General features: G+C 45.0%; 1 protein-coding gene and 1 pseudogene across 2 annotated transcripts; both read left to right on the plus strand.

The window, feature by feature from the left end:
* The first annotated feature begins 9,779 nt into the window (after positions 1-9,779).
* LOC308514219 (ferritin light chain-like) lies at positions 9,780-10,306 on the plus strand (annotated as a pseudogene). The gene has a single exon. The product of its transcript is annotated as a ferritin light chain-like (transcript).
* Positions 10,307-16,561: 6,255 nt separating this feature from the next.
* Positions 16,562-117,911, plus strand: ATP12A (ATPase H+/K+ transporting non-gastric alpha2 subunit; the record flags this gene model as incomplete). Its single annotated transcript, XM_081083928.1, has 27 exons — positions 16,562-16,776; positions 17,017-17,095; positions 20,763-20,912; positions 21,021-21,158; positions 88,685-88,786; positions 89,434-89,592; positions 92,156-92,215; positions 95,982-96,185; positions 97,248-97,361; positions 98,278-98,412; positions 98,790-98,907; positions 99,134-99,420; positions 100,569-100,767; positions 100,932-101,041; positions 103,609-103,743; positions 106,936-107,128; positions 109,290-109,465; positions 110,673-110,809; positions 113,105-113,255; positions 114,170-114,338; positions 114,427-114,581; positions 115,798-115,921; positions 116,090-116,235; positions 116,732-116,865; positions 117,000-117,101; positions 117,491-117,582; positions 117,665-117,911. 27 exons carry the CDS (start codon positions 16,562-16,564, stop codon positions 117,691-117,693), a joined length of 3,813 nt encoding a protein of 1,270 aa, XP_080940054.1. The 3' UTR covers positions 117,694-117,911.
* Between the last annotated feature and the right edge of the window lie 3,985 nt (positions 117,912-121,896).

Below are 121,896 nucleotides of genomic sequence, written 5' to 3' on the forward strand. Positions count from 1 at the left end.
TACACCCCAACTGGGGATCAAACCCACAGCCTAGGTATGTGCCCTGACTGGGAATCGAACATGTGACCTTTCAGTATACAAGACAATACTCCAACCAACTGAGCCACACCAGCCAGGGCTATGTGCCCCTTTTAAATGAGTGGCCTTTCTCCTCAGAATACTCAGGATATTCCAACTTCAAAGATCCTGGCTGTCCTGGCCAGGTGGCTCAGTTGGTTGGAGCATCATCCTATACACCAAAAGGTTGCGGGTTCGATTCCCAGTCAAGACACATTCCTAAGTTGTTGGTTTGATTCCTGGTCAGGGTGAGTGCAGGAGGCAACCAATCAATGTTTCTCTCTCTCCACCTTCCTCTATGTCTAAAAAATCAAGAAACATATCTTTGGGTGAAGATTTAAAGAAAGAGTCTGGACTGTTGCCCCCTCCACCCGCCGTGGTTACTTATGTGTTGTACTGGACATATGGCCACTCTTTGGGAAGCACTGTTCCCCTGGGTTCCCAGGCCCCTTCTTGCTAAGGTGCTGAGGTTCTGACTCTCACTCTCAACCCTCTCTCACTAAATTCGCACCTTTCAGCCTCTTAATCCTGGTCATATTTTCCCCCCGCAGTAGATCCAGCTACTTCCTTTAAACCTTTTACCTGTCGAAGGACTTCTTCCCTTACTTTTCATTGAAGATATACACACTGGTGTACACCTGGCACTTACCAACACACCCCATGTGCACCAGGAAACGCTCAGGCTCCCAGGAGGATGAGAACTGTGGGTGGGATGCGGAGTGGGAATTGGAGGAGGAGGCACAGGCACATCCTGTCCAACCAGGCAGGGCAGCAGGGTGACTCCCAGGTGAGATGCACTCAACATGCTTCCAACTCAGCCTGAGAGCTGGCAGTATAGGCGCCTCATTGAGCCCATTGGCTACATAAATAACCCCTCTTCCAAAATAGCTTCACTGCTGTCTGAAAATCCCCCACCAGGGAGTTACTCTTTTGTAAAAGGATGATGATCCTAGGGAGACAGACTGAATCACCACCATTTTATCACTCCATCATCTCTGAGAAAGCAACACGAAAAACTCACACCATCCAGGGCAGCAGGGACAGAAACCCTTTGTGGATTAACCTGTCCAGACAGGTCCGGGCACTGATGTGACCCCAGCCCTTGGCTGTCCATCTTCTCTAGTTGCTCCCCTCCTACAGGAATGTGGTCCCCTCTGCCATGTCCTCCAGGAACCTTCAATCCCCAGGACACCGTGGGCCTCCAGGAAGAGGGTGACTGCTCTGTGTGTACCCCTGGCCACTACTGCAGGTCAGTAACAGCCCAGTCACTCAGTTCTGGCCACTGCAGTCAGACTGCGCCCTCTAGGGGAGAAGCCCAACAGCCCTTGGCCTGTGGGTGAGGGGCTGGCTGTATTACCACAGCCCCACCAGCCATATAGGCCTGAGCAGAGAGAGAGAAGCCTGACAATGAAGTAAAGAGAGCCAGGACAGTTAGCACAGACCTAGATTTCAACAAACTGAGGGAGGATTAGTATGAAATGAAAATATTTCTGTTCAGTCTCAGCCTAAACACACAGGGTAAGTTCTTAAGGGCAAAATTCTTTTTGCTTTTAGGTGATGCCAGTGTTCTGCACATACACTCAGAGGAAAAGATGGACCATTCTTTCTTCCTCCTCTGTTTTGGAATTTTCTACAATATTCATAGCTTTTGTAATGGGTTGGGCTAGAGAGACAATACACAGTACCTTTAAATAGCACCATCAGAGAGCAGGCCTTGAGGCACCCAAATTCCTCCTGAATGCCCCGCACCCTCTCAGTGTGTGTTTTGTGCCTGTCTTCCACATCTGGCAGAGGGGACATTCTTTTTTTTATTTTTTATTTTATTGATTTTTTACAGAGAGGAAGGAAGAGGGACAGAGAGTTAGAAACATTGATCAGCTGCCTCCTGCACACTCCCTACTGGGTATGTGCCCACAACCAAGGTTGCGGAATCGAACCTGGGACCCTTGAGTCCACAGGTCGATGCTCTATCCACTGAGCCAAACCGGTTAGGGCAAGAGGGGACATTCTTGAGGAAGCAGAAGTCACTGGGAGCATGCTGTACTTGGGATTCAGGGATTCACAACCTCCAGGACTGAGTGGGACCCTCCAGCTTCCATCCTTTCTTAAAGACAGGCCCAGGGCCCAAGTCCCCAGAGTAGCCAGACAAAAGGAAAGCACGTTGGGGACTCTAGTTCAGGGAAAGCTCCCAACACTTGCTTAAGGCACATGAGACTACAATTTCCTAAGACTGAGAATAGGGTCATCAACAGAAGAGTTGCTTCACTTTTCCTGCAGAGGTGAACCTGCTTCAAAGCAGAATCTTTTCTACTTAAAACGTGATAGCAGAGGGTTCCTCAGATTCTCCTAGAGGTTCATCTCCCAATCTTAGGAAGTTCACCCTTAGGTATAGCCTGCTTTCCTCTGCTGCAGAACTGGAGATCAGATTGGTGGCCCTCAGAGCCCAGGCCCAGCAGGCCCCAGACATTCCCCGAGGCAGTGAAGGAAGCAGGTGGAAAGCTGGTTCCCTCTCCCCTCATTCCCACAGTGAGGACAGCAGGACTCATGAGCTCTTCTGGAGGGGTGTGTCCTGCTGTTGGAAGCCCCAAGTACCGCTCTTTATCCACTGAGCTCCACAAACTCAGGGGAAAGAAGTCTAGGAGTCTACCTTTTGCTAAAGGGCACATAGGCACATGGGCCTCATGCCTCTTTACCACTAGGTAAAGTGTCTTATCTTGTTTTCTTGTGTACATGGGTATACTGCTGCATTCTCCTGGGGCCCAGGTCCAAGGTACTTTACACTGTGGGTAATAGTGAGATCATCTGGGGCCCAGGCCCAGATCAGCCCTCCATCCTGTTCTTCTCATTCTTTTCTGCTCTCCTTGGCTGTTAGAGGCGGACAGGTATGGGTGAAATGTCCTCCTGGCTATTTCTGCCCACCTGGGACTGCTGGACTGCCGACACTAGGTCCCATGGACTCTCAGACCCTGTGTCCCCAGGGACAGTTGTGTGCCAAGCCATGCCTGCCAGTAAACAGCTGGTTTCTTGCCCTTGGGGTGTGAAAGAGGCAGAGAGCAAGGCTGTTTAACTGCCACTGAGGCAAAACAGACTCTAAAAATAGCTGACTCACAGTGCTGTACATCTAATATGTATATGAATATGCACGTGTGTGTGATTATATACATGACATGAATGTAATATGAATATATATCTACTGCAATAAGATAGTTACTGATTTGACAAACACAAAAGCAGGTGGGGCCAAGACTGGCATCCAGACCTCTCAACTTCTGGACCAGAAGAGTCCCCAGGCCTCCTGAATACATGTCCCCACAGTGGGGCAGCCTCCCTGCCTTCCACAGGGCCCAACATGACCCCATGTGTTTCAGGTTTTTACTGCCCACCTCACACTGTGGCAACTGCCCTTAGGGCCAAGCAGCAAAAGGACTGTGAACCTTGCCCCCCTGGGCGCTGGTGCAAAGCTAGTGAGACATCCGTACTGCGGTCTGAAGGGTTCTGGTCCTGACAAAGGCATTGGGGGAGGCCCTTTGAGCAGGAGGAGGAGGATGGAAAGAGAGCACAATCCTTGCTCTCCAGGAGATCCAGCCATCCACCTCTCCCCTGCTGGCCACTACTGCCCTGGAAGGAGGGAGACCCACACAGGAGCCCCCCAGGCCCGCCCAGAGCACACCTACCTGGCAGAAGAAGGAGGCTAGAGTTGAGCAGCGTGCCACCCTTGCCCTGCTGGGTACCACTGCCCATTCCCAGGTGAGATGCTGCCTCCAGGCCAAATGCTGAGGGCTTTGAAGAGGAGAGGCCTATGCAGCATCCCTTATTTGGCTGATGCTTTTCCCCCAGGCCTCTCTTCCTTTGAAGGCCACCTGTGTCCTCCAGGTGGTCAGGGTGCCTTTCTTTGTCCACTGGGTACCTTTTGGACAGAACCAGGGGCAGCATCACGGGAAGACTGTGAGTTCTGTCCCCCTGGTTACTACTGCCCAGAGACTGAGCTGAGAGGCCATGCAAACGTGTTTGCAATCACATGCAGAGCTGGATCTGAGTGCCCTGCAGGTGAGCCTGCCAGCCCTTCCCCTCCAGGAGTGCCCTTATCCTGTCCCCATGCCCTCACCCCTGAGACTTAGCACCAAGCACATCACATAGTCTCTCAAGGCTCACCTAGTCTTTGGTTGGGTCTCTGCCACCTTGATCTCCCCAAGGTCAAGGTGCCTCGCTCTGCCCCATCTCCCTCAGGTAGTGTGGCTGAGGTCATATGCAGGGCTGGCTCCTACTGTGGGTCCCAGACTGGGGTCCCCCCACTCTGCTCTGGAGGCTATGTCTGCCCTGTTGGTTCCTCCACCTACACCGGCCCAGGGCAGCTGTAAGTACCCTCCCCTATCTGGGTGAGTCAGAGAACCCCCTCATCTCAGCCTCCAGGCTCTCCAGACAGGAGTCAACCACTCAGTGTCCCAAAGGATTTAGGGCCAGAAACCAGTATGGGGTGCAACTTGCTTTGGCTTCCCAGCTCCTGCTTCTGTCCAGGGAGGAGGACAAGGAAGCAAATTGCACTGAAAGGTCCTTTAGCAGTCTGCAGGGCAATCCTGTGTTGGGCAGCCAGATTTAGCAAATAAAAATATAGGAAATCCAGTTACATTTGAATTTCAACAAGTACATGTTTAGTATACATGTGGCCATGCAAGATTCGGGAGTACTTATACTCTGTTTATTCGTTGTTAATTACTTATTGATTATCTGAAATTCCACTATGACTGGGTATTGTGGACTTCATCTGGTGACTCCAAGCCTATGTCCAGCACTCCTGACTGTGTCCCCCATCCCTAGACAATCAGATCCAGGCTACATATCCCTTTGCCCAGTTGAGGTGGGCAGTGAGCACAGGCCTGGACTCTGTTTGATGGCCTGGCCACCTGAGTATGGCTCAGCCTCCTCCAGGAAGGCATCCTGACCTGCTTAGGCCCCATCAGATGCAAGGCAATCCAGGGCCCCATCTGGGATAATACTAGAAATTTGCACCACCCCCCACCAGCTTAAGGACAAAGCCTAGGAATATCAGAGGACCCTCCTAGTGCAATGAGACACACACAGACCCCATCAGCATTAAAGGGATCTGGGGGGCTGTGACTCTGTGCAGCTGTGTGTTTCCCTACTATGGCTGAGGTCATATGCAGGGCTGGCTCCTACTGTGGGTCCCAGACTGGGCAGTACCCATCCACATGTGTGCCCTGGGGGCTCTGAGGCCCTGAACCAAAGTGACCTCAGAGTCTACAAGGACACTTGCTGCCGACTCTGTGATGCGGGCACCTACCACAGTCAGACCCTGAATGCCCTGCCCTGCCAGTCCTGGCCCCCTGGATTCAGCTGCCAACAGGGTGAGTTTGGGGGCCTGGGCCTCGAGGCAGGAATGGCCAGAGCCTGGTGAGGAGAGTAGATGCAGCAGGCAGAGAGGGACCTAACTGCAGAGTCCCAGGAGCATGCCAAGAAGCATGCCAGGTGGGTCAGCCACCTGATAGAAAAAGACTCAAGAATGAGGGGAGAACAGCAGAGAAGGAGGGTACGGAGCAGGTAGGTGCCACATCTGTCTGGATGTGAGGGTTAAAGACCTGTGACTTACAGGCCATGTACCTACCATGCAAGTTAGTATTTGGAGCCAGTAGCCCAGGTCTTCTTGAAAATAGGACAACTGCTACCTAGTGGTCAGCAGTGCTGGCTACGCTGCCCACGTCTGCTGAGATGGAAGTGTGCTCTGAGGAGCAGGCTGGGGTGGGGTAGGGTACAGAGCCTCTGCTGTCCTCCCTACAATCCAGAATCTCCCCTGTATTTGCTTTGCTGTTCCCCCACCCCTCACCCCCTTCTCCCAACATGCTTATTCTCACTCTCACAGATGCTCCCCACTGCCACCAGAGTCCATGGCTCAGAATTTCACTCCACTTCCCTGCAGGGACAGAGCAGTACTACAGCCAGCCATGCCCCGTAGGGCACTATTGTCCTTCAGGGACTCTCAGCCCCAGGCCTTGCCCTGCAGGAACCTTCAGAAACAGCAGCTGGGCTGGAGAGCTGGAGAATGCCTGCCATGCCCTGCTGGCACCTTCAGTGCCCAGCCTGGCCAGACTGGTTGCCTTCTCTGTGGGAACTCTGCTTTCTCTCCCCCTAGTGAGTGTCACCCATTCCCGCCTCCCCCAACTAGGTAACTACCCTTGTGTCCAGATACAGGGTCCCAATACACCATCTCTCCTGGGCCCTGCAGCTTTGAGAGTCAGCAGTGTAGGGCTTTGGAGAAAGACCTCATTGTTGAAAGTAGTTGTTTACAAGTGAGAGAATGGACTTTCCTGTGACTCCACTGTCCCAGTGTGTGTGTGTGTGTGTGTGTGTGTGTGTGTGTGTCCTTTATTGAAAGATCACTCATGTCTATCATCAATTGAGCATCCTATATACACATAGGTCTGTTTGGGAATCTCTGTTCTGTTGCACTGGTCTTTTTTATTTTTAACTTTTTTTTTTAATTGATTTTTTTTACAGAGAGGAAAGGAGAGAGATAGAGAGTCAGAAACATCGATGAGAGAGAAACATCGATCAGCTGCCTCCTGCACATCTCCTACTGGGGATGTGCCCACAACCTAGGTACATGCCCTTGCCCGGAATCGAACCTGGGACCTTTCAGTCCGCAGGCTGACGCTCTATTCACTGAGCCAAACCGGCTTCGGCTGCACTGGTCTTTTATTCTGTCCTTGTATAAACATCATTGTGTCCTAATCACTTTAGCTTTAAAATACATTTTAATATAGTAGTCTATGTCTTCAAACTTTGTTCTTTTTTTCAAGATTGTCTTGGCTATTTGTAGCCTTGAATTTCAATATAATCAGATCCACAAAAACACTTGCTGGAATTTCTATAGGATTGCATAGAAACAACAGATCCTTTGGGAGAGAAATGACATCTTTATCATATTGAGTCCTCTAATTCTTGAACGTGGCTTAACTTTCCTCTTACTTAGGTCTTTTTATTTTTTTTAAGTAATGATTTTTGTTTTATTATATTTTCTAGGTAGAGCCCTTGTACATATCTCATTAGCTTTGTTATTAGATATTTGATGTATTTTAATATTATTATAAAAGTTATGAAGGATTTAAAATTTCATTTTATAATGCTTTGTTTGCCTAAAATGTCTTTTTAAAGCTTTATTCTTGAAGCATATTTTAACTAAGCAGAAAATTGTAGCTTGACAGTTACTTTCTTACAGCATTTTGAAAACATACTTCCATTGCCTCTGGCTTCCATTATTTCTTTTGGGAAGTCTCATGTTTGCTCTTTGGAGGTAAATGTCCTTTTTCTCTGGCACTTTTAAGAGTTTGTCTTTGTCTTTGGTTTCGAGTAATACAACTAAAGTTTTCTGCCTGTACTTTTTGTTTGTATTTATCCTATTTGATTTTCTTTAGCACTTCTTGAATCTGTGGTTTGATGTTTCATCAATTTTGTGAGATTCTCGGCCATTATATTATAAAATTTTTGTTGTACCCTATTCTCTTTCTCCTTTTCTTTTTGGGTCTCCAATTACACACATGTTACATATACTAGAAGCCGGGTGGATGGATTTGTGCACTAGTGGGGTCTCTCAGCCTGGCCTGCGGGGATTGGGCTGAAACCAGCCCAGTCCTGATAGGGGCTGATTGGGGCCAGCTGGCCAGGGAGGGACCAAGGGAGGTTGGCTGGCCATGGAGGGATTGCGGGAGGGCTCCAGGGTGTGTCCAGCCTATCTCACCCAGTCCCGATGAGCCGGGACTCCCATCCTGAAGTTCTATATGTAGGACTAATCCCTCCAGATTTCCTTTCTGTCCAGAATCTTTTTTCCAACTTCTCAATTAAGTTCTTTACTCCTCCAAATAGTTGTTTTCTATATATATTATTTTGCTTCTCTGGTTGTAACTCATCAGAAAATTGGCCTGAAATAAGTGAGTCTGCCATTGCCAAAGGTAGAAAAAAAGTCTTGTAAGAATATACACTTTTGTAAACAGCCTTTTCCACTTTGGGGATGAGGTGGATAATTTTTTTAGTTAATTTATTTTAAAGGTAATCTCACAAATGCTAACCTCCAATTATTGTTGTTAGTGCCACAAAGGCACTTTGGAATATACTGATAGGTATAATAGAAAGAAAGCAAAAATATATAACAAATTGGCAGAAGTGCCAAGTGCTACCAGGAAGGAAATCTATATGGTTCAAAATAGAAAGAAATTGCTTCTGCATGGCAGGATCAGGAAAACTTATAGAAAACGTTGTATTTAAGCAGGAATGAGGATGAGTAAAATCTTGTTGGGTTAAGATGGTGGGAGGAAGATAGTCTCTAAATGATGCTTTTTATATAGATCTGTTCTTAATTCCATAGTCATCAATGCCAGACCAACAGTTCAGACTTTTGTTCAAAGTATTCTTTAGCAACAGAACACTTTTTCAAAAGAGGTCTTATTTAAGGAATTAATATAAAACATGTAAAAGCAAAGTGGTTCAGATTGAACCAAGAGTGAGGTCTCATAACTACTTCCACTTAGTCACTCATATACCCAGGAAATGCCCAATACACCTCTGTGGTACTACAGAGCTCCAAAAACCAAGTTTGAAGTCCAGTGCTCTGGACAACAAGGAGACATGGAAGACTCCTAGATTGTGGTCATACCTAGGGTTTTGGCAGGGAGCTGGTCCAGATAAGCCAAAGAACATTCTAGAATACAGAACATTAGAGAGGGCTTGACCATCTAGAACCTGACCGGTGGGAGAATATTCTCTGTCACTTTAGTATTGAGTAAGTCCCTTCCTTCTGTACAGTGGAAATAATTACCTCTCTTATTAATGGTCCCTGAATTCTTTTGGGAAGTGAATATGACCATGTTAGGAAAAAAAAAGTGAACTTTCAATCAATTCATTCAAATAATTCTGCTGCAGTTCCACTGGTCACTATCCACTGGGTATGAGCGGTTACCTGCACCAAACTGACAAGGGCTAAACTTCACATGAGTGGTTTTTCTTTTTTTCCCCCCATGTACAGACACAAATGCCATCATGTCCGGAACTGCAATGGACCCTACTCCACTAGGAGGTCCCAATCACACCTCTCTCCCAGCTCCCTCTCCCAGAAAAGCATCTACCTGGACGCTTGTCTCCCAAATAAAACTTGAACTTCCCCTCCCACTACTTTCTTCTCTGCTGAGGATCTCTGTTTTCCCAGCTCTTCCCCTCCAGTCCAGTCCATCCTTCAAGCTTCTGGAGAGGCCTCAGTCTCTGTAGAGCTCTCTCCTCTTGTCCCCTGGAGACAGAGGCCCATCCTCCAGGACTGGCCCTACATGGCTTTGTTTAATCGTGAACAGGAACCACACCTTTCACAAGGCATCAACTTTTTCACCTACCTCAATAGTTCTTGGCCCAGGCTATACCTTAAAGCCCTCAAGGGACTTTTTAAAAGGTAGATGCCTTGCCTCACCTCAGAGATTTTTACTTAATTGGTCTAAAGGGGAACTGGACATTAATGCTTTTTAAAAGCTTCCCAGGCAGCACACTCGGAGGTCCCGGATCTGTCTCTTGCTTCAACAGTGTTTGGACGGAATAGACCCAGGGACGCCCCTTCTTCCAGCCTCTGTCCACTCTCCTGTGTCTCATCCACTCACCACCTTTAGGACCACCTCTGGGAACAGCCAACACACCGGGTTTTTTCTACCTTAACTCCTTATTGCCAAACAACCATGAGCTCCCAAATTCGTCAGAATTACTCCACTGAGGTGAAGGCTGCGGTCAATCGCCTGGCCAACCTGCATCTGCGGGCCTCCTACACCTACCTCTCTCTGGGCTACTATTTCGACCCAACGATGTGGCTCTGGAGGGCGTGGGCCACTTCTCCCGTGAGTTGGTGGAGAAGAAGTGCGAGGGTGCTGAGCATCTCTTAAAGTTGCAAAACATGCTTGGCAGCCGCATTCTCTTCTAGGACGTGCAGAAACCTTCCCAGGATGAGTGGGGCAAAGTTCCGGACGCCATGGAAGCCGCCCTGGCCTTGGAGAAGAACCTGAACCAGGCCCTTTTGGAGCTGCCTGCCCTGGGTTCTACCCGTGCAGACCCTCATCTCTGTGACTTCCTGAAGAACCACTTCCTGGGTGAAGAGGTGAAACTCATCAAGAAGATGGGAGACCACCTGACTAACATCCACAGGCTGGCCACCCCTCAGGCTGGGCTGGGCGAGTATCTCTTCGAGAAGCTCACCCTCAAGCACGACTAGGAGCCTTTGGAGCCCAGAGGCCTTTCCGAGGCCCCCCCTGCATCCCCGCTCCCGAAGCCACCCCCCACCCCCCCTCCCACCCCCCCACCTCCATCCCCCGCCCGGCATCTCTGGCTTTTACCTGAGCCTCTTCCCAAAACTACTAGCCATTCCTTTAACCACCCTGGAGCCCTCTCCCATGCATTGGACCAAATGAGACAATAAAGCTTTTGGCAGCAAAAAAATAAAAATAAAAATAAAAGCTTCCCAGATGAATCTAATGCAAAGTCAAAGTTGAGAATCACTGACTTAGAAGATCTTTTTTTTTTCAAATTAAATCTTTATTGTTCAGATTATTACATTTATTCCTCTTTCCCCCCCCCCCATAACTCCCCTCCTCCCAGTTCCCACCCCACCCTCCGCCCTCACTCCCCACCCACTGTCCTCATCCATAGGTGCACGATTTTTGTTCAGTCTCTTCCCGCATCCCCCACACCCCTTTCCCTCCCAAGAATAGTCAGTCCATTCCCTTTCTATGTCTCTGAATCTATTATAATCACCACTTCATTCTGTTCATCAGATTATTTATTCACTTGATGTTTAGATTCACTTGTTGATAGATGCATATTTGTTGTTCATAATTTGTATCTTTACCTTTTTCTTCTTCTTCCTCTTCTTAAAGGATACCTTTCAGCATTTCATATAATACTGGTTTGATGGTGATGAACTCCTTTAGCTTTTCCTTATCTGTGAAGCTCATTATCTGACTTTCAATTCTGAATGATAACTTTGCTGGATAAAGTATTCTTGGCTGTAGGTTCTTGGCATTCATCACTTTGAATATTTCTTGCCACTCCCTTCTGGCCTGCAAAGTTTCTGTTGAGAAGTCAGCTGACAGTCGTATGGGTACTCCCTTATAGGTAACTGACTTTCTTTCTCTTGCTGCTTTTAAGATTTTATCTTGTCTTTTGCTCTTGGTATTTTAATTATGATGTGTCTTGGTGTGGTCCCCTTTGGATTCCTTTTGTTTAGGGTTCTCTGAGCTTCCTGGACTTGTAAGTCTATTTCTTTCACCAGGTAGGGGAAGTTTTCTGTCATTATTTCTTCAAATAGGTTTTCAATATCTTGCTCTCTCTCTTCTTCTGGCACCCCTATAATTCAGATGTTGGTATGCTTGAAGCTGTCCCAGAGGCTCCTTACACTATCTTCGTATTTTTGGATTCTTTTTTCATTTTGCTTTTCCGGTTGGGTGTTTTTTGCTTCTTCGCATTTCAAATCTTTGACTTGATTCTTGCAATCCTCTGGTCTGCTGTTAGGAGTCTGTATAATATTCTTTATTTCAGTCAGTGTATGCTTAATTTCTAGTTGGTCCTTTATCACAACATCGAGGGTCTCACTAGATTTCTTGAGGATCTCACTACATTTATTGGCGGTTTCTAGAAAGTTCTTGAAAAACCTTAAAAGTGTGGTTTTGAACTCTATATCCAGTAGTTTGCTTTCCTCCATTTCTGTCATTTGTGTCCTGTTTCTTTGTCTCGGCATTTTTTATGCTTCCCTGTGTTGATAAAGTGGTTTTCTGTGCTAAGTGTCCTCTAGGGCCCGGTGGCTCAGCCTCCCCAATTACCTGAGGTAGACACTCTTGGTGAACCCCCTTGTGGTCTTTGTGCACAGTCTTGTTGTAGTTAAGCCTTGATTGTTGTAGGTAACACTGTGAGGATTTGACCTCCAGGCCAATTGGCTGTGAGAATCAGCTGTGTCTACAGTGGGAGAACTTCTGTGCTGAAGACACCCTTATGGGGCAAGACTTGCTTCAGTGGGGCTTTGGTGCTCACTGAGTCTGCCCCCTGAGTGTGTCCCTTATGGATCTGCAGAGTTATAATTGGATGGTCCCACTCTGACCACTGGGTACACTGGCTCTTGGATCTAAGGAGGTGCTAATCTAGCCTCTGCCTGAGGCTACCCTGCAGAAGCCAGCTGTAAAGCAATGCAAGTTGCCCTGGGGCCTTGGGCAGCTGCAGTTTGTTAAGTAATTTTCAGATCACACAGGGCCAGGCCTTTCATATGCAAAAGCCTCCATGCACAGCTTGGGCGGGGCGGAGCCCCAGGGGATCAACTGGCTGCTCTCAGTCCTGTCCTCAGAGGCCCCGGCAATTGCTGCGAGTGTGTCTGAGAGAAAGCTGCCTTTGAGTTCCGACTGATGCCAGACAGTCCCGTTTCTCCCGTATGAGTCTGGGTCCCCAGAGACTCGCCAGGAACTGGAGCTCAGAGCCTGAGACTCCCTCCTGATTGAAAAAGACAATCGTGACCTCAGCCGCCAGCCCTCTCCACATGCACCTCCGCACCTTTATATTTTGCTTCCACACTGCACCTCCTCTGAGTCTCAGTATGCTTTTCTCTTTCCTTCTAGTTATAGAATTTCCACTCAGCCAGCCTTCCTGTGGTTCTGGATGATGTCCGTTCCATCTTTTAGTTGTATTTTTGAAGTGGTTGTGTGAAGCAGCAATCTCCGGTTTTTATCTATGCCGCCATCTTCTGAAACTATTGATATTGTGTGTTTTTCCGACTTAGAAGATCTTATTCAATTCCCTCAAAGACCCTAAGGCCAGTGGTTTGGTAAAGGTGTCTGCATCACAAACTCCTTGTGGACAGGGATGGAGAGTTGAATTCTGTCTCTGGCTCACTGTCAGGGGCCTGTGACAGGTGACCGGACCAATCTGTGTCCAGGTTCCTCCCACTGCACATGTAGTGGCCTGTACAGGGTCTTCCAGAAGTCAGATGGGTCCTACGCCAGAGAGGGGCCTGGAGAATGATGAGAGCAAGAGCAACAAGGACTGTCAGCCCCAGATACCCATCACCCTGCAACTGCAGTAAGAAAGACCTGAGGGGAGTGAGAACAGGTAGCATGTGTGGAGTCCTCTGTGTGCCAGGCACTTTCCCTGAGCTGTTTGGTTAATGTTCGGTCCTTTGTGCCAAGAGTTCATGTCCTGACAAGACACAGGCCCTTTCTTATAGAGCCAGAGTCATGGTATTGTGCAGAATGGTGGAGTGATTAGGCCATTCACTGTTTCCTGCCATGTTCCCATCTCTTGTTTGAATCAAGGAACATTTTGTGGAAGCTTACAGCAGTCAGGGTAGCTCTGGGGGCCTCAAGGTGAGCATCAATGGGCAAATGGTGCCCCTGGAGCATTGTAAAACCAGGGGCTAGAGCACAGCATTCCTCCCCAGGCACACAGCCCTGGTGGCAGCAGGCTCTGAGTTTTCCCACCACAGTCAGCTCTGTATCTGGTTTCTTTTTAAATTCTAGCAATGTCTTTAGAGCCACCTTATCCAGCTATCCATGTGGCACAGAAAACTCTGACATGCTGTGGTCTTTCTGACCTCTTCACTGTCCTGCCCTTATAATCTTACTTCAGAACCAGTCTCACCATCACCTTTTATAGGAAGCCTTCCCTGACTAGCTCCCACCTTCATTCCAGCTGATCCTCCCTCACTTCCTAGGAAGTGATCTTAGCTGCTGTGTATTGGTAAAGGTGTCTATAGGTTTATAGGTCCCCCTTACCCACAAGCCTAACCCTCATCTTAGCACATTGACTAGATGGCCTCTCAGAGGAGCCTGGTTCCCCAGAGGCCCTGCCCCTGAATGTTCTCTGATGCAGAGCCAGCCCTCACGCCAGCCTCCAGGACCTATTAAGGTACAGATTGTCGAGCTCTGCTCACCTGGAGATGTTCGTCTGGCTGCCCCCGGCAAGTGTGTGTCCCCCAGCAGCACGCCTGCTCCTCCTTCTATCACCTGGTGGGCAGGGAGCTCAGCACTGAACTGGGCATGTGAGTGACAAAAAGCCACTCAGAACAGAATGAAGTCACCATCTCCAGACAGGTCCTGACCATCCTCAGAGGCCCATCCAGTGGGTGTTGGTAGGACCCCACCATAATGGGAACCAAAGCTGAGTGCAAGCTCCTTCCAGAAGGAGCCCCCTGTGTAGATTTCCATTCTATGGGCTAGAGGAAGGACAGGAAGGAAGATGGAAGTGCCATTCATGTCAATGTTAACCATCCAGTTTGATGCCAAAAGGGACCTTAGAAAGCATCAACCCAGGAATATAAAACCATTCATCATAGTCACAGAAATTGTAAGCCTCTAGTCCTAGCACAGACCTCCAGCCAAAGGACAGGGCCATCTCTTGGCCATCTCAGTGTTGGCTGTGGCTGTCTTCACGGCCTAAAAGTTTTGTGGAGATGGGAGTGGGAGAGGACCAGGGCCTGCTTGTTGGCTCACCCTGTTTGTCTGTCTGTCAGAAGGTCCTGGGTAGCTGTGTCTGCTTGCTACTGAAAGGACGGGGACTAGACAGCAGATTTGGGGTGATAGGGGAATACTTCTAAGTTGTTTTGTTATGTAGGATATTTGCAAGTAGAGAGAAGGAGGGGCAAAGGATGACCCAATACAGGGGCCTGAGGTGAGACAGGGGTGTTTTCTGAAGATGAGGAGGGGCCCAGGGTGCAGGAGGCCACCTGGGCACGTTGTAGTGAGAAAGGAGAAATGTCCAGAGGAAGGCTGACCAGGCTATGCTGACGGATCAGTCTGGGTTTTTGTTCATCCATCTCTGAAGCTTCCCTGTCCCTCCTCCCCTTCCTGGGCACATATGTTGTGCTGTGTGTTCTCAGGAGGTAGTGAGCACTCTAGGCCCAGAGCAGGTCTTCCACAGGAGTGCCCCAATCCATCTGGCCCAGTGTGGTCCCCATGGCATCTTTGGCTTTGTCATCTCCAGGGAAGACATACTTGGCTCTTTCCTCAGTAAGAGGAGATCCCAGCAGTCAGATTGCATGCAGCCCAGGCTTGCTCAGAGAGGGTGGGATGGGTGAGGGGTGTGGTTGCACTCTTCCAGGAAGAGCTTGGGATAGGGAGCTTTGGGGGAAACCTCTAGCTTTGCCTCAGGAGCTGAGCACCTGGCCATGTGGAAAGGCCATGTGGGAAAGCAAGAGCCGAGGAAGGGCCAACACTGATCCTAAATGGAAAGGAAGACAGGATAGGGTCAATATGTGGTGTGGTGTCCCCCATATAGGCCCAGGTCCTCCATATTTCCTTCCCCAAACTCTCCAGGATCACCTGTGCCCAGCCCCCAGCTACAAAGGCATTATCCAACTGCAGGCCCAGAGCACCCTATCTCCCAGGACCCCAGCATTCATCTCCAGATTCTAAACCCAGTGATCTGCCTGGTAGAAGGATACATGATTCTTTTCCAGCTTCTTATTCTTCCCCACAGTGAGTGATGCCTCTCATACCTTACTTCCAGCCTGGGCTCTCATCCCTCCCTTGTCTGGCCGTCCAGTGAGGTTTCATACAGATCATGCCTTCAAAGTAGCCAGTTCCAGGCCTGTGCCCTCCCTCTGGTCTCCACATGATAGGTCACTTCACCATAGACCTCAATCTCACATCTTGGAATAGCTCCAACATTCCGTGACCTCTCCCTTCAGCCCATGGCTGTGTTAGACCTCTGTGCCTGGTGGGGGCCGGGGAGAGAAGAGGGAACTCACTGAGGTGACCTCTGACCTGGGTTCCAGTCTCCCTGCAGGCCTGCTCTGTGCCAGGCAGCCGTCCTGCCAGGGCCTAAAGCCTTAACAAGACCAGACCCTCAGCCACCCAGCAGGCCCCTCCCTCTAGGACACCTTGATTTATAAGGATAGTTCCCCTCCCTTTGAGTCCCTCTCCTTGGACCTCATAGGATAAGCCTGAGTCCTCTCCACAAGATGGCCTTCACTGACAGTGGAGGGCCTCCTGCCCCTCCCCTGCCCTCTCCTCCCCCCCCCCCCCCCGCTGCCCTGCCCTCCTGCACCCAGGCTCAGGTCCACCTTAGCTCTAACCATAACCATAACCCCCTTCTCCACACAGTGGGGGAGGTGAGCAGGGCATGGGGGCTGTGTAGGACAAGGAGCTGACACCTGTGTACAGGAAAGGCCATGCCACACCTGCCTGTGTTTCTATCAGCAGCCCCCTCCACCCCCTTAGCTGTTCACTCTCAGCATGTATTGTGTCACCTGCCAGGGATACAGAGTTGAGTAGGTCCCACCTCCAAAGGTGCCAGGGAATCTGTCTGTGTTTATCCAAAGGGGCATCAGGGCCTGGTGGCCCTGCTCAGAGCAAGCCATCATGTAGTGTGCTCCCTCTGTAGGCTGAGGGAAGACAGATCTTGTCCTGGAACCAAGGTTATCAATGACCTATTACATACATGGAAGGATAAAATGTCACTTCATTAGAAACATCTGATGGAAACTGAGGACATGATACTAAGCTCCCTGCATGTGGGCCACCCAGACTGCAGCTTGGGGACCCCCTGGGACCCAGCCCAACTCCAGCTCATTCCCCAGATCACTCAGCTAGTCACTACCCTGAGTACCAAAGACAGCACCTATTCAGTAGCAACCCCCGACTGGGACTCTGGGGCGTTCAGGAAACTTGGCCACCTGGTTCGAGAGACTCACCTCAACTTCTCCAGGTAAATGCAGTGGGGCTGCCTGGGAGCTCTGAGGGGCTGGCTGGGTTCTTGAGTTTAGGTCACATGGAAGGAAGGGAATCTGCAGATCATGAGCAAGTGTGGCCTCCTGAGTGCTTGGGTGGGAGGAATGGGGCTTACAGGCAGCTTTCCTAGGACCATTTACCTGTGTGTGGGGAGAAGCCACCTAGACTTGCCTGGTGCTAGCAGCCACCTCTCCCATATTCTGGCCTTTACCCCCAGGTTTGCCCACCAGTTCCTAGATCCAGGCACGTACATGTTTCAAGACAACGGGTTGCCCGAGAGCATGATTGTGGTGCTGGTGAAAAAAAAAGGGGGTGGCCTGTGGCCCAGGCTGAGCCCCCATACAGCCCTCCTCCCCATATGAGCTTGCCAGGCACAACATCCTCAGGCACAAGCTGTCAAACCTCGGTCCCAACTGGACAGCAATCACAGGTATGGACTGGGTCAGAGAAGCCAGGACCCAGCCTCCTCTGTGACTTTGGCACTGTCCCAGAGATGACATGTGCACAAGAATGAACTTGTCCTTCAACCTGGGCTTTGTTGCCAGGCAAAGAAAATTGGACTTCCTTCCCAGGGGTGATCTTCCTCAGCCTCCCTTCCCCTCATTCTTGGGACCTGCCCTGATTCAGAGTCCCTGCTCCGTGAATAGGATCCCTCCATGGTGAACAGGACCCCAGGTGGAATCACAGGGTTGCAGAGATGCCTATTCTCACCTCTGTGGGTTTCCCCATCTTCTTTCCTTCTGGTCTTCATTCTGAACTGAGCTCTTCAGGCTGAGCCCCAGGCAGAGGGACAATCATGGCCCCTGCCCAGTGGGCCAAGAGAAGGCAGCCCTTTAGTGGCTGAGGCACAAAGCTACCTGGGCACAGGGCAGCCAGCACACCACATGGAGTAGGCCTGGTGCTGGAACATGCAGGGGAGGGCCAAGCAGCAGTGTCCTAGAGGGGCCTTCACATGAAGGGTGCAAGGTGGAGCAGGACCTTATTTTATAGGGGGCTATGAGGCAGCAGAACACGGAGACCAAGGACACGGAGGCAAATGCAAAACAGCAATCTAGGGCCCAGCAGCCTGGGGAGGTTCTAAGTGGATACCATGTGGCCCCCATCCCTCTCCCCACCTTGTGCAGGGGTGCTGCTAGCTGTTGGCTTGGCAACCACACTGCTGATGCATCTGGGCCTGAAGCTAAGACCCTCGCTGGCCCAGGCCTGCCTTATGAGAGCTCCAAGGCCTCAATGGAGGGGCCTGGGGAAGCCTCATGTGCCCACTGAGTATGTACCAATCAGGGACAGGTGAGTCCTCTTATGTCCCTCACACCTCTCCCAGCCCTGCCCCAGCCATGAGCCCGGTGCCTTCCTGGGCTGATCTGGGTTTGTCTCTGGCACTCGAAGCCATGCAAGCCTTGTGCCGCCTATGCACTGAGGCTGGTGCTTCTTTCCAGCTCTCCATTCCATGAAGGCCAGGGTCCTTGTGGCTCTGGAGAAGGAGCTGATTCCCAGGAGAAAGCCATTATCCAGGTTATAAGTACCACACTGGGGTGAAGCACATCCCTTCTCTGTCCACCTGCCCTATACCCCCTCCTAACCCAGGTACATGCTCTGGGCTACATCTCATATTTCTACAGTATTGACAGTCTGAGGGGCACTCATGCTGTCCATGTGGTCCTCACAATAGCACCTATAGGTGGATGTTTCCAGGTGTGCACTGCCCCCATTTCATAGACAAAGAAACTGAGGCTCAGGGAATGAGTGGATTGTCCAGGGTTCCCTTGTGGTCAAGGCTGAAGAGAGGGTGCTGCTAGATTTGAAGGAAGAATTGTGCAGGTCAGGAGTTTTGGGGGACCAAAGGGCTGCCAAGTCCTGGCTACCTGGCCCTTGCTTACCATGGGGCAGAACGAGGACTGCCCAAGGGTCCCTTTATGGGATTACTCCCTGACCTGTTAGTTCCTCCTCACACCTGGAGAACCAGGGACCCAGACCTCCCCGCCCCACCTGGCCGCCAGCATCCACTGTGAGCAGGAAGCGAGTGCAGAGTGGCATGGAGAAGGGGCCCATGGTGCGGAGACTCTTCACTTGCTGGGGGGAACAGTTGGGCTGCCTCAATTCAGGCAACATCAGATAAAGGGACAGAGGAAGGACCCAGTAGTTTTTGTTGGTTGGGGTCACACAGCTTAGCAGTGGCCTTCATTGTTTTTTGTTTTGTTTTGTTTTTAAAGAAGTAAAATTAATATTTATCAAGTTTCTACTATGTGCCAAGTAAAGGTTCTTAACTGAGAGCTGCGGGGATCCCAAGAAGTGAGCCGAATGGGCAGGGGCCTCGGAGGAGGCAGTGAAGGTGGTGGTCATGAGCATGGTCATGGGTTCAAACTAGCACTGGAGTCTTACTAGCGATATGAACTTGCACACAGGCGTCCTCACACCACACACACACACACTCACACACTCACACACCAACCAGGGTGGGCCTTGGCATGGGGCTGAGGGGCCAGTCATTGCTTTCTTGGTGAAGGCTCCAAACAGGGCGGACAGGGCCTTCCCAGGGGGCAGAGAAGATTGACTGAGTTTAGATCAAGTCGGCCCTTCCTACCATGTGTCACCTTGGTGGGTTATGGGCATGTGCTGAGCTTATGCAGTGAGGACATAGGGAGGGGCTACAGAGAATCAGGGATGGATGTCAGCACTTTAACCCCTAAATGCAGCCTCCTTTCAGGCCCAGAGCTGGGGGCTAGGAGCCCAGTGCTGGGGGCCCTCGCAGGAGGAGGTGGGCTAGGCAGGCCTTCCTGAGGTGCTGGGACAGGGTTCTTTTGGGGAGGACTAGTCCTTTAGGGGAGGGTGAAGAGCCCTTCACTGCAGGATGTGTTCCAGCACAGGTGGAAGAGAGGATATTGATGGAGGGAGGTCCCAGTTCTTCTGAAAAGCTGCCCTCCGATATACCCTCCCCCCCCCCCCCCCGCACCTGGCTGGCTCAGGGGATGGACCCCACTTTGGCCACAGACAGAGAACAGAAAGGCAAAACAGACTCTGCATAGGCAGGGGCCCTGGGTGTTGCTCAGAATGAGCCACATTACTTTGCCAGTGCTAATGGGGCTCCCCTTCTCCCCCCAACACCTGGCCTACGAAAGGGTGGCATGGGGGTTGCAGTGGACACCCACTGAACCTCACACTCATGTTCCTGCAGGGCCAGGCTCACTGAACATAGGGCAGCATGAGGCCTCACCCCCTTCCTTCCTTCTTCCTCAAGACACAGCTCCCCAGAGGAAGGCCTTCTTTCCTTCATAGATCCTTCTAGAAGAGCAGAGTTTGATGGAGAAGGTCAAGGGGTGTAAGACCTGATTCAAAGTTACCTGCTCTCCTGGTGCCAGTCTGAGCCACATTCCGGCCTGAAGGCTGGAGGAGACAACTCAGCCAAACAGGCTCCTAGTGAGTGCCTGCTGGCTATGAGCATAGTGGGGAGCACTGTGGAACACCCCTCAAAGAAGCTCATCGTGGGGGACAGGAGTCCACAGAACAGTTGGGCAAGAGCTACCATGGGGAAGCACAAGACAGTGATGGGAAAGTGGGGACAGCGAAACAAATTCAGGTGGAAGGAAGGAATAGAAGTCAGACACAGCCTGGAAGACCCAGCAAACAGCCTCATCAGGTGGCTGATGGGCCATCAAGACAGGGAGACCCCCCTCAGAAAGGCAGAGTGATGCCAGGACCCAGGACAGGACAGTCAGAGGCTGCAGGGGCCCCTGTCTGTCACACTCCCACAGAGGAGGCTGCTTTCTCTGCAGCCACTGCTACTTCCTCTCCCACATCCACCAAGCCTGATCCCACCTTTCGTCTCCAGTGCTATCCCTACCCCTGAGCATCCTGAGTGTGCTTCCTCCTGCAGGCAGCACTCCCACCCTCAGAGCTCTCACCGCCCCCCCCCCCAACCCAGGGCCCTGCCCATTCCACCATCTCCCTCCAAGGCCTCTCCCACAGGGAGGCCACTCCCTGCCAGGACCCTGGAAGACTTCAGCATCCAAACACTCTCAAACAAGCTCGAAGACCAGAGTGGCCCAGCTGAGCAAGCACGGGAGCGATGCACTGGCCTTCTACAGGGGAGCCAGCCAGCAGCTCTGGGGACCCACAGTGAGACATCCCCACGGCCCCAGAGGTCAGCCACACCCCTCCTGGAAACTGCCCAAGACAAGAAGGACACTCATAACTGAGTGAGTGACACAGCCTTGGCTCTTCCAGGACCTTCTAAGTATCCTGACTTCTAGCACCCTGACTAAGACAGGGTCCAAAGCTGCCACCAGGACAGACACCAGACAGCATAAAGAATCTGGGGCCACACCACAGTTTCTCCCAGGGAGTGCTGGCAGCGTCCTTCAGGTGAGAGGCAGGTGCAGGGGTGGGGCTGTGTAGGCAGGTGGAAAGTCATTATATTAACTCTAAATTTGAGGAGCACCTAGCTATGCATCTCAGGATTACCTTCTCACTTTGTGCTCAGTGCCCCGTGCCATAATGTTGACCCTGATCACAGATGGTCCCGGGCCCAGGCAGAGATACTGTTTGCTAGGAAGAGAGGAAGACTCAGGTAACACACGGCAGAGCAAAGTCCCCCCTCAGCTCTCCTGCCAGCACATCCACCCTCAGGTCTTAGGGCTGGTCACGTGTGGGATGTGAGTGGCCAGAACTCTAAGGCTGTTGACAGTCTCCCTAGTTTATACCTTTGATTTTGTTTTTCTAAAGGACTCCTCATAAAAGTTCCGTAGGCACAGAAGAGTCTACAGACAGGAAGCAAAAGTCTACACTGGAGCAGCTGCCTAGAGGAAAGAGAGATTTGGAAGTGGGTTCTGGGATAGGAGGCAAAGACAGAATAAAGGGCGAGAGGCACACAGGCTTCACAACTGGGGAACAGTGAATGGATATCAGGCCAGGTGTCTGTGGTCAAATGACATGAATGTGTCTGAGGTTGTTCAATGTTTTCTTTCCCAGGCTGCACCCCCAGTGTCTCTCCCCTAAGCTTTCAGCTGGAGCTTGACCGAGTGATTATGGCCCTGGCATCTGCACTTTCTCATGCACATGAGCCACCAGCTGGGACCAGCAGGAAGGTGAAAAGCCCCCAGGCAACAGAGCCCACCTGTGTAGAGTAGCTCTGCCTGACCCATGGAAACTCATTAGGTGCGCCCACACACATGCACTCACACACACTTACCCATATGCATACACACTCATGTGCATGTACACACAACCACACACAAATGCACAACACTCACATGCATATACACACTATACACATGCAATATGCCACATACTCAGGACAAATAGACACTCTCATATACACTTGTGTGCAGTGCATACAATAGGCACTCACAAACACAGATACTCAAACAAACCTGAGCATATTTACACTCACACACTGACATATGTGCATACACATGTACATACATCACATAGTCACATATCACACACACATACACCCAGGGTTCTGCGGGTGACTCTGCACTCTGGTCACAAACCCCGGTGCATGGTCTGTGCTCAAAGGTTAGCCTTTAGTTTCAGCTCTCAATCACCTCCAAGAGATCGTGGAGACAAACTCCCCAGTGTGCCTGTGATCTGGCCTCTCATATGGAGCTCAGGGGGAGCACCAGGCACAGATCCTGCCCTAAATGCAGCATATCAAAGGAAAGGTGGACACAGAGGGCATGGCACCCCCAGTGCAAAAAGGCAGAATTCATGGCCATGGCACATGTCCCCTGGATGTCTGAAGGTATTAAAAGGGAGGCCACAACCCATATCGGGTCTTAACTACTACAGGGCAGAAACTTGGAGTCCCCAAGAGGACCAGGTAATCAGGCACCAGGCCATACAGAGATGGGGACTCACAACTCAGATCAGTTCACATGCCCAGGTTGATTTAGCAGCACTACCCTTGTCCACCACATCCTTTCCAGGGCCCAGAATTGAAGGAAAGTTACAAGAATATCTGTTCTTTCAAGGCCTCTGGTCAGGTTGGTGAACAGCCTCTCTCCGCCTGTCAACAAGACCCTCAACTGGCGAATGATGTGCTCCCGAAGCCCCTGGCCCTGCCCTCATATGAGGAACCAAAGTGCAAGGCGAGACGGACAGGCATCGCACTGAAGTTTTCACACAGCAGCTGTGTTCTTAGGGTGCAGCCCTTAGGTCCCTCGAACTGGTAATCTTATTTCGCATAACAAGAATCTGATTTAAAGCCTTTACCCACTTAAATCCAGCTCAAGTTTTCAGGGGCTCTCTGCTCACAGTAACTATCATGGCCACACTGGGTTGCCAAGTCAGTCATTAGAACTCATGTCATTTATTGGGGTTGGTCCCACCTGTTTATTCTTCTCCCAAGTCAACCTGAGGCTGAGATGAAGTTGTTTGCTTATGTTGACTTGATTTCTGTCCACATGTTGTGAGCTTGCTGGTCTCAGCCCATTAATAACCAATGTTGTGGCGGGACCAGCCCTTGTGGTTCTTATCATCACTACATGATGCCCTCAGCAATAAACATCAGGAAACTTTGAAAAGATAAAGGTGTATTACTTATAGGACCTGAAAATTACGGAGCACATCTGGGGCCACACAGCTAGGTGGTGGGCAGTCCTTCTTCCAGAAACATCTCTCATATTGGTTTTCTTACTGATGGTGACTAGAAAGCATATCCAAATAATTCAAGTCTCCTGAAGGCAAAGGGAGGAGGATCTAGACTCTCTTGCTAAAGTCCCAGGGCCTGGAGGATTAAGACTTCAGAAAGAAGGATAACACAGGGAAGGGCAGGTTTGGATTTCAGAGGTCTGGATCTAGCCTGGACTCTGCCCTGAACATTGTAAATCTTGAGTAAACACTTTGTAGCCAGTGGCTCAAGCTACAACCTGAGGATGTTTGTTGCTGCCTTTGATGCCAGGCTGAGGAGTTAGAAAAGACAAACGATTATAATAAAAGGCTCTAGAGCAGTGGTTCTCAACCTTCTGGCCCTTTAAATACAGTTCCTCATGTTGTGACCCAACCATAAAATTATTTTCCTTGCTACTTCATAACTGTAATGTTGCCACTGTTATGAATCATAATGTAAATATCTAATATGCAGGATGGTCTTAGGCGACCCCTATGAAAGGGTTGTTCAGCCGCCAAAGGGGTCGCGACCCACAGGTTGAGAACCGCTGCTCTAGAGGCTTAACTAAGCCTGTGAGGATCAGGAAAGGTTGGTGGCATAGTTTCATTTGAGAAAGGCTTTATGAAGGTTGGGAAGGGCAGTCAGTGTGGCGGGGAGCAGCACTGATGGAGACATGGAGCTATGGCTCAGAAACAGGCCAGTCCCAGGGGCCCCACTGCTCCAGGGGACGTCCAGCCCTCTCATTTCAAGGTGCAGAAATGAGATCCTGAATTGAGCTGCCCAAAGGGCATCTGAACAGCACAGCAATGTACTGACCAGGGTCTGAGCAGGAAGTTAATGGGATATTCTAGATGGAAATCTGTGGAGGGTGTAATAAGAGATGGCATATAAAGGCGTGGCAGGTACCTATAACCATATAGGTTAGCACAGTTCCCTGGGCCACCACCTCTGCCCTCCTAAGCCTGGAGGACAGACAACAGTTACTGGACCACGGAAGAAGCACCACGCAGAGAGGCCCTGACCAGTGCAGCCTTCTGGAGGTGCTCACAGTCAGCCAGATGTAAGGAAGGAAAAGTTTCTTTTCCTCTACCCATCTGGACAGGGTCCTGTAATGAGACTGACAAAGACTGATCAATAAGAGAAAAACCAACAGAACCTGGAGCCTCAGGGACGAGGTGCTCAGAGGAGTGGTTAGAACAGGGGGCATACAGCACCTTCACTAAAGGACACATTTTTAGAGATGTGACAAGATGAATAAAAAGGATGTTGAGTGTCGAGAGTGGCAAATGGTGAAAAGGAAACAATGGTCGATGAAGGCTAGTTTTAGCAAGGTCTTCATGTAAATTCCCTGGTAGTGTCTGGACTGATATGGATCTAGTGTCACCTCAGGTGATTAACTTCTGTTCTCCTTGGTGAAGGGGTGACACCTTGAAATGCTATGTCCTGTTTTTAGACAAATAGGGGGAAGCAGAGAGCTATTCTTGTATCTGTTTCTTCTCATTGTCTTTAGCTCAAAATAATCCATACAGCATATTTGGGGTGTCAGGGAGGCTGTGTGGGTGGTTAGTCCAGCTTCAGGGAATCTGAGGGTTTGTCACTTTTACCATATCATGAGTATCGAATCCTTCTCCAATCTCAGGCACCTCAGGGAGAAGTTAAAAGTGGCCAATGTATTTTTTAATGTTTTTATTGACTTGAGAGAGGAAGGGGGGGGGGGGAGAGAGAGAGAGAGAGAGAGAGAGAGAGAGAGAGAGAGAGAGAAGAGAGAAGAGAGAAGAGAGAAGAGAGAAACATTGATGTGAGAGAGAAACATTGATGGGCTGCCTTCTGCACGCCCTACTAGGGATGCAGCCCTGTGTCCTGACCAGGCAACCTCTTGGTACATGGAACAACACTCAACCAACTGAGCTACACCAGCCACGGAGCCAATGTCTTTTTTATTCTGGTTGTGGGGTTTTGGGATGTGCTACTGGGCAGCAGAGACCTTAAAGGATCATTCCTCTTATTCCCAGCCTCTAGCAGGGCCAGGGACCTGGACAGCTCCCTGCCCCCCCCTCCCCACCCCACCCCTCCCAGGATGACAGCAAAGGAGGAACCATGAGCCCAGATTCTGGACATCAGCACATACACCGAGGCTTTCCTGGGCTGCAGGTAGGAAGGAGCCAGCTCTGAGGCCAAAGCCCCCTTCACAGCAGGAGCGCTGGGCCACCTGCTCTCATTGCTGCCTCTGAGGGTGCTGTGCAATATTTGGAGGGCAGGTAAAAGCCTGTGAAGTTTTAAAAGAATCTCTAAAACAAGGGGGGGGGGGACCCAAAGGAAAGCACCAACAGACATGATTCCATAATAACACAAAACAGGATTCTCTAGGTCAGAAATTTACCCCTAACCTATTTTCCCCTATTAGAACAATGTGTAAATGGCTCTAAGAGTAAAATTATATGAAAAACATTTAAAGAAGCAGAGAAATGTTACTTAAACTAATATATATATATATATATTTGATTTCAGAGAGAGGAAAGGAGAGGGGGAGAGAGATAGAAACATCAATGATGAGAGAGAATCATTGATTGGCTGCCTCCTGCATGCCCCCTACTGGGGATTGAGCCCACAACAAGGGCATGTGCCCTGACCGGGAATTGAACCATGACTTACTGGTTCATAGGTCAATGCTCAATCACTGAGCCACACCAGCCAGGCATAAATGCCCTTTTTACCTACTTAAAACATTTAACTAAAGTCCTAAGTAATTGTGAGGATTAAAGAGATCCACATTCTCATATCCAGCTGGTTAAAGGTAAAAAGTTAAAACCTTTTTGGAAAACTATCTGGCAACTTTGCATCAAAAGCCTCTAAAATATTCATTCCATTTGCCTCAATATCTCCAACTCCAAGAATCTAAGGAACATAATTTTAAATACAGGCAAACAGGAAGAAACATTTTCCTTGTAATTTTTTTTTATGATATAAAAGTAAATGGGGGAAAAGTAAGTGGAGATGACCTAAATTTCTAAAAATATGTTACTTGAATTATCAGAGAGCCCTATCTATACAATAAAAGGGTAATATGCTAATTAGATCAGGTCAACCAGACATCTTCCAGATGTCTGACTTCCTTCCAGACAAAGTTACAGTGGTGAGGGCCGAGGCAGAGGCAGTTAGGGGCGATCAGGCAGGCAGGCAGGCAGGCGAGCGGTTAGGAGCCAGCGATCCCAGATTGTGAGAAGGATCTCTGGGCCTAAACCGGCAGTTGGACATCCCCTGAGGGGTCCCAGATTGGAGAGAGTGCAGGACAGGCGGAGGGACAATCCCCCACTCCGTGTATGAATGTTGTGCACCAGGCCTCTAGTCATGAAATATTAATGTCTCTCCTAAAAGTGATGTAGAGAATTTTTAATGCCATTAAAATAAAAGACAAAGATGGAGAATTGCATGCATGACAGGATGTCATCTGTGAGTACATGCAATTTCTTACAAAGGGAACAACAGAGATAGAGGGGGCCATAAAAGCAGGAGTGAGACTAGCTTGTGGAATAGAGGGAGAAACTGAAATGATTATTGGGCATATCAGTTAGCTTTGCTGCAGGATAAACAGCAGACAACAATAAGCCTGTTTTCGCCTGTTCTGGGGGCTCAGTTGATCTGTCCTGACTCTCTCCAGCAGTTCTGGTTGTCTGGGGTTTGCCTGTGCCCCAGCTCTGGTTTGGACTTGCCTGTGACACTATATAGGGACAACTGTGCTCTGAGTCCCTCCTCCCCCTCCCAGGGCCAGTGAACTAGCCTGGCCATATCCTTCTCATAGTGGTGGCAGAATTGCAAAAGACCTCTTGAAGCCCAGGCTAAGGACTGGCATAGGGTGGCATCTGCTTGTCCTAAAAGCCAAAGCAAGTCAGATAGTGGAGCCCAGTGGCAAAGGGTGAGAAAAAAAGCCCTCTCCACTCCCTCACTCCCCCAAGGGAGGGCCCTGCCTGTAAGAAAACAGAGCAAGGCACAAGCACAAAGGGGAGAATGGGGACCTTGGGGATCTACCTCAGGGGCCATGACAATATTAGCAATATTACCACACTCGTTCAAAAATTGATGTTCCCAGACTAGTTAGAACAAGAACAGAATTGTTTCCTCATGACTCAGCTCACTTGATTTAGTAAGTTAGCAGCTTGACTATAGTGAGTCCATTTTATTTCCTCACTCTCATCCTCAAGAGACATAGATGAATCAGAGGAAGGAGATCTCGCCCTGTCCCTTTCCACCAGTGTTTACAGGAGAGGGGTTAGGTGAGGGAGAAGGGCATTCAGATGTTACAAACCTAGTGCCCTACTCCAGAAACTGACATCACTTCAGCAGGGTGTCCCAGAGGCTGGTGTAATGGTAAACTACACACCTAATACAGGCACCAGTAGAAATATGTATGCAAAAAAGCACATACTTGTCTGGATACTGCCAGACCAGACTTAAAATGTCTACATCTGTATTTCTTCACTTCTCCCTTACATTTGCCATCTGTTTGCCTCTCCAAGCTCAATCCCACATAATTCCCTCACAAATTGCTATAAACTCACCACAGCTTGGTCCATTTGCAATCCACTAATCTCATCACTCTTCTCTTTTTTACTTCTAGATTTCTCTTTTTCTCCATAATGTTCCTAGTCTTGCCTTATGGGTTATAGTTCTTCTTTTGTCTTCATCACGACTTAAACATGCTTATATGACAGTTGTGCTCAAATCTCACTGCACTCTCTAGTCTCCCGGGTGTATTTTCGCTGTCTGTTGGCCCTCATGCTGTTGGATTTCCCTCTGTTTTGTGTTTTTGTCTATGAGTTGTGCCCAGTGGGGTTGTCCTCTGCATGAGCATGCAGGTGCCCTGTGGAGCAATTGTGGTTATCTCTGCTCACATACGGTGGGGTACATTGGCTTCTGTGTCTCTCATCTGGGTGGAGGGTTCTGGCCTCTTGCAGTGGTTGCACAGCCTCATGGTTCCAATTTCTCCTGTCAATTTTATTCCATCCTCAAGCCTGAGCAAGATGCCTGCTAAGAGCTTCAAGAGGCTTTTTGCAATTCTGCCACCACTATGAGAAGGACATGGCCAAGCTAGCATTCCAATTAAGGGAAGGGACAGCCACCTCCTGGGTTCAGACTTGATTCAGGCAGCACTGGACCAGTTCCCCCACCATGGATTGCCTTGTGACCTCAACACCTCCCCAAGTTGGGAATTAAGGCCTCAGATGCCAACCGCGTGCCATGTACCTTCAGCTCCCGCCTACCCCTGACTCATCTATTCATCTCTGGCTTTGGGAGAGTCCCCATTCAAACATGGCTCTGCACTTGTATTTGTATTTTACATGGTATTTCATTTATGGAGCAAGAGGTAGCCTTTCTGTGACAGCTGAGTCCACCATGCAGTCAGACAGTGTATGAATTCATGGGGCCTAAATCAACGTGCTCAAAAGCAAACCCATAGCACCCATGGTGTCTTACCAACTCCAGGATGCTTCTGTCCTTCTGCTTCACAGCCCATAGCACACAGCTTTCATCTTCATGGTCACTTGTTGACACGATGGCTGCTAGAAAGGTGGGAAGGTAAAAGGGCACAGGCCAATCATATCAGCTCTTTTTCAAAGAAGTTTCCAGAATTCATTTCTTCAATAATTTTTTGTATATCTCATTGGCCAAAATTAGTCACATGATCATCTCTAACTATAAAAGAATCTGAGAAGAACAGTTTTTTAGCTGTGTACAGTAACTCTCCCAACAAATTGAGGGTTCTCTTAATAAGAAAGTCTCAACTAAAAAAAGAAAAGAAAAGAAAGTCTCAGCCATAATAGCCAAGACCAGCACATAAGGCGCTTCATGGCCTGCTTTCCCCAGCTCCTACACCACCTCCATTTTTCCAGCATAATCTCCTTCCATTTTCCTTAACAAATTACATGTATCACCAAGCTGAGCTTTGACTACTTCCCATAGAAACCTGACACTCCCCTCAGGTAACGCTTGTCACTCATACTTCCTTGTTCCATGCCTGCCATTCTTGATAGACTGGAAACCCTATGGAAGTTTATGAGTCCCAGAACCGGCCAATGGCTTGACACATGCTGGATGCTCAATGAATCTTTGCTTATGAGATTAATGGATGGGTAGATGGACTAAAAGCTGATGAATGTTCCCAATGCTCTCTCATATCTCTGTGTTTTCACACGTGCTTTCCCTGTGCCTAGCATGCCTTTCTAACATTGTCCACCAGCTAATTACTATTCATCTGTTAAGATTCAGCTTTGATGTCCCCTCTTCCAGCAAGGTCTCCCTAACCATACCTGTCTGGCTTAGATGACCTGCTCCTGCAGTCTCTACGGTAGCCTTCACTGTGCAGGATTGTGTGTCTGGGTTTACTTGTCTTTAGGCTCTGAGCTCTTTGAGAGCAGATCTGACTTCAGCTCTTGTCCAGTGCTGATCCCACTTTCTATGGTGAAGCAAGAGCTCTGTGAATTTTTAATGAAATTAGCATAAAACTGAAAATAATGAAGGCCACATGTCCCTTGCTTCTAGAGAAAGATATGGCAGGTAGAAGACACTTTGGATGAGCTGAATGAGGAGTTCTTCCAGCTCACTGCTCATGCCATAGAACTCCAGAGAGAAGAGGACAAGCCACGCCTACCATCTCCAAGTGAGGGCAGTACATTCATGGTAAGCCCAACAGACCACCATCTCAGCTCCTGAGCTGTCCACAGTGTGGTGCCCAGGGAGTCACAGCCCCTTCAATAGAAAGGGTAGGGACCAGAACAACCAGTTCTGACCAGAAAGCTCACAAGTCAAAGTCCTGTTTTGCCTGCTTGGTTTGGCAAATGGGTCTAGAGACAGGGAAGCACACTCAGTCAGCTTGGGCTTGCAGGTGTCTAAGCAAATTGATGGCCTAGAAAGATTGAGGAAGGACATGAAAAGGGAACAATAAAAACAGCTCTTGTAGATGCAGCCTGATTAATAGTGCCTCGTTCTGGAATAAGGAGTTGTCCATGAGAAGCATCTCCCATCTGGATTGCTCCCCATCTTCACTCAGGTCTCTGGAGGTATCGACATAAGGAAGGTTGGAGGGGAAAAAGGCAAGAGATAAAAGTAATCATTATGTCGTGTCTGCAGCTGGTTGATGGGCCTCAGTTTGCCAGTTTGATTTTTTAAAATACTGCATTAAAGTACTATTTCTCTTGGCCTGAGGGGTTGCTGTTTTGTGTGTGTGTGTGTGTGTGTGGCCCCCTGACCCTTGAACCTGAGCCCAGTGCCCCCTCATCTCACCCTCATTCCCACCCTGCTGAGGCGGGTGCCACTCTGGGTGGTAGAGGGCAGGGTGGGCACCACCTACTCTAGGCTTCCTAGAATGGGCAAGTGCCAGGATGCTCATGTCTCAAAGGAGCCCCCTCTTCAGGACTAGAGAGGCCATCTGCTGCAGTTACTCTTGGAGTGGGAGCCCAGGCAGGGCGGGGGACAGGGATTGCTGTACTGCTCCCTGAATTCAGAGTTCCATGAGAACACCATGTGTGCCCGGGTCCTGATGTTAGGGGGGAAGGACTGGAAAATCAGTTAGTTTTGACTAAACTGACCTCTCTCTTAAGACAAAAATGACAAGAAAGATATCTGTGCCACAAAACAATGGTGGGAAATACATAGATGCCCTTCCCAGCAGGGTTGCAGGAGCTGTGTCTCCTGAGGTTCAAAGGGTCCCTGAACCCCTAAACCCCCGAGGCTGATCCTCCTGGTGAAATCCAAGTGCAGGTGCCAGCCTCCCCTGTGTTCTAGTCTCAACACACCCAGCATTCCTTCCCTGAGCTTTATGGCAGTTCTACTGTGGAAGAACCAGGTGCAGACAGAGACCTATCATCGGATGTATCAAGGGACTCAGATGACAGTGATTTGGTGACAATAAAGTAACAGGAAAACTTCATGCTTAAAGAGACATTATGTAAATATCCTTGCTATTAAGGAAGGAAAACACAGGATGAGTTAAGGGGCTATAAAATGTAAGAAGATTTAATTATTCAATAATTGCTTCAAATTATTAAACATGATGATTGAGCAATGATATAATTAGTTGTTGTTTTGCATTAATGTGGCAACATAAAATTAGGGAACACAATGTCTTTATTAATGACTCATGAGGTCAGTCCCTGGAGTAACTTGCTGGCATCTTCGCTAGTGTTCTGATGGGTATTGTTGCCCAAGTGTTCTGATGGGTAGAGACTGTCAGAGTGACAACAGTTATGCCAGGGTCATATGGTGGGTCCAGGTAGAGTGAGCTCAGAACTTTCTTGGGGTCACCTCTCCTCTTTGCATTTGTGTTCTTTTCAGGTGATTCCCAGCATCTTCCCTTCTGTGTGGCAGGAAGACAGACCTAACCCAGTGGAGGCAGGTGGCCCAGACAGAGGGCATCCAGGAATCTGGGTCCTAAAGAGCGACCAGGCCCTGATGCTAAAGGTGAGGAGGGCCCAGCTAGCTCAGAGAATTGAAGACCTGGTGTGGGAATTGTCCCTGCTCTTACAGGTGGCAGATCGGCACATGTGCCTGGGGAGACATTGAGTCACACAGGATGTTGCGGTGACCATCTGTAGGAATGCCTTCTTCACAGAGAACATGACCAGGTGAATCTGCTCACTCCTGGTAGGAAGGAGTGGGTGTCCGAGAGGCTGCCGGGGCCAGGAGTGTGTGCACCGGTCTCTGTGACACACTCAGACTTTTTTTAAAGCCTGGGCCTTGGTTTATGCTGATTTTTGTCTGTGGTCCTTTGAAGTGAAAATAAAATCACACAAGTTGAGAAAATCAATATGCATTCCTATCACTGCGTCTGTACCTCAATCACAGTCATGATGGGGCCACCTCGGTTCATGGGAAACTGTGTGGGGAAAAACATCACAGAACTGAGTGGAAGCCTGGTGAACAAAGTAGGATGGAGGAAGGCACTCAGAGATAAGGGAGAGCGAGCTCCAGGGCTAGAGGCCTTGGAATAACTTCAAGGAAGGGCTACAACCCAAGCCTTGTGGGGTGTGAAACAAGCATGGTTGGAAAGGGGCAAGGTTAGTTAGGTGGGTGGAAAGAGGCAAGAGCAGGCAAGGTATTGGCCAAAAATTCAGGGCAGAATCCTGAATTTAGGAAGAGGAAACCACGGGAGGAAGTAGGGGTGTGAGTGTCTTGAAGCCCCAGGGAAGCCTGGCTCCAGTGTCTCCCCTCTTTTCCCCAGTTAGAGCTCCTTGACCCATGGCCAGGCTACAGAATCTTTTTCACCTCTTCTAATGGCCAGTATAGAGTCAAGACACCCAGCCCTCACAGTAGCCAGATCGAGCCACACCTGGACTCTGACATCTTGTCAGCTTGGTGGAAGTGTATAGGCCCCTCCATGGAGCTGTGCTCCAGGAATGAAGCAGGGGGTCTCAAGCAGTTATTTGCACAGGGCCTGGAGGAGCAGGCCTTCCCTGCTTCTCATTGGGTCTTAGTGTGGCCAACCCTGTCATACTTCCCACACTTCAGAAGCTGCCACTGCAGTAGGGGTTATAAGTCTCCAAGGTCTCTTCTACCCATGAGATCTTACAATCAGAGCTCCAGGCCATTGAGGAGGGACAAGCTGCACAGAGGCCACAGTCCTCACTAGGGCACAAAAGTGAGAAGAGTTGGTCTGCTCAACGCCAGCTGGTGTTTGCTTTTTTGGCTGGTAGAACCTTTTCCGAAATGTTCATCACTGTTCTCTACAGAGGTGAGTGGCCACTGTTCTTTTTAGTAGCAGTAAGTCCCTGGGCCAGGACAGAAGGAAGGCCACTCCCCACTCCAGGCAAAAAAAAAAAAAAAAAAAAAAAAGCACCTACTCCCTCCCCACCCCCCAACCCAGCGTCCAGGCAGCTCTCTGTGTATCCAAATTGCTTCCGAGTGGCCTCTGGGAGGGGTCATGCCTGTGGTCTGAAGGATCAGCCTGGAAAGAGCCAGCTGGAGTAGGCGCCTGTTCACCCCGACCTGAGCCCCGGGCCACTTCTTGAGAGTCCTAAATCAACTATAAGAGTAGCTAGTAGATGTAGAGCTCAACCTTCATTCAGAGGGAACCGTGGAGGGGGAGTGGCTGGCCAGAGATCCTGCACCAAGAGAAGAGTGACTCCTGAAAAGCTCAGAGGGGGAAGTGGGCTCAGCACATAACTAACACCATGTGCTTATAGAGGGCCAGAGCATTGGCATTTATAACAAGTTCCAGGATGGATGCCAGGATGCCGGTCTGTGGACATCAGCTTGAGTCCAAGGTCATTCGCCCTGGTAAGGAAGATGGATGTTATTTTAAGATCATTAACCATAATAATGATTAATATAGTCTGGGGTAATGAATTCCGTTTGTTTCTGAGCATGAGCTGCTACTGGACACCCTAATCCAGTATAAGCTGTGTGTATGGACCTGGGCACAGGAGAGCCCGTGACTCAGCTTTGACTCTATATAGCGCCCAACAGCCTGCACAGTGCTCAGCCCATGGCAGCCACCCATGTAAGTGTTCCCACTCCCTCTTAGTAAGTGCTTTCTAAATACCACCGCCTGGGCTAGGAGCTTTAGATATGTGATCTTGTTCAACTCTACAGAAATACTACCTTTTCTGTTCAGAGAGTAGAAACGCACTCCTAAGTAACAGGGTTTCTATTCAGACCTAGGATTCCTATTCTGTCTAACAACAAAACCCATGTTCTTAAGCACTACAATGCAGTCATTCCCAGCGACAGGCTCACTTGGATGATGCTAAATTCTACACGCAATTTGTAATGAGCAGCCCAGCAGGTGCCAGAGTTCTATAAGAAGTCATCTTTGACTTGGTTGGGTCGTGGTTCCCATACAACTTCCACAGAAACCAAGGGTCCACCCTGGGCTGCTGTCAGAGAGGTACAAGGATTTATCTTCACATCCTAAGTATAATTTCTTAACTATTTCTGATACAGAAAATAAATTCAAAGCTGTAACAGCCAACATATAAATCATTGGAAATCACAAAGTTTTAACTTCAGCTGCTAGGTTAGTGTGTTTGAATGTAGCCTCTGAAATAAGTCTTCTGCCCATTCTAATTATAAAATATTCTGTAATTGCAAAGCAAAACACTTTGGGAATGTGTAATAGTTGATCCACATGAATATGGATTTTTCTCGATAATAGCCACCAAAAAATATAAATGAAACATTGGCATGAATCTCAGCAAACACCACCCACGCCTCCTGTTTAAAATGTTTGTATCTGGCAGAAGAGCCTCCTTGTTCTCATTGGCGACTTTATAGTAAGTTACTTTCATGAACTTGAACCCACAAGATAACTTACAGTACTAAGAGGTGACCTTTTTTTCTACTTCATACGCTGCCTCCTACTTAGCTTTTGTTGGCAGTAAGACACTCCTTCTTAGAGTGAACCTTTGGGTCCTGACTGAGCCCCAGGTATGGGGCTGGCTCTGCAGTGACCCCCCATGTCCCTCAGGGTGAAGCCCTGGGCCTCAGCTAGTTTAGTAAAGAAGGCCTATCATTTTCCCTGCATTGGTAGTGTCTCTGGGGAAAACCCTTCAGCATTTCCGTGTCTGGAGGAGCTCCCTGCCTGCGCCTCCCTTACTACAAAGGAGGGACAGTCCCAAAACTCAGCAGGGCCTGGGTCATAGCCCTTTCTCATCCCGCCCTGCATTCCTTTCTCCCAGTGCTTTTGACAACATTAACTCTTAGCTCTCATGTGCCAAGGACAGTCGAGCCTCCAAGCCTGCCCTCCAATCACTGCTAAGGTATCAGGAAGGTCAGGGGACTGAAGCAGAGCCATCCCTGGGGTGGGCAATCCTGGCAGCCCAAAGGGAAAGGACTTTGTGGCTTTACAAAGGGAAAGGACCTGTTACAGAGAGAAGCAGGAAGGGCCTGTGCTGTGAAAGATGCTTATGCTCCAACCTAGGCAAGGTGTTTGCATTTCACACACAAATGAGCCTGGGACAAATGGGAATTCCCCTCAGGGTCCCAGGACTGTGGCTCCTTCTCCTACAAGGCAGAGCTGCAGCCTGCATTGGACCCCAGCTCACTATTGGCTTTGTCACCTCCTGACTGAGCAGCAAGGAGCAAGTGACTTAACCTCTCTGCACCTGTTTCCCATCAGTAAGACAAGGGTGATTCCCAACGCTTGTGCTGTTCAGAATTAGAAATACTATGCATTGAGCTTGCTGTGCGCAGCTGGCATTCTATAAATGGCAAGCTGGTTGGTTTACCATTTTCATTTTGAGGAGGCTCTGAAATTGTGGAAAGTGAGGGGTCCTACCCCTAATATGAAAGGCGGGCAGAGATCCTGAGCTGACTTCAAGTGCCAGGATGAGCCCTCTCTTACCTTTTTTTCCACACCTGAGAGCTCAAGAGAATTTGGATTCTATTTCCAAGCTCTTTCTGGGATGAGGATGAGGGCGAGTGCCAACCTTCCACAGATCGCTGCCCGTCTCTGGCCAAAAGGAAGACTAGCAAAGTCAAAGGACAATTTTGCCTTAATTTAGCCTCATCCTGGAGACAAGTCCTCTCTCTTGGGGAGGATATAAACGTACAATTCTTAGGGCCCAGGAGCTTGTCCCCACCTTATAGGCAGTGGGGAAAATGGTTCAACCCAGCTCTACCACTTACTTGCAGGGTGACTCTGGACATGTTACATAAACTTAAGTTTTGCTTTCTCACCTCTGAGATATGGACACTGATGGGATCTACCTTATAGACTGGAGGTGAGGACTACGTGAGATATGCAAAGCTTGGCATGCAGAAAGTGCCAACAAATGTTGACTGTTACTATTTTATTTTGGTGCATAATAAGAATTCAGTTGGATAACCATTTTATTGAGATCATGCCACATATAATAAGGCATTCTTCTAGACTCTGCAAACCACAGGCTGACATGAATGCAGTAACTACAACACTCAGTAGGCTGCAGTGACTTTTTTTTTTAAGTGCATGAGACACAGGAGAGAAGAGTCCAAGAGGAAATCAGGAAAACCTTTGTAACAAATTGACACTGAAGCTGAATCTTGAAGTTGGGATTCTGCAGTTGGAGATGGTGGAAGGAGATGGAATTTTCCAGGCAGAGAGCAGGGCCTGGAGGCTGGGAAGGAAGCATGTTCGAGAACCATGGTTTGGTGCAGGATGGGACACATGGGGGTGTGCTGAGCACAGCAGGACCTGCATCCAAGGAGCTGCTTTGAAGCTGGGTTTTGCTCCTTACTGGGGGATCTTTGGTGAGTCATTCAATATCTGACCTTCTGACTCCACAGATGTACAATGGGCGATATAACACACCCAACTCATGGGTTATTGCAAAGACTGAATGCTTAGCTGTGTCTAAGAAGCACTGCAGAAACTATAGAGCATTATGCAAGTATCAGTAATCTCTGTTGTGGGCCCTCCCAGGCAATGGAGGAAGCAGGGTCACCTTCTGGGCTCGGTTGCAACATGAAAAGAGAAGAGAAACTGCCTGGGCTGATGGGCTGGGAGCATTTCCTGCTGCTGCTGGGTGCTGCCATCCATTGCTGTCACCCTGAACTCTGGTGCCAAACTTGAGGCAGAGCCAGAACGCACTGAGCTTGCAATCTAAATTTCCAGGCTGGTTTAGAGTTCTCGGTATCTGAACACACTTGTCTAGAAGATAGCAATACCCTGAAAGAAACTTGGGTCACGTGCTTTGGAGACAGGTGGAGTTCAAGTTTGGTTTCTCCTTGTCCTTGGAACATATTCTTTAAAAAATAAGGAAAAGAAAAAAGCTTTTAGCAAAAGAATATGCCAGAGGAGCACAGACTTTCTTTGATCTTCACAGGTTGGGATTGAAACAGGGAAGGCTCCAGAAGGTTGGTGGCTTCAATGAAGTCGATTGCTGATTCAGAATTAAAACCTGGGTCTGTCAAATAACTCTTTCCCAAACCCTTAAGTCCCAATTACATGGATTCCAGTGTTGAAACATCAATGATTATTATCAATTAATAGTAGAAAAAAAAGCATAGGATTTGAAGCTAAGAGACTTGAATTCAAAGACCTGGTTCTTCTACTCGCTGGTCCATAATTTTCACCTCATCCTTGATAGGAAGCCCCTGTCTTCTCTTTAGAAAAAAAAATGGGGATGATCATATCTATGGCACTAAATTGTGGACAATTTGTGATAATATATGTGAATGCATAGTAAATAAAAGCCTGGTCCATGATGGATATTAAATTAAAGCATGGATACTAAATAACTTGGGCAGCAGCTTTTTTATTTTAAATAAGTAACCAGCGAGTGTATATCAATTGCTAGGTGCTCTGGGGAAACAAAGGAGAAACATCAGTCTCCAACTCTGGCTGAAATGTATTATTGGTGTTCTATCAGAAAAGACACTAACAAGGAAAAAAAAAATTAATCCTCATGAGTGGGTCCTGATTGGTCAGGAAATGTCTTCTCTAAGCCCACAGTGACTCTCACCACCAGATGGCACTCACATATGAATAAGAACATTGGCTAGGACTACACTCAGCTTTTCTGAAGAGGCAAAGTTGGAGGATGATAGCAGAACACTGAACAGTGAGAAGCAGGAGCTGTCCCTATCAGGCTTGTTCTTTCTGCTGAAGGAATGTACAATCTAACAAAGAACACTAAAACAGACATACAAAATTAAGAGGGAAATGTATAAAAACTGCAGGACTCCCCGTAACCAAGTGGAAGTTCCAATTAAGATAAGAGCTGTTGGGAGGCTTCATAGAATGTGGGACTAGAGAGTGGGGGTCTTATTATAAGGGATCTAAAGCAAAGGGCAAAGGAGTGTATCCTTAATGCAGCAGCAAGGTGTCCCCTCGAGTTCTAGGCAAGGCAGTGACTGATGAAAATTACATTGTGGGAAAATAGCACTAGACCGGAAGCAATAAGGGTGTGTGTGTGTGTGTGTGTGTGTGTGTGTGTGTGTGTGTGTGTGTGTGTTGGAGGTAAGAAAAGATGGAGGGAATGGTGAGATGAAGGACAGGTGCTTAGGGAGTGGCAAAGGGGTGCAGGGAGCAAGGGAAGTGACTGCCACTTCCACCTGCACTGTCAGCCCTCTGGAAGCACAATGCCATACACACAGTATGCATGCACAGTGCCCAGTTGGGAACTTCATGTCCCAGTCCTCTTACAGTAGCTGGATCCATGTGGGTGAGTCTGGGCCTCCCAGAGTGTGCTGGCATAACTGCCCATTGCACCTTCCTAAGAGATTGTCCAACTCTCTTCCTCCTTCCCCCAACTGGGTGTAGTCACCCAGGGTGAGGCCATGGCAGAACCCCAGCCTGGTTCCAGGAGGACTGTGAGGAAATCCCTTCAACTCCCACCCAACCTCTTGTCCTCCCCCAGAAATCAACTTCAGTTGTACTAAGCCAGAGAAACTTTGGGGTTTAGCAAAGCGAATAGCAAGGTTTTGATAAATCTGTTGAATTAACGTAAATTTAACTGAATTCTAGGAGTTGTAACTAGCAAGGGCTAAAGCTTTAGTCTTCCTAGGAGCTTCTCAGCCTATATGTTTCAATAAAATATGAAGTTGGAAGCCTCCAGAGTCCCAACCATGACCACGGGGGTTGCCAAGTGTGGGTGGGTGTGGCCTCCTCAAATAGTTTTCTTTTTTTTAATCCTCACCTGAGGATATGTTTATTGATTTTAGAGAGAGGGGAAGGGGAGGAGGGGGAGAGAGAGAGAGATGAATTAGTTGCCTCCCGTACTTGCCCCAACAGAGGATCAAACTCACAACCTTTTTTTGTGTGTGTATGGCATGACACTCCAACCAACTGAGCCACCTAGCTGGGGCTATAATTTTCTTAAGGGTTGGTCTGTAAGACTTTTTACAAGGTTCTTAATTGCCAATTTCACTTTGAAGTATCTAAAGGCCAAGGGCAAAGTCTTCTGAGATATTTCTCTACCCAGCTTCTTTCATGATTCCTAGTCACCCATGAATTCTAATCCTGAATGAATAGTGATGATTGAGCAAGACACTCCCACATGCCAAAAAGATTCCTGGGAAGTTATAGAAATAAGAGAAAAATCTTTTTATCCCTGTCCACAAAAAGAATCAAGGTTTCATGGCCCTGGAGGTCCTTCAAAAGGTCCAGATTAATGAGAAGTCAGAACACCATGTTCAGCCCTTTAAAGAAAAATCATCTATGCTCATTCGTGTTAAACCAACCTTCCTTCCCAACCTTTTTTTTTCTAGCTTTTTACCCAAAATCAACACAGTAGGGCATTCTTGTGCAGTGACATCCAAAGTAAATGGTTCTTGCTTGAGTTCTTTGGCAGGAAGGGGACAGGAAGAAAGCATTGTAGACATAGAGGAGCAGAAACACAACAAATCCCAGAAATGAGGAAGAGTTTATAAATACCAGAATCATTTTAAAGGAGATTAGCATCAGGCCTAATGAAAATCAGGAACTTTGGCTAATGGCACCCAGCACAATTCTGGTGCAAAGTCAGCTCTTAATAAATACTAGTTTCCTGCATTCTATCTTGACACTTTCAGGTGAGGGTTTGTGAGGTGAAGAGATTCCATGGCAGTCTGGCAGAAATGAGTGTTCTCCTAAAACTTGGTTAGAAGAATCCTTGAAGCCCTAGAGGTCCTCTAATACACCCTTCATTTTATAGCTGAAGAAGCCAAGCCCCAGTGGAGGAAGGGACTTCCCTGAGCTCATAGTTTGTGAGTCAGAGGAGAAGAGCCTGAAGCACTGATCTCCTGATTGGGCTTTCCAAGACTTGGAGAAGCAGGACCCAGGGCCTGGTGGTGGAATGGCCACATGAGACAATGGACAAAGCCAACTTTGCAGCCAGGTCCTCCTACATGCTGCCGCCTCCTCTTCCTTTGGCAGGTCCCTTTATTTCTCTGGCCCTAAGCTTCCCATCTGTAAAGTGGTCATGTTAACATGATGGTGCTGAGAACTCAGGTGGATGAATGGAACACAAAGCACCTGGCTCATTCTGGGGCACATTGCCAGTTAGGAGGAAGAGGACGAACATGGAAAAGGTAATAGATAGACACAGACAATGCCCATCTGGGAATCTGAGCACCCACTTGATGTTGCAGATGACTTTTAGAGCCCCAAGTCAATGTCCAGGTGAGCTTGTCCTGGTTTTATGTGAACATTCTGGTTCCTTCTACTGCTCAAATGAAACTCTTGAGCCACTGAGGAAGGAAGATTTGTGTTATCCCTCAGAACTCTCCAGTATTTCCCCCTCCTATGAAAGTAGAAATGCCAAGTTAAAGATTGTTATGCAAAGTAGGGAGAGAATCCAGTCAGTCTTTCAAGGGCTCCAAACTTCAGCTCCTCAGGCAGAAACGGGTCTTTTCCATTAACACCCAAGAGTGACCCAACTTCCCTCTGAACATCTTCACCCATCTGGGCTTCAGCATTGCTGACCAGATGAAGTCCCTGGTGCAGCTGGTTCTGGGCTCTACGAAAAGATTAAAAAAAGTAGAAACAATGTTCCTAACTCAGATACACACACAGCAAAACTCTTACACTAAAACAAGAGCACTTGGTCTCTTACTTCCCATGGCCACACATGGAGCTGCTGTTTCCTGGACTGCTCTATGCGTGTCCCATTTTTCCTTCTTGGTGTCATTCACTCCATTCAGCCCAGCATGCACAGAGTAGACAGTGCGGTGAGCAAGAGATGCCTGAAGAAACAGACCACACAGGTCTGGACTTGGGGGAAAGCTGTGCCACTCTGGGCATTTTCACATTCATTCTGCACCAATACCCCCTAAGTATGTTCATATCCCCATTTTAAAGCAAAGGAAATGAGTTTTAGAGAAGCTGTCATCTACCATAGCCAACAAGCTGCAGAACGGAATTTGGACCCAAGACCCTGGGGTCTCCTGGTTCTCCCATACTCGTTCACCCTGAATGACTCAGATGACATAAAAAACAGTAGAGTTACAAAGCTGGGCTCAAAACAGAGGCATTGGCGAGCTTGGAAATGGTTTGATCGCTATTCCTAGGAGGCAATGGCAAGAATACTTACTATTTACTGGTGGCAGTTACCCAAGCACTAGATTCTAAGCATTTTATGTGCAGAATCTCATTTAATCCCTTTTGTACTCAGATAAGGCAGTCATTACTATCCCAGTATTATATCTGGGAAGACAGGTTTAGAAGACAAGCAGCCCATGATCTCACAGCAAGATGCCTGATGGAGCTGGTACTGAAACCTGGGTGTGGAGAATGTGGAAGCTTGTGCTCTGACCTGTGGGCGTGGCAGCAGCTGAGGGGAGGGCATCCTCACACTCCTATAAAGCATGGGTACAGATATGCGGTATATATAGCCTACGATCATGCAGACATGTTCATTAATACAACAGTGCAGCCTCTCAGTCCAGTCACCACTGATTAGGAGAAAAATCCATGACTACTGACAACTTATCCAATTATCTTGGTGATTATAATAGGGCTTTTTGGAAATTGGGCTGATTTAAATTGCCTAAAATCCTTAGGATTGCCAAAGTAGAACAACTTTTTATTTTTTATTTTTTTATTGATTAAATTATTACATATGTGTCCTTATCCCCACATTACCCCCAACCCTCCTCTCATGCACTCACCCCCTGTTGTCTATGTCCATTGGTTAGGCCTATAAGCTTGCATATAAGTCCTTTGGCTGATCTCTCCCCTTTACCCCACCCTTCCCTATCTTCCTTCCGAAGTTTGACAGTCTGATTGATGCTTCTCTGTCTCTGGATCTGTTTTTGTTTATCAGTTTATGTTGTTCATTATATTCCACAAATGGGTGAGATCATGTGATATTTATCTTGCTCTGACTGGCTTATTTCACTTAGCATCATGCTCTCCAGCTCCATTCATGCTCTTGCAACTGTAAGAACTCTTTCTTTTTTTACCGCTGCATAGTATTCCGTTGTGTAGATGTACCACAGTTTTCTAATCCAGTCATCTACTGATGGGCACTGAGGCTGTTTCCAAATCTTAGCTATGGTGAATTGTGCTGCTAAGAACACAAGGGTGCATATATCCTTTCTGATGGGTTTTTCTGGTTTCTTGGGATATATTCCAAGAAGTGGGATCACTGGGTCAAATGGGAGTTACATTTTAAGTTTTTGAGGAAACTCCATACTGTTCTCCACAGTGGCTGCACCTGTCTGCATTCCCACCAGCAGTGCACGAGGGTTCCTTTTTCTCCACATCCTCGCCAACACTTGTCCTTTGTTGATTTGTTGATGATAGCCATTCTGACAGGTGTGAGATGGTACCGCATTGTTGTATTCATTTGCATCTCTCAGATGATTAGTGACTTTGAACATGTTTTCATATGTCTTTTGGCCTTTCTTCTGTCTTCTTTCGAAAAGTATCTATTTAGGTCCATTGCCCAATTTTTGATTGGGTTGTTTATCTTCCTTTTGTTAAGTTGTATGAGTTCCCTGTAAATGTTGGAGATTAAACCCTTATCGGTGATAACATTTGCAAATATGTTCTCCCATGCAGTGGGCTTTCTTGTTGTTTTGTTGATGGTTTCCTTTGCTGTGCAAAAGCTTTTTATTTTGATGTAGTCCCATTTGTTTATTTTCTCTTTAGTGTCCATTGCCCTAGGAGCTGTATCAGTGAAGAAATTGCTTCGGCATATGTCTGAGATTTTGCTGCCTGTGGATCCTCTAGTATTTTTATGGTTTCCTGTCTTATATTTAAGTCCTTTATCCATTTTGAGTTTATTTTTGTGTATGGTGTAAGTTCGTGGTCTAGTTTCATTTTTTTGCATGTATCTGTCCAGTTTACCCAACAGCATTTATTGAAGAGGCTGTCTTGACTCCATTGTATGTTCACGCCTCCTTTGTTGAATATTAATTGAGCATAGTGGTTAGGGTCGACTTCTGGGTTCTCTATTCTATTCCATTGGTCTGTATGTCTGTTCTTGTGCCAGTACCAGGCAGTTTTGAGAACAGTGGCTTTGTAATACAGCTTGATATCTGGTATTGAGATCCCACCTACTTTGTTCTTCTTTCTCAGGATTACTGCAGCTATTCGGGGTCTATTTTTACTCCAGATGAATTTTTGGAAAGTTCATTCTAGGTCTGTGAAATATGCCGTTGGTATTTTAATGGGGAGTGCATTGAATCTATAGCTTGCTTTGGGTAGTTTGGACATCTTGATGATGTTGATTCTACCAATCCATGAAAATGGTATGTTCTTCCATCTGTTTATGTCTTCCTCTAGCTCCTTTTTCAGTGTCCTGTAGTTTTCCGCGTATAGGTCTTTTACCTTCTTACTCAAGTTTATTCCTAGGTATCTTAATTTTTTTGGTGTGATGGTAAATGGGATTGCTTTTTTAGTCTCTCTTTCTGTAAGTTCATTATTAGGTGTATAGAAATGCCATAGATTTCTTGGTGTTAATTTTGTATCCTGCTACATTGCCGAATTCATTTATTAAGTCTAATAATCTTTGGATGGAGTCTTTAGGGTTTTCTATGTACAGTATCATGTCATCTGCAAATAAGGACAGTTTTACTACTTCTTTTCCAATTTGGATTCCTTTTATTTCTTCTTCTTGTTTGATCGCAATGGCTAGTACTTCCAGTACTATGTCGAACAGGAGTGTTGAGAGTGGGCATCCCTGTCTTATTCCTGTTCTTAGGGGAAATGGTTTTAGTTTTTGCCCATTGAGTATGATGTTGGCTGTGGTTTTGTCACTTATGGCTTTTATTATGTTGAGGTATGATCCTTCTATTCCCACCTTGCTGAGAGTTTTTTTTGTCAAAAATGGCTGTTGGATTTTGTCAAATGCTTTTTCTGCGTCAATTGATATGACTATGTGATTTTTATCCCTCAATTTGTATATGTGATGTATCACGTTTATTGATTTGCTGATATTGTACCATCCTTGCATCCCTGGGATACATCTTACTTGGTCATGGTGTATGATCTTTCTGATGTCCTGCTGGATCCGATTTGCTAGAATTTTGTTGAGGATTTTGGCATCTATGTTCATGAGGGATATTGGCCTTTTATTCTCTCTCATGGTGTTGTCTTTATCTGGTTTATGGTATTAGGGTGATGCTGGCTTCATAGAATGTGCTTGGAAGTGTTCCTTCCTCTTGAATTTTTTGGAATAGTCTGAGGATAGGTTTAGTTCTTCCTTGAATGTTTGGTAAAACTCCCTTGTGAAGCTGTCTGGCCCTGGGCTTTTGTTTGCTGGAAGCTTTTTGATGACTGCTTCAATTTCTTCCATAGTTATTGGCCTATTGAGATTTTTAGAATCTTCCTGATTGAGTTTTGAAAGGTTTTATTTTTCTAGGAATATGTCCATTCCCTCCAGGTTGTTTAGTTTGTTAGAATAGAGTTGTCCATAGAATTTTTTTAAACAATCTTTTCTATTTCTTTGGGGTCTGTTGTTATTTCACCTTTTTCAGTTCTGATTTTGTTCATTTTGGTCCTCTCTCTTTGCTTCTTGGTGAGCCTGGCTAGAGGTTCATTAATCTTGTTTATCCTCTCAAAGAACCAGCTCTTGGTTTCATTGATCTGTCTATATATATATATATATATATATATATATATATATATATATATATTCCTATGTCATTCATTTCTGCTCTGATCTTTATTATCTCCTTCCTTCTGCTCACTCTGGGCTTTTCTTTTTGTTCTCTTTCTAATTCTTTGAGTTGTAGAGTTAGGTTATTTATTATCATTTTGTCTTGTTTTTTTTTGAGGTAGGCTTGTAGAGCTATAAACTTCCCCCTGGGGACTACTTCCATTGTGTCCCATAGATTTTGGATTGTTGTGTTTTTATTGTCCTTAGTTTCCAGGATGTTTTTAATTTTTTTCTTTGATCTCTTTGGTAACCCAATCATTGTTTAATAGCATGCTTTTCACCTTCCAAGTGTTTGAATTTTTTGGATTGTTTTTATTGTAGTTTATTTCTAATATTATGCCATTGTGGTCTGAGAATATGCTTGATATGATTTCAATCTTCTTGAATTTAGGAAGACTTTGCTTGTGACCCAATATGTGGTCAATTTTTGAAAATGTCCCATGTGCATTTCAGAAGAACATATATTCCATGGCTTTGGGGTGAAATGTTCTGAAGATGTCAATTAAGTCCATTTGATCTAGTGAGTTGTTTAGGATTGCTGTTTTTTTGCTGATTTTTTGTGTAGAGGATTTATCCAGTGATGTCAGTGGTGTATTAAAGTCCCCGACTGGGACGGCCCTGGTGAGGTTGAGACGGCCCCAGTGAGGTTGAATTGGCCCCGGTGAGGTTGAGGCAGCCCCTGTGAGGCTGAAACGGCCCCCATGAGGCTTGGACGGCCCCTGTGAGGCTGAAATGGCCCCTGTGAGACTGAGAGGGCCCCTGGGAAGCTGAGAAAAATACCACATGAACTCACTCATTTATAGATAATAAGAAACATTATAGACTGATGAACAAAAATGGATACAGAGGCAGAGCAGCATTGAGCAGAATGTCAAACTACAGTGGGAACCCTGGGGAGGGTTGGGGGGAGTAGGAGATCAACCGAAGGACTTATATACATGCATATGAGAATAACTGATGGACACAAGACACTGGAGGGTGGGGGAAGCTGGGGAAATGTCAAGGGGGAGAAAAAAGGAGACCTGTGTAATACTCTTTGTAATACTTTAAGAAATAAAATAAATAAATAAAATAAGGTCCCCTACTATGATTGTATTGTTGTTGATCTCTCCCTTGATATCTTCCAGGAGTGTTTTTATATATTTGGGTGCTCCTGCATTGGGTGCATATATGTTTATCTGGGTTATATCCTCTTGTTGTATCGATCCCTTTAGTACAGGGGTGGGCAAACTTTTTGACTCGAGGGCCACAATGGGTTCTTAAACTGGACTGGAGGGCTGGAACAAAAGCATGGATGGAGTGTTTGTGTGAACTAATATAAATTCAAAGTAAACATCATTGATTCTTACTTAAGTTGTTGATTTTTTCCTCCATCCGATTTATGAACTGTATGATCCTTATTCTGAATTCTTTCTCTGACATATTGCATACCTCTGTTTCACTTAGCTGCTTTTCTGGCGAGTCCTCCTTTTCTTTCCTTTGGGGTTTTTTTGTTTACCCATTTTTGGTCTCACCGACTGATCTAGGTGTCGAGTTGTGCAGGGGCTGCTCCTTGGGTGGCAGTGGCTTCTTGGGCTGCAGTTGCTCCTCGGGTGGTCGCGGAAGTGGCTGCTCCTCAGTTGGCAGCAGCTTCTCTGGTGGGTGCATTTTGCAGCAGTGGTGTCTCCTCTGGCTGGTGGGAGAGGCTGCTCACACAGCTACTGTTCCTTGGACAGGGGTGGCTGATCATGAAGCTGCTGATCCTCAGATGGGGGTGGGCTGAGCACGGCTGCTGCTCCTTGGACGGGGGTGGGCTGTTCATGTGGCTTCTGCTCCTTCGGGGGTGGACTGCTCACGTGGTTGCTGCTCCTTGTATCAGGGCTGGCTGCACGCTGCTGCTGTTTCTCAGATGGGGTGGGCTGCTTGTGAGGCTGCTGCTTCTTGGACAGGAGCAGGTTGCTTACAGGGCTACTACTCCTCATACAGGTGCGGGCTGCTGGCGCAGTTACTGCTCCTTGGATGGGGGACGGGCTTCTTGCATGGAGAGTAATTGGAACTGAGAACAAGCCTAAACAAAGCACTTAATTCCCAAAACCCTTTGTACATAAGCTGGTGGGTGAGGAAAAACTGACCCATTGGCACAAGCCATTGAAAAGAGGTTGGTCTACTTTAGCACTAAGGGAAAAGTTCCCCTGAGAATTCAGAACTCCAGGCCTTCTCTTTATAGAGGTGGAAGTTGAGTTGACATCACCCTAGCATCTCCCAGCCACATAAAATTGGCTGCAAAACAGATCTGTAAGGACTTTTACAATGAAGCCACAGGAGATTATCATGAATGAAGAATGCCCTACTAAATGCAAGCTAGTAATCAAACTGACAAAATTCATGAGGAAACAGCCCACCGTTAGCAAAAGTTCACAAACGGAATGGGCGGCAAAATTCAAGCTGTAACTATTTAAGATGATAAAATGGCCATATGAAAGGAATGGAAAAGAATGCTGAACCCTATAAAAATACAAAGCAATGAATCAAATTATTTAAAAAGAGCAAGCTCCTATTTAAAAATAAAGCATGGGGCCGAGACCGGTTTGGCTCAGTGGATAGAGCGTCGGCCTGCGGACTGAAGGGTCCTGGGTTCGATTCCGGTCGGGGGCATGTGCCTGGGTTGCGGGCACATCCCCAGTGGGAAATGTGCACGAGGCAGCTGATCGATGTTTCTCTCTCATCGATGTTTCTAACTCTCTGTCTCTCTCCCTTCCTCTCTGTGAAAGATCAATAAAATATTAAAAAAAAAATAAAGCATGGGGAGGGGTTGAAAACTACAACTTGGACTTTCAGAAATGAAAACTATACTATTTTAATTGCAAGCTCCACAAAAAGGTGAAATAACAGAATATACACAGTACAAGAGAGATTTGGTAGAACTGACTGGTGCATCTGAAATAAAGAGATCAAACTTGTGCACGGGAACTCAGAGATATGGAAACCAGCAGAAAAGTCATCACACTAACAGGTGTTTCAGGAGAAAATAGGCAGATATGAGCAGATAATTATTTACATCTTCAAATTCAAGAAGTTGAAGTCCCAAAAGGTATAAATCAATAGAAATCCAGAGTGGAGAAAAGAGGAAGCCCATTTTGAATTGCAACTGACACACTTTAAAATCAACACAGACCATGTTATGGATCAGATGTATCTCCTTTTTCATGCAATAAAGATGAATTTCCTTTCTGTCTTCCATGGGACATAGTTTGAGAGTAGCACAGCTAGCAAGGAGTGGGGAATTTGAGTGAAGGGAAGCTTCCTTAAGGCAGAAAACTGGGAAAGGAGAGGTAGAAAAGGAAAGTGAGAGGGTGAGGCCTAGTGGAGGGAAGATGTTAGAGGAAAGGATCTGGCTTCTCTGAGTGCAGGAAGACCTTCTCTGAAGGAGCTACTGAGGCTGGTGTAAGGAAAGAATTAATGCCATGTATCGGGTAGGGACACACTAAGGGAAAGGAGTATGGTTTAATGAAAATTCTGAGTGAGTTTTCATTAGCATTTACCAAATCTTTACTACTGGGAAAGTGGCTTTTGTCTATATCAGCGGTTCTCAACCTGTGGGTCACGACCCCTTTGGGGGTCGAACAATCCTTTCACAGGGGTCGCCTAAGACCATCGGAAAACACATATATAATTACATATTGTCTTTGTGATTAATCATTATGCTTTATGTTCAATTTGTAACAATGAAAATACATCCTGCATATCAGATATTTACATCACGATTCGTAACAGTAGCAAAATTACAGTTATGAAGTAGCAACGAAAATAATTTTATTGTTGGGGGTCACCACAACATGAAGAACTGCATTAGGAAGGTTGAGAACCACTGGTCTATGCCATAATCACTATGTTCCTATTTTGGTTACTGATGGTCTTTATTCCTACCTTTCCGTAGGGAGAGGCTGGATGATTGCCCCACCCTCACTTTGCACCCCCATTTCACATTGGAGAAAATGTAGCTGTTTTCAATTAAGCTTTATTATCATTCAAATCAACCAGCAAGATTTTCCACAGAAAGGACTATTTGTCATCATTGTGTCGTTTCTCTTGTTTGGGCCATGAACACAGGGGTTATTCTCACATTCAAATTTATCCACACACTACCAAACTTTTTTCACTTTTCCCCCCGCAAAGTTTGCCAGTCTTAGGCAACTATTTGGTTAAGAAGTGGTTTGCATTGAGAAGTAATAAAGATTCATATTTCTGGAATAAAGTATTAGAAAGTTATATTTAAATTTGTCCTAGTTATTATCTCAGAGGAATATAAACATATTTTAGAGCTGAAAAGGATCTTGGACATGATTGTTACATAATCACTCAACTGGTGCAGCCTTTTTTAATCCTCTTTAAAAGACCCCTAGTGCAGCCTAGCCAGTTTGGTTCAGTGAATAGAGCATCGGCCTGGGGACTGAAGGGTCCCTTGTTAGATTCCAGGAAGGGCACATGCCCAGACTGTGGGCTTGATCCCCAGTAGGGGGCATGCAGAAAGTAGCCAATCAATGATTCTCTCTCATTATTGATGTTTCTATCTCCCTCTCCCTCTCCCTTCCTCTCTGAAATCAATAAAAATATTTGAAGAAAATAAAAAAGAAAACACCCCTAGAGCAGATCATCAGTAATGGTTTGGAAAGCCCTTTTGACATTCTCAAATATCAAATACACCTTCCTTTTATGACTGTGGAAATACTATACTGAAAATCTGGAGTTCAACAAAATGAATCAAAAAAATATTCTACTCACTCAAGGCTTTGACTTTATACATTCTGCTCCAATATCCATTTAACAAAAGTATTAAGTGTATATTTCAATGCTGGGGCTGACCAGCAGACCCTGAGTGATGGATGGATAGATTACTCTGACACACGTTTCTGTGAAAGAGAAGGCTAAGGGGCTTGTTTGGCATTAGGCAACAAAACAGCCCTGATTGCCTGCCTGGTTAGCTTTTAATTGTAACAACAGCTTGAACTAAATTTAATATCTAGAAAAAATCAGCAGGGTAAGTTTCCTTGAGAAGGCACATGCTTCTACAAGGTCAGGTCTTTAAAGACTAAACATAGAGATTCTAGCAAAACACCCAGGGGATCAGACTTGTTTGGAAAAGTCAAGGTAAGGGCTGCCGCCTTCAGCAAGGTATTCCCAGAGCCCCCCGACCTTTTGGAGAATCCTCCTTACAGACACTCTAACCAAGTCCTGTGCTTCCCCACATTTCAAAGCATCTCTAGCTTTGGTCCTAATGTATACAAACCAAGGCTATAAATATGCCATTGTCCTTGTTCTTTAATCATGTTTAAATGACTGCACATATGTTTGTTCTCATTTCTATCACAAGGATTTCAATAAGACAAAGCATTTCTTTCTGAAATCAATAAACAAATTGTTAAGATCACTTTCACATATAAAGGAACTACTGCCATTTTGACCCATAAATCTCTTAAGATAGTACATATTACCAATAAAGCCTTTTATGCATCTTATATTAACTTATGTTTAATATCCCTAGCTGGTTTGGCTCAGTGGATAGAGCATCGGCCTAAGTACTGAAGGATCCCGGGTTCGATTCCAGTCAAGAGTACATGCCTGGGTTTGGGGTTGGATCCCCAGTAGGGGGTGTGCAGGAGGTGGCCAATCAATGATTCTTTCTCATCATTGATGTTTCTATCTCTCTCTCCCTCTCCCTTCCTCTCTGAAATCAATAAAAATATAAAAAATAATAAAGTAAGTTTAATAGAGGCTTCTATTCTATAAAAGACAATAATAGCCACCTTGATGAGTGCTTACTACAAACCACAACCTGTACTAATACATTTCTGGGAGGTATGTTAGCCCCATTCTACAGGTGAGGAAATTAAAGTTGTGGAAGGGTCTCCTGGGCAAATGGCTGGGACCCCGACTCTATACCACCTCTTCATAAAGCATGGAAAATATTGTTCTAATCTCTGTGTCTTAATCATTCAAGGCTGGAAAGAGTTAATATACAGAAAAATACAAAGGATCTAGAAAGTATTTGAGACTCCTGCCCATCTCACTGCACACTGGAGTATTTCATTGAGATAAGGATTATGCTTGAGATATCTCACCCTTTCTGTCTAGTGAGCAGAGTCTCTTGGGCATTTCTCTCACACACCTGAGTTCTGCATGGGTCTACAGGATTGAACTGAGAGGGGTAATTGTGGACCATCAGAACACGCAAGAAGAAAGTGCTGAAAATTGGAGACTGCTATTGCTTAAGTCAAGCCTAAAAGCCAGGAAGCATTTCCCCTATGGGGAAATCCACCAATTCTATCCTGTTCCCTCAACAAAGGATAATTGCAGTTATTAAGCTGACTTAAAGGCTGGGCAGTCTGTACAGGATTTCTACACAATTTCCTCCCCTGCAGGTTGACAGCAACCTGAGTCAACTCAGATGTCAAGATAGGCTGATATGAATAGTTTTCTACTTACAGGCCATTCCTTGGGTTTGAAGCTCTTTTTATTAAACTTTAGAGTAGAGCAATGCACAAAAGAGTCTTTTCTGCTGTGGATTTAAGTGGGTGAGACTGGGGAGGAAAAACACTTCTGGTAAGTAATTATTCTGGAACACTATGCAAATGTCTCACCTCCTGAGCCCTGAAGTGGGATGGAATGGGGAAGCAACGTGAATGTGACTGTCATCTAGAGGTGAGGTGTTGAAAGAGGCCTGATGGGGAGAGGAGAGGGAGGGGTTCCTGACAAATGCCTCTGTGGTTTGTGCTGACGTGTATACCTGGAGTGGGTGCAGGTGTGCCCAAGGGTAAATTCTAGGGAGCATACCTCTGTGGGTTGTTTGTTAAGGTGGACTTTCCCTGTGCCTAAACTAGTGAGTTCTAATAAAGCAGCTTTTATTATTTCTTAGGGTCAATGCTCAGTGATTTGGAACTGAATAGGTAGATAGCAAACACTCCAGTCAGTCTCTGAAAACTCATGCCTTTGGCCACCAGAGTGGACAGCTGGGTTCCCAGGGCTGTCACTCAGTGGACTCACTGCTGACATGGCCCACTGGTTCCACTTAATGGGGTTGGTTGACACCCTTTCTGTGCTGCTACATATTGCTTACTATCAGTCCTGAGTACCACCCCATTGTCCCTACAGAGGGGAGGATGGGCCCACATCAGCACCATCTACCAACTGACAAGCCATTGCCTCTGATGTTCCAGTCCCTCCTGTCCCCTAGACTGTGCCCCCACCCATCCTGCCCTGCTGCTCACCCCTGACCTCCTCACCCATGGAGCCTTGTTCTTGAGCAATGTCTGCCCCAGACTAAGCACTCTTGTTCCTCCCAAGACATCCATCCCACCTTTGATAGTCCTGGTCTCCCCTGGCCTGGTCCTGGTGTCCTGGCATTTTTCCTTCTTAGGGTGGACAAGCAGACTTTCTTCTAGACCAGTGGTTCTCAACCTTCCTAATGCCACGACCCTTTAATACAGTTCCTCATGTTGTGGTGAACCCCAATTTCATTGTTACAAATTGAACATAATTAAAGCATAGTGATTAATCACAAAAGCAATATGTAATTATATATGTGTTTTCCGATGGTCTTAGGTGACCCCTGTGAAAGGGTCGTTTGACCCCCAAAGGGGTGGCGACCCACAGGTTGAGAGCTGCTGTTCTAGACACTCATGAAGCCCAAACAACAAAAACAGTTTCAGATCCCCTGAGACTGTTATGCACATTGTGCCATTTTTCCTCCCAGTGCACAATGGCAGGGACACTGTGTCTAGGTTTATTCTAGGTGCTCCAACTCAGTCAAGGAGAGATATTTGGACAAACTTTTCAACCCATGCTTCACTTGTGCTCACTATCCTGGTTTCTACATCATCAAAACAAAACTCAAAACACAGTAACCAGGCTTGCTTACCCCAAAAACCTGCATTGAACAACAATGGGGTTCAAAATGCTCTGAACTGAGGAGAGTAAAGAATTCTGTCCCTCAACTTTCCCAGGCCTCGAAGGTGACAGGCTTACTACTTCTGACAAACTCACACCCTCCCAGAAATATTTCCTTTTAAAAAACTTATTACGATATAGTTAACTAATGGCTTAGAAAGTTTCCCTGGAGAACCCTTCACTGTAGAAGACACTGATGATGCAAGCAGAGCTGGCAAGAAGAAAATGGGCCAGCTGGTGATCCCAGCCAAGTGAAGGCTCCGTAAGTCACACATAAAGTAAATGCAATGACAGCTCTAATGAGATTAGTCAACAACAAAAACTTTGAACTATCTAAGAAGAAGACATTTCAAATGTGGCTGTATATGCACTGTCTTTAAGGATGAATGGAACCCTACCTGTTATCTTGACATGATCACTGATTAAATACCTGAGTGTACTATCCTATCTAATAATAGACAAACATGGTAATTAACTGTACCTCCAACATGCTTCCCATTGGCTAATCAGGGCCATATGCAAATTAACTGCCAACCAGGATGGTGGCCGCCAGCCAGGCAGCTTGAAACTAACATGAGGCTTGCTTGCTTCAGTGATGGAGGACTCCAACATTCCCCACCTGCCGCCACCCGGCTCCTGAAACAACAGCTCCAAAAGATACAATGTTTCAATTATAGAAGCTAAAAGATGGCGGTTAATTTGCATATACCAGCTGCGAGCGAAGACTGAGGACAACATGGAGGCCAAGCGGTACAGAAGGGAGCCAAGTAGAGGCCGCGAGGACAGAAATGGAGCCAAGGCTGCAGGGGTGGGAGGCGGAGGTGGGAGGGCAAGCCCAGCCGCAGCGGCTGCGAGCGGGAGGGGCAGTGGCTTGGAGGGGAAGGGGCAGTGGCTGGGAGCGGGAGGGAAAGCCTAGCCACAGTGGCTTGGAGTGGGAGGGGCAGCATCTGGGAGCAGGAGGGCAAGCCCAGCCCCAGCCACTGGGATCGGGAGGGCAAGCCCAGCCCCAGCCACTGGGATCGGGAGGGCAAGCCCAGCCCCAGCCACTGGGATCGGAAGGGCAAGCCCAGCCCCAGCCACTGGGATCGGGAGGGCAAGCCAAGCCCCAGGGGATGGGTGCAGGAGGGCAAGCCCAGCCCCAGCCACTGGGATCGGGAGGGCAAGCCAAGCCCCAGGGGATGGGTGCAGGAGGGCAAGCCCAGCCCCAGCCACTGGGATCGGGAGGGCAAGCCCAGCCCCAGCCACTGGGATCAGAAGGGCAAGCCCAGCCCCAGGGGATGGGTGCGGGAGGGCAAGCCCAGCCCCAGGGGATGGGTGTGGGAGGGCAAGCCCAGCCCCAGCCACTGGGATTGGAAGGGCAAGCCCAGCCCCAGCCACTGGGATCGGGAGGGCAAGCCCAGCCCCAGCCACTGGGATCGGAAGGGCAAGCCCAGCCCCAGGGGATGGGTGCGGGAGGGCAAGCCCAGCCCCAGGGGATGGGTGTGGGAGGGCAAGCCCAGCCCCAACCACTGGGATCGGGAGGGCAAGCCCAGCCCCAGGGGATGGGTGCGGGAGGGCAAGCCCAGCCTCAGCCACTGGGATCGGGAGGGCAAGCCCAGCCCCAGGGGATGGGTGCGGGAGGGCAAGCCCAGCCTCAGCCACTGGGATCAGGAGGGCAAGCCCAACCACTGTGGCTGGGAGCATAAGGAGCAGCGGCTGGGATCGGGAGGGCAAGCCCAGCTGCAGCAGCTGGGAGCAGGAGGGGCAGCAGCTTGGAGGGGAAGGGGCAGTGGCAGGGAGCAGGAGGGCAAGACCAGCTGCAGGGGCTTGAAGCGGGAGCGTCGCCTGCCTCAGCGAGTTTCGCTCCCTTCTCTGCTTTGCTCCAGCTGCACGAAGCCCTATTCTTGCAGGAATATTCCTGCAATGGGCCTCTAGTCCTATCTAATAATAGACAAAGATTGAAATTAACCATAACTCCGCTACATCTCCCATTGGCTAATCAGCAACATATGCAAATTAACTGCCAACAAAGATGGCGGCTAATTTGCATACTGCAGGCAGATCCCACTGCACCACCCAAGGCAAGATCCTGGCCTGCTGTGTGTTGGGCGGGGTGGGCGGGGTGGCCGGGCGAGCGGCAGCATGTCCGAGTTGCTGTCCGCCCCAGCACAGGATCTGGGACTGCTGTGTCTTGGGCGGGGTGGGCGGGGTGGGCAGGGCAAGCGGCAGCGTGATCTGTGAGAGGGCACAGGTTGGGCTGAGGGACCCCCCTTCCCTGCCAGTGCACAAATGTTTGTGCACAGGCCTTCTAGTTACTAATAATATTTAAAATTGTATGTTGGGGGCATGCAGGAGACAGCCAATCAATGATTTCCTCTCATCATTGATGTTTCTATCTCTATCTCTCTCTTCCTTCCTCTCAAAAATCAATAAAAATATATTTTAAAAAATAAAATTATAAGTCACTTTATATTTATCTTATTTAATTTTACTTTATGTGTTTATAACATACTTACCCATCACTAATCCTATCTAATAATAGAGAAACATGGTAATTAACCGTAACTTCGCTACCCTTCCCATTGGCTAATCAGCAAGATATGCAAATTAATCACCAGCCAAGATGGCAGTTAACTGCCAACAAAGATGGCGGCTAATTTGCATACTGCAGGCAGGGTGGGACAGTGCCATTCCGCCTGCCCTGCTGCCATCCGGGCCTGCTATTTGCGACCCTGGTGGCAGGCGGCCCGTATGGGAACAGACCCAGGGCTGGCAGTGGAACCTGGTGATCGACCACTGGCCACGCCCACACAAGGCTCTCCAGCGGGGATCCCCAGACAGGTGCTAATGCACTGATCTGTCACTGGCCACGCCCACAAACAGCCCTCCAGTGGGGATCCCGGCCTATAGGTGCTAATGCACAGATCTGCCACTGGCCACGCCCACAAATGGCCCTCAGGGGGGAATCCCAGGCTGACAGGTGCTAATGCACTGATTTGCCAAAATGCACACCCGGGCAGCCTTTGCCCTGCACAAACTATGCAGCCGGGAGAGGGGAGTGGGGCCTCTGGGAGCAGGGCGGGAACTTCCTGGGGTTGGCGTCAGGCAGCTCAGAGCAGACTGTGAACTATCCCCGCTGGTAGCTGCTTGCTCATTCACTTACTCACTCATTCATTCACTCATTCACTCACTCATTATTCACTCACTCAGCAAACCCTCTCAGGTCCATGGCACCAGGCCAGGCACTGAAGTTGAAGCAGGATAAGACAGAGCTATGTCCTCAAGATGTCAGTAATTCAGTAGGGCGAGGCAGGCACGTGAACGAGGCAGTTGTACGCACAGATGCAGTGTACTGGGTTCTGTGAGGGCTGTAACTAACACCGACTTTGTTCTGTTGATAAATTGGGGCCTTGGGAGCCAGGCTGCCCAAGCCTGTAGGCCTGTGCCTAGGCCAGGAGTGGTCAGTGTCCCGGAACATGACAGAGGGTGCAGGTCGGGCTGAGGGGTCTGGCCCCACTCCTCACCCTCACCCTCAAGTGCACAAATTTTTGTGCACCGGGCTACTAGTTAATTAATAATACACATACATTGTGGTCTGTGAACAAAACTTTGGTACACTGATAATGGTGTGAAATTAAAAGGTTTTAGGAGGGAAATAAAAGGTGTTAGATGAGCACAGGTTCAGGTCACAGGGAGCCTGTTTGGTTCATAAACCCTTGAAGTTAAAAATTGTCATCACTCCAACATTACCCTGTACTTATGTTCACTGGCTCTTCAAAACCTGCATCGCAATGCTTCCACCAGCATCAAAATAATTAAAAACAGCTTTTGAAGGATCAAAGCCCAATTATAAACAGTGGGAAGCAGACTGGTATGCTAACCTCTCTTTTTTGTAACTGACATTTAAGTAGCCTGCTAAGCCTACCGGCTGAGTTAGCTGCACAGCCTCCTTTTATATTCAAATCTGTAACAGCCTTAACAGAATCTCTTGGCGTATCACTCAAAAGAAGAGTTTCATACCAAGTGAGCTGAATCAGAAGTTCATAGTGCTCTAGTCGGCAGCACGTATACGAAAATTGGAAAGATAGAGATATTAAAATGGCCTCTGTGCAAGGACGACATGCAAATTCAGCTAGGGCCAATTTGTATTTCTTTTGTGCTCAGTCTTTTTCCTATATCAAAGTTTGGGTACATTTCATTGATTTAAAAGAGTTCTTTAACCCAAATAAACAAAATCAGAAATGAAAGAGGCAAAATAACAACATACCCCACAGAAATAAAAAGGATTGTTAAAAAATATTATGGACAACTCGATTCTAACAAACTAGACAACCTGGAGGAAATGGACATATTCCTAGAAAAATAAAACCTTCCAAAACTCAATCAGGAAGAATCTAAAAATCTCAACAGGCCAATAACTATGGAAGAAATTGAAGCAGTCATCAAAAACTTCCAGCAAACAAACACCCAGGGCCAGATGGCTTCACAGGGGAGTTTTACCAAACATTCAAGGAAGAACTAAAACCTATCCTCCTCAGACTATTCCAAAAAATTCAAGAGGAAGGAACACTTCCAAGCACATTCTATGAAGCCAGCATCACCCTAATACCAAAACCAGATAAAGACAACACAGTGAAAGAGAATAACAGGCCAATATCCCTCATGAACATAGATGCCAAAATCCTCAACAAAATTCTAGCAAATCGGATCCAGCAGGACATCAGAAAGACCATGGCCAAGTAGGATGTATCCCAGGGATGCAAGGATGGTACAATTTCTGCAAATCAATAAACGTGATACATCTCATAAACAAATTGAGGGATAAAAATAACATAGTCCTATCAATTGACGCAGAAAAAGCATTTGACAAAATCCAACAGCCATTTCTTGATAAAAACTCTCAGCAAAGTGGGAATAGAAGGATCATACCTCAACATAAGAAAAGCCATATATGACAAACCCACAGTCAACATCATACTCAATGGGCAAAAACTAAAACCATTTCCCCTAAGAACAGGAATAAGACAGGGATGCCCACTCTCAACACTCCTGTTTGACATAGTACTGGAAGTACTAGCCATTGCGATCAAACAAGAAGAAGAAATAAAAGGAATCCAAATTAGAAAAGAAGAAGTAAAACTGTCCTTATTTGCAGATGACATGATACTGTACATAGAAAACCCTAAAGACTCCATCCAAAGATTATTAGACTTAATAAATGAATTCGGCAATGTAGCAGGATACAAAATTAACACCAAGAAATCTATGGCATGTCTATACACCAATAATGAACTTACAGAAAGAGAGACTAAAAAAGCAATCCCATTTACCATCACACCAAAAAAATTAAGATACCTAGGAATAAACTTGAGTAAGAAGGTAAAAGACCTATACGCGGAAAACTACAGGACACTGAAAAAGGAGCTAGAGGAAGACATAAACAGATGGAAGAACATACCATTTTCATGGATTGGTAGAATCAACATCATCAAGATGTCCATACTACCCAAAGCAATCTATAGATTCAATGCACTCCCTATTAAAATACCAACGGCATATTTCACAGATCTAGAATGAACTTTCCAAAAATTCATCTGGAGTAAAAAAAAGACCCCAAATAGCTGCAGTAATCCTGAGAAAGAAGAACAAAGTAGGTGGGATCTCAATACCAGATATCAAGCTGTATTACAAAGCCACTGTTCTCAAAACTGCCTGGTACTGGCACAAGAACAGACATACAGACCAATGGAATAGAATAGAGAACCCAGAAGTCGACCCTAACCACTATGCTCAATTAATATTCAACAAAGGAGGCGTGAACATACAATGGAGCCAAGACAGCCTCTTCAATAAATGGTGTTGGGAAAACTGGACAGACACATGCAAAAAAATGAAACTAGACCACGAACTTACACCATACACAAAAATAAACTCAAAATGGATAAAGGACTTAAATATAAGACAGGAAACCATAAAAATACTAGAGGATCCACAGGCAGCAAAATCTCAGACATATGCCGAAGCAATTTCTTCACTGATACAGCTCCTAGGGCAATGGAAACTAAAGAGAAAATAAACAAATGGGACTACATCAAAATAAAAAGCTTTTGCACAGCAAAGGAAACCATCAACAAAACAACAAGAAAGCCCACTGCATGGGAGAACATATTTGCAAATGTTATCACCGATAAGGGTTTAATCTCCAACATTTACAGGGAACTCATACAACTTAACAAAAGGAAGATAAACAACCCAATCAAAAATTGGGCAATGGACCTAAATAGATACTTTTCGAAAGAAGACAGAAGAAAGGCCAAAAGACATATGAAAACATGTTCAAAGTCACTAATCATCTGAGAGATGCAAATCAATACAACAATGCGGTACTACCTCACACCTGTCAGAATGGCTATCATCAACAAATCAACAAAGGACAAGTGCTGGTGAGGATGTGGAGAAAAAGGAACCCTCGTGCACTGCTGGTGGGAATGCAGACTGGTGCAGCCACTGTGGAAGACAGTATGGAGTTTCCTCAAAAAGTTAAAAATGTAACTCCCATTTGACCCAGTAATCCCACTTCTAGGAATATATCCCAAGAAACTAGAAACACCAATTAGAAAGGATATATGCACCCCTACGTTCATAGCAGCACAATTCACCATAGCTAAGATTTGGAAACAGCCTAAGTGCCCATCAGCAGATTAGTGGATTAAAAAACTGTGGTACATCTACACAATGGAATACTATGCAGTGGTAAAAAAAGAAAGAGTTCTTACATTTGAAATAGCATGAATGGAACTGGAGAGCATGATGCTAAGTGAAATAAGCCAGTCAGAGCAAGATAAATATCACATGATCTCACCCATTTGTGGAATATAATGAACAACATAAACTGATGAACAAAAACAGATCCAGAAACAGAGAAGCATCAATCAGAGCATCAAACCTCAGAGGGAAGGTAGGGGAAGATGGGGGTAAGGGGAAGAGATCAACCAAAGGATTTATATGCTAGCATATAGGCCTAACCAATGGACACAGACAACAGGGGGGTGAGGGCATAATTGGGGTGATAGGGGGTAATGTGGGGATAAGGACACATATGTAATAACTTAATCAATAAAAAATTTAAAAAATAAATAAATAAAGGAGTTCATTATCCCTGACCTGTGTTGTTCAGTGGTTAGAGCATGAACCTGAGCACCGAAGGGACACAGGTTCAATTCCCAGGTCAAGGGCAGGTACCTGGGTTGTGGGCTCACTCCCAGTCCCAGTGGGGGCACGTGCTGGAAGCAACCAATCTATGTGTCTCTCTCACATTGATTTTTCTCTCTCTCCCCTATCCTCCCTTCCACTATCTTTGAAAAAGCAGTGGAAAAAATATACTCTGGTGAGGATTGACAAAAATAAAAAATAAAAAACAATAATAAAAGAGTTCGTTAGATATGAATAATTTTAATACTTTCTCTTTCTATATTGTGTATATATTTTCATTTGTTTGATATTAGAAGTTTTTACATTTTTATAAACAAATCTATTGATGTTTTCTTTTGTGCTTTCTTCCATTACTTCCCTATCTCAAGATTACCATATTTCCTTTTTTTATTAACATATTTTTATTAATTTCAGAGATGAAGAGAGAGGGAGAGAGTGATAGAAACATCAATGATGAGAGAGAATCATTGATTGGCTACCTCCTGCACACCCCGCACTGGGGATCAAGCCCACAACCTGGGCATATGTCCTGACCAGAAATTGAAGCATGACCTCCTGGTTCATAGATTGATGCTCAACCAGTGAGCTATGTCGGTCGGACACCATATTTCCTTTTTTGTTGCTGTTGTTTCTTTGTTTGTATACGGTATGAGGTAGGAATGTAATTTCATTTTTTATATATAATATCATTCCTCCACTAATTTGTAATACCTACAATATCTTACATCAATTTCTCATGTAGAGAGAACCAAGATGGTGGCATAGGTTAACGCCAGAGATTGCTGCCTTGAACAACCAAATCAAAACACACCTAAAAGACGGAACGGACATCATCCAGAACCACAGGAAGGCTGGCTGAGTGGAAATTCTACAACTAGGAGGAAAGAGAATATCATACCCAGACTCAGAGGAGGCGCAGTGCGGAAGTGAAATACTCAGGTAGGGAGTGCGCGCGGAGCGGGCTGGCGGCAGAGGGCACGGTTGGTGCTTTCAATCGGGAGGGAGTCTCAGATTCTGAGCTCCAGATCTGGGCGAGTCTCTAGGGACCCAGACTCAAATGGGAGAAGCGGGACTGTCTGGCTTCAGTCGGAACTCGAAGGCAGCTTTCTCTCCGAGGTTTGCAGCGGTTGCTGGGACTCTGTGAGGCAGAGCCCCTAGGGACGGAACTGAGGGCCGCCATAACTGCTCTCTCTGGCCCACCCTGTTGATCCCGAGCCCGAGCGACCCACCTGCCCCGCCAAAGCCCTGCACAGAGCCATTTGCCAGATAGCCTCAGGCAAAGGCTAGATTAGCACCTCCCTAGAGACAGAAGTTTCCCCACTGCAGACACAGCTGATTCTCACAGCCAGCTGGCCTGGAGGTCAAATCCCCCTAGTATTAACTACAACAATCAAGGCTTAACTACAGGAGGACTGCACACAAAGACCACTAGGGGGTGCACCAAGAAAGCATAAAAAATGCGGAGACAAAGAAACAGGACAAAACTGTCAATGGAGGATATTCAGTTCAGAACCACATTTTTAAGGTCTCTCAAGAACTGTCTAGAAGCTGTTGATAAACTTAATGAGATCCTCAACAAATCTAATGAGACCCTTGATGTTATGATAAAGAACCAACTGAAAATTAAACATACACGGACTGAAATAACGAATATTATACAGACTTCCAACAGCAGACCAGAGGACCGCAAGAATCAAGGCAAAGATTTGAAATGCGAAGAAGCTAAAAACACCCAACTGGAAAAGCAAAATGAAAAAAGAATCTGAAAATACGAAGATAGTGTAAGGAGCCTCTGGGACAGCTTCAAGCGTACCAACATCAGAATTATAGGGGTGCCAGAAGATGAGAGAGAGCAAGATATTGAAGACCTATTTGAAGAAATAATGACAGAAAACTTCCCCCACCTGGTGAAAGAAATAGACTTACAAGTCCAGGAAGCACGGAGAACCCCAAACAAAAGGAATCCAAAGAGGACCACACCAAGACACATCATAATTAAAATGCCAAGAGCAAAAGACAAAGAGAGACTCTTTTTTAAAAAAAAATATATTTTATTGATTTTTACAGAGAGGAAGGGAGAGAGATAGAGAGTTGGAAACATCGATGAGGAGACGGAAGATGGCGGCGGTATAGGCAGATGCGTCCCAGGTCGTGTCCCAGAGCAAATGGAGTGAGCAGCTGAAACTAGTAACATCCACCCCGAATTGGCGAAATTGCTCAGCTGGTGAGACGGTTTGCAGCCGGGAAGAGCAGAACTCCCCTGGAAAGCAGATCCAAGCAACAGCAAACTCCTGAGCACCACACGCTCTGCTGAGGAACAGCAGCTGTACGTGAAACCTCGCCCCACCAGCCAGAAGAGCCACCACAGCTGTGAACAGCACACACCAGAGGAGCTGCTGCCAACTGAAGAGCAGCTGCTACCACAACCGCCCGAAGAGCAACCACAGACCAAGGAGTCACTGCCACCAAGGGAGCAACCACTGAACGACTCAACGTCTAGATATGTCAGTGAGATCAAACATGGGTAGACAAAGAAACCCCCAAAGGAAAGAGAAGGAGGATTCTCCAGAAAAGCAGCTAAGTAATACAGAGGCATGCAACATGACAGAAAAAGAATTCAGAATAAGGATCCTAGAGTGCATAAACCGGATGGAGGAAAAAATCGACAACCTCTGCAAGAAGCAAGAAGAAACAGATGAAAAAATCGATAACATATGGAAGAAGCTAGAAGAAACAGATGAAAAAATCAACAACTTAAGTAAGACCCAAGAAGAAATGAAGAGTGATATAGCTGCAATGAAAAACTCCATTGAAAGTATCAACAGTAGACTAGGAGAAGCGGAGGACCGAATTAGTGAATTAGAAGACAAGGAAGCAAAACACACCCAAAATGTACTGCAATTGGAGAAAAAAATTAAAAGACAGGAGGAGAGCCTAAGGGAGCTTTGGGACAACATGAAACGAAACAACATATGAATAATAGGGGTACCAGAACAACAGAAGGATGAACAAGGATTAGAAAACCTATTAGAAGAAATAATATCAGAAAACTTCCCTGAGGTGGGGAAGAAAAAAGTCACACAAGCCCAGAGAGTCCCAAACAAGGTGGACCCGAAAAGACCCACACCAAGACACATCATAATTACCATGGCAAATGTTCAGGACAAAGAGAGAATCTTACAGGCTGCAAGAGAGAGACGGAAAGTTACATACAAGGGATCTCCCATTAGATTGTCAAACGATTTCTCAACAGAAACACATCAGGCCAGAAAAGAATGGACAGAAATTTACAAAGTGATGCAAAGCAAAGGACTGAATCCAAGAATACTCTATCCAGCAAGGCTATCATTCAAACTAGAAGGGGAAATAAGAAGCTTCACAGACAAAAAAAGGCTAAGGGAGTTTATCACCACCAAGCCAGCAATGCAAGGAATGCTAAAGGGACTGGTATAAAAATAAGAAATAAAAAGCTCAGAAAGAAAACAGCCACACAAAAACAGAAATGGCTACAAACAAGTACCTTTCAATAATAACTTTAAACGTAAACGGACTAAATGCTCCAAACAAAAGACATCGAGTGGCTGAATGGATAAAAAAACATGACCCAAAAATCTGCTGTGTACAAGAAACCCACCTCATTAGAAGGGACTCACACAGACTGAGAGTGAAAGGATGGAAAAATATCTTTCAGACAAATGGAAAGGAAAAGAAAGCTGGGGTAGCAATACTTATATCAGACAAAATAGACCTCAAAGTGAAGGCCATAACAAGAGATAAGGAAGGCCACTTCATAATACTAAAGGGATCAATACAACAAGAACATATAACCCTGGTAAACATATATGCACCCAATGCAGGAGCACCCAAATTCATAAAAAAAACTCCTGGAAGATATCAAAGGAGAGATCGACAACAATACAATCATAGTAGGGGACTTTAATACACCACTGACAACACTGGATAAGCCCTCTAGACAAACAATCAGCAAAGATACAGCAATCCTAAATCACTCACTAGATCAGATGGACTTAATAGACATCTTCAGAACACTTCACCCCAAAGCCAGGGAATATACATTCTACTCAAATGCTCATAAGACATATTCAAAAATAGACCATATATTGGGTCACAAGCAAAGTATCCCCAAATTCAAGAAGATTGAAATCATAAAAAGCGTCTTCGCAGACCACGATGGCATAATATTAGAAATAAACTACAATAAAAACAACCCAAAATACTCAAACACCTGGAAGCTGAATAGCATGCTATTAAATATTGATTGGGTTACCAATGAAATCAAAGAAGAAATTCGAAACATCCTGGAAACTAATGACAATGAAAACACAACAATCCAAAACCTATGGGACACAATGAAAGCAGTCCTGAGAGGGAAGTTTATAGCTCTACAGGCCTATCTCAAAAAACAAGAAAAAATGGTAGTAAATCATCTAACTCTACAACTCAAAGAATTAGAAAGAGAGCAACAAGAAAACCCCAGAGTGAGCAGAAGGAAGGAGATAATAAAGATTAGAGCAGAAATAAATGACATAGAGACCAAAAAAACAATACAGAAAATCAATGAAACCAAGAGCTGGTTCTTTGAAAGGATAAACAAGATTGACAAACCTCTAGCCAGACTCACCAAGAAGCAAAGAGAGAGGACCCAAATAAACAAAATCAGAAACGATAGAGGCGAAATAACAACAGACCCCACAGAAATACAAATGATTGTTAAAAAATACTATGGACAGCTCTATTCCAACAAACTAGACAACCTGGAGGAAATGGACAAATTCCTAGAAAAATACAACATTCCAAAATTCAATCAGGAAGAATCTAAAAATCTCAACAGCCAATAACTATGGAAGAAATTGAAGCAGTCATCAAAAAGCTTCCAGCAAACAAAAGCCCAGGACCAGACGGCTTCACAGGGGAGTTTTACCAAACATTCAAGGAAGAACTAAAACCTATCCTCCTCAGACTACTACAAAAAATTCAAGAGGAAGGAACACTTCCAAGCTCATTCTATGAAGCCAGCATCACCCTAATACCAAAACCAGGTAAAGACAACACAATGAAAGAGAATAACAGGCCAATATCTCTCATGAACATAGATGCCAAAATCCTCAACAAAATCTTAGCAAATCGGATCCAGCAGTACATCAGAAAGACCATACACCATGACCAAGTAGGATTTATCCCAGGGATGCAAGGATGGTACAATATCCACAAATCAATAAACGTGATACATCATATAAACAAATTGAAAGAAAAAAACCACATGGTCATATCAATTGATGCAGAAAAAGCATTTGACAAAATTCAACACCCATTTTTGATAAAAACTCTCAGCAAGGTGGGAGTAGAAGGATCATACCTCAACATAATAAAAGCCATATATGACAGGCCCACAGCCAACATCATACTCAATGGACAAAAACTAACACCATTTCCCCTAAGAACAGGAACAAGACAGGGATGCCCCCTCTCACCACTCCTGTTCAACATAGTACTGGAAGTATTAGCCATTGCAATTAGACAAGAAGAAGAAATAAAAGGCATCCAAATTGGAAAAGAGGAAGTAAAACTGTCCTTATTTGCAGACGACATGATATTATACATACAAAACCCTAGAGACACCATAAAAAAACTACTAGACTTAATACATGAATTTGGCAATGTAGCAGGATACAAAATTAACCCCAAGAAATCTGAGGCATTTCTATACACCAATAGTGAACTTTCAGAAAGAGAGATTATAAAGACAATCCCGTTTACCATCGCACCAAAAAAATTAAGCTACCTAGGAATAAACTTAACTAAAGAGGTAAAAGACCTCTACTCAGAAAACTACTGGAAGTTCAAAAAAGATATAGAGGAAGACATAAACAGATGGAAGAACATACCGTGTTCATGGATTGGTAGAATCAACATCATTAAAATGTCCATACTACCCAAAGCAATCTATAAATTCAACACACTTCCCATTAAAATACCAATGGCATACTTCAGAGATCTAGAACGAACTCTCCAAAAATTCATCTGGAATAAAAAAAGACCCCGAATTGCTGCAGCAATCCTGAAAAAGACCAAAGTAGGTGGGATCTCAATACCAGATATCAAGTTGTATTACAAAGCCACTGTTCTCAAAACTGCCTGGTACTGGCACAAGAATAGGCATATAGATCAATGGAATAGAATTGAGAGCCCAGAAATTGGCCCGAACCAATATGCTCAATTAATATTTGACAAAGGAGGCAAGAACATACAATGGAGCCAAGATAGTCTCTTCAATAAATGGTGTTGGGAAAATTGGACAGATATATGCAAGAAAATGAAACTAGACCACCAACTTACACCATACAAAAATAAACTCAAAATGGATAAAGGACTTAAATGTATGACAGGAAACCATAAAAATTCTAGAAGAATCCAAAGGCAACAAAATCTCAGACATATGCCGAAGCAATTTCTTCACTGATACAGCTCCTAGGGCACTTGAAACTAAAAAGAAAATGAACAAATGGGACTACATCAAAATAAAAAGCTTCTGCACAGCAAAAGAAACCATCAACAAAACAACGAGAAAACCCACTGTGTGGGAAAACATATTTGCCAATGTCATATCTGATAAGGGCCTAATCTCCAAAATTTATAGGGAACTCATACAACTTAACAAAAGGAAGATAAACAATCCAATCAAAAAATGGGCAAAGGACCTAAATAGACACCTTTCAAAAGAGGATATTCAGAAAGCCAAGAGACATATGAAAACATGCTCAAAGTCACTAATCATCCGAGAGATGCAAATCAAAACAACAATGAGGTACCATCTCACACCTGTCAGACTGGCTATCATCAACAAATCAACAAACGACAAGTGCTGGAGAGGATGTGGAGAAAAAGGAACACTTGTGCACTGCTGGTGGGAATGCAGACTGGTGCAGCCACTATGGAAGACAGTATGGAGTTTCCTTAAAAAACTGAAAATGGAACTCCCATTTGACCCTGTGATCCCACTTCTAGGAATATATCCCAAGAAACCAGAAACACCAATTAGAAAGGATATATGCACCCCTATGTTCATAGCAGCACAATTCACCATAGCTAAGATCTGGAAACAGCCTAAGTGCCCATCAGTAGATGAATGGATTAGAAAACTGTGGTACATCTACATGATGGAATACTATGCTGCTCTAAAAAGGAAGGAACTCTTACCATTTGCAACGTCATGGATGGAACTGGAGAGCATTATGCTAAGTGAAATAAGCCAGTCAATGAAGGAAAAATACCACATGATCTCACTCATTCATGGATAGTAGAGACCATTATAAACTTTTGAACAATAATAGATACAGAGGCAGAGCTGCCTCAAACAGATTGTCAAACTGCAGCGGGAAGGCCGGGGAGGGTTGGGGGGCAGGAGGTAGGGGGGTAAGAGATCAACGAAAGGACTTGTATGCATGTATATAAGCATAACCAATGGACATAAGACACTGGGGGATAGGGGAGGCTAGGGGACTGTCTAGGGCGGGGGGATAAAATGGACACATATGTAATACCCTTTGTAATACTTTAAGCAATAAATTAAAACAAAAAAAGAAACATCGATGAGAGAGAAACATTGATCAGCTGCCTCCTGCACATCTCCTACTGGGGATGTGCCCGCAACCCAGGTACATGCCCTTGACCGGAATCAAACCCGGGACCCCCCAGTCCGCAAGCCGACGCTCTATCCACTGAGCCAAACCGGTTTCAGCGAATCTTAAGAGCAGCAAGAGAAAGAAACACAGTTACCTACAAGGGAGTACCCATACGACTGTCAGCTGATTTCTCAACATAAACTTTGCAGGCCAGAAGGGAATGGCAGGAAATATTCAAAGTGATGAATACCAAGAACCTACAACCAAGATTACTTTATCCAGCAAAGCTATCATTCAGAACTGAAGGTCAGATAAAGAGCTTCACAGATAAGGAAAAGCTAAAGGAGTTCATCACCACCAAACCAGTATTATATGAAATGCTGAACGGTATCCTTTAAGAAGAGGAAGAAGAAGAAAAAGGTAAAGATACAAATTATGAACAACAAACATGCATCTATCAACAAGTGAATCTAAGAATCAAGTGAATAAATAATCTGGTGATCATAATAGAATCAGGGACATAGAAAGGGAATGGACTGACTATTCTTGGGGGGGAAAGGGGTGTGGGAGATGCGGGAAGAGACTGGACAAAAATCGTGCACCTATGGATGAGGACAGTGGGTGGGAGTGAGGGCGGAGGGTGGGGCGGGAACTGGGAGGAGGGGAGTTATGGGGGGAAAAAAGAGGAACAAATGTAATAATCTGAACAATAAATATTTAATTAAGAAAAAAATAAAAATAAAGCTCTATTTCCTCATAGGTAAAAAAAAAATTCTCATGTAAACATGTATTTGATTTCTATTCCATTTGTTTATTTTTTATTCAATACCACTGTGCTATAAGTACTATACCTGCATGATAATTTTTCACTGGAATTGCATTGAACCTAGAGATTTATTTCTGTAGAATTTATATCTCTTTAATATTGCTTTTTACAATCATAAAACCTGGTCCATTTCTCTATTTACTTGGATCTTCGGTGTCTTTCAATAATATTTTATAACTGACTTCATAAAATTCTTGCACATTTTTGTTCATTTTAATTTGAAGTATCTTGTAGTTTGTGTGTTGTTTTTTTACACAAAGAAAGGTATTAAAGATTTTCTCATATAGAAAAACTTTAAAATAATCACTCTCAAAAGGGTGTCTTGGCCAGAAATATTTTTACCCATTAAAAACAATTTTAGATAAAAGGGAGCTCCACTTATTTTTGCTAGTTGTTTACTACCTTCTGTTACTATAAATGCTACCCTCTATTAATATACATGCATTTTTTCCAGGCCATTTTTTTGTATGTGGTAGCTCATGATGCATGTGGTAGGCAGTACTAACAGAACTAGAGAAGTCAATTGTCATTCATAACACCTGTAAGGGCTGAGTAAATCATAACACATCGTAAGGGCTCAGTAAATGTTTGCTGAATTTGTTGAATACAGGTGGGTTTTCCCCCCCACATATTTATAAGAAAATAACATTATAAATGCATTTTAATTAATGAAAGAGAAGGCAAGTCCAATCTGGACCACTTACATGATAACCATGGTTAGAATCCAGTTTGAGCTGGGCTGGAGAAAGAAGCAGGCTCAGGCCACTGAGAGGCAATCTGGTTAGGTGCCATCACCCTCAAATACTATCCAAGGACAGGGCTCTGGCCCTTTAGAGCAGGCAGCACTGTGGCCAGTCCCAGGTCCTTTGCCTAGATGTAGCCACTGTCATCAGTTAGGGTATATCTTTCCAGAACAAGGATATGTGTGTTTATACATTTGTACAGTCAAGAACATGGAGTACCACCGGGGCGGATGAGTGTCTGCTTTCCACAGGTAGCATTACTTATCCTAGGTGCTTTCGCTCACAATGCCTTGGAGATCTTCCAGTGAGTACATGCAGGTCCAACTCTTTGTAACTGCTGGATGGTGTGCCACAGACTGGAAGGATTGTAACTTGTTTAACTCTTCCTGAACTAGGTTGTTGCAAATGTTTTAGAATTGCGTTGTAAAAGCATTATTTCAAGATACATTTGAAAGGTATTTAATGGCATTTAAGGTTCTGTGCGTGCCCTTCATCTGCCTCTGAAGTCTTGCCCCCTGGATATGTACCTTTCCCCAAATACTGAACTCCAGGCAAACTTGTCTAACACAAATGTCTGGCCCTCAAAACCTTTATGCATATCAATCCCTCCATTCAGAAGGCCCACTTTTCCTCTTTCCGTCTTTCTAAATTTGCCATCTTATATGCCTACTCTTCTGTAAAAACTTCCCTCTTCCCTGATCTCCCAGCCTATAATAATCTCTTTTTACCTAAATATCTATTACATTCTGTACCATTCATTTAATATTTGTACACTCTCTTGTATTAAATTTCATGAGATTAATAATTTGATGACTCCAACTGGAAGCTGATGTCAGAGAAATTCTCTTGCCTTGGCTCTATTTTCTTTCCTCTCCAGGCATCCTTTCCTCAAAATTCCAACAAATTTGTCCATATTATTCCCCTGCTTACAGACTAATGATGATAGTGATAGAGCTGTTATCCTTAACAACTCCCTCATAAGTGACATCACCTACCTTCCTCAGATTAAGTAGTAACAACAAGGAGTGTCTTATAAATTGATTCCTGACTTTCCTCAGGAATGATGCAGATTCAAGCATTTTCATACTAGTACACTTGCCAAAATAGAGGGAAAGAGTCAACCATACTCATCATAAAACTAAATTCTTCTTTTTTAAAATCCTCACCCAAGGATATTTATTTCCATCCATTTGTTGTTGTTGTTAATCTTCACACAAGGATAGTTTTTGCCATTGATTCTTAGAGAGAATGGAAGGGACAGGGAGAGACCGAGAGAGATAAACTTTGATATGCGAAAGACACATCCATTGATTGCCTCCTGCAAGCGCCCCAACCAGGGCCAAGGATCGAGCCTGCAACTGAGGTGTGTGTCCTTGACCGGAATCAAACCAGTGACCCTCCAGTTAGAGCATCACCCTTGATGCTCTAACAGGTCCAAACCAGTCAGGGCTAAATTCTCCTTTTTAAGGATGATCATGCCAATTACCATGCCATAAAATGAATTAGAGAATCGTGGAATTATCTAAAGAGATCCTCCAAGACCATTCAGGAAAGTAACTCCACTTAAACAGTTGCTCAGCTGTGTTTTAATTTAAAAGTTACATCATAGGCTCAATATATTGGCCTGCACAGGCTTCCCCGTTATATTCCCAATAAAACAGAAGTAACTCAGTTTCTGCTGCTGCTATAATTAACACTTCAAAAAGAAGAGAACTTCTTTCGATCATCCTTTCTGGTCCCTTGCTCCCCAAGTGAGGGGATTACTTGAGGAAACAATCTTCTGTGTAAATCACACATCTGACCTTGAATATGCAATTTTCCTACCTATATTAGAATCCATATTTACACAGCCCTTTTAAAAAACATATTTCTATTGATTTCTGAGAGGAAAGGAGAGAGAAAGAGAGATAGAAACATCAATGATGAAATAGAATCATTTATCAGCTGCCTCCTGTACGCCCCTTCCTGGGAATCAAGCCCACAACCTGGGCATGTGTACTTGGCTGGGAATTGAACTTGGGACCCTTCAGTCCCCAGGCCAATGTTCTATCCACTGAGCCAAACCAGCTAGGGCTACACAGCCTTTATGAGAACACAGATGAAAATTCTATTTTAAAGATCTGATGAGCTCATAAGGAAACTACAAAGTTTAATTCCAAGTAAATACAGGGTGTCCCCCCAAAATTTGTACACACTTTAACAGCTGGTAGCTATTAAATGAAAATAAAATGTATTTTAATAAACAGTGCCTTTATAATTATTCAAAGTGTGTGTAAAAATTTTGGGGAACAAAAAACAATAAATAAATAAATTTTGGGGAACACCCTATATATTTTGGGAGCACTGTCTCCCTTTTGATGCCCAGTGTTTTATCTAGTTTGGGAGGTGCTATCCTTCTAAACTGGGAGGATGAATTTTGTAGTTCATTATATACAAACACATTTTTCCTGGGAGAAATTTTCCAAGACTTTCTTATGCATCTCCCTGTCTCTAGAGTTAATGAGTTTTTCCAGGTTTCCAAGAAAAGAATCCTACATTTTCCCTGTGAAGAAGTATATTACAGTCCTCCCTCCTCTTGTCCTACTTCTGTTGTCTTCAATCCAGTCAAGTACATAGACTGTGGGCAATACTCCTTGTGTGACTATGAGATGGGAAATAAGTTTGCTTAGATATAATTGCCAGTTCAACCTGGAATCCCTTCTTGCCACCTCTTCTTATGATACTGCTCATTAAGTCTCCCATGATGTCGCAGTGCTACTACCTGTGCCAGCAGTCAGATCACCTATACCAGCACTCTGAAGGTGAGCAGCAGTAAAAAGAGATCCTCTCCCAAGTTCTTAAAGAGTCTGTGCTATTCTTGGAGTGTGAAGAAGGAAAAGGGCTGTGCAAATAGTTTCTAGCGCTTCAAAGGAAGGCTTCTTGCTTGTCATAAAGCTCATCAACTCTCGTAAAACTTTCTGGGACACTGAAACCGGTTTGGCTCAGTGGCTAGAGCATCGGCCTGCGGACTGAAGGGTCCCAGGTTCGATTCCGGTCAAGGGCATGTACCTGGGTTGCGGGCACATCCCCCATGGGGGGCGAGCAGGAGGCAGCTGATCGATGTTTCTCTCTCATCGATGTTTCTAACTCTCTATCTCTCTCCCTTCCTCTCTGTAAAAAATCAATAAAATATATTTTAAAAAAACAACTTTCTGGGAAACTTTACAGAGGTTGAACAAATCTTTCTTTGCCTTTTATCCAGAGTCAGAAAAATGACAAAGAGGTACATAGCAGAAATAACTCCAGGTTGCAGGCCTGGAGCTGGTCCTTGGATGTCACTCACTTTCTCGGTGACACTGTGGAAGCTTGGTATCCCCATTGAATTTCTGTTTGCCCATCTACAAAGTGCTTGTAGAAACTGTAACAGTGTGAGTTCAACCAGAGAAACAAAATCAGTAGGAGATAGATAATAAGAGACCGATAGCGAAGAATTGGCTTACAAAATTGTGGAGGCTGGCAGGGCAAGTCTGAAGGCTGTCAGGAAGGGAGGCTGGATGGAACACCAGGCCGTGCAATAAGGCCTCTGTCCACAGGCAGAATTCACCTTTAGGAGCCTCAACTCTGCTCTTCAGGCCTTCAAGGTTTTTCAATACCCAGACAATATCCCTTGATTACAGACTTTAATCACATCTTTAAAATACCTCACAACAACACTTAGATGAGTGTTTGATTGTAACTGGGGGCTGCAGCCTCGCCAAGTGGACACAACAAACTGATTGACCCTCACATGAATGTTTGTCCTTGCCAAGTCCTAGACAGGTAGAATAATGCATTCCCATGTTTATTGCAGCATTATTAACAATAGCCAAGATATGGAAGCAATGATGAATGGATAAAAAATAAGTGGTACATATATACATAAAATGGAATATCATTTAGCCATAAAAATAATGAAATCTTGCCATCTGCAACAACATGGATGGACCTAGAGGATATTATGCAAGTAAAAAAGACAGAGAAAGACAAATGCATCCAGAGAACAGATTGGTGGTTGCAAGAGGCAGGGGGAGGGGCTTGGAAGAAATGAGTGAACTTTTTTGTGTGGTTTAAATAAACTATATAAAAATATTTTTTAAAAAGACATTTTTCTCTTAAAGGGGCTGGGTGACAAGCATTCAGGTATTGCTAGACTTCAGTAACCTCACAGTTTAGGGATTAATTTTTGCTTCCTGATTTTTAAGACCAGGATGTTCATAGGTACTTGTTATAAATGGGCTTTAGTGACCATTCACAATGTATTCACAAGATAAAGGAAATTATAAAATGTCCAAAATTAATGAATGAAAGAATGCTTTGGGAAGTTGCAGGCATGTCATAATGGCCTGTACTTTAATCATAGGTGCTAACATGGGTCATTCTCAAAGATAGACCACATGTTAGGACACAAACTAAGTCTCTACAAGTTCAAGAAGATTGAAATCATATCAAGCATCTTCTCAGATCACAATGGCATGAAATTAGAAATCAACTACAGTAAAGACACTCTAAAACATTTAAATATGTGGAGGCTAAATAGCATGTTATTAAACAATAAATGGGTTAACAATGAGATCAAGGAAGAAATTAAACCTTCCTGGAAACAAATGAAAATGAACACAAAAATAACCCAAAATCAATGAGACTCGGTGAAAGCAGTCCTGAGGGGGACTACAGGCCTACTTCACTACAGGCCTACTTCAAAAGACAAGAAAAACTTCTAATAAATTATCTAACTCTACAACTTAAAGAATTAGGCAGAGAACAATAATAAAATCCAAGAGTAAGTAGAATAAAGGAAATAATAAAGATCAGAGTGGAAATAAATGGCATAGAGACTAAAAAAGAAATACAAAAGGTCAATGAAACCAAGAGCTGGTTCTTTGAAAAGATAAACAAGATTGATAAAGCTGGACAACTTGGACAATATAGACATATTCCTAGAAAAACACAATCTGCCAAAACTACTGATGAAATTGAAGCAGTAATAAAAACAAACAAACCAAGAACCAGCAAACAAAAGCCCTGGTCTGGATAGTTTCACAGAAGAGTTTTACCAAGCATTCAAAGAACAACTAACACCTCTCCTCCTCAAACTATTCCAAAAAATCCAAAGGAAGGAACACTTCCAAGCTCTTTTTACCAGGCCAGCATTAGCCTAATCCCAAAACCAGATAAAGAAACTACAAAGTAAGAGAATTACAAGTCAATACCCTAATGAATATAGATGCTAAATTCCTCAACAAAATATTAGCAAATAAGATCCAGCAATACATAAAAAAGATCATACATCATAACCAAGTGGGATTCATTCCAGGGATGCAAGGCTGGAACAATATTTGCAAATCCATGAATGTGACACATCACATAAACAAATTGAAAGACAAAAATCACATGATCATATCAATGGACACAGAAAAAACATTTGACAAAATCCAACACCCTTTTTTGATAAAAACTCTCAACAAAGTGGGGATAGAGGGATTAATCCTCAACATAATAAAAGCCATATATGACAAACCTACAGCCAACATCATACTCAAGGATCAAAAACTAAAACCACTTCCCCTAAGAACAGAAACGAGACAAGAATGTCTACTTCACCACTCTTAGCCACAGGAATCAGACAAGAACAAAAAATAATAGGCATCCAAATTGGAAAGGTGCCTGAGCAACAGATGAATGATTACTCTGACACATGTTTCTGTGGAAGAGAGGGCTAAGGGTCTGCTTGGCTATAGGAACCAAACAGCCCCATTTGCCTGCCTCCTTAGGCTTTTATTGTAACAATTTTATTGAACTAACATTAACTTCTAGATACTATCAGCAGGGTAAATATCCTTGAGAAGACACATGCGTCTACAGTGTCCTTTAAGCAAGGACGTCTGAAGACTAAGCATAAAGATTTCAGTAAAACACCCAGGGACCCAGACTTGTTTAGAAAAGTCAAGGCAGGGGTGGCCACCTTTGGCCAGCTTCCCCTGGAAACCCCCGCCCTTTCAGAGATTCCTCCTTACAAACTTTCCAACCAAGTCCTGTGCTTCCCCACAGAAAGGTGGAAGTAAAGCAGTCATTATTCACAGATGAAATGATATTGTACACAGAAAACCCTGAAGACTCCACCAAAAAACTACTAGATTTAATAAATGGATTTGACAACAAAATACAAAATTAACACCCAAAAATCAATGGCATTTTATACACCAATAATGAACTCTCAGAAAGAGAAATTAAACAAATAATCCCATTTACCACTGCAGCAAAAAAAATTAAGATACTTAGGAATAAAGTTAACGAAGGAGGTAAAAGACCTGTACTCAGAAAACTATAGGACATTGAAAAAAGAAATAGAGGAAGATATACACAAGTGAAAGAATATACTGTGTTCATGGATTGGTCATGGAATCAACATCATTAAAATGCCAATACTATCCAAAGCAATCTATAAATTCAGTGCAATCCCTATTAAAATATCAATGGTATATTTCACAGATCTAGAACAAACACTCCAAAAATTTAGATGGAACCAAAAAAGACCCCAAATAGCCACAGAATTTTTTTTTAGTTTTTTACTTTTAACATATCTTTATTGTTGAAAGTATTTACAGATGTCTCCCCCCATTTTTCCCTCTACCTGCCCTCCTAGGCCTTCACCACACTATTGTATATATGGGTTATGCATGTGTGAATATAAGTTCCCTGGTTAATCTCTCCCCATACCACCCCCCACCTCCACCTTCCCTCTGTATCATATGATACTTGTCTTTTGCTGACTGACTTATTTTGCTTAGCATCATACTCTCCAGGTCCCTTCATGCTATCTCAAAGGGTAACAGATCCTTTCTTTTTACTGCTGCATAGTATTCCATGGTGTAAATGTATCACCGCTTTTTCATCCACTCACCTACTGATGAGCATGTGGACTATTTCCAGATCTTAGCTGTTGTAAATTGTGCTGCTATAAACATAGGGGTGCATATATTCTTCCTGACTGGTGCTTTGGGTTTCTTAGGATATATTCCTAGAAGTGGAATCATTGGGTCAAATGGAAGCTCCATTTTTAATTTTTCGGGTAAACTCCATACTGTTTTCCACAGTGGCCAAAAGCAATCTTGAGAAAGAAGAACAAAGTTGGAAGGATCACAATACCAGATATCAAGTTATATTACAAAGGCATTGTTCTCAACACAGCCTGTTACTGGCACAAGAACAGGAATATAGACCAAGAACAGAGAACCAAGAAATTGGCTCAAGCCATTATGCTCAATTAATATTTGACAAAGGAGGCAAGAGCATACAATGGAACAGAGACAGTCTTCAATAAATGGTGTTGGGAAAATTGGACAGGTACAGGCAAAAAAATGAAACTAGACCACCAACTTACACCATACACAAGAATAAACTAAAAATGGATAAAAGACTTAGATGTGAGTCTTGAAACTATAAAAATATTAGAAGAAACTATAGGCAGCAAAATTTCAGACATCTCTGGTAGCAATATATTTGCTGATACATGTTCTAGGGCAAGGAAGACTAAGGAGAAAATAAACAAATGGAAATACATCAAACTAAAAAGCTTCTGCACAGCAAAAGAAACCATCAACAAAATAAAAAGGCAGCCCACTGTATGGTAGAACATATTTGGCAATGATACATCTGATAAGGAGTTAATTTCCAAAATATATAAGGAACTCAATACACCTGAACAAAAGGCAGATAAACAATCCAATTTTAAAAATGGGCAAAAACCTAAATAGACACTTCTCCAAAGAGGAAATACAGATGACCAAGAGACATGAAAAATATGCTCAAAGTCACTGATTATCAGAGAGATGCAAATTAAAATGACAATGAGGTATCACCTCACACCTATCAGAATGGCTACCATTAACAAATCAACAAATGACAGTGGTGGTGAGGATATGGATAAAAGGGAACCTAGTATACTTCTGGTAGGAATGTAGACTGGTGCAGCTACTGTGGAAAACAGTATGGAGTTTACCCGAAAAATTAAAAATGGAACTGCCATTTGATCCAGTGATTCCACTTCTAGGAATATATCCTAAGAAACCTGAAACACCAGTCAGAAAGATGAATATCACATGATCTCACTCATATGTGGAATCTAATGAACAAAACAAACTGATGAACAAAATAGATCCAAAGACATAGAAGCATGGAATAGACTGAGGAATCTCAGAGGGAAGTTGAGATTGGTGGGTGGGTGGGAAGAGATTAACTAGGAAACACATGCATATGTGCATAGTCCATGGACACAGACAATAGTGTGGTGAAGGCCTGGTGGGGGAAAGGGTCAATGTGGAAAAAAAAGTTAGGGGACATCTGTAATGTTTTCAACAATAAAGATAATTTTTTTTTTTAATTATAGGATTGAAGTATAGACAAGGATATGCAAATTACTAAAGGGAAGTTGTCAAGCTCAAAGGCCTTCATGGTACTTCAAATTATATACAGAAAAACACTGGAATTCCCAAGCCTTGAGCTGTTCATGAAAAAATAACCTATACGGTTTCCAGAACACTGAGTTTAATTCAGAAACCATTTTATAGATGTTTATTCTTTCATAGGAAGAGGAGATATAGGGAAGGAGAGAAGTCACCTGTGGTGTAGCACAGACACAATGAATTCTCTCTAATAAGAAAGCAAAGAGCCTGTTACCCTGTACATTCTTAGTTAAGTCAGATAATCATAGGTTTGGCCACTGGATGAGTCATATTATGAATTTCATAATCACCATGTAATTGACACAGACCACTCAACGGGTCCTTTTCCCTTGGAATCCAGTTAATTGCTGGAATTAAATAGACTGACATTGTCTGGGGAAAATGGCTCCACCTTGGCTATAAGTAGGAGCTTTCTGGGAATTAGCACTCTGCCTCACCAAGCTGCCCAAGTGGAAACGAGCAGATTGCCCTTAAGGAGGCAAAGGTTCTCTCTCCAAGTGGGAACCCAGCAAAGGTAAAGGAGAAGGTGTTTAATGCCCAGACTGTTACAAGAAGTAATTAACTGATGACGCTGTGTGTCTCCCCTACACAAACACCAGAATTTATTAAACCTTCATGCAGCTCAGGCACATTCACTTAAGCTTGGACTCTGGGGCCAAAAGGACCATTCAATTAAATCAAAAGATCAAATATAACAAAGTAATATCTGTGTATTTCTATGTATTCCCTAAGTAATTTCATCTGGTTCCATGGCTTTAATTATATACTACCTAAAAATTGATGACTCTAAAATGTATATTTAAGTTCTAACCACTCCTCTGGGAAGAAATTAGAATATCTAGTTGCCTGCATGCTGGCTACTCATTAAAATGTTTTTTAAAACTGTATTTTTAGCAGAAGTAACTTGGCCCCTCTGACTTCCTAGGAAAACAGAATCAAATCACTTCCTTGCAGCCTCTCAAATGCAGTGGGGCCTTGACTTATGAGTGTCCCGACTAACGAGTTTTTCGAGATACGAGCGGTCTCTCGGCTGATTTTTTGCTTTGAGTTGCGAGCTAAAATTTGGGTTACGAGCCAGCGTCAGATACCCCACCGCTAGTTGGCGCAGCAAACATCACAGTGAACGCCACAACATCAGCCCAGCATCGCGTGTCTCACTCATTCACTTTATGATGCGACATACGAGTAATTTGAGTTACGAGCTCCGTCACGGAACGAATTAAACTCGTAAGTCAAGGCCCCACTGTATTCATAACCGGAGTCTATGCTCAGTGCTTCTCTCACCTGGAACTGAGTGTTCATTGTGTGCCCCCATTTACCCCACAACACACTACTACTACCCAGACACCCCGAGGTGAGAAAAATGGCTATAGAGCAAATCACAAGGAAATCTCATTTTAAGATAGTACTTATTAAACTGTAGCAGTGCGTGATAATATCTGGTTATGATAACATCAATAGCTCTTTCATATACCAGGGGTCCTCAAACTTTTTAAACAGGGGGCCAGTTCACTGTCCCTCAGACCGTTGGAGGGCCAGACTATAGTTTTAAAAAAAACTATGAACAAATTCCTATGCACACTGCACATATCTTATTTTGAAGTAAAAAAAACAAAACAGGAACAAATACAATATTTGTATTTGCATGTGGCCCGTGGGCCGTAGTTTGAGGACCCCTGAATAAACCCTGTCCTAAAAGGCCATCAAGCATATAGGTCTCCCTTAGATGGCAAACGAATAACTGAGAACTGGCTTTCATGTTGGATTTCCATATGTTAGAAGTTCTCTGTGTGGTTTTCTGGGCTGATGAATGTAAGGAGCATGTATTAGCTCAGGATTCTCCAGAGACAGAGAACCAATAAAATGTTTAAGTAGAGAGAGATTTATTTTAAGGAATTAGGGTTTATGGATGAGGATTAAGGTTATATTTTAAAGGAATTGTAGAGCTGGCAAATCCAAGATTTGCAGAGCAGGCTGGCAGGCAGGAGACCCAGGGAAGACTTAATGTTGCAGCTGGAGCCCAAAGGCAGTCTAGTCTGGAGGCAGAATTCCCTCTTCCCTGCGGGACACAGCTTGTTTTCTTACAAGTCTTTCAGCTGATTGGATGAGGCCCACCCACATTAAGTCTATTGATTTAAACATTAATCACATTTCAAAAAAAATTCCTTCACAACATCTAGACTGGTGTTTGACCAAAGACTGGGTATTATGTCCTAGGGCAGTGGTCAGCAAACTACAGTTTGCCTGGTCCTAGGGGAATTACCACATAAAGTGTCAACAGCAAGTTCCAGAATTTTCTAGAAGCTGAAAGGTCATCTCAGAAGATGGCATGACTGAACTGAGACCAGCTTTTTTGCTTCCCTGTGGCATGCTTCTCATTGCTTGCTGAAGTGAAGTTGATTCTGCTCCTGGGCAGAGGATCTGGTTCCCAACCAGTGGCAGGTCCATCCCCTGGGAAAGGTGGCTCCTCTAGTCTAAAGCAACTACAGCTAGTTCTTCCTGCTCATGTAGAGAAGATAAGAAGAGGAGAAAGATGCCTCTAAGTCACCATATAGGTGCTGATAAACTTCCCTAGGCGTTCAGTGAGGAGAGGTGTCTGGTATTGGAGATCCCAACAGCTGTCACCTAGATTAGTGGGATTTTCAGTTAAGCTTTCACCACAGGAGCAATGCCATTGTCACTGCAGATGACCCAACTCTTAAACACTCCTTATGCTAGCACCAACACCACATAACTCATCATAGAGGAGTAGAGAACAATCAACAAAGCCTCTCAATTTGCTGAACTGAATTGAAAAATGTTCTGAAGAGATCATGGGGTCTGGAAACTGGAAACCGACAACCTGCATGTGAGCCGCGTTCTGCTGGTCTTTGTTCCCTCTGCTAACCCAGAACCCTGGTGTCTACAGAGTCCTCCAGCAGCTCTGGGATGCCAGGAGAGGTCAAGTCTCCCTCTGTCTCTTCCTCTGCTCCTGGCCACAGTCCACTGCTAACTAACTCCCCATCCATCAGACACCAAGCTCACCACTTCCTGCAAGTTCCTGAGGCTTTGCCACTGTCAAGGCATAGAGCCTGCAGGTGTCCAAACCTTGGCATTTATGGAGATCTATGAAAGGCTTCTGAGCTCTTACCATCAGTCCTCTCTCTTCCATGGGCCAGAGATTCATCCATGAGCTGGGCTATGAGACAAATCAGAAGACAACACTCTGCAACTGTCCTTCTAATTCCTGATTTTTATTCTGGACTGACCTGTGCATACCTGGCTCCTACTTCCCTGCAAGGAAGCTCCTCCACCCCACCTCCTTCCTTTTGCTCTTCCCTGCCAGTTAGCCAGCCATGCCCAGTCATATCCTGATGTTAGACCCCATTTAGGCTCAAGCTGGAAGCCCTGTCATTCTTGCAATGTATTCCTCTGTCCTTGTGTAAACATAAACACATTAGTTACATTAAAAAAAATATGGAAATAATTTGAAATGTGGTTAGTTTGGCATCATCACAATTCAATATGATTTTGTAGAATAAATCTACATCCCTGTTTATGAAAAGCGCTGTACAAATGTCAATAATACTGCCCTGACTGGTTTGGCTCAGTGGATAGAGCGTCGGCCTATGGACTGAGGGGGTCCCAGGTTCGATTCCGGTCAAGGGCATGTGCCTTGGTTGTGGGCACATCCCCAGTGGGGGGTGTGCAGGAGGCAGCTGATAGATGTTTCTCTCTCAACGATGTTTCTGATTCTCTATCTCTCTCCCTTCCTCTCTGTGAGAAATCAATAAAATATATAAAAAATTTAAAAAAAGTAATACTGACACATAATCAGAAGCCAGCACATGGCTGGGACAATCAATTTGCTATTGATGGATGTACTTAGGGTTGTGTCTTTCACAGTGTAATTGGCTTGTGCTGACTCACATATACTCACACATCCCTTTTTGCTGTGAACCAAGTGGCCCTTTTTCTGAGGGTGGCTACAAGACATTTGCTCTTTAGTCCACAGATTTGAGCTACAAGAGCAAAGCTCCCATTCTAATTAAATGCAATAGGACTACCACATAAGTACTTATAAAGGAAGGTATAAGTTCTCAGACCATAAAGTGTCAGAATCAAAGGGATCTTTAAAAATCTTGATGTGTGTATGTGTTTACACAAGGCATGACAGGGCTTCCAGCTGGAGCCTCCTGAACGGTGTCCAACATCAGGGCCCTTGATCTTGGCTACACATTTGTACACCGGAAGTAGTTCCATCTCAGCTCACACCATTCACGGAGTTCCTCTGTGTTGGTCCAGGCATCAGTATAGCAGCTTGAAGACCAAGCTGGTCCAGTGGTTCTTAAGCCCGTAAGTTATAAGAATCACCGGGGGAAGGGAAAGCTTTATAAAATAAACTTCCAGGCCCTGGCCAGGTGACTCAGTTGGTTGGAGCATTGGTCTATACACCAAAAAGGTTGTGAGTTTGATTGCCAATCAGGGCACATACCTAGGTTTAGGGTTGGATGCGTGGTTGGGGCACATGTGGGAAGCAACTAATCGATGTTTCTCTCTTACATGGATGTTTTTTTCTATCTTTCCCCTTCCTCTCTCTCTCAAAAACCAAAAACAATTTAAAAAATAAACTTTTAGGACTTACCACAGATTTATTTGTGTGTAGAGCCAAGGAATTTTTAAAAATCTCCCAGGAGATTGTGATCAGGCAGGCTTGGGAACCACCAGTTAACAGAGATGTTACAAGTCTTGCCCCAGCAAATACGGTTAGCAAACAAGAAAACCAGAAGCTCAGGTCTACAGAGTCCCCATTCAACATTACTTATGAATAAATTATTAACTATTAAAATTAATATTAAAATTAAGTCTCTCAAGCTGGAAAGAAACATCTATTTTTATGTTTTATAAGAAATTTAAAGCATTTTTTTTTCTATTTCATCAGGACCTCCTTACATCTAGAAATAAACTCCAGCTGCAAAATGAAAAATTTTCAGTAAGTTATATGAAAAACTTTCCTATTTGCAAGAATCAATCACTAAAATCAAGGGTGATGAAGGGAGATTGTGGAATCTCCTTTTTAAATATTTTAGAAATATTCTTTCATTTCTCCAAGAGAATTGAGACATGGAGGTACCTACTATGTGCCAGTCAGCATGGCCATGTCTTTGAGAGACCCAAAGGAAAAGTATAAGACCTGGCATCAAAGAGCATATTTCCTTAGTGAGGAGGAAACAAGTGATAGGAAGCAATCAGGTGCTGTAAGGCCAAGACTGTGAACAACTTTACCCTTTGGAATGCCTCACAGGAGAAGCACGTCTCAAAAGGCTGAATCTGATGTTCTCAATCCCAGCCAGCCCTAGGAGCAGGAAAACTTTCACAATTTGTCTTTTCTTATAATCTCGTACTACACTGTTTCTTTGTGTGAATCAGTCCTGGAGTTTTTTGGTTGTTTCTTTTCTCTTACTGGTGGGTATGGTTTTTTTTCTGATTTGTTTATTCGGGGTTTGTCTTTTACCCAAGTTTTCCTTGGCTCCATCAGAAATGAAGTCTTTGGCATGCAGTTGTGAAGCCCACAGGGATTCTATCCATCTTGGTGCCGGAGTGATTCCAGGTGGCCTTGATCGTACCTGAGCTTGATATGGTTGTAGAATGTGCTCCCTCTGCTGGTTCTCTCTAAAACTGAAAATTGGTTTAAAGATGGCATTGTATTCCCACAGACTCTTCTCAGATTCAAGAATGTGACCTCTGCACAGTGATAACAATTTTCTGGCTGAAAAGCTATTTGTTAAAAAAAAAAAAATCTTACTCCCACACTCATTCAAGCTGAGACAAATCCTGCTCACGTGGCTTTTGGGAGAGACTGGCACAGCAAAAAGAGAAAATCTGAGTGTGTTTTTATTTCCATGTCTGACTTCGCAATGAGAAGATCAGGAGAGCTTAGGTCAATGTCCCCAGTGTCCCCAATGTACCTGCTGGACTGACCCCCAAGGCATCTAGGAGAAGTGGTATTTCCAGAGTTAGCAAACAAAAATATCCAGTTAAATTTGCATTTCAGCTAAATAATACATTTTTTTAGTACAAGTATGTCCCATGCAATATTTGAGACATACTAGAAAATTATTCATTGTTTAGCTGAAATGCAACTCTAATGGGAGCCCTGTATTTTACCTGGCAGCCCTTAGAGGGAGGAAAGAGAGATGAGGTGAAGGGAAAGATCAGTCCAGAGTGTGAGAAGACTCTTGCCTGAATACTGCTCAAATGGAGTAGTAGTTGGAAGCTGGTGCAATTGAGCCACTACAACTGAGACAACAACCAGCCCCACTGAGGCCCTGATTCCCAGGCTGTAATCATGCAGGAGGCTTCTTGTGCTTCAAAGTAATGGGTGGCTTTATTTCCTAAGGGCATACTCTGGCAGCCACAATAAGATTATGAGATTGAAGTTGACCTTTATGAAGACCTTGTCTCTTAGGAATATTCTTCCATTCCATAGCTCCTTTTCCCCACATAGCTCTTAGAACGGCTCAGTTCACCCTGGAAACACAGGATAAATATATATTTATTAGAGGCCCAGTGCATGAGATTCATGCACTCGGGGAGTAGAAGGGGAGGGGTCCCTCAGCCTGGCCTGCACCCTCTTGCAGTCCGGGAGCCATTGGGGGATGTCTGACTGACAGCTTAGGCCTGCTCCCTGTCGGACATCCTGTGGAGGTGGGAGAGGCTTCTGCCACCGCCACTGCACTCACCATGAGCCCAGATCAGGGCTTCTCGCTGAGCGGCGCTCCTTCTGTGGGAGCACACTGACCACCAGGGGCGGCTCCTGTGTTGAGCGTCTGCCCCCTGGTGGTCAGTGCATATCATGTGACCGTTTGTTCCACCATTTGGTCAATTTGCATATTAGCCTTTTATTATATAGGATTGGGGTATGGAGAGTGGAGAATTCTATAAACTTCTCCCACTTAGACTGTGACTATTTAACTTACTAGTAGGTGACAATCATTTTCCCTTCCCCTGGTTTCCTTTCAAATGCACTTGACACAACAAATCAATGATATCTGAACTAACAGTTGCTTACAGACTAGACATGCTCAGGGGTGCTAAAGTATAAATGACAAAAGCATCAAGCCGCCTCATTGACAAGCTGCTCAGTGATAGGAACCTAAATATGATAATTTGGTTCAAGTCTCATGTTGGAATGGCTGCAATCCCACAACTTCACAGAGTCAGGAGGGCTCTTGCCTTTTGCTAGAGAAACTCTCATCTTCCCCAAAATGTTGTTTCTATTATGCTACTGTCATTCTCAAGGGCTCCCAAGACCTAGGGTAAGGCCCAGTGTCTGCACAGTTCCACCCTGACAGCTAGACCTCCTGCCCATCCCTGAGAGAGCCTGTCCTCTCTGGCTATCAGGTCCCTTGTTCTCCCTGAAACACCACCATTGTCATTCCTATCAGCTGTGTCTTTGTAGGAGCCAGTACCTTCTTCTTCCTCCTCCTCTCTACTTCTTTCAGGTTACCTAGCCTTCAAACTCCACCTGCACTTAACCCACCTCAAGAAACTCCCATCACCCCATTGCACAAAGCTCCCACTTCCTTTGGCACCTCTGGAACCCTGGTGTCTGCCCCACCCAGTGCTGGACCATGTTCGGCCTTTGACATGTCCTATGTTAATACTGGAGGCCCGGTGCATGAAAATTCTTGCACTCTGGGGCGGTCCCTCAGCCCAGGCTGCGCCCTCTCACAGTCTGGGAACCCTCAGGGGATGTCTGAATGAGCGGGCCTAAGCGACAGTCTGGCCTCCCTCTGCAGGAGGCAACCAGCGAGCTGATCAGGGGATGGCACCAGCAGCAAGCAGCCAGCCCTGCTCTGACCCCACCCCCCCACCCCCATCGCCATCCCTCCCTCTTCCCACTGGCACATGCCTTGGCTGGCCTGGTGCCACCTGCTCACCAGCCCCACCCCCTGCCAACTGGTTGTTCCTCCTTCAGTCGATTTGCATATTATGCTTTTATTATATAAGATTCTAACTGGGTGACGTAGCTGAGATTCTTAACTGGGTTGAGAGCTCCTTCAGAAGAAAGACCTGGTAAGGTGCTACACATCTACACACGCTTCCAAAACATATTTCAGGGATAAATATTTGAGTGTCTGCTTTGGACTCCCTGACTGAATAATGTGAGAGTTGATGACCAAGAGAATGTCACCTCACTCACCAGGAGAGAAAAATTCCTGCAAAGTTAACTGAGCATATTTGTGTGAATAATATCCTGAATGTCATGCAAGTTATATGTCATATATGTTATATATGTCACTAACGAAGGTCATTCAAGTGAGGAAAAATATAAGATTAAAAAACAAAAATCATTAAAATAAAATAAATTTAAAAACTTCAGAATGCAGTCAATTTTTTTCAATCACCTATTAAAAAAGAAAGTGTAATTTTCTAAAAAACAATTTTATTACCCAAAATGAGTCACAGAGAATGGACTCTGTGGTAAGCTAACATTTTTGGGAGTTGTATTGACATAAGTAGAAAACAGGTTCGTACTTGCCCCTGTGCTCTGGTGTGCCCCCTGTGGGTCTTTACCTACTCTGAGAGCAGCACCAGCTGCTCTGGTTAAGAGCCCCAGGCAGGGCCATCACCACAGTACATGTGCTATGTCTGAAAGCAGGTTGTCCTCTCTGCAGGATGTTCCTACCCTAGTCCCAGGATGTCTTCTATATGAGGCAATGAGGAAACAGTGCAGAAATGTGCTGGGCTGCTTTGTTTTTGTTTTTTTCGTTCTGACTCCAACTCCAGGCAAGTTGTTGGGGGGAGAAACACTGCCTAACCATAGCCAGGCCCGACAAGTGGACACAGGTGTGTGGAGACTGCCCATTTGTGTGGGAGAGGAATTTAGGAGAGGAAGAAGACAGTGGGCAGAGGGACCTGCTGAGCCAGATGTGAGGCCAGAAGGAGACCTTCCTCTTCTCATTGTCACCTGGACCCTCTTCCTTCTCTGTATCTAGCCCTCAAACTCCACATCCTAGGTGTCCTCACATTCCTACCTATGAGGTGGCTGGTGGAGGTCCCTTTACCGAGGACTCTGCAGCATGGGGCCTTTCAAGGCACCAACAGCGTTAGACACCAGGCCCTGAATCAACCCCTCTTTCTACCTCTCTCCCATCTTTCATGGGGGTGCAAAGGGGAAGGAGAAAATCTTAATTAACTAGTTCTAAGGAATAAAAGTGTTGCCATATCTCCCATCTTTCCTTCTTACTCTTAAAGCACTTAGAGCCTATAACATTTAGTGTTAATTCTTTTCTTTCTGTCTTGGATCACTTATTGTTTATTCATCAATTTTCTCCCTCCAATGGATCAAGTGTAACTTCCTTGAGATCAGAGAATGATACAATTTTAGTACCACTTCTCCTCACCACCTCTTATGTCCAGTACAGTTTCAAGTTCATTAAGTGAATTAACATTAAGTGCATTAAAATGAGCCAGGAATATGACAGCCTGTCCCAAATACATAATATTTGTTGATCAGAACAGTTCTAGAAGAAACTTTTGGCATAAATAGGTTTCTTTTGAAAGACAGGAAAACCCAACCTCATGCAGATGTCACTACTAGAGTATGAGGACTGAGGAGGTGTCCTAGATTTTATGGGCTGCTCAAGAGAGGTAATTAGAATTGGGTGGAGCTCAGTGTCCATTGCCTAGAACTGCTCAGTGACAGCCCCTGGAGCCAAAAAGAGGTGAGACTGTGTGTCTCCAGGGAGATCCAGTTCATAGTTCTATCAGGTGAGGACTACTCCAGTTGCGCATCACAGACACCTGGAGGCCATTCCCTCAAGGAATAATGGGATGCCCGTACTCTGGGGCAGAATGACTGGTGACAGCAAAACAATAACTCTGGAGTCAGGGTGGGTGTGTGAGAGTGACTCCATTTGTCCTTTTTGGTAGAGGTTGCACTCCAGGACACCTGATGCTGCCGGAGGCTGCCACATGTGCCACAGTAGCGATGGCTAGGACTGGTACCCTGCAGGATTTTAGAGGTACTAGAGAATCGGACAAGGTTCTATTTTGTCCGGTTTGGTCATAACTAACACTGTTCTGAACTTCACATTAACAAGAATAATTCTTCTCCAAGGGAAGTGGTTACAATTTTCTAATGTTTAACCTATGCCGTCACAACTGCATGAGCCCACCTCTCCCCAATCAAATCAGCATGACTGGGGATTTGCTCTTCAGCTTGGACTGGACACGGGGTCTGGTGCATCTCTGCCAGCATCCTGCTTGTCTGCTCCACACCTGTCCAAAACGCAGGCAGACACTGGAACAGCGGCCCTGCACGAACCTGGGCAGCAGGTGCAGCCGCTGGCTGGGGAGATAGGCTTTAAATTCTGTCATTCTGGAAAGAAAAGAAGAAAGGGAGGGAGGGAAGGAAGAAGGGAGGCTGGAAGTGTGTGTGGTTCCTGGGAGAGGAAGCGCTCGGTCCCCGCAGGGGCGGGTGGGGACGCGCAGCTTACAACTTCAGTTCTGGCTCCAGCAACCTAGTCCGAGTCCTCAGAACCGACAGCCCCCCAGGCCGGCGCGGAATCCCTCACGTCTCCTCTCCATTCTCTCCCTCTCACCCAAATGGTTTCCAACTCCAAATTCCTATCTGGATCCTGCAAAGTAATTCAGCTGCTCCCCAGAGGCTCTTGGTTGTCCCCCAATCCCCTCGGAGACGCACCTGTGCGTAAGACCCGAGAGCAGCCTTCCGTTTCTAAAGGCCCCTTAGAGCACAGTTGTCGCCAGAACGGCCTTGTGTGCGCTGTGCTGATGGTGCACTGTATCTGTATCAGTTCCTTCACTGGTAAGCAAGTCGCAGTCTCACTTTCAGGCGGCGGCAGACGTGGGTTCCCGAAGACAGAAAAAGGGCGGGGCGAGCGGCATTTAAGGCGCCGCCACCTCCCAGCCAGCGCTGCACCTCCGCCGCCGCCGCCGCCGCCGGACCAGACCCTCTCCGCCCTCCCACGCGCGCCAGCCGCGACCGGGATTCCACCGCGTCATGGGCCAGGTGCGTGCAACCCGACCCCGGGCCGGTCGGTCGAGAGCTGCGGGGATATGGAGGCCACCAGCACCTTTCGCTCTTTGGCCTCCGCGCCGCTCCTCTCCCCGCCCTGCCCCAAGCCCTCAGTCGAAGCTGGAGCCCCCAGCGGACTCCGGGAGGGGCCGGCGTTCGAGGGCAGCCCCTATCCCAAGGGTAGCACTTGGCTGGGCTTATACGAACGCACCGTAGTGCAGTGCGTAAGGCGCGCCCTGCCTGGGGCGGTACCCCAGCATGCTCCTGCCAACACAAGAAACGGGGAACAGTGGGCGCCCTCCACCCAATAAATGGTGGGACGATGAGCACCCTCTACCCAAGAAATGGGGAACAAGGTCCCAGAAGACCCCATGGCTCCTTGGAGAGGTGTTCTTTTTGGGTGGGAAATCACATCCCACCTTCCCCTCCACCAAGGAGGGGTTACCCCAGCAGCCCTCCACACAGGAGGAGAGAGAAGAGAGGGCCAGGGAGCTGCTGTTTGAAGGTGGGGGAACCTCCCTACAATCCTGCTCCTTCCTCTCCCCAGGGGAGGGGATGACAGTGGGGATGGTGGTCCCCAACCCCCAGGGGAAGTCAGAAAATCCAATGGGGCTAATACTGCACCTCTGCTTCTCCTTCAGAAAACACCCCGAATTTACTCTGTGGAGCTCAATGGAGCCAAAGACATGAAGCAAACAGACAAGGGGGATGGCAAGGATAAGTACAGGGGCCTGCAGGATAACTGCTTGGAACTCAGAAAGAATCAGCGCCAAGAGCATCTGACAAAAGAAATTGATCTGGTCAGTGGATTGGGCCCTGAAGGCAAAGGGGCCCCCTGAGTGCTGCCCTTCCCCCTAAGAAGCTTATCGGGACCTTGTCCCTATACCCTTCCTTTTCCAAAAGAAAAAGCATTCTGAAGGGTTTGAATTTCCTCGTAAGATTTATTTATTTATTTATTTTTATTTTTTTATTTTTTTAGTAGAAAGAGAAAGGCAGGATAATATCTGCCCAGGGGCCAAGCCTCTGCAGAGTACCTGCATTCTGACTGTCAGCATTCCCAGGTGGGACTCCGGGAAGCCTCTGGGATTCCAGTCCCCACAGGCTTGGCCCACACTGCTCTCCTTTCAGTGAAATATAAGTTAACCATTTGCCAGTTTCTAGCTATAAAGTGAAACCATTTGAGATTTACTAGCTTTGGGGGCATATATGCTCCATGAGAAGGTGATAAGACTGTTGGGCTTGGAATCAGATGACTTTACACCCCATTGAAGTTCTATGTGTAACTGGCTTCACTGAATTTGCATGGGTCTGTGATGGGGGAAAGTGAGAAAAGACTAAGAGTATTTTATAATTAAAGTGCTTTATGGAAGCTCAATATTATTACAATTGAAGAAGGACTTTGGCCACCGTGGAAAAGGACAGCCTCAGAACTGAAATATGACATTCGTCTCGGGACCATCAAAGGGGAAGCTTCTACACTTAAGTTCATTGCAGACTCTAAAGTTCTATGATTGAACAGACAGTAGTGGTATAAGTTCCTGGGGGCTAGAGAGCCAGTGGTTAAATATGCAGGAATTTGACAAGCTGACCAACATATCGACATTGCATTAGTAGCTTGAAATTTGGCTGTGGTGAGAAATGATCAGATACTATACATCAGGGCTTTCTGTTTCTCCTGGAGAGCTTGTGAAACTTTGAGCAGCATACTAGGCATTTGTCTGTATATATCCTGATAGACATTTAAGAATACAGCCCTGCAATTGTACTGACCTAAACTCAAATCCCACTCTGACTGAAACTCAGTTTCCTATTTTGAAAAAAAAATGAAAATGAAAAATGGTGCCTACCCCATAAGCTTGTTAAGAGTTCAGTGAAATACAGCAGGAGGAAGACTGAGAACAGCACCAGATAATAGACAGTCATTCTATTTGCCTATGTTTCTCTAGAATTCAGGATTGAAAACTTATCTAGTCTTCCTTAAAATTGCCATGTATAACATGAAAACATATCCATTCTGTCATTTGCCTATTTATTAGGATGAGAATCTCTCTTCTTGAGCAGTTTGTGAAGATGTGTAATACTGAAAAATAATTTCCATGGGATTAGCCAGTGTTCTTCTGCTTCCCAAGAATCCTGTAATTTGGGCAATGTGCCTGGATGCTCTTGCACCCTGACCTGTCCAGCAAATCAGAACCTTGATGAGAGCCAAAGCACTCTTGGCTTTTGAATAAACCCAAACCCAGCCCAGGGTGCTGCCCTGTGCTATTCCAGTTCTGGCCAGCAGAGGGGCCCCAGCCCCCAGCCTTTCTGCATTCTCATCCCCAGAACCAAGGCTAAAGGGAGGAGGAGGACAGGTGCTCTGCCTCCCAGTGCAGCCTGTTAAAAACCAGGTCTATCTATGCACACAGTGGCTCTACTCATCCATTCCCTGTTCCTTGTACCTGCCCAGAACTTAGCACACAGTGCATAGAACTGTATCTTAACCCTTTGAATCCTTGGCAATGTCATCTTCAATTGACATGAAAGAATGAGCAAAGCAAATTCTGGATGAGGAAAGGAAAAAAAATTGTAAAGTCTTAATCTTTTAACATGACGCTTTTTGCATGTACTTAAGAGAAGTGGTGGCTCTAGTCCCAATCACAAGTATAAATCTTTGTTCTGGACAGTCAGGGTGTAAAGACTCTGTCCTGTGTCTGAGGGAAGCTGCTGGTGGGTAGAAGTCTTTAAAACAGAGTTATTGGCCCTCAATGTCAATGACGGCCAGGTTGAGAAATGCTGCTTGAGTCTAATGATCCTGGGCCAAAATTAGTGAGTCTGGACCATAATGGCATTATATGACAGGTTTTTAAAGTGCGGGGTTTCTGTAATCAGTGACCTATCTGAGTCTCAAGTACCTGAATAAGGACAGTCATGCTTCCCTCTCCCAGAGACTACCTCCCAGCAAGGGCTGCATGGATCCCAAGTTGTCAGGGCATGTGAAATGGGGCTACTTGGTGATGCTGGTCACCTTCCATTCATGTCTGAGTTAGCACCTGGACACCAGGTAGGTTCAGACTTGCATGTGCTGGAACTTAGACTGAGGTGGAATGCATTGCTTTGTTCATAAAAAACAATGTGGTAAATAGCAAGTTAAGTCTGAACTCTTCCCGGGGTGGCCAGAAAGCCTCCTGAATCGGGTCAAGCCTCTCCTGCAGCAGGACCCTTCTGTCCCTCTCTGCAATGGCCACCTGGTACCCAGGGCTCTGTCTCTTACTCCCACACTTTCTGGCCCCTCTCCCAGCTCCCATGGGGCTTGTCAGAGTTTCCAGCTTGAGTTTTTTGGAATTACCTAATTCACTCTGTTCTTCTTTTCATGGACTTCAGGATGACCACAAGCTCAGCAATAAGGAATTGGAAACTAAATATCATACAAATATTGTTACGGTAAGTCATGAGGGAACTCAAATCAGGAGAAGCAGCCCTGTCACAATAAAGAAAAAGGGTGTGTGGGAAGTTGAGGGCACCATTAGGATGCGTGACTTATGGCACTGATGTTGAGATGCCCTGGTGAGTGGACAGAAGGGGGCTGGCCTCAGGAGCTGGCCTTCTGAACCGAGGCCCTGGTCAAGCTCCTTGGCTGAGCTGTATGCTGACTCTACAGTTCTTTTGACTGTGACTGCAGAAAGCTATGGCCTCCCCCCAAAGGTTCAGATGCTTGCTCATTGTCATGGCCAGTTATTTTTAATCCTGGTGTACAGGAAGTATGACGGCCTTATCAAAGAATGGGGAGACCCAGTGTTAAGAAGCCAAGGTCTGGGGTGACAGCCTTAGACCCTGTTTGTCCTCCTCCTCTTCTGAGAAGGACTGAGTGGTCCCTGGTGGCTCCCAACTCTCCCATCACAGAGGCACTGCTTCCTTCTATGAATTCACATTCAACTTATATTTCAAAAGCTTTGGTGGCTTGACATCAGGATATTTGGCTGCATCTGTTTAAGTCAACAAAAATACTCATTGTGTGTGATGTACTGGGCCAGCAGTGAGAGGAGCAGAGAGGAACAGGCACCCCTATCATAAGGAGTTAGCAGCTCAGAGAGGAAGCCAGATGTGTAGAAAAGTATCATATCATCCACTCTGTTCCACTTAGAGGGCAACCAAGGGATCTATACCACAGGCTGAGAGATGTTTTTAATTCTGACCAGTGGAAGTGTTTGAATTAGGACGTAGGCTGATGTCTTGGATTTAAGTTGCCAGAGTACCCAGGGAGCAGGAAGGACAGAGTGCATGGAGTTGATGGCAGGGAGGTAAGGTAGAAAATCAGGTGGGAGAGAGATCATTTTAGTGGAACTGTCCAGCAGTTTCATATTAAACTAAGGAATAAAGACAATATTAGTTGTATAAAGAGTATAATTTCTATGGAAAAATAGAGGCCTCAGTAGGCAAAAGCTTGTCCAAGATGTATGCACATCACAGAAAAATGTATTCAAGAAAGCATCACAGTCAGACTTCATTGAAAGTTGAAAATATAGAGCAAGACAATGGGTGGAAAAGCTTGTCACAGGAACATTTAAATGGAAATGTACTTTCCCAACTGGAAAAAGTTTTCTACCATCTTCCCACTGGTTGCCAAGAGATTGCGGAAGTAGAAGTGCGAATGATAGATTTTGCTCATGTTTTCCCTAGCAACACAATAGATGAGGGATATGTTTATGGACTGAAGAATTTAATTACTGTACTTCAGAGTATTTTGGACAATTGAATCCTTTGCTGCAGTCTTTTTAAGGGGTGGGGCAATCATTGTGAAGAGCAGCAGTCAGTATCTCTGCACTTGTAATGCTATGTAAACAATTTGTATTGTGAGTTGGCATTTTATTTGTCTTTACACTTTTGGTGGAAGGGTTAACTTTTTTTTTTTAAATGTATTTTATTGATTTTTCACAGAGAGGAAGGGAGAGGAATAGAGAGTTAGAAACATCGATGAGAGAGAAACATCGATCAGCTGCCTCCTGCACACTCCCTACTGGGGATGTGCCCGCAACCAAGGTACATGCCCTTCACCGGAATCGAACCTGGGACCCTTGAGTACACAGGCTGACGCTCTATCCACTAAGCCAAACCAGTTAGGGCAGGGTTAACTTTTTTATAACCTTACTCAGGAAAACTAATTATTTGTTCATTAGAAAACTATGAAGAATAAAGAAACTTTGGAATGTTAAAAAAAAAAAAAAGAGTATAATTTCTAAACAAGGAAACAACTTGGTAAGATTGGTTTTCAAACGGTAATTCTGGGAGAAGACAAATATATATATATATATATATATATATATATATATATTAGAGGTCCAGTGCACAGATTTGTGCACATTGAAAGGAAATTAATTAGAAAGTGGCCGGCAGGGCAGGACTGTGTGAGATGGGCCAGACACACCCCATAGCCAACCTCCTGCAGTCCCTCCCTGGCCGGCTGCACTTGGGGCGATGCCGGGGCTCAAAGGGTGTCTGCAGAGTGAGTGGGGTCCCTCTAGCAGGTGGGGGTCCCTCGGCCTGGCCTGCGGGGATCGGGCCAAAACCTGCAGTCCGACATCCCCCCGAGGGGTCCTGGAGTGCCAGAGGGCACTCTGCAAAGTTGCTGTTGCTCAGCAGCTCCTGCATTGAGTGTCTGCCCTCTGGTGGTCATTGCACATCATAGCTACCAGCTGGCCAGCCGGTTGCTTAGGCTTTTATATATATAGATTTTTTTCTTTTTTCACACATTTCATTTTTAAGTGGGAGATGGGAGGGTCTAGAAGAAATGCAGGACTATGAGAAGAGCATGTGAACTATGCAGCAGCAGTAAGATGGGAGGGGGAAGGGTGCAGAAGAGACACTGAGGTTTTTTTAAACAAAACCTTAATCCAGCAGGAAAAGGAGATGTGAGCAGGAGGTCTGGTTGAGGGCTGGACCCCAGGGGTGGGGGTGAGAGATTAGAGAAGGCAGTAGGAGGAAGGGGTGATAGTGAGTCTGAGGTTCTGGAAAAGGCATTGCAAATGGGGGGGTGATGGTATCCAGTTGCTGATTACAAATCCAGGTATTTAACAACTGTTTGAGCCTCTGCGACAGAAAAAGCAGTAGATCTTATAAAGGACACACAAATGAACACGGATAGGGTCCTTACCTTTAACTGGCTTACAACATGATTAGGGAGAGAAGGTATGTAAAAGACTTTCTCTATAAAAGGTAGTTTGGGGGGGAACCCTACAGATGATAGTTCAGTATTTCAAGTCTCTGTGCACCTGTGGGTGGAGGACTGCTGGCTAGAAGTGACTGGCCATGTGGGCCTCAGGCTGGTAGGACTTGTAACTCTAAAGATGAACAAGAACTTAGTACTCAGGGCCAATATCTAGAAAAGCACCAGACTTAAGCATGAAAAATTAGCCATGTACTATATCGCAGTTCCAGAAGAGAGAGTATTTCCTGGATGTTACTGCATTGCCCTTAACCTTGATGACTAGCTTCTATATTTCAAATCAGATTGCTGCTATCTCTGGGTAAATCTCTAAGAAACAGAACCTCCTTAGCAGACAGAATATAACTGCTCTGGGTCCAGATGCTGGTTGAGTCCTGATGACTTAACCATCATTTGCCTCAAATTCCACATCTATAAGATGAGGATAATAATAGTTCCTTCTTCAGAGGGTTATTTTGAAAAATAAAATGAGTAAATATATGGAAAATACTGCCTGGCTGACATTAAGCATTCCTTTTAAAACAAGAAAACAACTTGGTAAGATTTTTTTTCAAAAGGCAATTCTGAGAGAAGACAAGGTGGGGGTGGAGGTGAGGTGTCACCCACTTTTCCCAGGCCTTCTCTGAGCATGGTAACCCCTCTCCACAACCTGCTGAAGTATAATATCCAACCCAAGGTAGGAGAAATGTCTAATTCTGTTTGGGTTTTTTTGTTTCTTTGTTTGTTTTTATTGTTTTCATTTTAATTTTTTCAAATACAGTTGATATTCAATATTATAATAGTTTCAGGTGTACAGCATAGTGACTAGACATTTAATAACTTACAACGTGATTTCCCCCAATAAGTCTAGTACCCATCTGGCACAATACATAGTTATTACAAAATTATTAACTATAGTCTCTATCTTATACTTTACCTCCCTGTGACTATTTTGAAACTGCCAATTTGAACTTCATAATTCTATTTATTTTTGTTCAACTTTCTCAGGGTCTCTCCAGCACCCAAGCTGCTGAGCTCCTGGCTCGAGATGGGCCCAACGCCCTCTCCCCTCCCAAGGAAACTCCGGAGATTATCAAATTCCTGAAGCAGATGGTGGGAGGCTTCTCCATCCTTCTGTGGGCGGGAGCCATTCTGTGCTGGATTGCATATGGAATTCAGTACTCTAGCGATAAGTCATCATCCCTAGACAATGTAAGGCACTGGGGTCTCCTGCCTGGTTTTACTGAGTAACAGGGAAGAACAGATTAATAAAAGTGAGGCCTTTCAGGGGCAGAGCCCTGGGTGGAATCAGGAGTCTCCGCTGACCAATCGCTGCATAGGGTTGGCAAAATCAATCATTTTCCCAGCTGTAAAACAGAAATTACATCTGACTACCTGATGTTTCAGATGCAGTATGAGCATAATTTTAAAAAGAGAGAGAGACATTGTAAGTTCCTAAGTGAAATCTATCTATCTATCTATCTATCTATCTATCTATCTATATATCTATCTCTCTATATATAAAGAGAGATAGATATATAGATAGATAGATAGATAGATATGTATATATATATGAAGTATTTGTGGATTCTCTTTCCTAAAAGCTAATTCTCTCCCTTAAAAATGTTTTAAAAATATATTTTATTGGTTTCAGAGAGGAAGGGAGAGGGAGAGAGAGATAGAAACATCAATGATGAGAGAGAAAAACATGATCAGCTGCCTCCTGCATGCTCCCTCCTGGCAACCCTGGCATGTGGTTCATAGGTCGATGCTCAACCACTGAGCCACACTGGCTGGGTTAATTCATTCTTTTTAACATAGAGAACATGTGTGCGTGCTAACAACTAAGCAACAAAACCACACTGGCCAATGTGAGGCTGAGAGAAAGAAGCCAGATGCAAAGGGCCACATACCATATGATTCCATTGGTATAAAATGCCCAGAACAGGCACATCCTGAAGACAAAGCAGATCAGTGACTGCTAGGGCTAGGGGCGGGGGCAGGGAGACTGCCACTGGGCACAAGAGGTCTTATTGGGAGTACAGAAATGCTCTATAACTGGATTGTGGCAATTGTTGCAACTTCAATAAGCAACTGTGTAAATGTTTTAAAAATCATTGAATTATAGACTTAAAATGGATGTGTTTTGTGGCCTGTAAATTACACCAGGACACAACTGCCATCTCTCTGGCCTTCCCATGAAGAGCTCTAGCCCTAGGAACTGACTCACTCTGTGGCTGGCTTTTCTGACCAATGCCTCTCCTCCTGACCCAGGTGTACTTGGGCACCGTGCTCGCGCTGGTTGTCATATTAACAGGAATCTTTGCTTACTACCAAGAAGCCAAGAGCACCAACATCATGGCCAGCTTCAGTAAGATGATTCCACAGGTGAGTAGCAGCTGTCCTGCTTCCATTTCTGCATGACTTCAGGTGAGGAGAATGAGGCCTTGGAGGCACAGGGTCCGTGGTCAGGCTCAGGCTCATCCTTTTCTGTCTGAGAGGTCTTGGGCAAGTGACCTAATCTCTATGAACCCCCACTTCCTCACTGAGATAATCAGTTAGGTAAGAAACAGGAAAATGCATAGTCAAGAGTATAGTAAGATGGAAACATTAGTCATTGCACAGTATCTTCTATTATTGCTTGGAAGTGTTGGCGAACTGTTGAGACAAAAGTCATTCAGGTGGTCTGGTAGCCAAGGACATCAACCCATGAGTTTTTATTTGTGACCATCTTGGCTGCCACTGCTGAGCTTCACTGCATGTTGCCCCAGAATGCACTCAATGTGGGGCATCCACACTCCTCTGTCCCTACAAGGGCCCCTGGTAGGTGTCCTCTAGGGAGACTGTGCACCACTGTCAGCACAGTGGGAAAACCACATTGTCCTTGGGCCCCAGAGCTGCCAGCTAGAGAGGACTCTGGGGAGCTTTTGTGCTAATGGTGGAGGAGACCCACTTCCTCCAGCATTAAAGTTTTCCTGAGCTGAGCAAGATTATTAAGCCCTTTGATTCAACCTTTAGGATTCTTCCCTGACATCGAAGCCAGGAGTACTCATTCCTTTCAGTCAGACCCAGGGCTGTCCCTTTGCTATATCTGCCCACAATACATTTTCTGTGTCTAAGAATATCTCTAGGAGCTCCTCCTCAGGGAAAAAAATAGTTCTTAGGGTCTTCAGGCCCAAGACAAAGTCTTTTGTTTCATCTTTTGCCATTTTGAGTTTTGATGTCTGAGTTTTGGTAAGTGGTGGATGGAGAAGCATCAGCATCATTCCTCGATCTAAGGCATCTACCACATTTTCTTTTGTAGCAAGCGCTTGTCATTCGAGATTCAGAGAAGAAGATAATTCCTGCAGAGCAGCTGGTGGTGGGAGACATAGTGGAGATTAAAGGAGGAGACCAGATCCCTGCAGACATCAGGCTGCTGTTTGCCCAGGGATGCAAGGTAAGTGTCACAGGTGCCCAGGGATCAGGCTGCTAACTGGCTGGCATTCTGTGGTCCTTCCAGTTCTTGGCGTAACTGGAGCAGGGGACACAGTGTCTCATCTTGAATATTTTGTTGTTTTCTTTTTGAGTGTGTGTTAAACTTCACCTGAGTATATTTTTTCCATTGATTCTCAGAAAGAGTAAGGGAGGGAGAGAAAGAGAGAAAGATCAATGCGAGAGAGACACATCGATTGGTTGCCTCCCACACATGCCCCAACCAGGTAAGTGCCCTTGACTGGAATCGAGCCCATGACCCTTTGGTGCATGGGCAGATGCTCTAACCACTGAGTAACACAGGTCAGGGCTCATCTTGAACTTCTTCACAATTTCTTCTAGGTTGACAACTCATCTCTCACTGGGGAGTCTGAGCCGCAGTCCCGCTCCTGTGAGTTCACCCATGATGACCCCCTGGAGACAAAGAACATTGGCTTCTATTCGACAACCTGTCTGGAAGGTAAGTCTTGTCAGCTCTCAGGACCGCCCACACCACTGGGTCCCTTTGGGCTCTATGTTTGTATCTCTTTTCATCTCTTGTACAAAGCTTGTCCAAGAGAAAACCTAGAATTGCAGGGCCTAGAGAACTGATGTTGGCCTTTGTAATGTCATGTGTTAATTGATCACGTAAGCCACCAGATGAGGAGTCTGTGGTCCTCTCCCAGCTGAGGACTCATGAAATAAAATATCCACTTCACCTGTAGGCACAGCAACTGGCATGGTCATCAACACGGGTGACCGCACCATCATTGGTCAGATCGCCTCACTGGCTTCAGGAGTTGGGAATGAGAAGACACCCATCGCCATCGAGATCAAGCACTTCGTTCACATTGTGGCAGGAGTGGCCATCTCCATCGGCGTCCTTTTCTTCATCATTGCGGTGTCCATGAAATACCGTGTCCTGGACTCCATCATCTTTCTCATTGGCATCATTGTGGCCAATGTACCTGAGGGCCTCCTGGCCACTGTCACCGTGAGTCCATGCTGCTAGGTGGCCTGCCCCATGCCACCCTGTTAATACATGCCACCCTGTTATGCTGGGGGAGGTCCCACTCCTCCGGCTCAGAGCAATACTCCCTCCCAGTCAGAGACAACCAGGAGACATTCTGAATGGAATGATTCTTAGAGGGACAGAGGAATTATGAGGTTGTTCATATTTGAATGCACTGTCCTTGAAAACTTTGCATTTTCGTTTAGGAGAACTATCTGCGAATCACATATGTAACTTTGCTCCTTAAGATCTAGATAAGGCTTGAACCATCATTCACAGATTTTTGAGCAGCCAGATGTCTTTCTCACATTTCCACAATTTCCTTGGCAGTTTCTACACCTGAGGAATTTAGGCACTTTGTTTACCTAAATTCACTTCCCTTAGACACACAGAGACACACAAACTCCTTCTCTTTTTTTCTGCAGAGAAATACAGCCCTTTCCTGGACCTTCCCCAAAATTCAGCTTTGGGTCTCCCTTGGTAGGACCCATCCAATTAATCCTTAAACAACGCCGCCCCCCCCCCCAAGTCTCTGTTATGGAGGCCCTGTGGGGGAGAGGGGGGGTCTTGTGGTTCCAGTTAACATATAAAGGCAGCCTCAGATCACTGGCCTGCTGCTATCCTCAGCAAAGATGGACAGAAGTTTCTGAACTCCATGTCCCTTCTGACTCCAGCAGGTAGTAATTTGAAGAAATTGAGCCCCAAAACCCTTTGAGATCTTGGGGCTTAAAAGAGAGAGCTAAGAACCTTTAAAATCTGGACCTCTTAAAATGAAATACAAACACTTCTTGATTCATCAAAGCAACAAGCAAGCCTTTGGGACAAGCTCTTTGGCACAAACCTTATGCATTCACTCTTTTGTCCGACAGGAGCTGGGTGACCAAAGCACCCTCTGTAATTACCCATGAGTATGGGCCATATCAACCTTGCTTGGTTTTGTCACCTGTGAATTCCTCAGGATTTCTTTAAGGTGTAAAAGGACAAAAGAAATATCCCATATTTAATAATAAAAAAAAAGTATCATGACATATAGGATTTATCAGGTACTGCCTGAAACTAATCCAGCCTTAGCTACTTTTATGTTATTGTACCTGCATTCAAATGGATTTTTCTCTTCTCTCTTCTGTCAGGTGACTCTGTCACTGACAGCAAAACGGATGGCTAAGAAGAACTGCCTGGTGAAGAACCTGGAGGCAGTGGAGACGCTAGGTTCCACCTCCATCATTTGCTCAGACAAGACGGGGACTCTGACCCAGAACAGGATGACCGTGGCCCATCTGTGGTTTGACAATCAGATCTTTATGGCTGACACCAGTGAAGACCAGTTGAGTAAGTCTTCTGGAGCATCAGTTTGGCTCAAAGCTGTGGACTTGAGAAGAAGGGCACGGCCAGTGTGGCAGAGTTGGCGTGCAGTCTCAAAATTCTGTGAACAGTATGGTTTGTGGAGAGGGGGCCCAGCACCCTTAGCATCCCCTGTGCTTTCTGTTTTCCAGAGCAAACCTTTGATCAAAGCTCTGGAACCTGGGCCTCATTATCAAAGATAATTGCACTGTGTAACCGAGCAGAGTTCAGACCAGGACAGGAAAGAGTCCCCATCATGAAGGTAAAGTGTCTGCATCACTGTCTTAAACCACAGCCAGTTTGAAGTCACTTTCCCTGTTCTAATTTGGTGCTAGATTTAATCTCTCCAACACAGGAAAGCTTGTACTAGTAAGAGCAAGCGTGGCTTCCAAGACCTGCAAAAGATTTTGTTCATTCTAACTAGCTTTGCAACATCACAAAGACATCTGCAGGCCTCAGGTTGATCTCAGTCCTTTGGAAATTTTGTCTTATTCCAGAAAATGAATGTGTCCTTAAGTTATTTTCCTAACTTCTTGATCAGATAAGTAGATATAATCAAAATTTTTATTGTATAAATGTCATTCACTGAAGTTTAAAATATAATTGGATGGGAATGAAGAACTCATCTTAAAACATTCTTCTTGGCTGCAGGCGCTCTAAGGGTCCTACAATATTGGAATATGCAACAAACTAACTCCTTTTGTTCCCTTCCTTTCCTTTCTCTCTCCTTCCTCCCTTTCTCTCTTCTTCAACCTCCTAGTGAGTCACTGAACCTGTCCCCTTGGCTTTTCTCTATGTCATTTTTTTCATTGACCCTTTCTTGTATTTTTTTTTAAAAATTTTCTTTATTGATTAAGATATTACATATGTGTCCTTATCCCCCCATTGCCCCCACCCCCACTCATGCCCCCCCCCCCCCGTGTCTGTGTCCATTGGTTAGGCTTATATGCATGCATACAAGTCCTTTGGTTATCTCTCCCTTACCCTCACCTTCCCCTACCGTCTTGTATTTCTTGTTTTTCTTTCTCTATCAGCTAGCTCATCAATTCTCTTTTTAGCCAATCTCTTCTCTGTCTTTCAAATCCTTATGTCCAGTTCTAATTTCTCATCCCAAGTCATGGATCTCCAGCTAGCTGTGTGTTGGTTTTGCACTTGGAAGTTTTGACTGTTAGACTCTCAACAAAACTATACTACTTGTCACCTTCTACCTGCACCCAACCTGGCTCCAAATCAAGATCTTATCCCAATTTTTCTCTTTTTCTGTGACATCACCATTTAACTTGTCATCTGAGCCAAAACTTTTAGATGTCATCTTTACTTTCTCCTCACCAAGTCCTATCATTCTTGCTTCAAAAATTCTATAATTTTCCCGGCCAGAGTGGCTCAGTGGTTGAGCATCGACTTATGAACCAGAAGGTTGAGGTTCGATTCTCAGTCAGGACACATGCCTGGGGTTGCAGGCTCAATTCCCAGTAGGGGGTGTGAAGGAAACAGCCAATCAATGATTCTCTCTCATTGATGTTTCTATCTCTCTCTCCCTCCCCCGCCTCTCTGAAATCAATAAAGGTATGTTTTTTTAAAAGTCTATATAATAAAAGACTAATATGCAAATTGACCAAATGGCAGAACAACCGGTCCTATGATGCACACTGACCACCAGGAGGCAGACACTCAATGCAGGAGCTGTCCCCTGGTGGTCAGTGCACTCCCACAGGGGGAGTGCCACTCAGCCAGAAGCTGGGTTCATGGCTGGTGAGCACAGTGGCAGTGGTGGCAGCCTCTCCCACTTCTGTGGCAGCGCTAAGGATGTCTGACTGCCAGCTTAGGCCTGCTTCCCCTTGGACATCCCCCGAGGGCTCCCGGACTGTGAGAGGGTGCAGGCCAGGCTGAGGGACCCCCCCTAAGTGAACAAATTCCATGCACTGGGCCTCTAGTATATCTATAATTTTACATCTCTATTATCACCAATTACTTGTATCAAAATAACTGGCTTACCTAACTCGAGTTTATCCCTCCTCCAGTCTTTCTTGCATGGCACTAATTTTCCTTAAAAACTACATTAGATGAAATACATCACCTAACTTTGCTCAAAAACTTCCTTTGCTTCTGTTTTCTGCTTCTTGAACCTAGACTTCGGCTTGCATTTAAGGGCCCTCCATGTCCATCTCTACTCCCAGCATCTAGGACAGAAGTCTTCCACTTCTCACCTTCATTCATGGCATTCTGGCTTCTGTAAGGCTTTCTTCTCCTCTCTTTGTAACCGTCTTTCAAGATCTAATTCATAACTGCTGTTTTTCATGAAACCTTTCAGCTCTCAGAGCTCTAACTTTGAGCTTTGCTAATGCCAGTAGGAGGCATGATTCACTTTAACATTTTTTACCATGGTCTTAACTCGGTCACAATTGTGTGTTATCATTTTGTCTGTCCAGCTAGTTCAGCAGTTCTCAACCTGTGGGTCGCAACCCCTTTGGGGGTCGAACGACCCTTTCACAGGGGTCGCCTAAGACCATCGGAAAACACACATATAATTACATATTGCTTTTGTGATTAATCACTATGCTTTAATTATGTTCAATTTGTAACAATGAAAATACATCCTGCATATCAGATATTTACATTATGATTCATAACAGTAGCAAAATTACAGTTATGAAATAACAACGAAAATAATTTTATGGTTGGGGGTCACCACAACATGAGGAACTGTATTAAAGGGTCGCAGCATTAGGAAGGTTGAGAACCACTGAGCTAGTTGGTTCATTGAAAATAATCCCCAAAGAACCAGATTATGTGCTACAAATATTTATTTTTAACTCTTTTGATTCTCAGAGAGTTGTGGTTGGAGATGCCTCAGAAACTGCTCTTTTGAAATTCTCAGAGGTGGTTTTGGGTGATGTGATGGAAATTAGAAAAAGAAACCACAAAGTAGCAGAAATCCCTTTTAACTCAACCAACAAATTTCAGGTGAGTTGTTCCTCACAACTGAATTTCTGTTATCAGGAGAACGACATTTCTACATGTAAGTACTCTTAGGTTAGTACGAATTTTGAATGATACTTGACTTTAAAAATAGTCCTCTGAGATGGATGGCCTGGGTGTCTAGTAAACCCAGAACAGGTTTTCTCTTGCTGGCCTCCTTCCTCTGCCTGAGGCAGATAGAGAAAAAGAATGTTGTCAGCCCGGCTTCTCCTACCTAGAACAATCTATCTCTATTACAGGCACATTCACTCACATCCTCACTCATTTACACATGCCCCTGTGGGGTGACTTGCACAAATGAGGAGCAACAGCCAGAGCCCAAAGGGTAAATGAAAGGTGGAGGAAGGGATAGAGCTAACTGTGTACTCAGTCTGTGTCAGGTGCTTCATATACATTGTCCCATTGATCCTCACAGTAAGCATATGAAATGGGACTAATTAATCCCAGTTTATGGGTAAGGAAACAGACTCTGAGTGTCTTAATGTCACCAAGCTCATTCCAGCATCCAAGTGGCACAACCAATTTTCACACATCTGTTTGACTCCTGAGCACATGCTTTTTCTACCATACAAGTCAGAGGCAGAACAGTTTTTGCTCAGGCCATATGAGGAAGCCTTGCCTTTATGAAACCAGTGAGGAGACTCTCTGATGACCAGCCAATGGCTTTCCAGGCCTGTCCCATAGGGATCTTCTTTCCACTCATTTCTCAGGAAGAAAATGGCTGTCCTTGCCTAGTTGTCTCCCTCATTTTAGGGGTGGCCAACCACCAAACATCCCCATCCTTCCTTTGTTTGGAAAAATGACAGTGTGTAGCCCAAGGTCCTGCTGCCAATGGGCTTTCCAATAGACTCCAGAACTGAGCATAGGCATTATGATTTTGCCTTGCATTAACAATAAAGTGTATAAATAAGATAGCCATGTTTGTGTCAAAGTTTCTGGTGATTAGCCTACTATTTTGTTTGGATGGGAAAAAAAACTGTTGCAAACATCTTTGTGGATAATGGGCCAATGAAGAATTGCAGTTAGCCAAACAGACAACCAACAAAAGTGTGAGATGTCAAATATTAAAGCAAGGAAATCAGATCTCTCGTTCAAACCTTTACTGAAAATAGAATGAATCACAATCCTAAAATAATAATAGTAATCTTGTGTGCTAATTTCCACATGTATTAAATCACTCAATTTTCACCACAGCTCTGTAAGGTAGAGAGTGAGGCACAGAACTTTATCACACAGCTCTTGAGGGCTGAGCCAGGACTCACACAGACCCTGCAAAAAGTCTTTACTGGAGTAGATGAACTTCATCTACTCCAGTAAAGACTTCCTTCAGCATGTAAGAAATGAGAAAAAGCAGATCCCATGAGGCTCATGTACTAAAAGTGGAAGGAGAAAATGGGCTAACCAGAGTTGGGACTAGAAAGAAGAGAGCGCTTGTGTGTGTTCCTGCTGACAAGGCCAAAACACCTCTTTGGATGTTGTTGGTGCCATTTGAACTTTATACTTGAGCAAAAATTAACCATGAACAATGAGAAGTAGATGTTGTGACCTTGGAAAATTGTGAGGTTTCTGTCATCTGCAGGAAACAAAGTAGAAAGTCCACATCTTATTGGCCTTAGAACAGCAATTCGCCAAACTGAGGCTGGTCCATGAAGAGATTTTCAGTAGTTTGTGACAAATTGGATTTTTAGACAATATTTTATAAAGCTTTATGTAAAGAGGAATGTGTTTCATTTAAACAATTATCCTTTACATCCTACGTGATCAGGGTGGGGCCTCGCACCTGCCAGCCTGAATCAAACGCCAGCTCAGCCACCTGTTAGTGTGTGACCTTGCATGAGTCATTTAACCTTTCTGCACCTGAGTTTCCTGTATTGTAAATGGTGATAAGAACACCCACAGCCTTATGGCAGTTTTGAGAATTACTTTACTATGTGAGCACTTAGGACAGCACACATAAGTGTTTATTATTCCTACTTTTTTTAAAAAAATATATTTTATTGATTTTTTGCAGAGAGGAGGAGAGAGGAATAGAGAGCTAGAAACATCATGAGAGAGAAACATCGATCAGCTGCCTCTTGCACGCCCCCTACTGGGGATGTGCCTGCAACCAAGGCACATGCCCTTGACCAGAACGGAACCTGGGACCCCCGCGTCCGCAGTCCACGCTCTATCCACTGAGCCAAACTGGCTAGGGCAGTATTCCTACTTTTTAAATGTTGAAATGCTCTACCTTTGAGAAAACGATGGTGATAGTAGATGGGAAGTTTGCTCTTGGTTTGGTTTTGGTTTTGATTGGTTAGTTGCTTTTTAATGTCTTTACATGACCATAAATTTAAAAAGCTGGCAAATTATGCTTGCCCTCTATTTTTTTTTATTGTACTCATCTCTGATATCTGAAAGTCTAATAATCAACTGATAGACCCAAAATAGTAGCATATTTCTCATAAACTTACTCATTCTCTCTCAAATACTCCAGCTTCTTGAAATTCCTTTTGAGGGCTTAAGAGTGCCTGGTATATAATAAGGACTACGTAAGATTTAGCCATTTATTATTATACACTTTTTCACACTTTTCCCAATTATCTTATTAGGATGAGTACAGAAGAAGAATTACTAGTTCAAGGGCATTGGTGTTAGAATTGTGATACCTGTTACTTAACTTTTCTCCTGAAAGCCTGGACGTGAGCCTGCCCACTTCCACACACCCACCATTTTCTCTCATATCCAGGTAGTAAAAACTGGATCAGTGTAGAGAGGATGAGGCACAGGAAGGCCTGCTGCTCTCATGCCTGCCTGAGCTCAGAATAGCTCAGAGGAGGTAGAGATGGGAGATGATACGAGGTGGCTTACAGCCCCTAACCCCCACAGGCACCCCATGCAGATCTTGTTCAAGGTAGAAGATGTCATAAGCTGACAGCCCCTCTAAAGCTAGGCTGTGACTAGATGGCTGAGTCCAGATGTCTTGCATATCACTTAGCCAGAAAATGAAAAGGAGAGAACCCACCTGTAAAATTCCTCTTTACATTTCAAGGATAAGTAACCCAATGAGAGAAAAAGTTGCTTTTCATTTTGTCATGTTGCTAATTAAAAGGTCAGTACAATTCAGGCCCTCAGTAATAGAGACAGTGTCATGATTTACTAGCATGCTGTACTTATGTCCACTTTCTTCCCTCCCAGCTCTCCATACATAAGACAGATGACCCTATTGACAAGCGCTTCCTCATGGTGATGAAAGGGGCCCCTGAGAAGGTCTTAGAGAAGTGCAGCACTATCATGGTCAATGGCCAGGAGCAGCCTCTGAACAACAGTACAGCTGAGGCCTTCTACACTGCATACATGGAACTGGGAGGTCTAGGGGAGCGTGTTCTGGGTAAGCTCTTCGTGGCAGAACCTTTATGTGTCACCTGTTCAGTGCAAGACTCTGTGCTGCATCAGGGCACAAGATGAGACAGGTTGGCCATCCAGCAGAGTAGCTGTGGCCTCCACAGGGCTCACAAGAAGAAGAATGGTATACAGATTAAGAGCATATCACATGATGGCAGCAAGGAGGGTGGGGTTGCTGCCAGGCAGGAAAATCTAGGAAGGTTCTATGGAAGGATTCCATTTAAACCAGGCCTTGAATGACAATATTTGAAGGGAAGGAGGGGATAGGTTTCACGGTGGAGGGAACAACATAGGCCAAAGCCCAGAGGTAGAAACAACGGTGGCGAGGTAGGGCCGGGGTGGTGAGCATTGTCAGGAACTGGTCAATGTGGAGTGTTGCAGGACTGAGGAGATTATGTCATCATGGGAGGTAGGGCTGGAAAGATAGACTGGAGGTCAAGGTTTGGAGTGCCTTATGTGGGTGAGGAACTGGGTTTCATTTGGCAGTCAGGACAGAGCCACTGGAGGCTTTGCAGCAAATAAACTGTTCAGAGTCAGTGTTTTCTAAAGGATCATGCTTGGCGGCATCAGGGAGCAGACAGGCCTGGGTCTCAGGAGGAGGGGGCTGCTCTCGTTCAGGTGACAGAGGATAGAAATTTGATCCAGGGCAATGGGAACATGAAGGAGATGTCAGTTACCAGAGACTTTTTTAGAGGAAGAATTGGTAAGATTTATCAACTTATTGGAGGAGAAAAGTAAGTTTTTAAAAATGTTGAATTATTTTACTTAGTGATTATGGGCAAATATTACCAGTAACAGAAATAGGGGATATTAGAGGTAGAAGGAACTATAGAAATACATTGTGGCAGGAACCTAATTGTGGTCACTTCAGTGATATCACAAAGTCCTATGGAGGCCACAGCTACTCTGCTGGATGGCCAACCTGTCTCATCTTGTTATGAGAATCATGGGCTGACAGAGTGGCACCTCTGAACTACAGGATGATAAATTCAAGGTAACAAGTTCATGGTCAATGATAAGGCTTAATAGACATAATGAAGGTTATTGCCAGTAGAGCAGAAATCTAAAGGATATTGAGTTTGTAAAACATATAAATGAAATTATCTGCTTGAAGTATTATCAAATAGCTCACATTAGCAAGTCGCCTTTTCAGGGCAAGACTGATACTTATCTAATTCGGGTCGTTCTAAGAACCTTACATTTGACCTCTCAGAGCCTGTGCTTTACTGAAACGTGTGGGCCATGCAGTGGGCCAGGATGAGGATAAATTCAATGTGAAAGCTGGTGAGAAAGTCACATAACCTTGGAAGTCCCACCAGACACAGGAATCCCTTCACCTCAACCTGTGAGAGCCAAATACCGACTGAGCCAGATACTGTCCAAGCCACTACTATTGGCCTTTCTCCCGATTAAAGACTGAACTTCGTACCATTCCCCTGATCCACAGACCCTTTCCCCCATTTGTGCAGTAGCACATGCTGTTTTTTCTTCCTAATTGGTCTTCCCACCCCCAAGTCCTCCCTAATGCCTCTCTCAAGAGTCAGCTCACATACGACCTTCTTGGTGAAGTCTTCCTTGACTCCCCAGGTGGCTGGAGTGTAGCTCTCGTCAATAACACTCACCATGCTCCATTATGCTTATTTCTTTATGTCTCTGTCCCCACACTCAACTGGGATATCTTCAGAAGTAAAGGCTGTCCATTCTTGATTTTCATAACCCTAGAACTGTGGTCGGCAAACCACAGCTCGCGAGCCATATGCGGCTCTTTGGCCCATTGAGTGTGGCTCTTCCACAAAACACCACGTGCAGGCATGCACATACAGTTCAATTGAAACTTCGTGGCCCATGTGCAGAAGTCGGTATTTTGTGGAAGAGCCACACTCAAGGGGCCAAAGAGCCGCATGTGACTCGCGAGCTGCGGTTTGCCGAGCCACAGTTTGCCGACCACTGCGAGAACCTAATGGGCAAATGAATTTTTTTGGATGAGCTATATCTTTGCTTAAAACATGCATTATGAAATTGAAAGAATGAATTCTGATAGAGTCTATTGGTAAAAGAATAAAGGACTGAGAGTGTATGAAAATGTCCTTCCTTTTCTCATGTCATTCCATGGGAGACACTGACTTCCAAATCCACACCCATTCCAGGTTTCTGTCATCTCTACCTGCCAGCAGACGAGTTTCCAGAAACCTATTCATTTGATGTCGATGCCATGAACTTTCCCATGTCCGATCTCTGTTTTGTGGGGCTCTTGTCAATGATTGATCCCCCTCGGTCCACTGTCCCGGATGCAATCACCAAATGCCGGAGTGCGGGGATCAAGGTGGGAGTTATCTTCCTGACTTAAGAAGTCTTCCATGGCCCTGGCTGGTGAGGGTCTTGGGTTCAATTCCCGATCAAGGGTACATGGGTTGCAGGTTTGACCCCTAGCCATTGGGGCATGTGCGGAAGGCAACCAATTGATCCCTCTTTTGCACCGATATTTCTCTTTCTCTCTCTGTCTCTCTTTTTCTCTCGCTTCCACTCTCTCTAAAAATCAATGGAAAAATATCCTTGGGTGAGAATTAACAAAACTAAACAAAAGAAGTCCTCCATGTATGTTGTGTCCCTTTCTAAGGACATTTGTCAGAAGAGATAGTATTTAGGTCTCTTCAAGTAAATACCATAATCCCCCCACCCCCCGCCTTTTTTTGGAGAAAGAGGAAGGGGAAGGGAGAGGGAGAGGGAGAAGGAAAGAGAGAAAGAGACAGACAGAGAGAGAGAGAGAGAGAGAGAGAGAGAGAGAGAGAGAAACACCTATTGGTTGCTTCCCACAGCATCCCAACCAGAAATTGAACCAGCAAACTGTGTATGTGACCTGATCCGAAATCAAACCCGGGACCTTTCAGTGCATGGGATGACAACCAGCTAAGCCACACTGCCCAAGGCTTTAATTCCTTTTTAAAAATCTCTACTTTCACTACATTAATTTTTCAGTAACTGCAAATAAAAGCAAAATGATTATGTCTGTGTGAAATAAAGCACAATCATAACTGCAGTGAGAAGAAAGCTAACTCCCTGTGCCATGAAGTAGCCATATTTTGCCCTATGATACTTAGACAATAAAAGATTCTATTATAAACTCTTGAGGTTCAGCCTCAGCAATCCAGTTGCCTTCATGATATCGAAACCAAAATCTTCATTCCACTACCATGTTAATATCAAGATTGTTGAAGCCACATGAGGCTATCCCAGGTAGACAGCTACCAGACCTTTCACAAATACAGCAAAATCAAAGGGAAAGGGCTTCCTGTAATCAGAGGAGAAATTCAAGAAGCTTAGAAGCAACAATAGATCCAGTGGGATCAGTGTGTCTTTCACAGGCAGTTGTTTCTTTGATCTAAGATCAAGAACTATCCGTAAGAGCAGACCACAGTCAATGCTAACCATATTCTACTAAATCATGGTAGAGCAGGTGATACGGAACTGCCCCTACTCTGGCCAGGTAGTTCCTCATTATTCCCATGCCTTTTTCCATGTTTGTGTTGTAGGTTATTATGGTTACAGGAGATCATCCAATTACAGCCAAAGCTATTGCCAAGAGTGTAGGTATCATTTCAGCCAACAGTGAGACTGTGGAAGACATTGCAAAACGCCTCAACATTGCTGTGGAGCAAGTTAACAAACAGTAAGTAAGCATAGAACCAGTGTTGCAGAAACTCAACTTCAGTGGGACACTGTGTTATTTAGAGAAAATCCCCTTTTTGCCAAACACTCTCTCAGGGTGATGCTAGGCTGGCTTCCTCTATAACTCATATATTCATTCATTCACTCATAATTTTATTGAGTACCTACTGTGTACCACAAAAATTACCCTTGTGTGAAATTTCGAAACCCAGTAAAGTAGATCTAAAATCTTATGTGCCTAATTTAGAGTGAGAAAATCTGAAACAAAGGGTTGATATGAAATTACTTGCCAGTGATCCAGTTGTATAATCTGGAATATTAAGAACCCTCTGGGTTTTGTGCTTTTTTTTTTTTTTTTTTTGAAAGTAAATATAAAGATAGTTTCCTAAGGAAAGACTCAGTTTTTCTTTGTGTTAATTCTTTCCACAACCAATTGTTGAGTGTCAGTTATGTACCAGGCACCTTGGAAGAAACTGGAACTGTAGAAACAAACAGACGACATTATTCCCATCCTGAGGGAGCTTTCTTTCTTTCCATCTACTTGGAGGGACAGAAAACTCAAAATGGATTGTTATGATGAGGACAATGAAGGAGACACACTGGACTGAGGAGCTAGCAGTGTGGGATGAGTTAGCTGATAATTTAAATAACTAAAGATTCCAGGTTACACTGGGAAAATAAATGTCATTGGCTTTATTATACTTTCACGCATGTTGGGGGAAACAGGGAAAGACCAGTGAACCAATTCTGGTTTACCCAAGTATTCATGCCTTTTAGGAATACACAGCTGTCGGGTAATAAATTATCACCAGGCCAACAAATTACTAATTAAAACAACCAAACAGAATTACAACCTTTGGGCACTACAACAGTATGTGAAGGCTAAGTGTCTTCTCCTTTGTGGAAATAACATTCATCTATGAAAACAGGGTTAGAGCTTTTGTTTATTTGTTTTGTTTTTTAAAATAATAGGGTTATACATTTTCATACAAGTCACGCACTGAACAAGAAAGTGGGGTGGATACTTTTGTGAATGTTTTTTTTAAAAATATATTTTATTGATTTTTCACAGAGAGGAAGGGAGAGAGATAGAGAGTTAGAAACATCGATGAGAGAGAAACATCGATCAGCTGCCTCCTGCACATCTCCCACTAGGGATGTGCCCACAACCAAGGTACATGCCCTTGACCGGAATCGAACCTGGGACCTTTCATTCCACAGGCTGACGCTCTATCCACTGAGCCAAACCGGTTTCAGCATGAATGTTTTTAATTTATCCACTTTATCAGCTCTAGCTTCATGCTCAGATAATGACTTTCCCAGCTGGAGGGGGGAGGAACCACTCTTTCCTTCTTATCTTACTTTTATATTTTCTTACCAGAATTTAGGAAGATTTGTGATTTAAGTCAAGTGCTAGAATTCCAGTTTTTAGCACCAGCGTGAAAAAACAGACCTACAGAAAAAAGCTCAAAACTTAAAAAATGTAAAGAAAAAGGCATGCAGTGTTTTGTACAGAGTATTTGAGCTGAGTTTTGAAGACTGAAAAGTGGAGTGTTAGTGAAGGAAAGATGAGGCAGCAAGAACTGTGCAAGCCTTTGGGCTGTGGAGAGCCTGTGGGCTTAGAACTGAAACATAGCGGACATGATATGAGGCTCAACAGCACAGGCTGCACCTGGCCGTGCCAGCTTCACCTGGGGTCTGCTCTAAGCTTAATGAAAAGAAAGCCTCTAAGAATTTTAACAGGGAACAACACAGTCAGATCTGAAAAATCAGTGTTTTTAGAACCTTCCTTTTAGAGTAGCAGACAATAGTTTTCCTCAAAGAAGACCTCAATATATTTTTTCCAACCTAGCTCATTGCATAGTAGTTACTCTATAAATCTGAAATAAACAACAACAGGAATTGTTACCCTTGTTTTGGCATAAGCTGAATTCTAGGATCCAAAACATATAAACAGGCGGTGTTTTTTTATCCTCCATTTCCTTGTTAAGTAAAACATTGCCCAGGAAGTTCCACTTCTCACCCATTCCTATCAGGAAAAGGCTACTTGGTTATTCCCTATGGGGGGGGGGGGGGGGAAATGGACTTCTTTTTTAGCCTCAGTTTACCATCTTGAAATGGAGACCAAAGTGTCCCCAGTATTCAAAATGCCTGTCATCCCACTCAAGTATTGGATATCAAGGACATTGGATTCCCCAGTGAAATCAAAGAGGCTTTAGTCCACATCCTGCCCAGAAGGGTGTTTCAGCCAAAGATCTGACCTTTGGCTTCATCCAGTTCCTTCTGACCTTTCTAGGGATGCTAAAGCTGCGGTGGTGACTGGCATGGAGCTGAAGGACATGAGTGAGGACCAGTTGGATGAGGTTTTAACCAGCTACCCAGAGATTGTTTTTGCCCGAACATCCCCCCAGCAGAAGCTGATTATTGTGGAGGGCTGCCAGAGGCAGGTGGGTGGGCAGCAGTGCTCAAAGGACCTCCCAGTCCCTCACCGTCCGAACTGCAGGGCTAAGATTCAGATCCCAGGTCAAGGCTTGGTGCCTTTTCAACCTCTAGATATAGTCCTTGCCTGTCCTCGTCATCCCACATTGCCGCATCTCGGGTTGACCCTCTGCCCTCCTTAGATTCCCTCCCACACGCAGCTGCACACTCTCCAAAGGGCTTTCTGACAGTGAAGCATCTGGTACTATGGTCGATGTGGGTACAGAGAGATTTAAAATTTAAGACAGAGAACAAAAATGTAAAGACATAAAATATAAAATATACAGTTATCCCTCAGTATCCTCAGAGGATTAGTTCCAGGACATCACTCCCCCAACTCCCCGCCCCCCCCCCCCCCCACACACACACACAAAACCAAAACCCATGAATGCTCAAGTTCCTTATGTAAAATGGAGTGTTATTTGCATTTAACCTATATTTACCTATAAATGACATTTTCACATTACCTACATTTGAACAGAGGCTATATCAGGGTGTGCCCCATATCACTTCCATCAGCATAGTGTTCAGCATGTGGCAAAGTCAGATTTCACTTTTTGGAACTTTCTGGGGTTTATTTTTTTCTGAATATTTTTTAGCCTCAGTTGAATCTTCAGATGGGAAACCTGTGGATATGGAGCACCAATGGTATCCCTCTTGCCTGCCACACACATTGATTTTAATTATTTAAATACATCTTGTTTGGAGCTCATTATCTGTCATCTGGAATTTCACATCTTTATCTTTTCCCCAAATCCCAAACCAGGCCCTTTGTCTCCATTCCAGTTGGCCTCCATCCTGAAGACAAAAGAAAAACAATGTTCTTGCCTGGGACCCCATAGTCCTGTTCATTCCCATTTTCTCATTGTGTCCCTGTGCCTAGGATGCAGTTGTTGCTGTGACTGGTGATGGAGTGAATGACTCTCCAGCTCTAAAGAAGGCAGATATTGGGATTGCCATGGGGATAGCAGGTTCAGATGCTGCCAAAAATGCAGCTGACATGGTCTTGCTGGATGACAACTTCGCATCCATAGTCACCGGGGTGGAGGAAGGTGCGTAGTCTTCCTCCAAGTGGTCTTCCTGAAAACTGGGGTCACTGGGAGAAGAGCCAGTCCTGTAAGGAGAAACATCTTTGCCTAGGTCGCCTGATCTTTGACAACCTCAAGAAGACCATCGCGTACACCCTGACCAAGAACATCGCTGAACTGTGCCCCTTTCTGATCTACATCATTGTTGGGGTGCCCCTGCCCTTAGGCACCATCACCATCTTGTTCATCGACTTGGGCACAGACATTGTAAGTAGCACTACAGGGAATAGGGTCTGATAACTAACCCAGGTCATGTAAACTTCAGAGTCATTGCCTCAAGGGCAAGGAGATAAACTAAACTTTGCCATGAAGGAGCTGAAGCTCTGCATTTCTAATGAGCTCTTCTGTGTGCCAATCTGTCAAATGTTTGGAAATTAACAACACTTCACTTCATATAACAGCTTTTCAAACATGAGTTCTTCACCCTCCAAAAACATATGCCATCCGTCAGGGTCAGCTCTCTTTTCTTTTGAGAAGATGCAGCTGTCACCAAGATAGTTCCTGTGTTGCTGGGGACCCAATGGCTAAAGTGATAACCCATAGCAGCCCCTTATTAAGTAAAAGGATCTGTGATCTGGAGGCCCCTCATCTCAACACAATAAGAAGCCACCATTATAAAGTCTCACATTGACCTACAATGCTGTCACCTAAACCCTCCCCTCTACTAGCTTGCATCTGTGTAAGGAATCTTTGTGACATTATGCACGTGTCTCTGGCTTACACAGGCAAAGGAGGAAAGGCAACAGGGAGCAGTCTGAGTTCCAAGTGAGGAGCGCAGTCCTGCAAATTGCCTCCTTGCCCTCTCTTGCTTTACACAACCTCCACATTGCAGGGAGACGAGATAGCTCTACCTCAGAGGGGAAATGGGATCGTCAAGGTTACAGTCAGATCATTTTCAGGCCCTTTAGATTTGCTCATTTCTCTCCACTGCAGCGGTTCTTCCAGTGTGGCCCAGGGAACTTACTAGAAATGCAGTCTCTGGCCCTAGCCAGGACCTTGTGGATCAGAAAGTCTGTGGGAAGTGGGGAGGGGCAGTGGAGCCACGATCTTTCTTTTAACAGACCCTCCAGGATGGAGGACCTGGGAGAGAATCACCATGATCCAGGGAAGGGGACAGTAGGAGAAACCTGCCCCAGAGGGGCAAAGATACTTATAACTTGCATTGTATAGAACTGCCAGCACATGGTGATGATGGAAAGCAGATTTATTTTTAAAGCCGACTGTTCTTAAATTCTCTGCAGACAATGTACTCACCGCCCCCACCCCCACCCCTTGCCTTCATCCTGAATAGATCAGTTCCATAGCCCATGGCCACCTTCCACCATCCTCCCTGCCACCATCCCCAGGCCTCAGACTACACCCCTACTGACATCCTGTGGGTAGAGCACAGTGTAGGAGTGGGCCTCAAGACTCTCCCCTCCAGGTTCCGTCCATCGCCTTAGCTTATGAGAAAGCTGAAAGTGACATTATGAATAGGAAGCCTCGCCACAAGAAGAAGGATCGACTGGTGAACAAGCCGCTTGCCGTCTACTCTTATCTGCACATAGGTATGATGAGGGCATGTCCTGTCACCCAGGGGACTACCCAGTCACAGTCAGAAGCTGTGCTTTTCCTTGTGGGGTGTGGTTGGGGTGGAAGGAGGAACCATGAGAAGAATGAGGACAGGGCAGTTCTGAAGTCATTGTGGAACCTACGCCTTACTCTCATTCCCTCAGGTATCATGCAGTCCCTGGGAGCTTTTCTTGTGTATTTCACCGTGTATGCACAGGAGGGCTTTAGACCCAGCACCCTCATTAACCTCCGGGTGGAATGGGAGAAGGACTCTGTGAACAACTTGGAAGATAGCTATGGACAAGAATGGGTAAGGAGGGGTTCTGCCTTCTCTGTCCTCCTGCTCCTCCCCTCCTGACGCTGCCCTGCTCAGGCTGACACAGAACTTAGGTTTCCCTGGATGGCTGTAGTGACACAAAGAAGGTGAACGTTTTCTAAGTTAACAGGGCTTCTGGGCCCTGAGGTGACATTGCTGTGGCCTTTGCTGGGACTCATCTCTTGTCTTGAATTTGATGCCTAGAGTTCACTTTTTAGGGAAAAGTAGCCAGTCCAACAATGCCCACAGTTGGGCCAAATCAATTAAGTTAGCATCTTTTCCTGCTTGCCTGTTAGAAAATAAACAAAAAACAACTATGTTTCTTTCCGAACACAAGGAGGTGATCCGCTCTCAATCTCAGGGAGGTCGGGAGAGTAGAGCTTCACAGAACTGCATGGAAATCTCTCTGAAGCTTTCCCTGTGGGGTATCAAGGTCTCTCTCTCTCTCTCTCTCTCTCTCTCTCTCTCTCTCTCTCTCTCTCATTGACAGACGCGTTACCAGAGGAAATACCTAGAATGGACAGGCTACACAGCTTTCTTTATTGGCATCATGGTCCAGCAAATAGCCGATCTGATCATCAGGAAAACCCGGAGGAATTCCATCTTCCAGCAGGGTCTCTTCAGGTACTACCTGTATCCCACCTCACCTCCTGGATGATGAGGCAGCATACCATGAGAGGCATTGACTCTGCTGGTGCTGGGTATGTGGTCTTGGGCCAAAGGCATTCAGAATCTTCATGCTTTAATGTTTCTTGCAGAAATAAAGTCATCTGGGTGGGGATTGCCTCCCAGATTATCATCGCTCTGATCCTTTCCTATGGCCTCGGAAGCATCACAGCCCTGAATTTCACCATGCTCCGGTGAGTTCCTTCAACAGTGGGGAGGAAAAGGCCAGTCCTGCTCCGAGCTGTCACAGCCTAAATAAACATTAGGACTTGGGGAAAGTGGGGAGGTTCCCCTCAGTCTTTCAAAAGAGACAAAACGGAGCAGTTCCATATTAGTCAGAGGCTTTGAACTGCTAGTTTTCCCGAAGAGGAAATGCGTTTCCCACTCCTCACCATCCCATCTCTACCCTCATCCAACAGGTCACCTCAAAGGCAGATGCTACTTCTAGTGGTCACAATCCAGGTTAAATAAGAAACTTTCCAGTTTCATGTTGTGTGACCCAATGGATCTGTTCTTTCCAAGGAGGCAGGGGCTGGGCCCTCTCTTCAGTGCATTCAAGTTCACCTCCCTCTTCTGCTTCTAGGCCTCAGTACTGGTTTGTGGCTGTGCCTCACGCCATTCTCATCTGGGTGTACGATGAGGTGCGGAAACTTTTGATCAGACTCTACCCTGGAAGTAAGTTGTGGGATGATCTTTGAGACTCTGCCTATCCACTTCCACAGACTATCCATTTATAACTCACTTTCTACCTCTGCAGGCTGGTGGGATAAGAACATGTATTATTAAGACCACCTACTTCCCAAGCCTCCCACCAGAACACCAGGACATTCCTCTCCATCTCCTGGCCACATCCGGGACATCATCAGAATACATTCAGGAGAAGCCAGAAAACTGTAGGAAAGACACTACCAGATGTTTATACTGTAAAGCAGAGATTTGACTATTTATATATGATTTTCATTTATATATACACCTCCTTATATAAAAGAATGTGAATTTCAAGGTAATGTATGTGGAAAACTGATGTATTTATATGTATACTAGAGGCCCGGTGCACGGATTCATGTACATTGAAAGGAAATTAATTAGAAGAAATATTTTAGAGGCTGGGGAGGGACTGCAGGAGGTTGGCTCCAGGGCATGCCCAGCCCATCTCGTCCAGTCCCAATTGGCCAGTCCCCAGCAGCAAGCTAACCTACCAGTCAGAGCATCTGCCCCCTGGTGGTCAGTGTGCATCCTAGCGACTGGTCAAACAGTTGAACAGTCGGACACTTAGCATATTAGGCTTTTATTATATAGGATAAAGCTCACTCCCATGAAATAGTCTTAGGTAATCCAGAAATCTGCTGGGGTCTCTCTGCTCCCTAAACTCTCATAGGATTGCTCGGACCTCCATTCCATACCATCTTAAAACTTCAATGACCTCCCAAAGATTTCTCTGAATTCCCAGAGAACTTATATTTTCATACCTACCTTGCTCAAAAGAGGCCAGTGCAGCTGAAGGTTTGCAAGATATGGAAGTGATGGTAGGTTTACATCACAAAAACATGGACAACCTCAGTTGTGACTCTGAGATGTCCTTCTTAAAGGTTCGCAGCCACCTAGCTGCATCACCTCAACCATCCTTGGTGTTCTCCCTCCTACCAGTGTGACCGCCCCCACTCCATCCCATGCTGCCCTCCACCCCTACCACCAACTACTCCAAAACGGAACTTCAAGTTCATTTTGCATATCCTGTTCCAGATGCTCTCCTGACTCAAAGGTATTTTTATTTCCCAGGATTCATTCTCAAGTAGAGAACTATTATTGTTTAAAACAGTAATATTTATTTCTTGTAAAACAGTTGCAAAGCACCCTCCAGCACTCATTTTATATCTCTCATGTTTCATGCCTTAACTTAGATTTATTCAGGTGAGACACACACATCCATGTTAATAGCCCCAGAAAGACTTCATTTTTAAGTAAAAGGTATTTTATAAAACCAGGTCTCATTGTGGTGTTCCAATTAATTGGAGCTTTTTTGGAATGCAGAGTATAGTTCATACCCATAAACGAGATGATATTTCAAGGGTTTTTTTTGTTTGTTTCTTTCAGTCATTTTACTTTTCTATGGAAGGTCTGAAAATACAGGATTTTTTCAACTCTCCCCTCACCAGCATCACCACCCTGTAGGCTGGGTCTCTGATGGGCCCACATTTTAAAGTCAGGATTTCTATGAGAGAATACAGCTTTCCCATAGGGAGGATAGGGATCATAGTGTTCATGGCCTTTCCATCAATGGCACACCCAGCACAAACTGGACAGAGTTCCTTTTTCATTCAGTGGCCTCTGCCCTGTCACCTCTCCTCCATTACTTATTCAGACAAAGACATTTTGCTGCAGGTGGGTCTAGGTCAGATCTCTGGACAGGGAAAGGGCAACTTAGAGCTACAGTTCTCTACCATATTCTCAGGGTCACATTTAGAAGCATGAAAGAGGTCAGGGGCCAGCATGGTAACTTTATGTAAATAGATTATAATGTGCATATTGTATGTGTATCTTTAAGTTAAAATAATATTGCCATCCTCCAGGTTTTTAATCTCTATTTTCAGCCACAGTTATTGCACAGTTAACCTGGAACTAATCTTTTTTTTTTTTTAATTTTATTTTATTGATTTTTTACAGAGAGGAAGGGAGAGAGATAGAGAGTTAGAAACATCGATGAGAGAGGAACATCGATCAGCTGCCTCCTACACATCTCCTACTGGGGATGTGCCCGCAACCCAGGTACATGCCCTTGACCGGAATCGAACCCGGGACCCTTCAGTCGGCAAGCCGACGCTCTATCCACTGAGCCAAACCGGTTTCGGCTGGAACTAATCTTTTATCAGTAGTTCCAGTGAACTGGAAACCCTTCCAGGTGGCATACAGCGGTTCTCAACCTGTGGGTCGCGACCCCTTTGGCGGTCGAACAACCCTTTCACAGGGATCGCCTAAGACCATCCTGCATATCAGATATTTACATTATGATTCATAACAGTAGCAACATTACAGTTATGAAGTAGCAACAAAAATAATTTTATGGTTGGGTCACAACATGAGGAACTGTATTTAAAGGGCCAGAAAGTTGAGAACCACTGCGAGTCTCATTCCAGTCTTGGCAAGGCAGCTAACGCCAGCATGTGAAGCACTTGACTCATGTGTGTGTGTGTGTGTGTGTGTGTGTGTGTGTGTGCGTGCGTGTGTGTGTGAGCGCGCACACATCTTTACCTTGAGAAACAGACTCTTCTGGAGGTGTTTGTAAGGGAGGTTACCTGCTGAGATTCAAACTGGGATGTGTTCAGATCATCCCCCTGGAAAGGCCACCCCTTCCCTGACAAACTATGTTATTATCAAGAAGAGGGAAGAGAAGGTAATAAGGCAAGGACTTTTAAAATATAACATCTGAATGCACACATGCGCTTCCTTCTGACTCTACACTTACAAAGATTGTCAAATCTCCACATTCATTCACTCTGCCATCATTTCACTAGCACAGTTTAATTCTCTTAACAGAATAATAACAATAACTGATATTTAATGCCCATTGTGTCCTTGGCACTGTGATAACCTCCTAAAAGCATCTCCTTAATGCTTGTGTGAAAAATAACACAAATGGATCCATTTCAAAATGGAGTCAGAGCTGCCATCTCAGAGGAACTGCCTCACATGTCTTACTCCTCAAACTTTTTAATGTTTAACTGAACAAAATAACTTTTTCACTGGGCCTAAAGCAGCACTGTCTTCCAAACAAGTGTTTGCAAAGTTGACAGAAAAGTAGACATTCTGAGTACAAGACTGAAAGTTAAAGACATTATTTATAACTAGAGACCCAGTGCATGAAATTCATGCACTGGTATGGTCCCTAGTGGCTGCCGGCTGCTGGCCCAGGCCTCCCACCCTTCCCCCAGCCAGTCCCACCCCATGGTCGAACTCCTGGATGAACTCCCAGTCTAGGGGACAATTTGCATACTACACTTTTATTATATAGGATTAGCACCACCATGTATAGCTAAAGAATAATTTAGCTTATGTTCACCTGTAGAAATCCTATCTTAACAAATTAACACCAATAGAAGTTCCTTCCTCCTATTCATGTAATTATTCTCCTTCCCATTCTCATAAAAACCCTTGCCTTCACCCCTAATCAGAATACCATTTGGGTTTCTGTCTGAATCAGCACTTCCCAAATAACTATTCTTTTGGATCTCAAATAACCGCTTGTTGCCTCTCCCTTTAGCCTTTCATTTTCAGGTTAACACTCACAACCCCATCAGTTAGTAGTCTCAGTCTTGTATTACAAATAGGGAAGCAGACTTAGAAGTTAGGTGACTTGCCCAGCACTGTGGATTTCTTCTCCTCCGCTAAGTGGCTCAACTGTAGAATCTATAGGGTGGTGTGGGGATAATTTGTACTCCCATGGAAAACTATACACTATCCAGAGCTCATCCTTCAAGGATGCTTTTAGCTCTAAGGTTAAAATAGTCCTTGTCTACAGATAAGCAAATGATCTCGCCTGGTAAGAGCTGCTTCTCCTTCTTCTGAAAAAAACAGTCCTGTTCCCTTTACACAGTAACATTTCTAGAATCCAGATAAATGCCTTGTGCTTTTCTCCTTTGAACTGGATCTAACACCTGCCTAGTTTCATCACCTAAAGAGTCAGCTAACTACATTCTTTAACATTTGTATATTTTACATACGTAGGAGAGTCATGAGTTTACCTTTTCTTTGAAAATTGTCCTTTCACACTGAAAAGAGAAGAAATCCACCTTTCACTCCTTTTAGGGGCACTCTTAGTCTTGGTGTGTGGCAGAATGCACGGGAGAAGGATCAGCCGGCACTCTGAGGGAGGAAAGTTTAACCTTCATTTCGCAGATCTGCTAGTCCAGGGGAATTCTGGATCCAAAGCCTGAACTGAACTCGTGGGGAGGCTCTTACCTATGTATCTCCTCCTGTGGTGGGCCCCTGAGG

Source organism: Myotis nattereri, assembly GCF_964212035.1.
Source record: "Myotis nattereri genome assembly, chromosome: 2".
In the NCBI taxonomy this organism is placed as follows: domain Eukaryota; kingdom Metazoa; phylum Chordata; class Mammalia; order Chiroptera; family Vespertilionidae; genus Myotis; species Myotis nattereri.